This window comes from Python bivittatus, unplaced genomic scaffold (assembly GCF_059951505.1).
Source record: "Python bivittatus isolate LINGU-HERP-01145 unplaced genomic scaffold, Pbiv_v1 ctg000700_np1212, whole genome shotgun sequence".
NCBI classification, from domain to species: Eukaryota; Metazoa; Chordata; class Lepidosauria; order Squamata; family Pythonidae; genus Python; species Python bivittatus.
This window is the reverse complement of record NW_028277098.1, coordinates 16,287,535-16,410,652: the sequence shown is the minus strand read 5'-3', so window position 1 is coordinate 16,410,652 and position 123,118 is coordinate 16,287,535. Positions and strand designations below refer to the sequence as shown.

Genomic DNA, 123,118 nt, shown 5'->3' with positions numbered 1-123,118 from the left:
TAACTGAGAAAAAGACAAATTACAATTTGCCTTCTTCCCCCATTTGTTTATAGTGTGAATTCCTAGTAATTCAGAATTTTCTAACTTGATTTGCGTGGCCTTTGACTGACTGTTCTCCATTCCATTCTTTAATTGTCTATAGCCAGAAAATTGTTCTTATGTTTCACTATATGTGGCTAATATAATGAACATGTAGGGACAGGAATGTTCATAATTCCTTGCTATTCTCTCTGCTGGCTAGAATTATGGGAGTTGAAGTCCAAAATAACTGGAAGTTACCAGATGGCCTTTCCCAAGCCCCACAATACTTTTAGCAATTCTATTTCTGGAGAAAGTAGGAAGAAAATGTCAACGCAAAGGTGAACTGCTTAAGCCATTGCAGTATTTTGTATATCAGTCACAGTAGGCTAGCAAATGAGGCAGGAAAACTCACACTCTTTTGGGAAGCCATTTAGATCCATCAGGTACCCAGGATGAACATTTTTGGTCAGACAGACAGACAGACAGAACTTTATTTTGGTCACTGACCAATAAAAATACATTCAATAAAACAAGCAAAGCAAAATTATCCCCTAAGATCAATAACTGTTGGCAACCATTTGTGGGTGAAGCTTACACATAAGGTAGCAGAATTTTGCTACTTTTAGAGAAATAAATGTATCTTGGTAGTTTAATAGATACAAATTATTGAAGTGCCCCAGAAATTTAAATAAAAGGGGGGTAATCAATGGGTGGCGAATGTCCCTATAAAACTGACAATACAAAAGAACATGAGCTGTGGTTTCTATGGTGCCCGTGTCACAGGGGCCATATCAGGTTTCATATTTCCTTTCCAAAACATCTGTGGGGAGAGCATTAAATTGAGCTAAAGATTAGGCTCTCCTGAATTTGGGAACTGTGATTAATATAAATACGAGGCTCGTTTGGGTGCTAAAATTTGGCTATTTGCAATTATATTAGGAAAAAAAGCAGCAATTTCTGTTTGGCCTTCTATATCTAAGGTCCTTTGCCTTAATATTGAACTAGCTAGATCTGACTTTAAAGTTAAGATGGCATTACTGGAAAAACCATAAAGGCTCAGTTTCTTTTGGATAGCTATTTCCCAAGAAGATTTAAAGTTGTCTGCCAATATTAGATGGGTCAATCCACTAGGGCCAGTGGATTGACCCATCTAATATTGTTTTAGCCAGTAGGTATTTATCCAGATATTAGATTCAAGTTTACTGACTCCTGCTTCTTGTTGAAGTACTGCATGTGGAACACAGTGGGGAACTTGGAAGATGCTTCTTAGAAATTTTGTTTGAATTCTTTCTAAGGTTATCATGCTGTTATATGGTCCTAATTGAGCCCTGTATAGCTGTTGTGCTTGGGCTTTAGCTGCAAACAACTTAATTGCAGCAGGGATAAACTGTGCTCCTCTGGAAAAATAGTAAGTTGGGATAGCTGATGCAGATCTCTGTGCATTATGAGATGCATAGTCCAGGTGGGCATTTCTGTTTCCTGAAGCTTGAAATACTATCTCTAGTTATCTAAAAATCTTAACCTGCTCAATGGACTGCCCACCTAAGTTTTCAGCTACTCTGTTTTGGGTGTTTGGAAAAGGTAACAATCTTAGCCTTGGTGTAGTTTATTATTAGTTCTTCCTCAGTACAATAATGCAAAAGTGATTGTAAAGCTCTTTTAAGGCCAATGGAAGTTAATGACAGACTTACTGCATCATCGGCACACAGTAATAAATTGATATGCCTTTGGGCTAATTTAGGAGGATGAAAAGTAGAGTTACTTAAGTGAAGAACTAATGAGTTTATATAGTAGTTGAATAAAACTGGAGCCAGTACACATCTCTGTCTGATTCCCCTCCTTATGGGTATTTTCTTTGTGACATGTCCTCGATTAATGCACCATCTTTTCTGGTCCACCCTCTCTGCAGAAGTTTAAATTAGCAGCCAGTCTAAAGCTAATCAGGGAATGATTTGCTTATAATAACAGAGTTACATGTAACTTGTTTAGATCATAAGCTTCACCAGAACAGAGGCCATTCTGAGAGTTGATTGTATACATCTAGCCGAACAGTATCCATGTATACTGGTTAATCAATCTGGACACAGTCTGATCCAATGCCTGGAGCTGGAGAAATTCAGAAAATCACCCAGTATTGAAGAAACATGAATGTATATAATCTAATTGGTAAGCGACTCACTATTTATAACAGACTGAAGCCTACCAGAATTTAATAAAACTGTTCAGGGGAAATAAAGCTACACATAATTTGTAACTGTGGTTTTTGGGGTAGATGAAATGCAATTTACATAGTAGTTCCTTCCATGGGAAATGCTCCATCAAACTTTAGACAGATAGGTTAAGATTGTTTTTTTGCAAATGAAAGGAGTGATTATAAAGAACCATGATGTACTTTCCTGAATATGGTACAGCTGACTCTGGAAGATGAGGTTAAATATAAGGAACTATTTCACTGGTATTTCCCACCTGCTGTTCCTCAGTGTTGTGCTATGAAAACAATAAGCCATGTCCCCAGTATTTATTTATTTATTTGTCTAATTTCTATAGCCACTCATCTCACAAAGCCAATGACTCTGGGCAGTGTACAACAGAGCTAAAACAATTAATAAATACCTAAAACAATGTAGCCATTGTTAATTATTAAAAACATTAAAAACTATAAAAACAGAGCTAATACAAAAAAATAATAGACAGGGAGATGTTAATAATAATGGAGGCACCTCACTACTCCACCTGTCCCCTGAGGTCTCCAGGCCTGCTGACATAACCAGGTGCTGAGGGACCTTTGGAAGCTCAGAAGTGATGAGGCCAACTTCAGGGGGGAGAAGATTCCACAACGCGGGTGCCACAGCAGAAAAGGCCCACCATCTGGGGCCTGCCAAATGTAGCTTCCTAAACGACAGACCTCGTAACATACTCTCTTTGCTGGATCTGATGGAATGGGCAGATGAAACTGGGGAGAGGCGCTCTCTCCAATTTTGGTATTAGATCAGTGCCAAGAGATGGAGTAGTGTCTTGATTAAGTATTGGATGAGCATCAAGAGATGGTAGTAGGCTAATGCCAGATTAAATGGTTGAACAGAGGAAGGGTCAAGGAATTAAAGAACAATAAAGTAAATTAAATGCTAGGCCATCCCTTGGGACACTGAGATCAGTGGCAATGAGGCTAATCCTGCTGGAGTAAATGGGAGGAGGAGGAACAGGAAGAGGACTAGCAGCAGCAACCCCCACCGCTACTGCCTCAGGATGAAAAGCATTGCATTTGCAATGACAGGTTCGTAGACATATAAAAATAATGAGCAGATGCCAAAATCACTAAGTCATGAAAGCGCATATATGCGCAAGCTACAATTCACACTTGACCATCTGACAGGGGAAAAATTTACCATGTGAACTGGCACAAAAAGTTATTACCATAACTACCAACTTTTCAGTTACGATGACAAATGAATCCTTCCCTCATAGAAGCTTCTGCTGAAAAAGGTTTCACAAACATACAGTTGGCAGCAACATATACTGTTTAATTTGGCACATCCACTTCCTCCAAAGATGTCCAGTCGGTCAACAGCTGCACACCTGCATAGAGAAATTCTTTTTGGTTTCTTTTTTGGCCAAGCTCAATCTATATCCTGTACTTCTGCTTATATTTTATTAAACTCTGTTTTCTTGTGTGGTCTTACCCTCATTTGCTCTTTCCAGTTGCCTGAAACCATTAGTGTCTCTCTGTAACAAGTCTCCAAACGAAGAAGCCTCATCGTCCATTTCAAAAATTTGCCAATAAAGGTAGCTAGTTTTGTGTGTTTTGCTTTAAAAGTCCAGAATGTTGTTATAGCTTCCCTTTTGCAAAATCTATTCACTTCCCCCTTTAAAATGTTTGCACTTCATTTTTATTGCAGCATTAACGTTCTGATGAAATATGGCTTGCAATTTCTCTCTCTCTCTCTCTCTTTTTTTTTGTTTTGTCTTCCCTTGGAAACAGAGTTCTGTTTTTCAACCTTACACTCAGGAGGCTTGAACATTTTGAAGGTTTCTTGATGGTGCTTTTGAGCATGCTGTATTGTTGCTGTAGATTTTCCCACCCTCTTATCCCATCCAAAGCCATCTTGACTTATCCCATCTATAAAAGTCCAATGGCAGAATATGTTCTCTTGGGGTTTATTTGAAATGGGAGAAGCAGATGGCTCCAGGCTGCTGGAGAGAAAAAGACAGGACAGTCATACACATACCTGGCCACCTTGTAGCTAACTAAGGGCATGACTATCACACTCCAGCTATTAGAATTTTGCTGAAATTGCCTCCTGCTCCCAGAAAAAAAATCAGAAGCAAATGCTTTTCATCATATTGAATCAAATTTGTTAGGGGAAAAAATGCAGGATAACATTCTTGCGTAGCATTATTAACAAGTATAAATATTTTTAACAGGAGAATTCCTTTTGTGTGACCTGTACAGCACTCATAAGCAGCCTAGGAGAGTGGCAGAAGAGTTTTGGGAAGAAAAAGATCAATAATTCTACAAGTAGAGAAACTGGAGGGAACAATATGGGTAGAGTGATATGTTTTGGAATGGCAATACAAAAGTCTAACAAGACTATTGTTCCATTGAGACTGTGCACAATCCCCCTTGTTAAGATAACCTGCCTCTAAAGTGACCAACATTATACCATCTTTGGAATTGGCAAAGTATTTCCTTCCCTTTGTAGTCAAAGAAACAGTTTTTTTGACTCACTCTGGCAGGACTGAAGATGTAGCCAATGTTCCATCATATATCTACCCTCCCTTTTCATATCTAATAGAGTTCCAGTAGGACAACTTCAGATATTACAGAAGCAAGTCTGCTTGCAGAGGACTTGAAGGGGAGGTATGGCAAACTGAAAACAGCTCTGCAAAAGGATAAGGAGAGGATGGGAGATCATCCATATGAGGTTTGGATGGCTGCTCCTTACAAGGAGACTGCAGGACAGCAGTTTTCCATGGGTTTGAGCACTGAGAGATGATGGGGTCATCCATCTTGCTCACAATCACAGTGGTGCCTTTTACAGGACACTAAGTTCACAAGCCTCACTTTCTAATCACTTCAGGAAATTGGCTATTAACATCTTAAAGCTATTAGAGACCTTTGGAATGACAGTCTGAAAAGTCATTGGGTGAGTTTATCTTCAACTCTGAACAAAAGAAAAATTAATTATAAGCTTAAGAACTTAAAGCATTTGAAATAAACAGCAAAAAGCTAAATAAATTTTGATCTAAGAAAGTTATAAATGGATTAAGGGTCCAGATAAATTTGGAATATTGACTTCCATTGTAAGATTTTGGAATTAACTATAAAAAAATAAACAGCTTCTCGTGGGAAACAGACTTATTTTGGCTATCCTGGCTGTTGTTAATCAAAACAAAACAAAGATAAGTGATGATTTTAGAAATTGGACACCAGAGGGGACTAAAGATTCTAAAAAAAATACAAGCCTGATCTTGCTGTCAGTTAATCCTGGGACTTACAAAATGACACAAAACATTATAACAATGGAAATATTAAAGGAGATCTTTGAAGAATGGAGCCATAAATTAGTAAGTACAATATCAACACTGTCAGTAATGATGTCTGCTTCTATGAATAGACTATGTCTAAAAAATGTTAATGAAGGAATGACAGATATAGAACAAATTTTATCTGATAAGACAGAGAAAGTGCCAAAAGTAGAACTACAAATGAGAGGCCAAGCAAATGATTTGGAAAAGGATGTTTTATTGGATATATAAAGGAAAATGACTGAAATTTTAAAAATTAAAAGGGAAATACAAATGATAAACCAAAAGAATGACCTGGAAAATGCTTTCTTACTGGAATTACAAAAGAGGCTTGTTAAAGCCTTGAAGAAACCTGTGCAATGGTATAAAGAAGAATTGAACAGAAATCAAATCCTACAACTATATTTGACTGAATTAAAGATTAAGATGGTTAAAAGGAAGGAATATAAAGTTGATTTATTTGATCAACGTTAAAATAAGTTTTTGGGGTTTTTTTGCAAAGTTCTGGCAACCCTTTATGGACCTTTTGCTGACACCAGGATTGAAAAGTTGATTTGCTTATAGATAAGGGATGGGAAATGGGATGAAGAGATATGTGTTTGTAACCTTATAGAGCAGTGATCCCCAACCTGGGGTGCCTGCACCCCCAGGGGGTATGACAATTTTAGGCACTGAGTGAAAAGCTTATTTTTTTTAAGTTCAATTTGTTCACCCATATTAGAAATTAGACTTCTTCATTTTCAAATGTGATACTACTTTTGTAGGGAATGCGAACATTAAGGAAACATTTCCTAGGGGTGTGGGGCATAGAAAAGGTTGGGAACCACTATTATAGAGGGTGAAGACTTACTAAATTTGTTTATATTTATTGTGGTGAATGTAGGAAGTCATATATATATATATATATATATATATATATATATTCTTTACTGTATTCTTTCTTTTTTCTTTTCTTTTTTCTCACACTTTTTATTCTTTTTTTCCATTTTCTTCTCTTTCTCTAAGTTTAGTTTGTATTAGTTTTTACTGGAGGAGGAGGAAGTGTGTTTGCACACTTGACTCATTTCAGCAGGTACAATCAGGGTGGATTTCTGTGACAGGCTATTACCAAAAACACCTGAGCTAGAAACTGGTCCAAACACCTGGATAGCCATGATCTTGCATATTTTTAGAAGTACAATAGAAGATCCCTTGCAATCACGTTATCAGTTTCATCAATAGCTGGGTTATAGCCTTTTCATCCTTCTTCTGTATTTGCTTCAGTGAATGTTTAAAGATGAACATACATTGGAAATGCTTTAGCACAACCTGGTGGGCAATTAATGAAGTGCAATAGAAACCTATATTTATCTTCATGTACCTGAAATTTACCAGAATTGGACCGAGAACCTGGGCTGTACACACTTCCTTTTTTCTACTTAATAAAGGATGAAGCCCACTTGTTGTACATAGTTTACCCAGAAAGATGACTCTACATTTAAGATACCACGCACACACACACCACCAAAAACCACAAAATAGTAGTGAAAGGAACTGCAGTGAGATAGGAAGGACAAAGAAGAACAAAATGGGGGGTGAGGAGATAACTGGACAGTTAAAGTGTTAAAAGAGAGAGAGAAAATTCCTGGTTAGGCAATGCAAAAAGGATACAGTCACCTGGCAGGCACTTCTTCCAAGCAATAGCCAGCAATCTAATCTTCCAGCTAATTTTAAAGATGTTCTCAGGACTGCAGCTATTTGCCTCTACACCAGTGTAGAGTTCCACCTTGGCAACTTCAAGATTTGTGGACTTCAACTTGCTAGCTGGGGAGTTGAAGTCCACACATCTTAAAGTTGCCAAGGTTGAAAAACACTGATCTGCATCCTGCATGTTTTCAACAGTTTTTTTCATGCTTATCATCGCTGTAAGATGACGCCCACACCCAGTCACAAGTAATCTTTTCACAGCCCATGGGTTATGCACACCCATCTGCCACTCCTTAAAGCAGCTGTATTTTTTTTTCTGGGGTCATGCAGCTGTCCTCCACAGCTGCACTCTGATCTGGAGAAAAGTTGCATTTATTTTAATGAGTTGCCAACAGGTGCTGTGTCAGTCTCCCCTGCTCCCCTGCACTGGAAGCAAGGTTTCCCCTCCAGATGTGAAGCACCACGTAGCCCTGTGACGCTGCTAGCCCTCCCCTTTGCCCTTGCTCCGCTGCAAATTGCATGCTTTCTTGTTCCCTATTCCTGTGAGATGCCTCCTGGCTCTGAAACCATCATTCAGAAGCCTCCTTAATTTATAACCATTTAAAAGCTTTAAACATGAATGTTCAACCTTTCTCATTGTCTGACATTTGAATCATGATTTTACTTTTTTTTTTTTTACAAAAAAAAAAAAAAAAACCAATACATTACTTTTATTTTAAAATAGGAATGGTCCAAAAATATAATATCTGAAACTGTTTTTCATACAAAATTTATGAAAAGTGCAACCTTTCCAAAGAAGTAAACTATAAAGAATAAAAAGAGAGAAGCATCTTGTAAATAAAAATTCTATTCAAGCCAGAGAAAGAGTACAAAACAGAACAGCCGTATTAACATGTATAGTCAAAATTTTAGCTGAATAAAGTTTATCCAGCATTTGGCAAAACATTGAGCATTCATAATTTATCAGATTTGTTGTGGATTCAGATGAATTTCTGTACATACAGTGACCCCTTGAGGCCATGTTTAGATATGCAACTCATAAACTTTATCAGAAAGTTGTGCTTTGGCAAAACACTTCTAAATTGCTGTCCAGAAAAGGATATGGAATTGGCTGTCCCTTCACTAGCTAGCCTTACTCAAAGGAGTTTTAACTTTTTAAGGCCCTTTGCTCAGTGACCTAGTTTATACTAACCCAGTTCATACACTTCATAGACCTTTTGAATCTCTCTTTGCTTAGTTAACATTTGCTCAAGTTGTCACAGTTCATCATTACTATGTAAACCTGCAGGACTGCAAGCTGTTCGTTTCATTTTAGTATCCCATGACTGCAGTGAACATTATACTTTGTGTTTGCCACATTTACACTGGAGTTACTTTCTGATCATTAGAGCCAATGGGCCAAGACTAATTAGAGTTTGATCTAGTGGTTAAGCTAGAAAGCAGGAGACGGTGAGTTCTAGTCCCGCCTTAGGCATGAAAGCCGGCTGGGTGACTTTGGGCCAATTACTGTTTTTCAGCCCAACTCCCCTCACAGGGTTGTCATTGCAGGGAAAATAGGAGGAGGAAGGAGTATTAGGTATGTTCACCGCCTTGAGTTATTTCTAAAAAATAATAAAGGTGGGATAAAAAAATCTTTTTTAAAAAACCATGTAATCTCTATGGGTTTCAACCAAAGATGAAGAGTTGCTGTCCCCACTCTGAAATGTTTATCAGTAACTCTCATGCAATATCAGAAATTCATTTTAAAATTCAAATCAATTTAGAAATATGACACAGTAACTCTCATCTGCAAAGAATACTGGGGCATCTTCATGGAAGGTAAAAAAAGTCAAGATGGTGACTACAAGCTTACACTTGAAGCCCCACCCCTTTTTTACATACTCTGGACATTCAGAATCAGTTGCACTTTCTTTTTGGATACCAACCTGAATCTTTTTACAGGCAAACATATATCTAAGCTGTGTATGAACTACTTTCTTTCTTCTTTAAAAGAACAGTACCAGGGAACGGTAGAGCAGTTGTTCCTTTTGGAGCTATGTAAAAGCCCTTTATAAAAATAATGCTGTACTTACAAAAATATTGAACAGTACAAATTATACCTAGTGAGTAAAAATTGCAAATCTACCCACAAACACACATACAAAATTCACAGTGTGCTATAGTTATCCATAAGTTCCACATTCTTCCACATTGTTCCTTAGAGGAAAACAATCCTTTGAGATTTACAAGATGTGTTCTGTAAAGGAATGCCCATTTCTAATATTTTGGTTTCAATTTTCTTCTGCAGGAAGATTCTCTGTAGCATGTACAGAAACTTTGATTAGAATTCTAGGCTATGTCACTTAAAACTGAATTTGCAGGTCCATTGAAAGAACTCTCTGCTTCCCTGGATGCATCCTTGGTTTTAGAATCGTCACACATTTCAGCATCATTTCCATTTTCTTGAGGCATACATTGGACATCAGATTCCAAAGAGTTACCCTCTTCTTCTTTCTTGACTTCATTCTGGTTATTAATGATGCGTTCATGGCATTGGGCCATTTGTAGCTGTCCATTCTGGGCAGGATACAGGCTTGCAATAGTATCATATAGAAACTGATAATCTTCCTAAATGGCATTTAAAAAGAGAGAGTTAGCATACGTGCAAACCCATAGTGTGTACTTTTCTTTCCCCAAGTAGTTTCACTTTGTGATATGATAATGCACCAAAGAATGTGAGAAAGACATGATGTGATGCCTAAACTTAATTAGTTCACACATTTCAGTGTTCATAAAGGTCTGCTAGTCTCACACTTGGTTTTCATGGATACAGGAAACCTTTATGAAGAGTTCTTAAGTAGAAGATCTGAGTAACTGTGGGCAAGGTTTCCTGAACCTTGGGCAAGGTTTCCTTGCCCGCCACTTACCACTCTTCCCTGCTATAGCACAGCAGGACAAGAAAGTGTCCCCTCCCTTAAATATATACAGAATAGAAACAAAATTTACCTAGTAGTTACTTCTTTGGTTCAACAAAGTAAGTGTTTTCTACTTTACTACTGGCAAATATGATCAATATTCAAGAATTAAATGATCCTCCAAAATAAATCAAATGTCAAATAAAATACCAACAAAGCAATCATTTTTTGGACTTTAAACATCTGCTTACTGAACTATAGTGATAATGGAAGTATTTCTACAGAACAGACAGACTTTAAAACAGAAAATAAAATAAATTAACTACTAATATAATTTACTTACAAAGAAGGAAATCATTCCTGGCCTGGCTCTACGAAGAGTTTTCACAACTTGGAAAACATCTATTACACCTTCAGTCTCAGCACATTCCATGAGGTTCAGCAAAGCACAAAATACTCCTGTTTGTTTGGAACCATCACTATAAAAATATATTACGTGAAAACAAAAAATATTAGTCTATAGCAGTAGTAAAATAGAAAGATCAGCAAAGCCCTGATGTATGGTATAATATATATACAACTGGTGTTGGAGGGATGAGAAAGAACTTCTAGATCCTAAATTAACAGGAGGGCTCACTAGAAGGTCTTAAAATGTAGGTGAAAAAACAAATGAACAACTTAATTTGAAACGAGTATTATTACTTTTTTGAAGATAAGCAAAGAAACAAAAAGAACATTCAGATGAATTAACAGTTCAAAGAATAACCAAAGGGGGGGGGGATTAAGTACAGTAATCCATGGTTCTTATATCTGGTTCTATTGGCCAGGTCTTGGAAGTAGCTGCAAGACTCAGTATTGATCCCTTGAATAGTTGTGGAAGTCCTGCTTTTGATGTAGGGCTCTTTCCAAATATAGATTGTTGCTGGCTTACTGGCTGCATCTATGACTTAACAAAAAGCACAGTTGAGCATATATGATGGGTTTGTGCTTTCCTGATTCATTTCAGTTTTCTGAGCCCTGTCCAAATTTCTAATTATTCATAGTTGTGTAAAGATAGGTGAGAAAACAAACTATAGTTTAATCTGTGTGTACGCTGTGTGTACAATGTAACCCTGTTGCTGTGTTGTCTTTATGAATCAGGAGGACTGTAGGCATTCCATAAGAGCCTACACTGTACAGGATTACAGATGTTTCATAGATTCAGATAAAAAAGTTTTGAATTCAAAGAGAATGAATACTTATTCCAGAGTTTGGCTCCTCACTAATATGTAGCCATCAAGATCAAGGATGCCATGGGGGAAAAAAGACTCTAGGCTAAAGCAGTATAGAAATCTTCCTTTGGGTGGGATTCAGACAGAATTATAAAATGGATATAAAATGGATAATGCTTATTTGGACAGATAATTTATAGCATTCAAGATTCATGATAATTCCTATCATACATTTTTCAACAGGGGCAGAGCTTTCTCATTTATGGTATAAATTTGTAGCTCTGCCTCTGGATAAAAAACTACAGAACATAACCTATTCCAATATAAAGATGAAAGTATTATACATACAACAGGCAAATTAGCCCACATCAGACCTCAAAACATGCCATACCTCTAAAAGTGATACCTACCCACAGTGAACAACAACTGGAACATTCTGGCTGGGCACATTTGCTTCAGCTGCATCTTCAGCTGAAAACCTCTGTTTGAGATTCTGGATCATGGTGGTTAAGTCCTGGGGGGTTTCTGGGAGAGCGGAGTTTTCCCACTTATGGTACTGATACTGAAACACTTTTCTGATGTCTTTCCTCTGCAACAAATGCAGATAGAACAAAACAATCCATGCAAGTTATAGAGCTGATGACCTTTAATTGTCCACGCGCAAAGAACAAAATGCTTACCTGGAAAGTCCAAGATACTGTAGGACTGACCCATGACTCCTTTTGCTGCTAAAAGCAAAAGACTTTGCCAATGCTTCATCAGAAGTTGATCTAAAAACTTAGGAGCTATCAACTTGTTTACAGAGATTATAAAAGTGTTTAATTGCTTAGCACCATTAATTTAAAATGCTAAATAAAAACATGAGTTAACATTTCTGTAGCTATCTGTGGAATCTGCTGCCTGAGGTAGAGACAGAATTCTCCTGTCCCAATGTATCCATGTAGAGAAAAACACCGACCTGCAACTAGATGTGAATGACACAGACTTTTAAGAGGGACTCAGCACCCACATATGGGACTCTCACCATTCTGTTCTTGAACATCTCACTGTCTAGGTTCTCTCCAAAATATTTGCTGTTTGAGGTGGCAGTTTCCTTCTCCCTAATAACAGGTCAGACCTCACAACTTCATTGTTATTGTTTCTATTTCTCTACCATATTCTTGTGTTAAAACATATTGAAAAGATAAACTTGAACGAGTTAAAATAAAAGAAAATCATTTAAATAGAAAAATAAAATTACTGTAAAAACAATCATTCTTGTAGGGGGTATCTGGATAAAGAGATGGGTCTTCAACAGATGCCCTAAAGACATAACAGTAGATGCTTCTCCAATACTATGGGGAGAGTATTCCAGAGTTCCAAAACTCTGTTGCAAAAAAAAGCTGTATATATCCAGGAATCTTTGCTAGAGACAGGTAGTATGACTGCTCAAAATTGGACATCCTATTTCTTCCATTATGCTGGCTGGAATTCTGACAGTTGAAGTCCAACACAGCTGGAGGACACCAGGTTGAGGAAGGTTGCTATGAATGTTGAATCCTATTTACACTACAGTAAATATGCTTTCTCATATATGCTACTTTAAATCATCTGAACAGCTATAGTTTGTCTCCAGGACATGTAGGATGAAAGGAATAAGTATGTTCTTTATGTATCCCAATGGATTCTGGGTATGGAAAAATCTATAGTACTGTAGCATCTAGCATCTAGTCCTAATAATATGGTTTTGCCAAAGTCTTACTTGCTCATTCACCAATTTAAAATAAACCCAGATTTGCTTAATGATATTAACAACATATAGCAACAAACATGGACACCAAAGGAAGTGGAAAATAAAACTTTGGAAGTGCAACCAAAAGCCAGATATGAATCCAATGAGGATGAATAATTAGACCTTTTACCTTTATATGAGTTAATTCAAAGGCACGAATGGTGTAACTGGGACTAAAATTGCTATCTTTTAGTTCAACTGTGATGTTATCATATGTCATTTTTTCTTCTTTCCAATACTGTGCACAGAGTTCCTAGAATTGAAGAAAGACTAAATCAGTGTTTCCTATCTGGAAGAAGCAGACATGAAAGTATGGACAAAATAAAATTGAGTTGCCTTGAACCAAATTATGCAAGAGTGTGTATTTGGTATTCCATTGAGAAAAAACAGACATTTGCTTTCTGAATAAGGTCACAGTGGATCATAGGGCATCAGCATTAAAGATCTTTTCAGACAGATGAAAATGCATAGCTTAGTCATGCACCCATATTTTACTACTTTTATGAGTAGTCAGATGTGTGCACAGAGGAGACCAGCCTGAGGATGACTAGAAATGAAATGGATGAATTCTTGTGCCACAAATTCTTGGAAATGCTAATGTAAATGTGAAAGGCCAGAGAGCTCCAGGATATTTCATGCTTAATTGTGGATGATATTTAGGGAGAAGTTCGTTTAGTAATCTCAATTAACCTAATTTTTCATTTTCAAACTAACATATGAACTCAATACTAAGATTTTAAAATGTTAACATATTTATGTTACATTTCTATACTGTTTTTCATTTAACAGCTGAAGGTTTCCCACTCCTTAAGCTTACAGTTTTGCAAGGCAGATTGGGTTGAGTGACTAGCCCAAAATCATTGTGTGAGCTCCAAGAACAGGCAGGGCTTTACAAATTTTGCAAAGCAGTTTGCAACTTCAAAAAATTACATATATCCAGAAAAAAAAATCTGTAAACCAAAATACATATCCTCATGAAAATAATTGATAAGAATAAAATCCATCTGTAGATTAAACAAACTTGCAAATACAAATGTGTATGCTTGGAGAAATGTGCACAAATACGGTGCACATCCTTAAGCTTCTATAGAATGGCCCAAGCAGAAAAATGGTAAGGAGAAATGAACAATTAAGAGAAATCAAAACTGACAGATTCAAAAATGTAAAAAATGAAAGGGAAACTACAATGGTTAAATTCACTCATTCCTAATTGTATTGTTACTCTATTGAGATACAAAGCAGATTTAATCCTCAGGTATAGCAGATTTAGGGATGATATCTGCCAGAAAGTCAAAGCAAAGCAAAGCAAAGCAAAGCAAAACAGCAGCGATTTATAGCATTTATCACAAATGACAGTTTCAATACATAAGTATGTTTATATTACATCTGAAAAAACAATATATGCCTTTTTCTAATTATATAACCTTTGATAAATCACTTAAAGGCTACAATCCTATGATTTCAACCTGGGAGTAGGTCCCACTGAGCCTTGATTCAAGCTGTATATTTGGTTTCCTGATGGATATGCTTTCAATCAGGGTATTTTTACAGTGTTAAACTTAGGCATTTTTCTATAACAGAAATGTCACAGAATAACTATACAGAGACAAACTCATTCACCTGAGTGTCTGTCAGCATAACAATAACTTTAACTTTCCTTTGATAGACCATGTTCCAGAAGTCACCTATTGTTTCTGGAAGTGGACCTTGTGTTGCTATAATTCCATTCTGAAGCCAGTAACTCTGTTAAATAAAAAAATAAAAAATGAAATAATTCAAAAGCAATAGTATGAAAATATGCAGGGAGAAACATATACCAGTGCACATAAATTAAATACATGGTAAATTGGAGGGAAGATAAATCACTGTCTGAAATCCCTTAAAAGACTGTAAGTTGGTTTAAACTCCATCCATGCAATTGGGAGAAGTCAAACAAAAACAAAAAAGGCAAATCTCTGTTGCTTTAGGTAATTCCTAATACAAAATTCAAGAAAGCAAAATATACATTTAGTTCTAATCCATATATATAACATTATGGATATATATATATCCATTAAAGGTACGAGGATGGGAAGAAATCAGATCTTTTACCTCCATCAAGGAAATCTAAGGACATTTTAGGTTTCTATGTCATATAAAATGCCTTTTCACTAAATAATTTTTTAAAGTAGGCAAATAATTGTGACTTCAAAGACCTATGGCAGGGAGAAAAATGATCCAAGTCCACATACAGGTATAAAGGAAGCATTGATATATTTATTGGGTTCTTCCTCACAATCACTATCCTCATCAGAAGACTCGTTGGCATCGTGTGCACTCTCTCTGCTCCCTTCTTCTTCGTGTTTGAACAGCACTCTGTTGTAATCATCTGCACAGCAAGAAAGGCAGAACACACAAATCAAATAGCTTCATAGAAGTTAATAGCACAACTCAGTTATTCATTACAACACTGCAAAAGCTATGGCAGTTTATCAGTCCTGATAGTTCTGAGGACACTACACAAAGAATTATTATAATCATGCAAGCAGGATCTGCATCGGTGTCCCAATTGGTCAGCCATGCCTACTTGAGCCCATGATATTCCATTCCATTCCATTCCATTCCATTCCATTCCATTCCATTCCATTCCATTCCATTCCATTCCTCCACTCTTCTGATTCTCTTTCTCTCTTTTGCCTTCTACAACAGTCAATCAGCATTACTTGACCACTAAAGTGGCTCAGTCTTATTGGGTTATTTTGGAGAATTCCCACCTTCATTGGATGCAAAAGGAGCAGCTCACCTGGTGTCAAAAAAGGGCCACCATAGCTATTTAGTGTCTGTGCTATGCGCTTTGAGTTGGTTCCTGCTGGGTTTCCAAGTGAAGTTTAGAGTGCTAGTGTCACCGTATAAAATCCTAACTGGCTTTGCCCCATGAGACCTTTAGGACTGCTTTGTCCATTGCGTGCCCATCAACAAAATCTGATTATAGTGTTTTGTTACTGGGAGAGTAATCATGTTTTTTTGTTGCAGCCCCTATGTTATGGAACAGCTTTAGGGGGATGATAGGTGCATGTCATCTATAATATTGTAATCTATTGTTACAGTATTGTACTGTTGCACTGGTTTTAGTATTGTTTTAGTCCTTGCAGTCTAAGGTGGGATATAAATGACTTAGGCACACCCACACACATACAGGATTCCCTCCTCCTCCAAACTTTGGAGTTTCTCCAACCTGTTGATCTCTCTCTTTTTTCAAGGAGTAGCAACTTTTTTGCTATATAAATAGCATTCACAGTCTGAATATTGGAAATACGGGGGCTGATGTAATTACATGTTAATTTGTTCCACTTAACTTTCTGCTACTTTAATCTTCCCTTCTCCAATGCCATTCCTCCTTAGACAAGACGCTTCCTCTGCCTGGGTCTCCTTCCACAATATCTACACCAGGAGTTGGCAAAGCCAATCTTCGTGATTACAGCTACCATAAGTCTGAGCTATCCTGGCCATTGCTCAATACAGGAGCTGTGATTTGAACATGTGAAGATTCTCGTCTACTCTGAATCTATTAACTGTCATTTTCTTTCCCTTTTTCCCTCAGCCCTTTGCTTCTCTTTTGTCTTTGCTCCACTGGTGACAAGGAGTAACAAATTAATCACATCACCTCTCCTTTTCAATTTATGAGCAAACTCTTTGTAATTGACACCTTTTAATTTTTTTCCCTACCTTCTAAAATGCTAGCTGTATGGCTGATGATACTGTATGAATACATACTATATATGTATACACACACACACACATGCAAAACAGGGGTACAGAAATAAAAGGCTCAGTCAAGCCACTGTTTCCTTTTAAGCTTGCCAAACTAGATATAGTTGTATGTGACTGTATCTCTGTAACAGTCACAGATCTTTCCTTACCTAATCTAGATAAGGACTGCAATACAAGGGAAGGAAATTTAATTGTTTCTAAAATACTGTGGCCATGAAGATCAGGCACTCTTTCTCAACCAAAGCCATTTCACAGGGTTGTTACTCTGGGGAAAAATAGGAGGAGGAAATGCTTTGTACAACATTGTGAGTCTTGTATGAAAGATAGAATATAAAATTAATAAATAAAGGTGATTGGGGAAACTTGGATTTGTAAAATTGCAAAGCAACTAAATATGCATTCATTCATCATATATTTCTTGGCCCCAAGAAAATTAATTGTATTGCTTAGGTGAGTAAGGCAAAAACAAATATTTTGCAAAGGCCTTTGCTTTTGGAAATTACTTGGACAAATGTAAGACTTCGAGACAGGAGCAGAAGATGCAGAAAGAATGTTTACGATACAATTTGTTATAAAAGTTCTACGTGAATTGCTTGAAAATATAATATATATTTTTTTACATTTTCCATGAATCATTTAAAACAGTGAGACACAGAATATACTGTTTGCAGATTTCCCCCTCCAATACTCACATGGAATTACTGTGGAACTCCGGTTTTTCGTTTTGTTTTCCTCTCTCCTGCCAGCTTTCTGATTCTGCCAGTTCTTGTATAAAGGCAGCCGCTAAAAAAACAGATGTACCAAATAAAAGTTATTCTTAAGCAGAAAAGCTAAACTGTATCTCACCATTTTGCTATGTTTACATAATTTTAAATGGAAATCAACTCCCTGTCTTGCCAATTTTACTCTGTAGGGGAACTTAAAGTGAGAGGAAAGCACCTGGCAATAACGAGGAGTATTAACACTCCCATAACTGTTTAAAATTAAATTGTGTAGTTTCGCAACCGTTTGCTGTATTGCCAGAGAGAGAAACGCTATTTACCTGGAATTCAGCTTCCAGAAGAGATGGATCACTGGGAGAATCTCTTTTCTTTAGCTGATTGAGATGGCTGTGCAGTTCTGAAACACAGACCTCTGTTTCGCCAAACTGGACATATTCAACCAAAGCATGATGGATCAAGATGTACTGTGCCTAATAGGATTATCCAAGGATTGCAGATTTTGTAGATGATAGAAATGCAAAGTTGCAGTAAAAAAGAAATTGATAATTGAATAAATCCAGTGTTACATGAAGTAAAATATTCTACCTGAAATAATATTCTTTAAAAGCCCCATGGCATATTTGTTAAGTGGAGCTTATATGAACTCTCTTTTTAAAGAGTTCAGTGGGGACAAATCCCTTTGAATTCTGTGGTTGTTATTGCAAAACTATACAGAGCTGTGGGCATGTCAAGTAAAATACCACAATATAACAAAGGTGAGGATCATTCCATACATTACAGAGAGGCAATGTTAATTAATCAAGCTCTGAAAACATACCTCCACTTGAACCATAAGGCATCGCTGACGTCGTAATTTTGCAACATAGCCATATACATCAACTCGTCCTTCAGCCTCTAATCCCTCCAGCATTGCATCAATCCCAATATAGGTTCCAGTGCGTCCTACACCAGCACTGTCATGATCATAGTCATAAGTAAAGAAAGAAGAAAATTCAACAAGCATCATTCAAGTTGCTGCTGTTAATATTGACATATTATGGGAAACAGGCTGATTTTTGCTTTTAAATCTATTTAACTGAACTCACAGAGAGTTTGATGTTTGATAAACATATTCCTCCAGTTACATATAATGTAATATTCCTTTTATTGATTAAAAATTGTGTGCTCTTATCACCATGGTATTGAGTTCTATCAGTCTCATCCAACTGCATGGGTAGACGAAGATCAATTAAGTATCGATTGTAAGCAAAACTTATTTCACCTGCAATGGACTACTATTGGGCCACTAAAGAAGTTGCTTAAATTATTGACTCGGCGGCGCAGCTTAAGCAGCAGATGGGGATCATCAGGTACTCCATGATCTGGCCAGCTTGTAAACTGAATGTGGGTCACATCTCTTCCTGCTGCCTTGTCTCTTCTCTGGGGAAAAAAACAAAAAGGGAACATATCAACATGAGTTGCTACCATTCTAATGTCAGATAAACATTAAAAAGTCCATGTAGGAACCATTGATTAGTCTGTCATTGCCCAGAGGGGAACAAAATTATGGAATGCCATCAACACTTGTTCATCCTAACAACTTTTGTGAAGGCTCCTTCAGGATAATCCAGTGTTAATCACTCAAACAAAATCTACTTAGTAGAGGAATAGGTATGGGATAATGGTTAAAAAATTGAGATGCAAATCAAGAAACCACTGGTTCACATCTCATCTTAATTATGAATCCCCTAAATGATTCTAGCCATTTGGGTATTATAACTATCATCTGGATATTACATGAAATGTCTCATAGAAGAATGTCCACTACTGTCAGACTCAGATAGATCAGATGAGAAAATCAACTCCACAAGAAAACTAAAACATTTTATTGACATAGACTATAATAGCAGAATCTTGTGCTCCTCTTTCTTATACTTCAGAAAATCAGGAAGGCATTTGTAGAGTCACGTGTATAATGAGATGGGCGGCATATATCAATTTGAAAAATAAATAATTAAATAAATAAACATTGCCTGAGTTGCTTCCAAATATTATCTTGTTTCCCAGTACTTAAAGAATGTTTCAGCTAATGGCCTTGCATATTTCTGTCAAGGTCATCTCCCTTACTTTCTATAATTATTGAGCAAACTGTTACAAGTCTTGGTATTCTTACTTACATGGTTGATATGCAGCTTCCGAATGATGTAATCTGGACAAACTTTGCATTCATTTATCTTTACTATAATGTCCCCATAAGATGCAATCTCCTCCTCCATTGATGGCCAGTACTTGGCACATTTGATCTACAGAAATACAAAGAAGCTCAACCATTTTAGCAGAATGGAACAGACACTTTATTGCTGCTCATTAAACTGATCAACTGAATAGATTTTCAGTTTGTTCAAAGCATAGAGCAGAATTGTCTTTGTTATTGGGTATACCACCCTAAAGACAGCTTGTTACATTATGAGCTAGGGCAAAATATGTTTTGATGTGCACATGCTACATCTCAAACCTGGCTAAAGCCAGGTGAAAACACGAAAGTAGCTGTGGGCTTTTATTCCTTCCAGGTAGCATGAGTAAAAATGCAGGTCTCTCCAGGAAAAAAAAAAAAAAAATGGCAGCAGTTCAAAACTAGTTTAACATTACTATAGGTAAGAACTAGTTCACCCTTGTTTCTCCCACTCCAGTTGTACAAATGTTTTGTAACAAACTTTCCACTGAAACAGATTAAAATGCTTAAAATAAAATCAGTAAAACAAAAGGCAGACTGCAAAACCTCAAGGCCTCAGAGGCCTTTGTGTATCATTTCAGGTAGCTTATAGCAAAGACGTTTTCTGTAGAAGAATGACTAAATGAATCAGCTAAGCAAATTAGATCAACTTTCACTTTCAAGTAGCCATAGCAATATGGTGGCACACTAGGATAATGGATGGTTTAAAAGTGATTTTTCCAAGTAAGGAAAGTAATAAATAACACAATGGATCTGTTCCTCTCACCTTGTTGCCTTCCTCACAGCGAGTCACCATGACAACAATGGTTGCCTTTTGTTCCCAGATCATTCTCCAGAAATCATCTGTTGTCTCCTCCTTGGGACCTGGCAGAAATATTACCTTGATCACTTGAAACATTTTGAGGTGATGATTAGGGAAGGGCTAATTTGTCAGTTGTAATATCAGAGTTTTCCTTTTTCCAGCCTTAAATTGATTGCATCTCATTCCTTCACCGGTTTGTAATTGTTTTTACCTCAGCATTTGCAAAAGCAAGAGTCTTTTTCTGTGCTTAGCAGAATAGTACCTTCCCCAGAGGAAACTAGCATGGTGAATACATACATAAGTATATATGAAAACCTGCACAAGTATTCATATTTTCCTATATTGTATGCATTTTGTAAGAAAGGGTCCTTAATTCATGCATTTTTGTACATTTTAATAATAATCATGCTGCCTGATTCTCAATTATATTTTTCCCTAATATATACTTGCTTTGGAAGGGATTTTCCTTAACATACGTGCACATTTATTTAATTTTATTTACAGGACTCATAGGCCACTCCAATCAGTTGGTATTTGTAATACACTGTATGTGTAGTGCATTAGCACTAGGAGATTGGAAAATAAATGATCCTAAAAAATAAACAATATATTCTATATTCTGTTGCTCTTGTTATAAAGTAAAATCCAGAAAAGTGCAGATAATCAGCCCACAGTTGTGTTGCATTTCACATATAGATCTGGCAACTCTTCTCCCATGGCACAGAATTCTCCTGGATAGCCCCCCCCCCTGCCCCCACCCTGCAATTCCAGCTTCTGCAGAATACTTTATAGAATTGGGAGAAAGGCTTCAAGTGAGAAATAGTCCACCATCTCTCATCAGGTAGAAATTCTGGCTGAAACTCTTGTTCAAATGGGAGAATATCCAAAGAGCTATATTAAGCCCTAAAATTCCCTCTGACATTATAGAATAGGATTTCAGTTATTATGAGATTCTCATGATATTACATGCAATAAACCACCACTTTTCAGAATATGCTGTTGAAGTTGATGAAATGGGGAAAATCAATAACGACTTTAAGAAAAGTTCAAAAGAACAAGGAGCTAAGAATGAAGCACATGAGAATTGATTGCAAGCTTTGGTTGTTGGCCTGCCATGAAGCTCTGGATCAGACCCAAGATGAAGCAAACAAGGGGGAAAAATCAGCTGCTTACTTTTTATCTGAAACACAAATGATATTTGGCAAATCTGCAACAAAAGTCTTTCAGGATCTGCTTTAAATAGATTGTACTGAAATGACTGAAACAGCTTTTCATGTGCCTTCTAGATACAGGTCCCCAAAATCTCCTGATCCTGCTACTAAATTTCCTTGTAGATTTGATAATGGTGAAATACTCTGCATGGACTGCTGCAAACAAGTGATTAAGCATTTCCTGAAGGATATTTGTGTACTAGACTCTGGAATTTGGCTTAATAAAGTTTGTTGACTCTCAGCCTTTGAACTAATTTTGTATCAATTGAGAGGCAAGATTGAAGAATACAATTTCATTTGGTCTAATTTCAATTCAATGTTTTCAATTCAATTCAATTCAATTCAACCTTTGAATTAATGTAAAATTAAAATGAAATTGCTGTCATTAACCATCATATAATATCAAATTAAGAGCTTTAAATTGTACTATAATTTTGAAATTCAAAAGGTTTGGTATTTTCATTATTTTTCCCCTTTCCTTTTTCCTTTATTTGTTATTTGTTATTCTTTTCTATTTGTTTTATATTATTGTCAATCAATTCCATTTATTTTGATCAAATATATTTATTTTGATTAAAGATCAGAAATGAAAAAGATAAAATGACATTTATTATCAACAATTACTTAGAGACCCATATCTCAATAAAACCCAAGGTAAACCTGATATTTGTTACAAATATTGACAGCTTCTATGTATAACTTTGTAACATTACATGTAACAAAAGAATTTGTTTTACTTTTAAAAAATGTTTCCGTTTTTTAAATTCTGTTTAGGTTTTCTCTTTTTAAACATATAGTTTATTATATTATTGTTACATAGTCTACATATATACATAGAGAGTCATTTGGAGCTGGGTAGTGCCTAAATTGAATAAATTAAATTAAAGTAAATTAAATTAAAATTAAATATTTGTTATTAATTGCTATTAAATTGAATATCTTTTAAGATTTTTTAAAAAATTAAACAGAAAGTGAATTTCAGGTTTCTTTCTTGTTTTTTATGTTTTTAACTGTTTTTATTGTTTTCTGGATTTTGTAAGCTGCCATGGGTCTGTTGGAGCGAGCGGCCATAATGAAATAAATAAATAAATCAGTCCTTAGTGATGGTTATCATGAACCAGCGAAAGGTAAATCTATGGAACTCAAAAGTTTATCATTTCACCTGGAAGCGGTTTTCATTTTATAAGTTGCAATTTGCCCAGGACAGAAAAGGAACAAAGTGAAGAAGATATAATTGCATGTTCTTATGCACATAAGGAATGCATTGCTGTCTAGGATAGAAGGAGTAATGGATGGCCCAGGAGTGATGTAGAATGGGAAGGAAAACTTCACAGCTACTGGGACATACCAAATTGTTTGGTGGTGTGAAGGGGGCCACCAATAGCCACCACAGAACATAGAGGTAGCTATGACTCTATTAATTTGTTTCTACATGCAAGTCAAAGTCAGAAAGATAATACAAACCTTGTGCAGCAATATATTTTCTCATTTCTTTGAAACCCTATGATAGAAAATCATATATTATTATCGTGCAATAAGGGCTCAGAAAAATTAACATTTGTACAGTCTAAGAGTTAGAAAACTATGAATAATGTTTGATTATGAGTTTGCATGTTGTAAATGAAAGCCACTCACATCGATATGGCTCGCATTTATGTAGTCATGTCCTGCCTCCCCAAGGCTTGAGGAAAGCTCCACACGATTATAATCATCTTTTCATATGAAAACAAAAATCAAGACAAAGAATGTTAATCAATATTGTCAGTTTGGTATAATTTTTGCAAGTGGGTGGGGGGTTAATAAGTTGAAAACCTCAGTTTGCATGATATACTTACAGGGGAGGATGTCAATGTAGCGGTTTTTGTTCTGGTTATAAGGCTTGCGTGCTTCTTTTATAGAGTATTTACTGAAGACTCTGGGAATGCTCTGCAAAAGACAATATTCATCTGAGCAAAAAGTTTTAGGTAAAAATCGTTATAAATACAGATAGAGATTATGAGCTGTTGAACTCTTGTTTGATTCTTTGTTTTTGGTTGCTATTCTGAATCCAGTTTTCTATTTCCATTTGTTTAGGAGTAAGACCCAAAGTATTCAGTAGCATGTATTTCTAATAAACATATATAGAAATACAAGAACTGAGGCCTAGACCCTATTAAATAAATAAGGTAATCTGAATGGAGACAGACAGACACTTATCTTCAGTTTCCATATACATACCTCAGGTTACTATGAGACTATTATAGCCCTATTCAGACATACCAAATCTCCCCCACATTGAATGGGGTAAATGAACTAAAATGTATGATAATGTCTAATGACCAAAAAGATTGCAAAGCTTTGTAAGTGTGCATCTTAAAATTTCCCAGCATTCTATCTTGATTCCTCTCCTTCAAGTCATTATTTCAAAGAAATGAGCTCTGAGACCCTTAGGGTGGGAACCATCTCCTAAAGAAACCCAACCACTAACACACATAGATCCTCCTTAGGTTTTCCAGTGGGACACTAACCTGAAATTCATCCAGGAACAGCCTTCCTTCATCTGCTATTTTTCTCCTATATGCTTCCCACAATAACTCCGCAGGAATTGGGTCTATGTTCTTCATCTGTCTTTCATCATCTTTAAAAGAGGTAGAAACACTTCCATATATACATATATGCATTGCTTCTGATATGTATAATGAAAAATTAATTCAATACAGGCTTGAGCACATGTCTCACAATTACTGAATGGGTTTGCTGCCTGAACACAATGAGTTAAGCTTTAAAACCTACCACCAAATTGTTCATTTGAATGAATAATACAACAGCATTTAAGTCACTTATGACACGTGCATTTAACCCTTCATGGTGACAGTAGAGCAAGTGAATAAAACAGCCCCTAAAATTAATATGATCATGCAACTGCAATTTATGACAACAGTTTTCCCATCTTCCCTTCTGGAACCTCTTTCAGCACAAACTCATCAGTAGAGGGACTGTTGTAGCTGCCATACAAATCTTGTGCAAATTAAGGGCACCTAGTCACTGTCTGCATCTATCAGGCACAATCATTGCTCTGCAACAAATAAAAACACCAACAGGATGAATCCAACAAGTTCCAGCAGGTTCACACTGCAAGAATATGATGCTGGCTGGGAAATTCTGGGAGTTGAAGTCCACATGTCTTAAAGTTGCCAAGTTTGCAAAATACTGCTTTAAAGGATGCTCAAGTAATCCAATTGGGAAAGAAGAAGCTCTTCTGTCTGTTGCTTTTCAGGCACAGTGACACCCTTATATTCATGCTTATGTGAGTGGGGTATTGAAATCAAAGGTAAGCCCTAATGGCTGAAAAGCATTTTGGGGAGCAAGTTGTGAGTAAAAGGTGGCAAAGTCAGTAACAGTTCAGGACTTCCTTTCTCCATGCCATACTGCTTCACCTTCAGCTTTTGCAGAACTGCATGCAGTTACCTCCCCAAGTACCAAAAAAACATGTAAGTTACAAAATGAGGCCTGTCCAAGAGGTCTGACCAAGCCTAGGCAAGATCAAGGATAGAACAGAAATATCAGAGGAAGCAGTGAGAGAACATCTTGCAGCCAAACCACAAGCTGGAGGACAGTTGTAATTGTTTGACAGCTTTTGCGTATGGTCTTTGTTCAACCTCTGGTATCTCCAAGTGGGGCTGGGGACAACTCTTGGCTGGAAACCTGAAGAATGACTAGCAGTTAATGGAGCACTAGAAGGTACATTGATTTGTCTTGGGATGAAAAGCATCCTAGATTCTTATGCAGAAATGCAGATTGCTGAACATGGTTTTCTAATAAAAAGAAAAAAAGTCAAAGACATGGGGGCATTGGGACCATAGCAAAGGAGAAAGGGTTGAACTCCTCCCCATATTCTGTGGTGGCTGCCCCTTGTCACTGTTATTTTCATGACAATAATGGGTGTGTGTTAATTCCATTGATATAAGCCATGTCTCCACTAATGTAAAAAGAAAAAGATGAAAACAGTGGGCTTAGAGGTTCCCTTTACTACACTTAGTTCAGAAGTAGGCCAGGAAAACTCATCAGGCTAGAGAATTCCATGAGGGAATGGGTTTTATGAACCCCTGGAGAAAACTTTCACAGTACCATTTCAAGGATGCCTGTACTTGCTAAATTAAATATTTACCTCTGGGAACAAGCCTTAGTCCTTCTTCTTCATCTCTGCAAAAACATCAAGAGATATGATTGAATGATATGAACAAAATATTATTATTGTTCAAGATCTTTTCAGTGGAAGTTGACCAGTATATTGGCTTGGTCAAAGCGTAGCCACATTAAGCGTCTTTTCTAGTTCTGCTACTCCACTTTGAAAAAGAGCAAGTCCCCAAACCTCTCCCATTAACCCAATTTTCCCATCACCCTGTCTTCTCCATGCTGATTTCACAGAAACATTGACACAGGAAATAGAGTCTACCCACAAAATGGAATAGAAGCCAAGATGCTGACAGACCAGCTGAAAAAAGATCAGAGCTGGGGGACTGTTCAGGGGAGAAAGGAAAAAGGAGGAATGTGAGTTCATGCCATTTATGGGAGGAATGGAGTAAAAGGACCAAGAAGAAAAGCCAAATGAGAGATAAGGAGTGAGATGTTTCCCTCACTTTTTTAAAGGAGAGATATTGCACAATGAGGAAGAAGATCCTTTTGCCCTAGATGGAGGACTCTGTTCTGAACTTTCTCTGTAATCACCCTTCTCCACCCCACCCAGATTTTGAGCAATTTATTAAACATTGAATTACTTGACAATGGATGGTGAGAAAAGTTACAGTTGGAGTTCATCAGGGGAACTTCCAGAGGGTCTACCCTCCTCTCAATCTTCCACTCTCTTTCCCCTCACCCTTTCCCCTTTTCTCCCTCTCGCTTAATTTAGGAAAATTGATTTGGTAACTGAGGCTGAAATGTATAGTAATTTGCAACAATTTTAAATGTTAAACCTTATAACTGATTATTAAGCTATAAATAGTAAATATGCAACTAATAGCAAATATGCAACTTAAAAAAATCATATCTGATCTAATTCTTAAAATTTACAGCCAACACTGGCAGGGCATGCCACGTATATAAACAGAGAGCAAACCCCACTCCCTTCTAGCACTGAAGATGTTACCTAGCCAGGTAACGAAACATGCAAGAAAACAACCAAGCTCAGAGAACCCCACGGACTCCACACTTCAACCCTGAGCTACACATATTCTCTTCTATTGAAGGTCTGCATATTGCACATACATAATTGATACACAGAAACCTGGATATTTATTGGGGAAAAAGTGGAAAAAACAAACCAAACCAAGGATAGGACAGGAAAATGAAAGGTCATTTCCTGAAAGAAGACTTGTTGGCTGGAACTGAGCCATCCAGTCAGCACCTTTCTAAATGTTCAATCTAAGTACTGGTTCAATATGGTCATTGACCAATGTTTTTTTATAAATCTAAAATTATCAAGTACCAAGGAAAATAAAACCAAACCAAAAGGCAAATAAATAAGTGAAGTGCACAAAAAGTACTTAAGATACTAAAAAGAAAGGAAAATAATATTAAAGAGAAATAAGTTGTTAAATAAAATATAATTACTTGAGTATTAAGAGCTAAATTAAGAACACCAAAATATTAGTATGTTTAAAAAAAAAAACCTTTATAAAGAATAATCCCCCAGAAAATCAGAGTGACAGTGAGCTTCCATAAAATCAAAAGAAATCAATCAATTTGGGGGGGGGGCGGGGAATTTAAGTGTGACTAGTTACAATTTGGAAGGAATTGGTCTCTACCTTGAATGCAACTATCAGTAATTGTAATAATAATGAAAAATTCTTTCTATGATTTTGTGCAACATTTTCTATGATTTTCTAGAATGCAATTACAGTAATAGTAATGGGGCAGACAGAGTGACAAGGTGCAGTCTTCCCATCTTTGTCATACACACTTAGGAGAAGAAAAAAAAGCATTTTACAAATTTACCTTGAGTTCTTTCTGTTAAGGATGTATATTTTATACAGAACAAAAAGTAAAGCCAAAAATGTTACAATAATCAAGAATGCCAAGAATCCAATCACGGCTTTAGCATCATCTGTGAAATGAAATGAAATGAAATGAAATGAAATGAAATGAAATGAAACAAAATGAAATGAAACGAAACGAAACAAAATGAAATGAAATGAAACTAAGGTTTTAGGAAATGTCAAAAATGTTTTATCAACTTGTGTTTTCAGTATACAAATTAAACTGATCAGCAAATTAAAAGAAATTTGTTAAACCTTAACGTACAGTTGGTGGTTATTTCTCTCCATTTTGGGTCTGAAGAATAATGTCCATTGAAAACAATAACCTAATAAGTAGAAGGAATAACAAATGTAGAGATTTGAAATGTGCCAAAGATGAACTATTAAATAAATCTTCCAAAATCTTTTATGAAAACCCTCCCTTATGAGACCTTCATTAAGGAACATAAATGTCTTATGGGATGATATAAGGAACAGCTCAAGAATAGAATATAGAAGAAGGAAAATAAATATTTCACCCAGCCCTCATTTATGGGGAAGGAGATGAAAACTTTAAAACTACAGAACTTTTGGAACAGAGGAGCTGCCAAACTGTTCAGTGGCAGGGATGATGGAAGTTGTTGACTTAATTTGGAGGAAATGGCCTGAGGATGCTTGGCTATTAATTAATTTATTTATTCAATTAGCAATTGGACTGCACTCCAATTCTTAGTTCTGTTTAAAACTGTTGCAGGGTCCCCCTGACCAGATAGGATGTAGTTACTACATCGGACTAAAGGGATAAAAGATGCAACTGGTCCCTGAAACCACTTGAGCTTCTTGTGAAAATGATAGATCTGAATATTGCTAAGTGTAACCCTAATCCTTTAGAGTGAGGGCAACCCACTCCATAGCAGGGTATCCTGAATTTAATCATTAGATTAACCAAGCAGAAACAGTATTTTCATCTTGTCTGCATGTCAGCCCTCATCCAATCCATTAGCCTGCTGAAGGACTGATTCAGAACATCAGCTTAACTGAATTCATTATTTTCTCAAAATCTTGAGCTTAATGATTAATAAGTAGATAGATATATTTAAGGAAAAAAGTTAAATATCTCAGTCTCAAGATTAGAACAATGCAACTTACTGTAAAATTATATGTTTTCAAAAAATGCAGGTTTTTCACATTGAATAGACAGCTGCTTCCATTCATTCCACCACCATCCCACTTCAGCATATATATTTTGCTAGGTCCATTTAATTCCTTTGGTTCCACACAAGTAACTTTTACAGCATTGTTTGCTTCATCAGATAAGTTTACTTGAAGATTATTCACAGCATCTGGTTCTGTTGAAAATTAAAATGGTTTCCATCAAAAGAAAAGAAGCAGTGTTAAGGGTATAGGAATCAGAATACTTCAACAGTTTCAGGTAGTCCTCATTTAGCGACTGCAATTGGTTCTGATGATTTGGTCATTATGCAAAATGACTGTTAAGTGAACATGTGACTGAGAGAGAGGCGCTGCAAAGATCACTGGTTGCTGCCAATAAAGTTCTCTCATACAGTGTCCTGTGCCTGGCCTTTTTTCCTCCCTTTATTTGCCCCCTTGCAGGAAGGAGAGATTGCTTAAACAAGCTATCTCTTCCTGAGCTGCTTTTCTCTGCAGCTTCAGCAGTTCCCTAAAAAGTGACAACTGCAATTAACAAGCTCAGCTCTGTGACCTTAATTAGTTGATTAGAACCCTGGGCTGGCTGGCAGCTGCCGCCTGAAACTGACTGGACCTTAATCAGTTTCACACTGAAGGCTTTTGTTGTCCTAAAGGTGTGGGTTGGTTGGGAAATGAATTTTTTATCACCTATATTACCATTGTATTTGCAAATGGTCAATATCCAAGGCAGTTGCTAAACCAGGACTACCTGTACATAAAATATACTGCCCTGGTACTACCTGTATGAATTACGGATGCTAGATTATTTTCATTAGGATTTAATTTCAAGAAAACGGGCCACTGCTCTCAATAATTTCTCCTCCTTTTCTCTTCTGTAAAAATGCATACTTTTTTATTGCTAGCCATGATATTTATATGCTTGGATATTGGAACTCTGTGGCACAGAATTCCTTCCTTCCTTTTAAAATCTATTTCCACAAGCTATGAGGAAATGATCACAAAGATAATTCATAAGAGGGATTACAATCCACCAAAACTGCATTATATTAATTGTAACCTTCCTAGACTATCTTGGCAGGATCATTTTTAAGAAATTGGAAAAATCACCAAAATAATTTTTCAAAATAAAATCCTGGCTTTGGTTGATTGTCAATTTCCTTCTCATTTTGCTTTCCTGGGTTAACACCAGGGGTGCCCATGGGATGTGGTCCAAAAAGTCAAGATGGCAGCTAGGATGGTACAACTGAAATTCCACCTGTTTTTTTATGTGTGTGTCATGTATCATGCGTGCAACACACATAACCACCAGGTAGAGCTTTGATCACACCATTATGGGCACCATCTTGACTTTTACCATACCCCACAGGCATTCCTGGTCAAAATTATGAGTAACAGAGAACCAAAGCTAGCCATCTTTTTAATTTCTCTACCATCTGGGAGACTGTAGGAAATTAACAGTGTGAAAAAAGGCCTGGTCAGTTCTTTGGCACTGCTTGCAATACTGCCTGTACCACCTAAGAAAAGGGAGATTATCCCAAACATGAGGACTTCTTGCAAACTTCAGCAAAACTGTGGCAGGTATTTAATAGTAACAATACTAACTTGGGGAAAATGGTCTTGGTCTTGTTTCTGTTGCCCTGAAATGTTTGGAGTTTTGCCTGAGAAGGAATGAAAAATTCACCTCAGAATTTCACTTTAGGCAATGTTTGGAGGCAACAGTACGCTTTGGTAGAAAGATGATCAGGATATCGTTGGTAGAAAGACGATCAGGATATCTTTAAGTGTCTTGACTGGTTTTAAACTTTGTTTGCTATCTTGAGTGGAAAGGTGAGGTGTAAAAGAAACAGATGAATGTGTGACACTAGGTTATAATAAAATTATAAAATGTAGCTAATATTATATTTTGCAACTGTATATCTACACTGTGATTAGCAATAAAGCTGAAATTTATGTTATTATTATGGTTGGTCGCACAGGCTGCCAGATGTTTAGACTGGATTTGGCATTTTTGTCCACCTATAGAGTTCTTCCCAACATCTGGGATAGGCAGATGCTGTTGTTTAACAATATTAAAAGTATCACCGCAGGATGTAAGCTGTTCTGAGTAAAGCTGCCCTTTGCAATTGACTGATGGTGATTTTGTCAATGCCAATGGTGTTCAAGTGGTACTCCAGATGTTTTGGAATTGCATTCAAGACTCCCATTACTATTGGTACTCTTTTTGCTTTCTTTTGCCACAGTTGTTCTACTTCTATTTGCAGGTCTTTGTATCTTGTGATTTTCTCCAGTTCTTTCTCCAGTTCTTTCTGATGTCTCCAGGTATTGCAATGTCCACTGTTCAGACTTTTTTTGTCTTTCTTATCAACAATTGTTAAGTCTGGGCTTTGTGTGGCAGGTGCTTATCTGTTTGAATTCTAAAATCCCAGAGCACTTTAGCTTCTTCATTTTCTATTACTTTGTCTGTTTTGTGGTCCCACCAGTTCTTGCTTGCAGGCAAATGATATTTCTTGCAAATATTCCAATGCACCACTGTTACTACTTTGTCATGCCATTGTTTGTAGTCAGTCTGTGTGATCTTCTTGCAGCAACTGACTAGGTGGTCCACCATTTCTTCAGCTTCTTTGCAGAGGCAGCATTTGCTGTCTGTTGCTGTCTTCTCGATTCTGGCTTTGTATGCATTTGTTCTTAAGGCTTGGTCTTGTGCAGCCAGAATTAGCCCTCTGCCTCTTTCTTCAACTTTCCTGCTCTTAGCCATTGCCAGGTCTTCTTGTTATCTGCTTTGCCTGTTCGTTTGTGTTTGTGTTTGTGTGTGTGTGTACAGACCATGCAATACTTTGCCTTGCCATGTCTCTTTTCTGTTCTTCATTTGGTCTTTCTTATTTGGTCTCTTTGGTATGCAGTAAGCCTTCATGGTGTACTAGCTTCGGTGCATCTTCTTCACTGTCCTTCAGATATTCTTCCAGTGCCCTTTTTTCTTCTTCAACTGTCTGCTGTATTTGCAACTTTCCATGCCCACCTATGCTCCTTGTAAGTAGAGTCTGTCAGCATTGCTGAGTCAATAAAGGACATGATTCATTGTCATTATTTTTCTGGTCTTCCTACCCTTTTAGTTCAGTTTGAATCCAGTCCACTATCCCAGCTGTGTGTCTAATGACTGGAATTGCCCAGGTGTTAATTGCCTTGATGGTATTTCCATCACTGAGTTTGGACTTTAAGATCTTCTTCACTCTTCTGATGTATTCACTATTAACCTTCTTCTTGACTTCAGTGTGCTTGATGTTGTCAGCCTGAAGGAGGCCCAGGTATTTGTAGTGATCTTCTTCATCCAGGTTCTTGATGTTATTTCCATTGGGCATCTTGATTCCTTCAGTTTTCACTATTTTTCCCCTGTTGATGGTCAGGGTGGCATATCTGTCCAGTCCAAACTCCACTGCAATATCTTAGTGGTATATTTGGACAGTGTTGAGGAGTGATTCTATTTCAGATAGTGTTTTTCCATACAGCTTCAGATCGTCTATGTAAAGCAGGTGGGATAACCTGGCAGATGTTTTTGATGTTTGATAGCCATGGCCTGACTTATTCACTATTGTTGACAGAGGAATCAACGCAATGACAAACAGTAGTGGTAATAGTGGGTCTTCTTGAAAGATTCTTCTCTTGATGTTTACCTCTCCCAGTCTATCACCATTGACCAGCAACTGTCTCTTCCATTGTGCCATTGATCTTTGCACAAAGCTTTTGATGTTTCTACTACCTTCGGTTATTTCTAGGCACTTGATTATTCAATCATGAGGCAGGGAATCGAATGCCTTCCTGTAATCAGTCAAAGCTACATTCAAGTTGGTCTTCCTTCCCTTCCAGTTTTCCAAAATAATTTTGTCAATTAGGAGATGATTTTTTGTCCCTCTGCTGTTTGGGTGGTTTCCTTTCTGCTCAGATGGAAAGAGCTTGTTTTCAGCTAGATGCTGTTGACTGCATCAGCTACCACACTAGTTAGCAATTAGAAAATTGTTGGCAAGCAGGTAATTGGCCTGTAGTTGCCTGGTGCTGCCTCTTTTGCTGGATCTTTCATTATTAGATAGGCTTTGCAGACTCCTTGGGGTTCTCTGAGCTTGGTTGTTTTCTTGCAAACATTTTGTTGCCCGGCTAGGTAACATCTTCAGTGTTAGATGGAATGGGGTTTGCTCTCTGTATATATATTGTGGCATGCCCTGCCAGTGTGGGTGTGGGTTTTGTTTTCTTCTATTTTTTCCCTCTGGTAGTTCCTTGATTAAGGTATTGTTTACTGGTTGTATGTCTGCTGGTAATCTTGGTGTTAATCTCTGCTTATCTGGGTGATGATTGCTGGTGAGGAGATGTTCTGGTCTTTTGTTTTCCTTTCTATTGCCTCTTTTGAATACTGTGTAGATGTTGTTTATCTCTATGTGCCTGTTGATGGCTGCCTTGTCTGAATACTAAGCTTCCAAGAATTCCCTTGCATTTTTGAATTTAGCTTGGTCTGAGATGCTGACAGTTTCCCAGTTGAAACTATGGTTACGTCTGTCCATGTGTTGTGAGATTAAGGAGTTTTCATCATGTCTTCTGACTGCTAGTTGGTGTTCATGGATGCTGTTTACTGTAAACGGACTATTACAACCACATGGCATCTCTGTAGCACACAAACCAACTAAAGCCCTCCAAAACATCTTAAGCAAACCAAAAATCCCAGTAGCCCAAGAAGAAAAAACAGAAGTCATCTACAACATACAGTGTAAGGACAGTAACAGCCATTATATAGGATACACAGGCAGAAGACTAGCAGAGTGCATCCATGATCACCAGCTAGCAGTCAGAAGACATGATGAAAACTCCTTAATCTCACAACACATGGACAGACTTAACCATGGTTTCAACTGGGAAACTGTCAGCATCTTAGACCAAGCTAAATCCAAAAATGCAAAGGAATTCCTGGAAGCTTGGTACTCAGACAAGGCAGCCATCAACAGGCACATAGAGATAAACAACATCTACACAGTATTCAAAAGAGACAATAAAAAGGAAAAGAAAAGACCAGAACATCTCCTTACCAGCAATCATCACCCAGATAAGCAGAGATTAACCCCAAGATTATCACCAGACATACGATCGAGCAGTAAACAATACCCTAATCAAGGAACTACCAGAGAGAAAAAATAAAATAAAACAAAACCCCCACCCCCACCCCCACCAACACTGGCAGGGCATGCCACTGTATATAAACATAGAGCAAACCCCATTCCATTCTAGCACTGAAGATGTTACCTAGCCAGGTAATAAAATGTTTGGAAGAAAACAACCAAATTCAGAGAACCCCAAGGACTCCACAGTTCAACCCTGAGCTACAGATATTCTCTTCTACAGGTAGACTTTGCCCGATGTTAATCAATTTTCAATTTCACCTCCTTGCAGTATGCTGTTAAACTGCTTGGCAATGAGTGGGTGCAGACCAGTCAGATGTTTCCACCACAAACCATGCAGTTCATCTTTACCTGGTGCTGACCAATTCTTGATCCTCCTTGTCCTTTTCTCCACCATTTCTGCTGTTATTACAAATTCTTTCATTTCAGCTTCTTTTTTATTCTTATCTACCTCCTTTATCCGAGCTGTATCCTTGTTGTATTTCTTTGGGTTGTCCCATAGCTGCTGCTTCCAGAACTGCACTGTTTCTTGTTTATCAGGTGTTGACTGGTTCATTGCAGTCTATTATTATTATTGCTACTGCTACTGCTACTGCTACTACTACTACTACTACTATTTGAAACTTACAGTTATGACCTTACCCCACTATTAAATATTCACAACTTACTTGTTGGTAGAGTCATAATAATGCGGGTGCAGGCATCCCCCATAAGTGTTCTGGCATTTTTTGTGTTTGTAAATGCCCATACACTCACTGAATAATTTGTGTAGGGTTTTAAACCGGTCATTGTATAGTTCATCTTATTAGAAACTTCTGCTAGAACAGGAACTAGAATGGAAAGAAATGTTAAAAACATAAATATACCCAAATATAAGTAATGTTGATGGAGACACACAAAATCAGAGATAATTATTGGCACTTCATTTTCACAAAAGGAAGCCAATCTCCCATTAAAATCACCAAAATTAAGATGGATGAACATATTAAATTTGGTTTCTTATGTTTTCTTAATCCAGCAAGTTTCATTTGTCAAAGTGAGATCTATTTTTTTTAAAAAAGTTTACACTAAGATTTGTATGCATTTTGATGTATATTTTTTCCAAACATATCCATTTCATTTGCAGTTTTGCATAAGATAAGTTTTGCAATTTTCTTTAACACAATGCATTTATGTACAGCACATTATTTTCACAAATATATGCATTTTTGTAAATACTTTTCTTTAATATACTTTTTAAAATTAGAAAACTGTGAAAGTGTGCATTTTGTTCTACATTAGTAAGAGTTAGGTTTAGGATGAAATATACTTTCAAATCCAAACTAAACAAATTTCTTGCCTTTTCCCCAACATTTTTTTTCAGTTAATTTATCCTCAGTTGATTTTTACCTCAGAACATTTATTTTATTTAACAAGTTTTTTTTTCATATAACAATAAATTAATTATTTAAATTATTTACTTAAACATTAGGGCAATTATTATTGGAGTTAGTGCTGGAATTTGGAAGAAGGAGGTTCCAGTTCCAATAAATTCTACGTCTGTCTATCTGTCTGCCTACCTACCTATCTAGGGAGATTAATTCCCTAACTGGAGATGATGGATGGACAGAGAGATAGATATAGATTTCCTGTTCTTTCCCTCCACTGCCGAACTCCACTGCTGAACTTCCAGCCAGAACACTGACTTTTCCTTTATTTCTATATTGGTCTATATGACAGAACTTTACCTGAAACTAAAAACAATCTCTCTCTATTATCTCAGTCCAGTCCTGTTCAAATTTTGTCCTTTTTTCCAAGAAAAAACAGGAAGTCAATAAGATCTAAGGGAAAACAGTGGTGTTTGTGAACAAACCTGGTTTCATGTGGCCTAAGGCAAAATTGGCCAGAGATGTTTTGCCATAAAGGACATGTTGACATCCCTATCTGTTCTATTGAACAATAGATATCAATATGAGCTGGAGTGGCAGTTGACTTTTATATTGGCACTGATGCAGTGCACAGGTGCCAAGATATCTGAGCTGTAGTACTGGTTGTGTGGCATCCACTGCCCTCTCCTCCAGGAGAAAGGGAATAATCTGAGGTCCAGAAGGAATGGCTGAGTAGTAGCCATTGTCCTCCCTCCCCCCCCCCTCCCAATTTCTGCCACTTCTATCTACTGAATGAAAGAGGTACGATGCCTTCAAGCTACGTTGGGATCATACGGGAAGGAGAACTCTTCAGTATGAAGGAGTCAATACAGAATCAAACTATTTTCAGTGTTAGTGGTAGAGATGAGAAAACTACTCTGCAAATACCTGTGAAATTAACTATGTTACTCACCTCCAGTAGAGAAAACTGATTGCTGAAAGAAGGAGCAAATGAGAGCAGCTACTTGCCAAGGTTATGAAAATGGTCCATCCAGAAAATTTTAAAAACAATTTTTAAAAATCCTGAAAAGTGCTTTCAAACAATTATAAATACATACCAGTAGTACATACCAATATATACATACACATATACATATACATATACATACATACACATACATACATACACATGCATACATACATACCATCAGGATTCTTATCTATTTTGACTTTATAACCATCAATAGGGCCTTGTGCTTGATGTTGTGGTGCCTCCCAAGTAACTGTTACATTTGTTGTAGTTGGTTTGACTAAACAGTTTTCAGGTTGGTCTGGTCCTGACACAAAAATTAACAGAAACCACTTTTATCAAGTAATCATAAAGTAATGATCTCTGGGACACGTCAACAATAAGTAAAATATGAGCAAAACAAACCATGACTATGTTTTACAGAAGAAAAATACAACCACTGTCCAGTAGTAGATAGCTTCACAAGCAACATGGTATATTTCCAGAAAATGCCAGGAATTTCAGGTATCAAAAAAGGTTATCTACTCCAAGCAGAGTCAGAATACAAGACTAGGAAGCCCTGTGTAGGGTTAGTGAATGACTATCCACCTAGACCAGTGTTGTCCAAACTTGGCCACTTTAAGATGAGTAGACTTCAACTCCCAGAATTCCCCAGCCAGCCATGCTGGCTGGGGAATTCTGGGAGTTGAAGTCCACTCATCTTAAAGTGGCCAAGTTTGGACAACACTGACCTAGACCATCCATTTCAACGCCAGTTTGCTTGTACTTCCACTTGCCCTAGTCTCCAGAGGTGATATTTATTCCTTAGGTTCAGGATAAGATGGGGGGTGATAATAGCTGTCATTGAGAGTTGGGCGGCATAAAAATATAATAAATTATTATTATTATTATTATTATTATTATTATTATTATTATTATTATTATTATTTCTTGGAAAGCATATGGGGCTTTTTCTTTTCCCCCCAAGATACTGTATCTCTTTAGAAATCACATATTGGTCTTCAGAGTCTCCTGCCAGTTGGGCCCATGAGCAATGAATCACAAACTTTCATTATTTCTAGTCAGTTACATTTTCTGTTGGTGATCATAGGAGCTGTATAACATTCCAAATGACTTCTGATGGAATGAGATAAAAGGTCAACATATCATGGGCTAAATCTGGCACAGGGAAATAAATATGAGCAACTAGCCCTGCCACCTTGCACTGTGGTCTGTGTGCAGAGGGAGAGTATTTATAGCAACAACAACAACAACAGAATCTCCATGTTACTGAAGAATTTGGAAAATCAAAATACAGAGGACCTACATTCTCTAAGTAACATCTAATCTTCTTGTTAATCAGGGTAACAACTCCATCAAATTCAGCTTGACTCTTTATGATGCTATGGACATAATCATGTAACTGTCTTGGCAGCAGTTAATGGCAGTGATTTCCCATTGCCTTTTTCCAGGATTTTCCCAGTCTAGTCTAGAGCCCTGAGATTCTTGGTGCTTTCAAGATCAGCCAATCATATTTATACTGTTGCTCCCAGACCAAAAGAATGTATTTATTTATTATAATGTTATTCCAAAAGGAATAAAAACCTAGTGAGGTCCTAAGTATTATAAATCATTTTTTAGATGACCACGGACAGAAATGCTTCAAAAGCTTTGGGCCAAACTAGAGGTAACATTAAACGTATCTTTGCACTTCATATGCATGCTTTCTTTGGTCCTGAAAAAAAGTAACTTCTCTGAAGCGGTTATTTAGACTGGGAGGAAATCACACACTGGTGCCATTCCTATCCTTACATGCAACCTCGTCTTCTGTTAATCCCCTTTAACCCATTATCCTGTGAGGACCTCTCTCAAACAATTTACCTTCAATCGAGCCATCCTACGCTTTAGTCAGAGGATTTTAATTATGGAGTCTTCCAACCTATTTATAAAGCTTCGTTGGTCTGCAATCAGCTGGGCAAAAGTAAAGCATTGCTTTCCCAGATATCTGTGAGTGTGTGGTTGTGTCTCATTCTTAAACCAGTCTACAACATCTGCCCAGCATTCCTTGTATGGAAACAAGGATTCTAAGCACATCCCACCTGAGAATTGTTTTGCAGTTTTCTGAACTCAAGATTTCATGTCCTCAAAATGTAATCCTTGAGCCTGATCCAACAGTTCTGAAAATCACATCTTTTCAGGGCCTGAATCTGTTCACTTATTCTCCCTTAAAATTATTCAGATGTTGGCTAGTAAGGCTAAAATGCAGGCTGGGGAGAATGGCTGCACATGAGAACTCTGCCTCCAGTGTTCCCATGGATCTGGCTGCTTATAGTGAAATTTGCCTGTCTACCATTATAATAACTGGTAGACCTTATCAGTTATTAAGATCTCAATACATCTTTCTTCCTGCTTGGACACATACACTTTCTCTGTAGAAATGTTTGGTTTCGGAGCAAATTCAGTAACTAACAAAGCATAAGAAAATCATGGTGTGATACTCACTTCCATAGTCTGTTGTTATCTTAACTGTATCAACTGGTTTTTCATTAAGAATACTTGAATTGCAACTGTACTTTGTATTGGGTAACACTGTAAATTCCCTGCGTGCCTCATTCGTAAATTTTGTACAGCCAGAAATAGGTTTAATACCTGTAAGGAATTAAAAGAATTTATTATCCTGAAATCTAGGCATCTGGGAGATTCTACATCTTAACAGCCTTGTCAAGTCTGGATATAATTGTCCTCCAGATATGTGAACTTTAAATCCTAGAATTCCCAAGCCAGTATAAGTATTACTGAGAATTCTGCAAATTCAAGTGCATGCATCTCAAGAACATCCAGGGTTGGAAATTTTAATTTGCATGCTGAGATTTAAAAAAAAAAAAGGGAGAAAAAAAAAAGAAAAGAAAATTATGGCACAGATATATTTCTAAGCACAACAACCCACCAAAAGGCTGTATTTCTCTTAATAAATAATACCACTAAAGGTAGTCCTCGTTTAGCAAGCACAATTGGGACCAGCAACTCAGTTGTTAGGTGAAGCAGTCACTAAGTGAAACCACAACTGTGCTCATGACCTTACTTCAGCTTTCCTTTGTTTTACAGACCTGCAAAGGTCATAATGCAATGATTGGTCACAAAGTTCCTTTTTCATCACTGTCATATATAAAGTGTTTTTTTAATTCTCTCTCAATTTTAGATCAAATGCCAACCGATTCTTTAAAAAAAAATTCCTACCATTCAAGTAACAGCAATATGAATAATTCAGATTACACTGAGCATCAGTCTTCCAGAATAAAGTCACGCTGGTATCATTGTGTGTTTCATTCAGTTTTTTATTAGCTAAAAGAGAGGGAGAGAGAGAAAAAAAATGAATCCATTTCAGTATTTTCATATTTTAAAGAACGCTGGAAAATTATTTCCTTATTTACATATCATGCATGGGTTACAAAATTGTACACTGGATGAATAATTAACCAAGTTTTCAATAGGCAAGAGAGGAAAAAGAAAGCTAGAAGTGAAACTCTTACAATGAGCAGCATTGTATCTTTCAAGGAAGATAAAAGCCGGTTAAGGTTTCCTTCCCACAGCCTCCAACCATTGGCCTGTGCTGCTTCTTTTCACACCCACTGAAGTCTCACTCCTCTGCTTGGTTCCCACAATCTCTCACAATTACAACCAGGGAGGCACCAAGGAAATTCCCAAGACCCAGGTTGGGTACCACAGCATTAAGGCATGTCTATTCATCAGTCCATCTCATTTAGTTAATTTTGACTGACCAATTTGTACTACGTATTGCTAAGAAGCATATTTGAAGGCTTCAACCCACTCCCAGCCCCAACATGATGTTCTTCTAATAGTTCAGTGCAAGATTTAAAAGAGTTCAGAGAACAAAAGCACTTAAGAACAATAATGCAGATTTTGTTTTAATGAATTATAATTACCATCAACGGGAACATAAATGGGAAAAGTTTTTTTGCAATGTGTAAACTCTGCTTCTATTTCATAGGTTTGACATTCTTTCAGACCAGATATGGTCCTGCTGTTTTTGTCCCAAACACAATCAGTGCAGTTAACACCTAGAACATCTGATGTTCCTGTAAAGTTAAGGACTGCAGTACGACCATCCTTTATAAACTTCTCTGAAAGTAGAATATTATCTACAAGACAAAAGAACAAATAAAAGTTGGATGCAATCATTCTGAAACTATAAGAAAAAAGAATTAAATGCACAGAAGGCCGCAAATGAGATAATTAAATCTATAAGTCATAAGTTAACTATTTTATTCCTGTGGCAATTAAACTACTCAGAGCCAGATGATTCCACTTCTGCTCTATGGCAATGACTCTGCTCTTATAAAGACACAAAACTTTTAGAATTGGTGCAGTCCAAATGTTACTGATTAGATTTATAAAGCCCCCCTCCCCCAAATCGTTCTTCATGGCCCTTGATGTATTCCCTGTTTTACTGGATCTGGACTAGGCTCTCCTATACTGCTTAAGATATTGGCTGAAAGTAAATTATGGAAGCTTGACCCAACTTGTTCTTACAGATAAATATAATTGTTTATAGGAAAAAATATATAGCCAATGATTTTCCCCCCTGCAACCTCTCAATTCAAGCATTAACAATTATGGGTCTGGAGAAAGCTATCTCTGAGACCATACAACATATCCTTGACTTCAACAGGTGCTAGCAGATCTGAAATCTCAAATTATAATTCCAAATGATCTTTTATGGATATTTTCCCTCTCAGATAGAAAAGCATTTACATTAGCTAGTTTTAATGCTCCATCCTCCAGCAAAGTAGAGGAGTAGCTCAACAATATTCTCTGTCTAGACCAGTGTTTCTCAACCTTGGGAACTTTAAGATGTGTGGACTTAAGAACAATAATGGCTGGGGAATTCTGGAAGTTGAAGTCCACACATCTTAAAGTTCCCAAGGTTGAGAAACACTGGTCTAGATCACCTCTGCATACATTCAGATGCAGCCATCAAAATAGCAGTGCCTGCTATATCAGGATTGGTGATCTCCATTACTGTAGCTATTCCTTGCTAGGTGCAGGGTCTGGACTGAGTCCAAGATTATACCATTCTTGTGGTGAATATTTCCGCAAAAACTTCTGAAAAAAAAATCTGGCTTCTACTCTGCTGCAATTGCATTCAGAGGTCAATGGGCTTAAACTCACCCCAGCCTAGATTGGTTGCCTGTCATTTAGGGAACTAAAATGGTAGTCTTTTAATGTCAATTATTTCCTTACTGCTTATCACCATGCTATTTTGCTGTTTGTACTTAGGCATATATCTTATTTGATTGTATGTGTTTTTAATTTATTCTATCTGTTGCGTGTGTATTTTTTTTAGAATCAAATACTATAGGAAATCTTATGCTGTGATTCAGGAATTACTTAAGGTTTGCTTAGATATTTTCTAAACCAGATGGACCTAGATTTAAGGTTTGTCCTCCATCAAAGGAATTACTTCACTCAAATTATAACAATTTCCCTGCCATGCTCATATTTCTGTGGTTAATGTGATAGGAACAAAGATCACAGTTATACAGGTAGTCCTCACTTAACAACCGTTCATTTAGCAACCATTCAAAGTTACAATGGTGCTAAAAAAAAAGTGACTTATGACTGGTGCCCAAAGTTACGACTGTCATCTGGGCGCTTGGCAACCAGTTCATACTTACGACGGTTGCAAAGTCCTGTGGCCACGTGATCGCCATTTGCAACCTTCCCAGCTGGCTTCCGGCAAGCAAAATCAATGGGGAAACCACATGATTCACTTAACAATTGCATGTTTCACTTAAAGACTATGGTGATTCACTTAATGACCGCCGCAAAAAAAGTTGTAAAATTGAGTCTGGTCACGTGATGATTTGCTTAACGACTGCATAGATTAGCGACCTAAATTCCAGTCCCAATTGTGGTAATTAAGTGAGGACTACCTATATATTCATGCATGCATTGACTTCCATGCCAGCCAGTATCTTATATTAACAGGGTTCTGGCTCAGGTGAAAGCCAATGTGAGCCCTCTACTGCAAATCTTCATGCAGAAGGGAAGCTCAGAGTGACTTTGCCAGGTAGGGATTATCCAGAGCTCACCTTTATTTTATAAAATCTGTACCTGTACTCTGCTGTTCTGTTTATATAAGCATTTTTTAAAATTGTTGACTGACAAGAATAAAATATAAAATACATAAGTAAATTATTACAGTCATAACTAAATTTAAATCAGTATCATTGAAATCAGTCAACAGTCAGATGCTTGGAAATAGAGATGGGTTGTTGTTGTTTTTTTTGGTCATTTTCCTAAATATTGAGACAGTGGGAACGAAACACGCCTCCCTGGGGAAAGCTTTCAATAACTTGGGAGCCTCATGCAGTAAGTGATACCTGTTACCAGAGCTTCTTCAAAAAGGATTTCTACTGCTGATCTGAGTAACCATCCACATTACAGCAAGCAATGTGGTCCTTCAGTTACTCAGTCCCTCGGCCATTTATGGCTCTAGGGTCAACACCAACACTTTAAATTGTGTTTGATGGATGATGGGCAAGCTGTGCAGATCTTTCCGTAGATATATCATATTATCCCCACATTTTGCACTCATCAGAAGGGTGGCTACCACTTTTTGCACCATTTTGCACCATTTGCAGTGCACTTCAATTTGTGAGTCCAGTTTTCTCCTTTATTGTCCAGCCCGTTACTGATAATGCCATACTGGACATTAGCAACTGCAGTTGCTTTCTTGGAGTTAGATGGTAGGGAGGAGCAGAGCTGGGGATCATCAGAAAGCTAATGGCATCCTATATAGCAGTGTTGTCCAAACTTGGCCACTTTAAGATGAGTGGACTTCAAGTCCCAGAATTCCCCAGCCAGCATGGCTGGCCGGGAAATTCTGGGAGTTGAAGCCCACTCATCTTAAAGTGGCCAAGTTTGGACAACACTGCTATATACAGTATATGGCTGTCGGATGGGAGTTGCACCTTTTAAGCTACCTATTTTGTTCCCAGGTACACAAATACAGCTGAATGGATCATGAGAATGTTTCTCTGCTAAAGACTCCAGCAAAAGCTCTTTTATTTTTTTTAAAGATATAACTAATTCATATGATATGTGTGTCTTGTATATTTTGAAGATACAAGAGCCTGTAAAAGAATAACTGTGGAGACCGCCTTTCAAACTGATAGGTCTTCTTTCCTATTCAAATGATTGTATTCCATCTTCCAGGAAGAAAAAACATAAAAAACTTACCACAGGTCTTATTATGATGTTCTGCAAAGAAGGAAACAAAAATATGAGAAAGTCATTTATAGCAAATGCCCCTAAGAGAAAAAATATGGGTTTATTTAATATTAATATTTTTGGATGTATGCATTCATGTACATGTTGCACTCTGTTCTTGTTGAAAGGAGGAAAATTTAATAATACGTTGTATTAATAGGATTGTTTTATAATTACATGAAAACAATAATTGGGTATTCAGCATCTCACTGTATTTAGGATGTGGCAAATAAACCTTGCTGTGCTGAAGTGATCTGCCACATGAATGACATCAGACCCTAGCAAACACCAAGCATAGCTTAATTCCAGAATATAGTCTATCTCTGTTTGTGGTTTTAGTAGCTAGTTCAATAATTCGTGGCCAGATCAGACATCCCAGGCCCCTTACATTGGACAAGGTCAGTTGGACCTGCTCCAATCAGTTGCAGAGTTTGTAACAGCTGCACAGCTATTAAACTAGATCGCTATGGTGGTGGTGGTGGGGGACTTACACATTGCTTGTAAAACATTAGTAGTAGTAATTAGTAGTAGTAGTAATTGGTCAGTAGATTGTTCAGATAACCACATAAAGAGCAACCATATTGTAAGCTTTGCCTTATGCAAACTTCAGGAAAATGTTTGTCAAACATGCATCACAGTTGACCAGATGTACATTGCACTTGTATGCAACATTGAATGGAAGTCAGATAATAAATAATATGTCCTCCATCCTCTTTTTTCAGGAAGTTTTCCAACATGGAAGAAATTAAATCTGCTCTGAAAACTGTGTGAAGGTTGTGGCACAGTAGGACATAGGTGTTGTTCTCTACTGTCCTTCCCACATGAGGCGATAAGATTCCACATACCCTACCTTCCTATAGCCTCCTTCTATTACAGTGGAAGGCAGACATCACAACATCACAGTGTAAATGCTCTGTGACCTTTAGTTATTGATAGGGAGTAATCTGCTGTTTTGGTGGAAAGTATATAGCAGCAAATTCTAGTATAATGAGAAACTCTATTCATCTCCAGCCAACCTTCCATATCACATATACAGTATGCTTCTTGAAAATATTTTTAGCAGAATTATAATCTACAGACAACAGCAACTTGCAGGATAGACCATGGTGAACCAGTTTATACTTAACAACCCTCTTCCACTGGATCTGCTGATTATTGAACAGCAGCAGTGGGATTAGATCATCCTATGAAAAAATCGCTCAAGCTAATTGAAGATTGAGAGGCTTAAGCAAGTCTTTACTCCAACCTCCAATCTTAAGACTATATTAGAAACACATTAGGACACTTATAAAGCTCACCCTCACAGGTTTTAATTGATCATTTCTGTTATATTTATATATGTACTCAGTTGAGACCCATATAGTAATCGTGCAGAAATACATTGCCACTGTTAGAGTAATAATAGGTTTGGATTGCCACAAGGCTCCTTCTTGTTCTTTGAGATACGTCCTCTAAATGGGCATTTCTTCATTCAGTACAATAAAGCAAACTGCAAGACAGTGAAAGGATCTGACCTGTTTGATTTGTAAAAACATAGCTCACAGCTAATTCTTCTTTTTATTCAAAAGCAAGCAAGGAGGGGGGGATTTATCAGGATGGGAACTTCAAAGGGGGGAAGCAGCTTTAATCTTTTGTTCTTTGTTTCATTTTGGATCTCTGCATGGAAGAGGGAGAGGATGTTTCTACAAGGGGCATGGCCACAGAATAATCCATTCATTTCTCTTTGGCCCTTGCAGTTTCTAGACGATCTTTAAAAGTCGCTCCCATCTTCAAAAAGCAGAATGCCTTTTAGTAAGCCACTTGTGAAGCTAATAGGATACGGACCACAACAACTTAAGCTATCTTGGTCCACGTAGAATTGCAGTTGCTGCATCAGAAGAAGCTGGTCACAGGCCCTCCTTGCCACTCGACCTTGCCCCAGTTTTCTGAGCAGTTTTCAGTTTATACACTTCTCATTTTGTCTATAATATCAATCCTTCTGATTTTTTTTTCAGCCATTGTATGGTCGTTAGGCTATATATAGTTTCCTAATTGTCAGGATTTTCCTGAATAAAAATTCAAGGATCTGTAAAATCTTGCTTTTGGAGATTCATTCTACTGCAAATGACTGTCACAATGCATGTGGATAAAAATAGTGATCAAGATTAATCCTTCTGATGAAATTCTATGACCAATACATATTTTCATAGGATTAAACTACATTTTAGGATCACTACAATGCATTTTACATGGGGCTGCCCTTGAAGACCACCTGGAAGTGGCAACTGGTCTAGAATGCAGTCATGTGGGCAGTTATGGGGCACCTTGCTACGCCCATGCTAATCCTCTGCTCTGTGAGCTGCACTGGCTCCCAGTGTGTTTCTGGTGAAATTCAAGGTGCTAGTTGTCACCCAGTCCTTCATGGTATGAGGCTGGGTATTTGCGAGACCACCTTTCTCCAATTGTTTCTACCAGTCCCACCAAGTCTGATAGGAAGGTCACACTCGAGGTCCCCTCAATTAAAGAATGCCATCTAATGGGATTCAGGAAGCAGGCCTTTCGGTCACAGAGTCTGCCCTCTGGAACACCATGTCCCCTGAGATTAGAGATGAGAGTGGCCCTGACCCCACTGGCCTTTTGCAAAGCATTGAAGATCTGGATGCCTTCCGGGGCATAGGCATAGGAGGTTAGATGGCCCATGAAATGATATTGATATTGTTCTGTTTATTGGGTTTGTTCTCAGGGACCATCATAGCTTTTTTATGCTTGGTTGATATTGTTTTCTGTATTGTTTTTCATGTGCTGTTAGCTGCATGGTTGCATCTGTGAGATAGGCAGCCATATAAATTGATTTTATAAATAAATAAAGGACCAAGTGCCACTATAAGGGGGAAAAACCCAAAATTGTTTTAAGGTAAGCATGTTTTAATGCCTATCTCTTCTTATAAAATTAGAACAGTGTGATGGGATAATTATAATTCTTTAAAATGAAATACAAACTGGATACATCTAAATCATTAGCAAGCCATTTTGGTGTAGTGATTAAGGTATCAGATTAGAAACTAGGAGACCATGAGTTCTAGTCCTGCCTTAGGCACAAAGCCAGCTGGGTGACTTTGGGCCAGTCACTTTCTCTTAGCCTTAGGAAGGAGGAAGGAGCCTTAGGAAGGAGGCAATGGCAAACCACTTCTGAAACCCTTGCCAAGAAAACTTCAGGGACATGTCCAGGCAGTCACCAGGAGTCAACACGGACTCGAAGGCACCAAAACGAAACACCTAAACCAAGTACTTGATATGAGTCTTAGCTCTTCAATCAAATTATAGGGATGAATGCAGAATTCAGAAACTATTTCTACATGATTTCCATTCAGTTCAATTGTCTTGCACAGGAAAATGTTCTCATCCAAACAAACTTCGATTGCATTCAAAACTATGCGCACACACAGTGTTACGGCGGCGTGTAAATGAGTGCAGGTTTGTCACCTATTGAGGTGGTGTTTGGAGGAGCTGAAGAGATGTTTGCTGCAGTGCCAGTGGTTGCAGAAAAGGGAGTGTTCCCACCATCTGCCAAGAAATAAACAGAACGTTAGCATCACATTCATGAATAACTACTATTTCCCATCTAGGGAAGCAAACATAAAACAAAACGGAAAGGAAAGAAAGTGTGCCACATCGCTTTTTCAGATCAAAAGTAGAAAACTTAAGTTGCAATCTTTTGCATGCTTTTCTGACAATAACAGCTACTAAATTCAGCAGAGCTTGCTTCTGAATAAACATGAGTAGAGCTAATGTTAATTTAAAGTGCAATCCTCCACCTATTTAATTGGAGATAATCACACCTCACAGTGGTTGCATCAGAGGTCATGATAAGCAATGGTTTGTCATGATGGCAATGAGCCTAGGCCCAAATTGGGCTTTTTTATCAGCAGGAATAAGCAGTCAAGAAATATGCCACAGACTCAGACTTGTAGAGCAGCCATGAAGGCCTTGGAAAATATATTTAGATGCCATGATGTCTCTATACCTACAAAGATCAGAATTCCACAAGCCATGGGATTCCCTGTTACTTCTATGGAAGTAAAAGTTGAACTCTGAAGAAGCAGGATAGGAAGAGCATTGACACTTTTGAAATTTGGTGTTGGAGAAGATTCCTGAGAATACCATGGACAACCAAGAAAACAAACAAATGGATTATCGGACAAATCAATCTGGAGTTCTCACTTGAGGCACAAATAACCAGGCTCAAATGGTGCTACTTTGGACACATTATGTGAAGACCTAGCTCTCTGGAAAAGGCTCTAATGCTGGCAAAGGTGGTAGGAAAGAGAAGAAGAGGATGACCAGCAGATGGATTACATTGGTGATGAGTGCACCGTTGGAAGACCTGAAAGACCAGATTAGATTGTCATGGAGAAAATCTATCAATGTGGTTGCTAAGAGTTGAAAACAACTTGATGGCACATAATCAATCAATCAATCAACCAACCAATCAATCAAATGTCTTGGTTATAATTATAAAGTAGCATTCAGAATCTTCTGTTTTAATTTACCACAGCTGGAAGCTATGCATAGAGTTTGCAAAGATAAATCATACTTCAGTCTTCTAGAGTTCTTTTAGAGTGTCAATAGGCATGTGGATGGAGATAACACTGCTGACATGGCAAGTTCTTCAAAGACATTTGAGTAAATTTAATGGGCTTGACAAAACATGATCTGTCCTTTTATGGATTGCTAAAACCAAAAAGTAAAGAGTAAAAATGAATAGGCATTTTTTCCAATGGAAGGAGGTTAAAAGTGGAATCCTTCAAGAATTTGAGTTGGGACTGGTGCTTTTAAATTTGTTCATAAGTGTTCTTGATTTAGAGGTTTGTTGGCAGGTTTGTGGATAACCCCATATTTTTCAGGATAGTAAAGACCAAAAGTGATTGTGAAGAGCTGCTGAAGGATCTCTTTAGATAAGATTAATAATCAACCAGGTAGCAAATGTAGTTCATTTTAGTAAGTATAAAATGATTAACATTGAGGCAAAAACACCTTAACTTTACATATATAGTGATGGAGTCTAAGCTATCTGTAATTAACCAAGCAAAATATCTTGGTGTTATAGTGGGTGGTTCAATGAAGACATCAACTCTGCTGTGAAAATTGCAAGTCTTTGCTATGGGTCATTAGGAACAAAATTTCAAATGAAACTGTCAACATTACAATACCACTATACAAATCTATGATAGGTCCATAGTATGGCATATCTGGAATAACATATAGAGTTTTGGAACCACATTTGAAAAAGGATATAATAGAGCTGGGGAAAAAACGAGAAAAGAGCCAATTATCAAAGGCCTCAAATACCTTCCTTATGAGTAAAGGCTAGAACATATGGGGGGAAAGTGGGCGGAATCTTTATCAATTTGGCAGGATACAAATAGATAGAATAAAATTAACCAATCAGTGACTCCGTTGAACAAAATCATGCTGTGAGAAAGTAAATAGAAAGTTAACCACAGCTAAATTCAGTTAAGCAGAGTTCAGGGTTCAGAAAATCTCTTAAATTATAATGAATTGAAAACAGAAGCAAAGATGCATAGCCCTGCCATAGGAAGATGGCGAGGAAGGGCAGATGGGATGCAAACTCCATGGGAAGGTAGGCTAATTTTCACCATGATAAACCATATTTATTTTGTTATTTGGTTTTCACCATTGGATCTTACTCCTGAGAAAATCTGTACAGGAATACTGTAGATACTGAGAATTAGAAGTGGTGGAACAAATGTAGCATCTCAAGTATGGAACAAAAGAAAACAATTCCTTCCTTTCTTTTTCACAAATTGTGAACTCTGAAGGTGTGAACTGTAGAATCTGTAAATATTATTTGCTTAAGACAACTTCCATTATTATTTACAGGATAACTTTTGGGAAGTTAAAGTTAAATTATGTTTTAAAATAGACTGCAGTCAGGTTACCTGTGTGCTAAAAGATTGTAAAGCATCTGAAGCCAGAGAAATAATGCCTCTGTTTCATACAAAGATATTTGTATAAAATATTATTTGGTTCCAATGTAGCAAATATGTATTAGCCCATCACAGAATTTTAATAGCTGAATTCAGTATCCTTGGAATTTAATAATACATTGATTTCATTGCCACAAAATCAGTGGTTTTCTAACTTCATGGTACTGCAATATTCTAAACTAAATTCTAAGGCTAAATTCTAAAATTAAAGGTCACATTGGTGTTAGAATTGAACAAGAAATAACACCCCACTTATTTTTAATAATCAGATGTTAATCTCTTTCTCTCTTTCAGCTATTTTGAAGGGTTTAGAATTTTTAGTATTCTTTTAGTATTTATAGTGTTGTTTATTTATTTCTATTAAACATCTAGACATTGTCTATGAATTTGAATCTAGTAACATTTTTATAATATATTATAATATTTATATATTATATATATATATATATATATATATATATATATATATATATATATATATAATGCTGGTCAGTGACCATAATAAAGATATTACTACTAATCTATATAGCACAAGGTTTGTGGTACTGTAAGTGCTCACTCTAGGCTTGGCAGACAAAAGAAGGAACGAAGCCCAAGAGCATGTATTCGTAGCACTTTCACTTTTCCTGCTTCAGCCCAATCAAGTAAATTTTAACACACACACCCAAGTTGCTTGAAACCCTGGGGGGATCCTAATCCATAGTTTGAGGACTCCTACTTTCCATGGTCATAGCACAAAAAATAATTTGTCTGGCAGGATACCTCCATTTAATGGGACAGCAGTCTTATACATCATCCCTACCCAATGTGATGTTCTCCAGATATGCTGGACCAGCTCCTATAATTCCCCCAGCCAGCATTGTTAAAGGATAAAATAACTAGGCATCATGGGAGTTGAAGTCCACACATCAGAAGAATGCTCAGGTTGGGGAAGGTTGCTATATGCATTTATCTGAGAGTAAGTTTCAGTGAAGTCAAAGGGACTTGCTAAGAATTGCCATGTCTACAATTGGTTGAAATATTGCTCTCTTGCAATTTTGTGAAAAAAAGGAGATGCAGCAAAGCATTTTTCCAAATAGAGATCTCCTGCAACTTATGCCCTACCTTATTAAAAAAACAAACAGAGGTTGACATTTTCAAAATGTTTTCATTTAAAATGCACTGCTTGGACACAGAAGAACTTTTGCACATCATACAAAGGCATACAGGTAGTCCTCACTTAACAACCATTTGTTTAGTGACTGTTCAAAGTTACAATGGTGCTGAACAAAGGGACTTACAACTGGTCCCTGCACTCACAACCATCGCAGCACCCCCGCAGTCACATGATCGTGGTCCTTGCACTTACGATGGTTGCAACATCTCGGGGTCACATGATCACTATTTGCAACCTTCCCAGCCAGCTTCCAGCAAGCAAAATCAATGAGGAACCCCATGATTTGTTTAACCGCGGTGTGATTCACTTAACACCTGCAGTGATTCACTTAATGACCGCTGCAAAAAAGGTCATAAAACAGGTGCAACTCACTTAATAACCACCTCACTAAACAACAAATTTCCTGGCCCCTATTGTGGTTGTTAACTGAGGACTACCTGTATATGTAGGCTTCTCAGTGTTTTAATCTGGGTTGTGTACAGCATATGGAGCTTTTTCTGGCTTGGTACGGAATTACATAAAAGTCACAGGGTCAGTGAAAAAAACTGCTAATCCACATGCTTTTCTGCATTCTGGGTTCAAATTTTCAGTAAAAGACTTGGTATGGAAAGCAAATGGAAAGCCTGTTCATAAAGGCATCATGGAACAGGCAGAACAATACGAATCAGAGTCTGATCCTTTTTAAGATTCTGAAGTGCCCCTCCCCTTGCTTTTTTCTCATTGCAAGCTGTGCCAGTGCTAATGTTTTCCCACCGAAGTCAATGGCTCTACAAACAGGAGTGTAGGGAGAGGATAAAGTACTAAAATAACTCTTGGGACTATATTTTAAGTAATCAGGTGTACTGGCCTTTAATGAAATGTATAAGTTTATCTGATTACTTAAAAACCTGAATCATACTATCCATGGAATCACCTTCATGTGAGAGTCCAGGACAATTATCCCCAGTGCCCCTCCCCTCCCTAAAAAGGCCCTGATGAAAATTCCCTGAGTCTGGAAAATGAAACCATCAAAGCTATCTATCTTCAACAAAGGCCAAGGTTTAGGAAAAAAAGAGTTGGCCATTGACCTGATATGATGAAACCAAAGGCAGACATGCATCTTTCAATAACTATGCAGTCATTAATAGACCACAACTGCAATGTGTACATTTGCATTCTCCTAATACTCTACCCTTGTAAAACATAAATAGCATGTCAAACAGTTACACACTGTTGATGGTCTGGGCACTGAAAAGAAGTGAGCAAACCTGTTGGTGCATGCGTGCGGGCAAAGAGAAACGGTGAAGGGGTGGCAGCAGCGCTGCTGTTTGTGAAAAGGTTGGAAGCTCTTGAGACTGTCTGAGTGTTGAGGAATGAGTCGTTGGGTAGATCTTTTGCTGTAGTAAAAAAAGTTACAATCAGTGTATTGCAACTACTATGATGGAAAGGCAAACATTAAAGATCAAAGAAGAATAGTAAGAAGAAGAAAGAAAGAGCAGTGTTCTTGGTGATCTCTGAAGAAAAACTAAGAGCTGAATACATGGAAAATGAATGTCATGACTGGATTCACACAGCTTTGCTTTTCAGATGATACATATGATTATGATATATGATATACACACACAGATATACATATATATGTTTTCTTCAACCTTTTACATCTTTGGCATAACAGGCAGAGTGAGAATTCATTCTTTGGCTCTATTCCCCTTCCATGTCACCCTCCACACGAAGAGGGTAAGTATAATTTTCTAGAGCCTTAAATCATGTGAGATAAATAGATAAAGGGAACAGAGGGTGTTTAGAGTTTATTACCAGTTTCTCCAATCCAGATGCCTTCTAAACTTGCCTAGGTGTCAGCTCCCAAAATTCTTGAAATTCTCATCCCTATATATCTGGTGAAGTAACTTATATTTTATACCAACCTGAAGAAAGCTATCCTTTTCATTATCCTTGTTTCACAGCTTCCTGTCTCAGGCTTCAGAAGATTGATAGGGCTGACTAACCTTCTTTAATAATCTGGTTTAATTATATTTGGAGTTTTGAACTGGAACCTTAACATGAAAGGAGCATGTGTGTAACAGCCAATTCTTTTTTCTTTCTTTCTTTCTTTCTTTCTTTCTTTCTTTCTTTCTTTCTTTCTTTCTTTCTTTCTTTTTTTTTTTGTCACAACTGCTACAGCACAACTACCACAGCATCTAGGATTTTCCACCGATGGAAAAGACCATCCAGTCTTGACTGTGGCTTCCATAAAATCATTTTTTACACAGAGAGTCTGGCATTATTTCTGCTAAATAATGGACACTTGAGCAGTTGAATGATCAGAAGCATCTCAAATACATTATAGAACTAATTCATGTGCTATACTTAAAGTCTGGAAATGTTAATTCTATGGACTACTCATGAGAGCGAAAAAGTCTATCTTACCCAAACAGAGAAAGAGAAATATATACACGCGCATATTTTATAATGTTGCATATTAGCCCAGTCATCTGAGTATCCAACCATGGTTATTTGTGTGCACAGCCACAGCACAGCAGAGAAACAGGTGTCCCACCAAGTGTTTGACTTCCACCCCCACTTTCCAGGAGAAGGAGAAGGAGAAGGAGAAGGAGAAGGAGAAGGAGAAGGAGAAGGAGAAGGAGAAGGAGAAGGAGAAGGAGAAGGAGAAGGAGAAGGAGAAGGAGAAGGAGAAGGAGAAGAATGGTTCTGAATATAACTTGACAGACAGAACTAGCTAAAGACAAAAGGATCCTTAGGGATTCAGGCTTTCCTGGTGCATAATACAAAAAAAAAAAAAAAAGTAGACTTAAGGACCAGCTTTTGTCCTGATATAACAAGATACATCATCTTCAGCATTTTTCCATGCATTTACCTCTCAGGCACTACAGAAAGAGCTGCTGCCTCATTTCCTGCTTCATCATATAGTTACATACATAAACAACCCTTGCCAGCCTGATGCCATCCAGATGGCTTGGGATAATAGTTCCTAGCACTCTCAGCTGGGATGTGTACCAGCCACAGTCTGTGGGAATTTGGGGAATCATGGGTCTAACACATCTGAAAGGTGCCAAGTTGGGGGACAGTGACATAAAGACTGGTCACTCCAAATAAAGATTAGAGTTGTCACCATTATTTCCTGCTTTCTTGCACTACAACCCTATATAATTAAGAGTTCCAACAAGATGCTTCCAGCCCCAAGGAATTCAACTTTGCAATATAGACAGATACACAATATTTCCAAGGCATTATGACCTGAATCTCTAAGTTTAGCTTAGTTTCTTATGCCTGAATCTCTAAAGCAAACCTGAGATAGTGAGGGAAGCAGGAGTAGCAATAAAAGCAACACTCTCTTTGCTAAGGGAGGTAGAATTAACGGCCTGAGAAACAGGAGGAGACACTGTTTCGTTGGTTGTAGAACCAGGCTTTGCTTCAAAGGTGCTTGCAGGTGAGAATGGAGTGGTGCGTGAAGGTATCAGTGAAAAGTCAGGAGTTGCTCTTCCTATGGAGGGCAGATAAGGAATAGAAAACAACAGATCAGCTTTATTGTACACAGACCAAAATTTTCCCCACAAACTGATCTGGTTCACCCAGTAATGTATAGAACATAGTAGTGACCTGAGACCACTTCTCGGGGGCTTTATAACCAAACATCGCAAAATACAGCTCTGCTCACACACTCCTCATTTGTTACTCTAATATCATTTCCATTCTTAAATTTAACAATCCTGCTTATATTAAATACAGTTTAACATTTAAACATAATTACACTTTAGATGAATACAACACTCTTCTTCCTGATAAAGTTTATTGTATCCACAATGTGCATTTTAGCACTTTTAACCATTCTAATTCTTCAATAATATTGTCATTATTTTTGCAAAACTTCCTGAAAGTTCCACTATATTTTTAAATAAAATAAGACTAGCTTCACTGATCAGAATGTCAGGGAAATCACCCCAAAAGGTAGCAAAAGCAACTAGAACATAATTAACCCAAGAAAAATTTTCAGTGTTTACCCCAGGGAAAGAAGCTGGTTAAACATAAATGAGAGAGAAAGAACAGTGTTCATTTATACTATTAGCATATCATCCAGCAACCACATTTCTGAGTGCAGTTTACAGTAAAACCATAAAAAGTATAAGATAGAAAGATAGGGCATATCCGCACTTACCATTTACGTTGTTCCTATCCTGTGTTCACGCTAGCTTGACTGTAAACCATCTTAAGAAAATCCTATCCAGATTGAGATACTCTTACAACAGCTTGCAAGGTATTCATTCCAAACAATAAGCTATCACATCCTTCCATTGGACAATCTCTCTGCTGTTGTGTCCTACCATTATTCTCTCCCAGAAAAGCAATTGTGAACTGCATTCCCTCACGTGAGTGAGTCTTCCTGGGCACACACACATATCTACACTCTTGTGTATAAGTATATGGGACTGTGTATTTGTGTACACACTTACACACCATGGCGTCTGCAAGAAACTGAATTATGCTATTCTAAATGAATAGGAATGCTTGAGGTGACATGAGGTAGAAAAGTGTATTTCAAGGTAGGGTAGAAAATCACACCTTTTATGATGAGTCTGGGATCCATAGAGGGTGACATTGTCCATTTTTGTCTTCCAAAAAGAGTTGCCTTCCTATTTTGGCAACAGGACAACTGGGCAGTGCAGATAAGCCCATAGGTGCTAAAACAGAATTAAACTAAAACCAGGGAATCCAAGGGAAACTAAGCTAAACCAATACTTCTAAAAAATGTAGACAGATGCATATAATGAATCATTAAAGGTTAATGTCACTGAATAGTGTAATGAAGTCAATTATATAGGGATAGATTGCAAAGCCTCTGCTTTGGGCCACTTTATAGCAATTTGATTCCAATTTCAAAGCTGTATTAATTCATCACCATCTTCATTGCCCCTCATTTCTGTACAGGGTTCTGCTTATGTGAATGTTGCTAATGAATGCTATTATGGCATATGATCATATAGTAAAGATGTCACAAATACAAATTAAATACAAATATTGCTTACCATCTGCTGAACTCATAGAAGATGATGCTGTTGATTGGCCTAAAAAGGAGACATGAAAACATTGTAGTATGAGAAAAAGGATCCAGCTGTTTTACTAGTAAAGGATCGAGAGACATTTTTTAGACAGAAAAATACTTTGCAAGACCAAAATGTATTTATTTTTTATTTGAAAAGTATACTGTGCCACATGGCTACATGTAACTGAAGGGTAGTGTTTTCTAGTACCCAATACTGGTCAAACTTACTTTACCAAATATAATTCAAATGATGTAATCTGCAGAAATCCACATTTTTACATGATGATGACATGGCATTCATGATGACATTGTAGCTTCTGTACAACGGGTGCATACCTTCCTTATTTTAAGCTCTTGGAGAGAGACATAGTTCTTAATACGTCATGAGAGCCAGAGACTCCATGATTCAGTGAGTTAACTCAACCATAAGCAGACCTCAACCCAACATAATACCTTCGTGATTTTGCTGGGAACCAGGACTAGCTCTGTCAATATATTTTAAAAATATTAACATAGGTTTATAAATATGAAATGTAGGGGACTGCCCCCCACCCCTTATCCAAGTAAAACTATTTTGAAAGCTTTACTACTTTCAAATGACAGTTTTTATTTTACTATCATTTGAACTAGTTGACGGTTCCCTCCCTACCTCTTAGTTAGTGATACATTTGATTTATATCCTGTTTTTTTATGCATGGAGGCTAATAAAAGTTAAAGTATACAATAAAATTTTAAAATGTGAATTAAACTGAATGCTAGAATTAATTAACAGCCTAGCAAAATAGACTCCAGGCTGGTTCAGGTTCAAGGCTATGAGATTGTTCAGAATTGGATTCATTTGTGGGTTGCTGGGAAAAATAAGCCCCTTACTTAGGACTTCTTATCTCAAGTTTAGGAAGACCACTGTTAATCCTGTGATTGGCCTCCACAGTTTCTTTGGCATGATCATATTGCTTGAATTGAATGAGATGACAGCTTCTTCTCATAAGGACAGGTTTAAATAAAGTCAGTGCTCTGCCTAAAAACAGCATTCTAGAATCCATAGAAAATATGCGGCATTTATAAATGACTTGTCCCAGAACTCACAGTAAGATGATCTCCTTGGTGACACTTTCGAAATTTGCACATCAGATTTCAGGTTAGAAAATGATAATCAAATCGACCCTTTTTAGTTTCTCAAATGTAGGGCAGGAAAAATATGTGAGTGTATAGGTACACACACAAGCACACATTGTATGAGCAGTGGATGTACACACATTACATACAGAAACCGGTATACGGATTGTACTATGTCCTGATTTGCTTCATTAGGTCACAGTAAGACATAACTCACAGGCTACAAACCACAGTGGTTGGGTCCACACAATACGTTAAACCCAAACCAAGCAAACCAAATTATGATTTAGTATGGCGGATGAGCCCAGCTTACCCAGATGCAGCTGGATACAAGATAAAGTATACAGACATGTATACACACATAAGAGTATATGTAATTCATATTTGTGAAGGGATAGAAAGTTTATTAGTACCTATAAACTATTTTGGAGTTTTCAGCTGTGAAAGGTAAGCAGTAACTAGAGGACACTCACCAGGTTATTCTTTTCGCTGCCTTTGCTCATCCTTGAGGTTTTTAAAGACATTTAACAAGAAATCAGTAGATGGCACCATAACATAAAAAAACTGCAGCAAACTCCACATGGTAGGAATCAGTTTCACTATAACAAGGCAGCAATGAGCCACCCCGCCAACTGATGAGGAGAGCCGGTCTTTAAAAGAGCAAGATGTAAACATCCTATGGCCGTGATCACATCTAGCTGTTTGTTTATATTTCACGTATTCCACAGTTGCTCAGAGAAGCTTATGTGATTAGAACTTCAACATGAACATGATATTGGTGAGAAAACATTGCTAACTTTGTCATCCTGTTTTACTGATATTAGATCACCTTAGGGCTTTATAATTTTTGGCCATTGGGGTTTTTAAAGTCATCACCCTTGAACCTTGAATTTGCCCCTATAGGTAGATGCAACAGATTTGGGCTGCAAAAATCCAGGTGACCAACAGCAAAAAGTCTAAGTTGCTGCCATCTAATTCTTCCAGCCTACATGTGGTTTGCCTTCAACGGAGTGCTAAGCCTTTCTTAAACAGAAGAAGATGGCTGCCACTGACATGTCCTGACATGACACATCTTTCACACAGGGTGAGCTAATGGATATAAACCCTGGAGGCCCAGAACTAACCTTTCTGCAGCTCATAGAAGCAGTTCCTCTGAAACTGGAAGGAGTTTCAAACTTTTGAAATGTATATAAGATAAATTTCAAGGAGGGGAAAATGGATTGGTTCCTGATGCATCCCAGACTGAATGTACCTGTGTGTCAGAGGGCAAGCCCACATGCAAAATGCCAATGCACTGAAAATAGCCTATCCAGGCAGCCCAACATCATGGAAGATGATTGAACTGAGTTGCCAACAATCAAACCTATTGTAAAACAAGCATCTTATGCAAACTTACTGAGAAGTAAATCCTTCTCTGATTACATCCCAATGAGTCTGTACAACACAGCAGCTATTCCAGGCTTGATGCCCTAGATGTCCAAACTGAAGTCAGACATATTTGTCAGCCTTACTAGGTAGACCAGACAGGAAACACGACCAGATGAGCTAATTCTACTTTATTGTAAAGGTACATTGACAAAATCTTGCAGGTTTGAAAGTAGGGATCTCCCGTCTCCCTTACAGCCCAAGAAACTAGGGAGGGTCTCTTCTGAGCCTCTTGCCCTCTCCACTATTTAGCTGTGGGCTATGCTGTTTCATATCTGATCATTCTCTAGGCAGCATTTCTTGGCCCATTCTCCCAAAGTCTTTCCCACGTACCATTACAATATCTCAAGGGCAATAGATGAGGGCTGGAGAGAGCTGGTATAAAGAACTCAGCTGAACATTAACTAGTTTGTTGTTTGCTTGTTTATTGATTGATTGATTGATGCAATTTCTATAGCTGCCCGTCTCAATCCAAGTGTTACATTTTGCTTTAAAAGAAGACTGTAATCAAACTGCTAGATTCAAAGGCTAGTATTGCACAAGCTGTTGCCGATTAAATGAATGTAGCAACTGGAGAGAAAACATTGGGTGACACTTTACAGAATGGCCAGGGAACTCAAGCAGTGTTCTTGTACCACAAGGAGACAAGAATATGTTTGCCTCAGTGAGGAGAAGCTATGAATATTGCAACTGCTTTGCAAATATTAGCTTATGACTTACATTGCTAGCAAGCTCTTACAACCTGCACAATTCCCCAGTTAACCTCCTAAGTGCAGCTGATATTTAGAAGGGGCCTGAATATTCTTAAAGTCTCTTCTGATGAGCACCCACCATCAGCAGAAGCTGTAAAAGAAGGACCACTGTGACCTTTGGGATAGGTTGAAACCAGCAAGAGCTTTGCTAAATATTGAGCGTGAGTTCAAGTTCTGCTGGGCGGAAGCTAGATACAGTCTGAATCCGAACTCAGACAAAGGATCAGACCTGGCCCCATCTATTTTGAATTAAGTGACATGAGTTCATAGTCATCTAGGGGGCAAAACCTCTTTTTACACTTTCTCCATTTGCAAAACAATCCATTTTCCTCTTTCTTCCTTCCATTATTTTAACATGGACCAGGGTATCTGCAGCGTATGGTCAAAAAAGTCAAGAGGGTGGACGTGATTGAAGCTCCGCCTGTTTTTTATGTGTTACACTCCATCACAGCAGCAATGGATCACACCATCTTGCCTTTTTTGACCATACCCTGTAGAAACTTCTGAACATAGAAAAGAATATCTTAGCAGTGCTATAGTTGCTAGGACATCTGACTTGGAGCAACATGCCTAACCAGCATCACCCTTCAACTTACTGTATATAGTTGTATGGATACGTTTGGATTTAATTAAGATAAACACAACCATTTAAGGTTATTAACAGAATGACCCTAAACATAAATACTACATGTAGCAAAGTCTTCCCTAATTTATTAATATACATTTGATGGGCTTTTAAAAATCAGCTTAGATATTTCTGCAAAGTTTACATGTTGGTAATGAAACTCATCAGACATAATAAAGAAAGAAGACATCGATGGATAGAAGCCATCCTTCTTCAATTACCTGAGAGGAATATCAAAGTTCTGGCCCAACCTATGATTATGTGCCAAGATAAAAGTAATTCTGACCTAGAGAACTGAAAGTTGAAGTCACTTGTAACTAGGGATGGACAACCCACTCCATTTCAATTTCACGACGTCTGATTTTTTCAACCTTAAGTTTGGTTCAACTTGTTTTCAAGCTGCTTTTCTTTCTTCCAACATAAAATGCAAGCCTGATTTTGTATGCTTCTGATGCACTTTCATTAACGTACACACTTTCTAAGCCAGTTAAGCTATAATTAAACCCTTTCCTGTAATATAAGCATTTTGTAGACATTCTTCTGTAAAGCAGGCGTTTTAGGTGCATTATTGTAGCTTAAGACCTACATCACAAAATCCAGAAAAGCGCAGTTTTGAGCATATAACTCTGGTCCAGTTCAGGGGTGCATTTGGAAAGTACAAATGAGTCCAATTTGCACTGAAATAGGAATATAGTTAATTTCTAATCCTTAGTTGCCATTCACTGTGTACTGCAAGTTCCCCTTTATCTGATCTTTAACAAACTAATTTAGAACAAGTACAGCAAACAGTGTAGTTGCAGTAAATGAGTCCATAGTTACACATGTGTGGTTTCGCTATGCATATTTCTGTTTTTCCTTTTCAGAAGCCCGTATAAAAAGGAAGAGGATGTGCAGCACATTGTGGTTTTAGAACATAAGCTCGTCTAAGTGGCGAAACAGTTTCCATAGCAGCAACAGTCTCAGAGTCTCAGCCCACTCTGAGTGCTAAACCACAACTTCTCCAGTGCAATTGTGGAGTTTCCTGATTCTCACTCTTTGCTACAAATGTACCTTTGCAATGATGCTCACAGATTCTGTGTGGTTGTACTAAAAAGCCTGCAGGTTGATCCCAGAAAACGAGAGTCAACCTATACATTTTGCACCAGCCCCAACTTGCTCATGAGAAAGTCTACTGACCTGACCTCTGATGTTCAGGATAGGAGAAAGGGACAGTTCTGAAAGGCTAAAGGCTTCTAGCGTACATCTTGTAATGCACAAGAATAAGCATTGTTGACTCCAGAGGAGCTCAGTCTACTATTCCTGGGCTTTTATCAAGGTATGTTCCCTGATTCAAAGAGGCTCTTTGCAGAGGAACAGCTCATAAAGAGAGCCAATAAACAGCCTGTGATCAGGTTAGAAATTCTGCTGTGTATCTTCATTACAATCCAATCTTATATACTGTATCTAATGCAGAAAGAGTGTGGAAGGACCTGCTGCAAGAGAAGCTGGTTTCAGGGAAGGAAATCCAGAGCAGTAAATCACACAGAGGCACATAGGAAGGCTCCTCAGTAAATTACATATTTTAGGCTTAGAAATATTTCACTGCTGAAATATATGACATATCAGCAGTATTTTCTCAGCATGTGTCTGAATACACAAATACCAAATTACTTGGTTAAGGCCTGAAACCAACCTAGCTACCTAGTTTGGAAAGTAAAGAATAGAAGGAAGAATGGAGGAAGATAGACAGAGGGAGAATGGAGAAAATAAAAGTAAAAAGGAAATGAGGGGAGGTGGATTATTTGATTCACATATTAATGAATCATATTAAATCATATTAAATTTAATTTAATTAATATTTCATGAGAATTTACATACTGTAGGCTCCCTAAGCCAATATGCAAATACAGGCATGATTCCTTAGAAGTGTTTCTTCCCTGAATATTGTGATGAAGTTCACCAATCAAGACATCAAAACTAAAGGGAGAAATGTGCACAGAAAGAGGTATAATTGAAAACAATGGACAAACATGCAGTGTCTTAGGTGAAATGTTTACAAGATGGATATAAGGGAGAAATGCACATGGAAAAATATGAATTATTGCTTGGCTTTAAAAAAAAACCTTACCCATGTAAAAGCACAATAAATCAGATAAAAAATGGAAAATTGAGAAGCTGAAAGAAAATTGAAGAAGTCCTTCCCTATGAGAAAGAAAGGCCATGGGATTCTCAGCTACAATTTATTTGACCCAATATGTGCTGATTAAAGTATGATCATGGGCCGGAAGAGAAAATAGTCTGGATTCACCATGGTGTTTTTGTTGGTATCTCCTCGGCACACTGAAATACAAACACATTAATCTAAAACAATTAAACTTTCATTCTATTCCACTTTCAAATGTTATCAATGCACTAAGACACAAAATGGCCAATCCCATAACATAAGGAAACAAGGAAAGTCTTTATTCTTTTTGCTGTCTTTGGGCTGTTCCAGAAATATTGTAACAATGACAAAAGGCTTAAGTACGCATGACCACTTTGAAAACTTTTCAGAAAAAAACTGCAGAATATATGCCCAGCATTTAGAGTCTGGTTGTGAGTGCCACAGCACTGCCAGTGTCGTCAAGTAGTACCCAGGCCACCCAAGATAAATACATGCAATAAAATTATGTTTCCCAAGGTTTCGTAAGACTTGTACAAAATAGCAAAATTCCATAGAATTTTAGTATGCTGGTGTGGCATTTCAAAGTTCAGTCACAGGATCTCATAGGATCTTGGCAATCCTACACAAGATAACAATTTAGATCATAAATTGCATATGATTTTGTGACCTTGTGAAATTTCTGTCATTAAAAATAAATTATTTGAGGGTTACCTGGGACCAGTATTTCTCAACCTTGGAACTTTAAGATGTGTGGACTTCAACTCCCAGAATTTCCCAGCCACACAAAATTGTGTGACTGTCCCTGAAGCCAGAAAAGTTTACTAGTTCCTGACTTAGTGCATGTCCAACACAGAGCTACAACCACAACTCGTGGAGGTGTATTTGATTGAAGACCAAAACATGTGCATGAATTGGAGGCCAGCACAGAGCAGTAATGGAACCTTTTGGTTATTATGGTATGCTAAAACTTGATATATGAATTTCATTTTTGTTGTAGTTTATTGAATCTTTTATTTTTTGTTTCCTAAAATCTTGAAACTGAATGGACTTTTTCATGCAAAGTACTGTGCTGAATCATAAATAAGTCTTAATGAAAAATAAGATTTCCCAGTGCACTTTGTTTAAGACTTCAACCAAAGGTATCTGAAGCTATTTTAAAGAATTCTGATTCATTCTTCAGGATAAATTCTCTTCACTGACTGGGAGTCAAAATGTAGGATATGGACCATTGAAAAAAATTTAAAGTGGAAATCTAGTCAGTATCCAAATGAGTTTTAACATAATTTCAGTAATTACATTTATCTATGGACATTGTTCTCTTTATGAGTTAGTAAATCTCCTGCCATTTTGGGATGGGTGTGGAGGGTTTGTTGTGTAAAAAATCTTTGTACCCCAAAATTTGAGAATTAGATTCCCATATATCTCTGCCCCAGATTTCACCACTGTTTCCCATGAGCACCTCTCATGCCACTTCCTACCCCAGAAGGGAAGAAAACAAATTATTAAAGGAATGAGAAGTCAGCCAGATTGTGAGTCTGTCAATTAAATCTATGGCAAAGCAGGTAAGCTGTGGGATATTAAGGTGAGCTGTTAAAAGAACAAAAATGGTCAACTAGGGAAAAGTGTTAATTGGCCAGGGACTCCTCATGCTGATATAATAAGTCTCCTTCTCAGGGAGGGGATCAGAAGTGGGGGGAGAAGAATTAAGATTAAAGGATGTAGGTTGTGCTTTTGAATATCTGCATACTCTGGCCATGGCAGTAATGATTTCCCATATTCCCCAGAATTATTATGAAGGCCCCAAATGGATGTCTAATATAGTCAATAATGGATGACAATCTTTTCCAGTTATTCTTTAAAAAGTAGGTCCTGGCTTTGAGCATAGATGGACTAAGCAGCTGCAGTGATTACCACATTCATTCCCCTCAATGCCTCTGGGCACTGCCTTTCTATGAATATAATGCTATATTATAGCCCAGAATTTTTGTAGGAAGGTGGTAGGGCCTGTGCCCTATTTCCCTCTGGGCCAGAGAATGGGCACTATTGTTAGACATTGTGGGCAACTAGATTGGTCTTTTTTTCAGTTTGTAGGAGAGCAGAACTTCCAAGGGTGGCTTTTGCACTGCTCCACCGCTCTCTCTCTCTCCATGGCAAGACATTGCTCAAGCTCAGCCCACAAGTAGTCTGAAGCTGTGTCCTCTGACACCATCAGACATCACAGAGGAAGATGTAAGCATTCCCTCCCTCTACTCTGGAGAACCTGGTGAAGTCGAAACAGAAATTACAAGGTTCTTGTTTCAGAATGACTGGGGCCTTGAAGAGCAGTCCTATGGCATATTCCCGCCCGCCCGCGTGCATGTGTTTGTGTGTGTGCACACACCTTCCCCAGGGCCTGTTTTGAGCTGAAGAACAGAATGGCATTCCCTCTTGTTCCATGACCACAACCTGACTGGCAGTTAAATCTTTCCTGAACACTGATGATTAGACACTATTGAATTGGAAGACAACAGTCTAGCCTAGTGGCAGCAGAACAAACCATTTCTGTTCCTGCTGTTTCCTCCTAGCATCTGTGGCTTAAGCCCACTGGTTGTCTGGTTTTGCTTTGATATAATCCAACATATTATCCAACACATGGGTAGGCTGCTGTTAGAGCCAACATAGATAAGCTACTTCAGCTATCTTGATTTGTAAAAAATGCAGTCTGTTAATTTCTTTAGAATATAGCATGGAGGAAATAGCCCAAAATAACAGTAACAATATGATTGACATCATTTCAATCATTGTAAGTTCTAAAAATATAGATGTTTAGTATGATAAAAAAAAAAAAAAAGGAGGAGCAAATGGCTTCCCATATTCTTTGTTGTGTAATTGTGGAAAGAAAGCAACTTCTACCCTAATTTCAACTGCATTTTATACATTTTAAAAATCTTTTTAAAAAACTATTTTCTTTTGAAATAAACATTGACCATAGTCTATCATTTAAGCCCTTGATTTCAAAGACAGTTTGGATCCCTAATTTTGCATTCCGATGGGTGCTTTTCTTTTCTTTTCTTTTCTTTTCTTTTCTTTTCTTTTCTTTTCTTTTCTTTTCTTTCTTTGTAAATGGAGATAATAGAAATATGGTGGACTTCATTCTGGGTGAAAAAATTCCAAACATGACTGTTCTCCGGCAGCAACACACAACACTGTACACTTCTCTGCCTATTATAATGCTGGGAGGGATCTGGGCTAACCATAGCAACCATGAAGCTCTCCAAATCACAATAAATATTATATTACAGTAAGTCTTGTACAGGAACTTTGTTTCCCAACAAATTGTTCCTCAGGATCCTGTTCCTTCTCTCCCTGGCTTCAATGGAACCAGAACTGGTGGTCTCTTACCACGTGGCTCATATTTTTCACCTGCCATGACCCAGATTCCTTATGATAGTACCTACAATCCCACTGCCTGATATAAATCTAGCACCTGCTCCTTCAAATACACACATACACACACACACGGTCACAGAAATGGAGTGATCATTTCTGTATATAGTTAGCTCAAAGCAGTAGACTACTGGCCCTTGAAATCAGTTATTTAGAATATGTGTACATCCCCACAACACTGCATATTGGGCTTCAAGCACTTGCCTGATAAAATGGGATAAATCCAAAAGCAGTATTTTCTTTTGATTGATACTCAAATATTTGTCTTTTCCTGCTTTATAGAGATGTATCCAGGAACTGAAGGAGAGAAGTAACACTGTCCATATCTCTGACATACACATAGACACGTAAATTGGGCTTCAACAGTGTTAAAGATCAGAGGCAAATTTTTCACACAACAGTGTTTAGTACAGTGGTAGGCAACTTGCCTTGATAGTGACCAGGTTCTTAAGATTCTTTTAATTAAAATACCTATATAGGAGGCTAAACACTACATATCAAAGTACCAGCATCTAAAATCATGTTTATCTCCCTCCAATGCCTTTGGGTTCCATAAATACCCTACTGCAATAATAGCATTCTAGAGCATTAGTTCAACCTCTAAGAAGCAGTATTTCTTGGCTGCTATGCACAGCATGGTGAGCATTTTGGGAATAGGCAAGTTTTTCATGCCACTTATTTTGTGAGTGCACTCACTATATACACTCAATATTTGGTCCAAATGTAGCACATGAATGAGATCTCATGACTCTCCAGATGTTGCTTGGTTACACACACTTCCCAGCAATTCTAGACAGCATGCCCAATAGTGAGGGATGCTAATCAAGAACATCTGTCCTCCATAAGAATGAATGTATTCACCGACAATGAGAAGAATATAGATCTAGGTCTTGATCTAGATCTTGATCTAGATATTCGTCCTATGTGAGCAGCATATACCAAGCTGAACAGAGCCCACATTACACCCTTGTATTTTTTTTTTCTTTTTCAACTGAAATCAATTATTTTCCAGAGTACAAGAATGAAAGGAAAAGTCTGTATAAGAAATGTATTAATAAGCACAAACTCAGGTGACCCCAAATGTAAATGTAAAGAAAGGCAATATTTACAGGAGCAAATATAATAAACATGCATATACTTTTTCATGACAGTTAAATTTTTGAATATTTAATATCCATTAAATTTGTCTGAAATTGCTCCTTTTTTCAGATTTGTATTACAGGTAAATATGGTTATAAGAGAAATTAAACAAATGTTAAGAAATTAGTTCAAAGGAATCCAGGAGAGGTTTACTTTTCCGCAAGGCAGATTCAAGCCAATATTAATAAACGTGTACCTGTTTTCAAGCCATTGCCATGGTCGCCTAAGTATACTTAGAAGTGCCTAATACATTATGAACTCTTTTCCAAACATTTGCAATATTTGGATGGCACCCAAAAATGGTACCATATGAACACAATCTCACTAACATCAATTTCCTTATAGACTTTTTTTACATTTTAACTGTGAAACATCCATTAGTTTAGCACCTAAGCTATAGTTAGTACTGTAATAATTTCAAGGATCAACAGACATTTTACATGACTCTTCTGTCTCTGTCACCATTCTTCTGGCAATGTAGGCAATTCAGTGTTGAATTGTATTCAAAATCCCATCCCAAGTAATATAGATGTTTGGGGATGTTATCGACGGCCTTAAGCACCAGTTGCACCTTGTTTTACAACAGATGCCCATGAAAACTGAGCCAGCTATTATTAGCTTTGCATTTAATCCTCATAGCTCCATCTTTCACTAAAACCAAATCAATTAAACCACATCTTCTCAAACAATATCAGTAAAACAATATCATAGTAACAGTTGTGTAACCAATCCATCAACACATTTCCATATTTAGACTAATGGTGCCATCACTCATCAATGGTCTGACTGCTCTATTTTACTATCCCAAATGTTGTCCAGAATAATCTGAGACAACCAAGTTTTCAGCAGCTTTTAAAATGTGATGTCACAAAATGTGATGTGAGACAAATAACAGGTGAAAATATTGATGAGTTGTGTCACCAATGAGCATGTCTTGTGGTACCCTAGCAATCATGGATACCACATTGCTGACCCCTTATTGAACTCTGCTTCACTGCAACCATTAAGCTTTAGGACAATGCCATTCAGAGAGTCTTGGTTGTCCTTATGGGAGCAACCATTGTTGCTTGATTTCTTTAGTGAAGACTTCTGTACTAATGTGTGCAAGACCAGAAGCAATGGCAAAAGAGCACAGTCCCTAAATTAATGTTTGTATGGGGTTTTGTACACTAGATATGATGGAGAATTGAGTCAGTGCCATGAGTACTGAGAATTGATTTTGTCTGTGTAGATCAGTGGTGGCGAATCTTTTGAGCTTGGCGTGTCAAAAATTCAGAAAATGCCTGACTTGACTCTGCTGACCTGTTACCCCCCACCCAAACAAAAGAGAAACAATTCTTTACATTTATATTCATTTATTTAAAAAAAATATAGTCCAGTCAAGTGTGGTGCTATGTATTATATAAAGAAATGTCAAATAATTACAAAAATGAAATACGAGTAAAACAAGCTCAGTTTCTTCATACCTCAAACAGGAAGAATAGTTGTTGTTGGGTGTTGGTGAATGCTGGAGTGTCACCCAAAACATTATGGCATGTCACCTTTGACATGTGTGTCATAGGTTCGCCATCACTGGTGTAGATCATTCTCCCTGATATGACACATTCTATATCTGTCTAACTTCAACCCTCCATCAGCTTTTGCCTTGTCAAGCTTGAGTCTGCCCATCTTGTGCAAAAATCTCAAGAGGGCCTACTGAAACTCTCTGGAAATGCATGGAAGCACAGGCCTTCTCTGTAGAGCCCTCAAGCTATAGAATATGTTTCTGCCCAAGGTACATATAATATCCTCCCTCCTTGCTTTTTGCAAGGCAGTGGCATTTTATTCCACTGTGCCTTTGGCCCTGATTAAACAGATTGATTTGGGTTTTCCTTCTTGTGTGTATTTTTTTTGTTTTTTGTTTTTTGTATTCCTGTTTGCCTATTGATTTTTATTGTTTTATCTGTTTACCTTATTGTACACTGGCCAGTCTTACTACTGAGTGCTGCCTACAAATATTGTAAATAAAGAAATGCCCCGCTACGCAAAATTCCTAGCCAGTACAGCTTGCGGTATCATAGACTTTGTCAAAGATGGCTACATTTAGTTTCTGCTTCCTCCATCCTTCTCTTATATCTTAGACTCACCTAACTTATAAATTAATCTTTGCATTTTGTTTCAGTTGTGCAAATAATGGAGATTGAATATTTTTCTAAATTTAAGGAAATGCATTTAAATAATATTTTGAAATGTTAGAGTTATGCTTACAATAAGCAGTCATCATGACCGAGGCTATATTATCATTCTAATCATCATTAAGATCTTACAGCACAAACTTAAACAGGCTGACTCAGATATAAGCTGGTCTGAACTCAATTCTGTATGAGTATATATAGGACTTGAGTCTTACTTTTACAAAACTGGGCATGATCCAACAAAATGAAAGCATTTCTGATTTCAGTGAGAGCTATAAGCCTGGCTATAACTTTCTCATTCAAATTAAAACAATTAGCAGGATGGATTAATTTGTTCCTAAATGCAATGTTTATAGCCACAAAAATCTTTTTTAAAAAACGTATTAAATCTTATTGTAGTTACATATGCCATTGCACCTGTTTTATACAACGCTGCTAAAACAATGAATAAGAAAGAAACGCTCGTGCTTGTTATCCCTTTCCCCCAAACGGTTATTTTATTCATTTTTATTCCACACACTTAATTTCTACCATACTGAAAAAAGGTGGCAGGCAAGGAAAAATGAAAGAGTTAGTGTGTGGTTTTACTTTTATATGTTGAGGTGCAAAATCCTGAGTGAAGCTGAGGCTTTGAAAGTCTGCCATGGACTTCTAAAAGTCTCTGCTTCAGGCCTCAGATAAAGCCTTCGGGCAATTGCTGAGAGAACATATGATTACATGCTCCAGTTGCTTTCCAACTCTACTTCCAGTCTCTGAGAAACAAGAGCCAGAGAATTCAGCAGACATGTAAACATCTTTCCTGGGCTTGACAACAAGGTATCTCTAAGGTGGCATTTCAGTTATTACCAGCGAGACACACAGAGAAAGTGAGAGAGAGCAAACTATCACAAGGAAAGGACATCAGTGTTATTAGGTTTATCAACAGAACAAACCTTGGTGTGCATCCACAAAGATAAACATTTGGCAGTAGATTTGTGTGCAATACCGCCAGCAGGCTGTCCAAAAATAAAACTTCCGAACATGCTGCTGTAAAAACGAGAGGCCCTTCTGTACAGATTTCAACTACAGGAATGGTACAGTGGTTCTTGTCTGCCTCACCTTCCTCAAGGTTTTTTAAGGGTGCCAGCTGAATTAATCTAAATTAATTCCTGACTTGCAGAGCAGTTCTTCGTGAAGCATAGTGGAGTCTTGGCTGTACAGTGCATCTTGTTTAAATTCCTATAACGTTGAACTGCATAGGGGCATCCAATGAGGAAGTCAGTTCCTTGTAGCTAAAGTCAGGCCTGTGCTCACATGGCTATCCACAGCACACAATGGCTAATGCAGGAAATGATAAGTCGCTCGCTTTTCCTGTTGGCCAGGGATCTAAAAAAAATTGGGGCTGAGGTCCTTGTTTGGGGGTTTGGGAGCAGAGATGCAAACTTCAAGAGAAAAAAATGTAGGCAAAATTGAGATGGTGATGTAACATTTCATTGAATGGATTTGCCACTGACAAAGCATGATATTGAAAAGTAGGTCAGGAGCGACCTTCACAATCTGCATTCCCCTGAAAGCAGCACAGTGCTGATGACAGACAAACGTATTGAGAAACCAAGAGGAAACAGAGAGAGTTTTGAACTGGGCCTCGTGGGGAAAACTATAAGTCAACATAAGGCAGCAAGCCTTAAGTCCAAACAACCTGATATATTTAAGGTTGCCTTTTAAACACTTTTAATAGAATTAACAACTTAATTTCAGTATGAATTTGGAGAAGTGCTCCATCTTAAGCAGCAGCTGGAAAGAATACTTTCTGCATGTTATTAATTTCATCTTCTTGATTAAAATGAATAATGCCACAGGGTGTAATCCTGTTTCATTTTCAATCCCATTCCTTTTGATAAGAGAGTTAAGCAAGTTTTGCTTTCCTGCTTGACATCAGTGGGCCTTCCACGTATAGTAACATCTGTACCGATAATGACCTCTCATAATTATGTCACAACATAAATGATGTCAGTTAGATCAATATCCCCCATTTCAGAAATAGCAGACTTTGTCCATTGTTTGTAAGTAAAGTCCAAAGGAAAATTTTGTCCATAGTATCTTAAGTTAGCCAAATGGAGGCCTATAAAACTCATGCTTTACTGTGTGTTTCCTTCCTTCCTTCCTTCCTTCCTTCCTTCCTTCCTTCCTTCCTTCCTTCCTTCCTTCCTTCCTTCCTTCCTTCCTTCCTTCCCTCCCTCCCTGACAAGAGACTGAAAGTATTCCCAAGGTGTTCAGTTGATCACAGATCATTTTTCAATGGAAGGCTTACCAGAAAAGATAAGCAACCATCGTTCACATTCTCCATGGGCAGAAAGAAACTTTAAACCTCAAATTGTTTGCTCTGACAAGCTCCAGTCTTGCTTTTCATAAGGATCAATATTTGGGTATGATTTCTAAGCCCTTCAATGAATTCTCTAGGCATTGACTCACACGCAGTTTGGTCACAACAGCATTTGCAGATGTGCCTATGCCAAGTCTTGTAAAGGATGTCCTGTTCCCCTGCCTATATACTGTAAGTAAGGGGAGAGAGAAAGAGAATAGGGGTAAAATATATTTCCTTTATGAGAAAAAAAAAATGTAGAAGGGCTCTTTAACTATTTCAGCAGCAGGAATTCACAGAGCTTGTTCAACCTTGTTCAGTAAGGGCATGGTAAGTGTTGAAATAGTTTGCTGGAAATTTGAGGGAAGACATTCTAGCCAAGTGTAGTGTGGAACACAATGGGAGGAATAATTCCCCTCTTCCTATACAACATTGAAGAAATTAATCTTTCTGTGCATTTGGCCACCCCATTAGCAGTATATATGTAAATACGGCTTTTTGCATTTCATTAGTTTATTTCCTGGCACAGGCTTGATGTGTTGAACAACAGACTGGTGCCGGATGTGGCTATGTTAATTTTATCTTCAGCATACAGAGTCTCTCCACTTTGCAGTGGAGCTAGCACCTGTGTTTCAGCTCCTACGCCTTCAGAAGCAACCTTCTCATTTCCAAGATGAGATTCTTGTACATGAACAAGTGAATGAGCACCAGTGAGCAAAAGCGATGTTGCAGAAGCTCATGGGGAAAGTAGATAATGATTCTGACCCACTTTAAGGAATTGCAGTAAGATAACTGTGTGTGAAGTCTTTGAACATTACATACAGTAGCATAATCAACTTCTTTTATCATTGCCCCATCAGCAGTTTATGAGAACTAAACCCTTTGTGTTGTTGACACAAAGTTGGTTTCTTGTTGGCTCTTTCACATGATTCCTTCCAATATTTTTCCAATCTAGTGCCCTTTATTTGTTGATAGCTAGAGTTGCATTGTAATACTTCCATGTGGCAGTGACTTGGAAAGGCTGGTGTATGGCAGCCTTCCCCAGACAGGCTGGAAATCCTGCAAAATGAAGCTTAGCATACTTAGCGGACATCAGGTATCAGGTATGCTAAGTCTGTAAGGTCACAGCACTGAACACAATTTTGTCCTGAATCATCTTGCTTTCTTACAAATTAATTTATTTGCTTTTCACTTAAAATTAATTCTCCTCTTTGGAATGGTGTAAGACATTATTCCTTAAAATCTTTCTTTTGCACCAAAATATGTGTTGCTGCCACTGGTCAGATAATGAAACAGCCAACCACTTGCTATATTAAAGGACTGTTGTTTTTTTTAAACCTGAATATTCATTTAAGCTAGAATTACATTTTACTCTGTGCTGATCTTTATGTTTTAAACATAAAACATTTCCTACCATACGGATTCCAGAATGTTTCCGGGTATACCAACAGCCTTTCTGTATAACTGTCAGAAATACTGGAATGTTCTACCTGCATTTTCTTGAAACAAAAAAGGACTATTTGTCTGATGTCTCCACATCCTTCAAATGTCCAACCCAGAAAAAAGCCCTCCTAACCATTCAAACTGTTAAAAGAAAACAAAACAGACCCCATAATAGAATTTCTGATCTGCAAGTAATTAATCAGATATGACAAGATGTAAGATAAAAATAGGCATGTGAGCTGATTAAATAAGTTGAGAGTTTGGAGGAAGGGAAATTAGATATAAATGTAGGGAGGCCTGCAATTATTGCCACAAGACAACTCTGAAATACAGATTTCAAAGTCTGCAGTCTTTGGGGTTTGCAGATGTATGGAAGGCATTTTGAAGATTTAAAAATCCTACTTAAAAATGAGATACAAAATGTGGGAAGTATATGTGTGAGGGCCCTGAAATCATACAGAAACATTGCGTGGAAACCATTGATGGACTATTTGCAAAATACAGGTGGGGTGAAGCTTACATGGGGATTTGAAAATTAGATTATAAATGCAATGGGATATGTTTTGACAAAGAATTACTCCTACTTAATGTATTAAAAACTAGCACTTATGATAGTCTTGCTATTCCTAAGACCAGAGATAGATTGGAAATTATCTATTTTTCATATCTTTTTTCTTTTTCTTTTACTTTATCTCACTTTTTCTTTTCCTTTTCTTTATAATTTGTATTTTCAATTTTCTTTTTCATTTCTAACTTTTAACTTTGTAACTTTAAAATTTCAATAAAATATTATTAAAAAAGAAAGAAAGAAAGAAACATTGGGTGGAGAGAGCTATTTTTAGCAGCATGTAGTGTGGTGCACAAATGAGGAAAAGCAGCAAGTAAAAACAAAACTTAGAACAGCAATAGGCTTTGCTATTCACGTTCCTGGAAATTACTTTCTTACGCCAGAACTGTATGGGGGAGATGTTCCTAGCAAAACCTTTGGAACTATCATGGTAGATGCCTGCCTGAATCCACCCTCAGGTTAAGTGACACATTATATTAAACTGCTTTCTATATAATGTATGTATTATACTTAGATAAGACGCCCTAAACAAAGTCGTTCAGATAGTATAATTTGTCAGGGGTTGTCTGACCTGAAGACTCGGGAAAGTATCTCCATGAGACTCCTAATCTCTTAGAGCAGTGTCGGCTGGGGAATGCTGGGGGACAAAGTCCGCAAATCTTGAAGTTGCCAAGGTTGAGAAACACCATCCTAGAGAGTTTTTAGGCTCAAATAGCAGGCCAGCAAAATACTAGAGAAAAAGTTACATGCACATATGCACACAGAGAGCCTGTAAAAGGCAGATCATGGATCCCCAAACCATGCAGCTCAATGCTCAGTGAGTCCAGGATGAGGGAGACAGAGACTTTATTGTTCTCAAAGAGATTTATCCTTCAAACTACATTTATAAGAACCTGGTACAGCCTTTCAGGACTGCAGGGTCAGAAAGACGTGCACATGGGCTGAGCGGCAATTTTCCACCCCTCACCGTCTGCTGCCCAAAGTGACCACTTCATTGCGCCTAATAGCAGGGCCAGCGAACACACAGTCAAGATCTGTAGCCTAGCCTTTTCCCTCGCATGTGAGGATTTGAGTTTTGCTTGCATCTTTGCTCAGTATAAGAATCTCTCACCACTCAGAGTCGCTTTGTGTGAGATGGGCGGCAATAGAACTGTGAAAAATAAATAAATAAATCTCTCCCAAGCGTCTGAATGAGTTCATGTAATCAGCGTAGATTAGTTTCAAGTCTCTATGTTTCAAAATATTTCCAGGTTGAACTCTGCACCTTGGATCAAGTAATCTACAGCATGTTGCCATTTCATATTTAAAAAGAAGCATGCTATTGTTGAATCATGTGGCAATGAGTCCATCTCAAAGGCCTGCTAACTAACTATACACATGCATTCGGTTTTCTTCTCACTACATCCATTCGACAGAAATACATGCCTGTAAAGCACAGTTGCTTGCTGCTGGCTCTTGTCTTACTATATCTTCTGATTTTAGTACCACATGTGGTTACTAGCCACCCCAGAGTCAAGTATTTGAAAGGCTTTTTTCTCCTTCCTTACTTCTCCTTTCATTGCTGTTAGATTCAGCCCGAAGGCAAGATCAATCATTTCAACAGATGCCCTTCGACTTTGTTGACTTAGGTTCAGAAAGGTTCATTGCAAAACCATCTTGAGCTAAAACAGCAACAGATGCACAAAGTGTAGAGTAAGCAACAAATCTTTCAGTCCATGAAATGTTCCTATTGACTCCTCATAGTCTACAAAAACACTTGAAAATAAAACTGGCAAATATTATACCCAAATTGGCGGAGCTATTAGGGCTGCTGGGGTCTCTTTAAATTTTATTTTACCTATTTCCAAATCCATTGAGTCAGACTTACTACTTTGAAGACCAAGAACATGCTTGGTCTTATGTTCCCAAATCTTTTCCTTTATGGTATCGCTATGGAGCAGATAAGGCTTTAGTCTTTAACTGGAAGTTTAATTGGCTAAAGTTGTAATCCTCTTACCTAGGAATAAACCTTGTTGCAGACTGCAATTTCTTTAACATTGGGGAACATTTTAATGCAAAGGGTCTGCCTAACAAAAAGAGAGGGGAAATGAGCTTGGAAACATATAGTATAGATGGGAATGGTCATACACTTTCCTAATCCCTGACCCAGTTCTAATTTCCTTCAAAAAACTGAAATAACACCATCAGCCAAGAATACGTAGGACAGAGTTTTGTATTTTTTACATTTTAAATTCTTAAAACATGGGCCTTCCTATGACAGGGAATTCATATCAGCCACACTAATAGGAATGCCATAGAAATGTCACAACAATGCAGCTATTGTTTATTATAGCTATTTACTTTTCCTGTAGATCAATGTGGCATATGTGGATCCCCCCTCATTTTAATCCTCTCAAGAGCCATGTGAGGTAGCGTGGGCTGAGAAATAGCCCAAACTCACCTACTGAACGTGATAGCTGAGTGAGGATTAACCCTTCTGAGTCCAACCACTAGACTAGATTAGTCTGATCCTGAGTGACTCTCAACAAACTAACCTGTAGGATTTTGCAAAGACAAGAGTGTTATGGTTATGGAGGCTCACAGAAAACACACACCCTTCCCATTTTCACCCACATTTCTGTTGGAACAACAGAAATATGAAATTTAGTATCAACTAGATTCCACAGACAGATGAGCTCCCTTTGGGAACTGTACCACATTTTACTGTAGATTGCGACTCAGAAGACCAAGTGCTCTTTCCATACAACAAAAGCAAAAGCGAGTTTGTTTTAAACTCACATTTAGAAAAAGGAAAAGTCAAAGAGAGGGACCCTCTTAAGCTTTCTAGTGGGACTGAGTAAAGGGATAGAAAATGGGAGTGGAATTTGTGATGCAGATCAAATTACAATTCTATGAGCATTATGTTAAAGACAAAGGATTGGATACAGATTTCATCATATTTAGTACAATACTGCACATTAATACTGAAAGGACCTTTCTAACGGATAACTTGAGTCTCAGTAAGTTCAATGTACTTAGGGTAAACATGATTAAATCTGAATTCAACTCATTGAATAGTTTGGCTTCTGAGTTATCAAACTCTGTGGGGAGACCTATAAGGAAAAAAAATGAGATAGAATCATCTCATAAATGTTGCTGCTTAGATGAATAATAAAAGCTGGTTTCTTATGATCAGCAGTTTGGATCTCGCTCCAGGATTGTGTCCACAAAGCTGTGTTGTATTGAATCAGATCACTATCCTTCTATCTTAATATGGGGATTGGTAGTGATCCAGTTGGTATGGGTAGGGCCACGAACAGAGATATCCCCAAGTATCTGTACTTCTGATCTTCCTTACCTGGAGATTAAAACTGGAGCCTTATCTCTAGAAAGCTTGCTCTGTATTGATAAGTTATCCTCTCTCCCCTTAAATTCCAGAATGCTAGAAGGATTTTCAGTGGAAATCTGGGTCCAGAATAGGGAGGAATGAAAAATTGAGTCTATTAAAATATTTATGCTGATCTACTTCATTTACATCTTCTAAACCTTAAGATGAAACATATGCCCTCCAAAGTTAGCACTTATCAAACTTTTATGACACAGTTTACAGTATAATTCACAAATTATCCCCAAAAATTCCTGCAGATGAATGCAGGAATATGGATAGATATCGAGCAAAGTTAGTATATTTACATGTTATTATAACAGTTATATATTATATGTTTTTAATATATCATAAGCACTGAAAAATGCTTATGAAAAGTATGCCCACTAGGAAAACTACACACACAAGTATGTATGTATATTAGCACATAAAATGCCAATGAATTTTTCTGTGGATATTTTTCGGATACATATATAAACTCAGATGGAAACTAACTTGAAGCAAGTTTAGGGAAAACCCCCCACAAAATTAAAGCAAAACTGACACTTGCCTACCCCAAAATTGATATATGGCTTTCACGTGATCCCATGCTCAGGCTAATTCTGATTGAAGAGTTGGTAAATTGTGGCTGCTAATTACTATACAACAAAGACAAAGAAAGCCGACATGATATCTTTAATTTTATAAGAGGCAAAATTCTTATTCACTGACATTTTGATAGGAATGTACTTACAGAATGTACTTACACTTGGTTCACACAGCTTACTTCCAAATGACACCTATAATGCTCAGAAAGAATCTCTTAAAGTCTCTTTGTGAGGCTAAACAGGCCCTTAGATTGTCTTTAATTCAATTTTATTTGCTGGAGTGCTTAATATCTGCTGACAGTGAAGCATATGCCATCAATTTATCTGCATTGATTAGATCTACAGGGAGGTAGATAACAAAGCCATAGCCACGTATATTGTACCAACATAAGGGGTCAGATACTGAATCACTACCAAAACATCTTGAAATCAACCATTAATCATGGAGAAAAACAAATGAAGTTTCAGCATTTGCAATTCTTTCTCTTTTTTTCTTGTTAAACAGTAAAGATCTCCTGGCTCTTATAGCACTGACCAGATACATGTAAATGAATTTCCTGAAGTGTAATATGAAGGTCCAATGGATTTGATATCTCCTGTGCTGCATTCAAAATGGCTATCTGAGCAATTTTTCATTACTCAGTAGTAAAACTGCCTTCTTTTCTACTTTAAAAGCCATATGATACTCACTTCATGAAAATTCATGAAGCTCAAACCACTCCTCATTAGACTGAGTGGCTGAATGTCCTAAGCAGTGAGAGACTGCAGTACCACAAGCCTTTTTGAATGCTCTGTTATCAGCATGACATGCATTCCTTAACAGCCATAATATTTGTGCTTCCACATGACCCACTCCGCTTCCTTATCATTAAAAGGTCATGATGAAGACATTTGATCAATTCAAAGGGTTTTTATCATATGTTATGTGCATATCTTACGCAGGTCATTCTATCTATAGCCTATTTTACTTTTACATAAAGCAAATGCATAATATCTGATTGCTGACATTTTATTCAATCATTATATTGTGAAAACTGATGGGTTTTTTTATTTATTTAGTTTTACTATTTGAATAGAGTTTAATGATGAGGAAGAACAACCTTAATTCTAACTTGCTGGTCATAAATCAATAAAGAATTCAATTCACTTAAGTTCATTGATCATTTTAATTTAATTTGTTCTTTTATTCTGACTGATTTAATGCTATTCTTCAACTGCTACCACAGTACGGTACATAAGGTGAGTTCTGATATTAGAATTGCAGATAAAAGGTTGAAGGACCTTCAGAGCATAATTGCAGAGTGCGGCAAGAGAGGAAGAGAGACTTCTGATGCGCTATAGGAAGCTCACATAACATTATGTGCTACTGAACATTTATATTATATTAAACAAAAGTGGCAATGCTTTAATTAGCTATGTTCACCTAACCATGTCAAATACACACCTAATGGTTGCATTTACACAACATGCTAAACTAACTTTGGTTAGGATTTCTGTGATTTAGTATAGCATGTGTATCAATCAGCACTAAAAATCTGTCAAGACAAAAATTACTTCAAAAAACCATAACAGATAAAGAGGGCCAATGCACTTTTCAATGCAGAGAATGCCACACTCTGGATGTGGTGGCAGATAAGGACGTCTCATCGGTTCCAAGCAGCAACCCTTCCATTATTAGTGATGCTCAGAGAGAAATCATTCCTGCAGATCTTACTGAAGGATGATTGACCTCTGCTTGATTGATGATGATGCAAGATGATTGACATACTTTGTATGGCCAAGTATAACTTTGCTTTCTCTTCCTGCCATTTTTCCTGTCCTCCTGGATAGTCAATCCTATTATTATTTCTGTATTATTTATTCATTCCATTTGTATAGCCGTCCATCTCAACAAACAACTCTGGGCGGTGAACAAAATGAAAAGCTATTTCTATGATCCAAAACGCCTGTTGTGAAAAACCTTAAGTAAAGGCTTCAGATTCCATTCTGAATAATTCCAAGGAGAGTATAGAAATAAAAAATTGTGGAAATGGAACTAAGCAGTCCATTCAGTTTGGCCTTCTGTCAGAAGCAAGATTGATGCAGCTTACAGCTTGGATATACAGTAAAAGTACTAGAAGTCTGCACAGTTTTTGACCCATGCTGAAGGTAGACCAGTAGCCTTTAATGTGGTCTCCTAGGACAACAACACTTTTGTGAAGCAAGCTGGTTTTTAGGGGATGGTCTGTGCAGAGAATGGTTGTACAGCAGAATAGCAGACAATTCTATTATGGCTTACTATAATGGTATGTGGGAGACTGGGCAAAGAGAAGCTGCCAAGCGAACAGTCAGATAAGAGACAGCATAGCCTGCAACTGAACAGTGGGTGGGGCAAGAGGCTAAGAAGATACCCTTCCTAGTTTCTCCGGCTGTAAAGAAAATGGGGGGCTGTATTATAGACTTGCAAGATTCTGTCAATGTAGTTTTACAATAAAGTAGAATTAGCTCATCTGGTTGTGATTCCTGTCTGGTTTACCTTGCAAGGCCAATATCAATCTTGCAAGTCTGATAGTATAATCCTCCCCTTGCCCCCCGTTCCCTTGGCAGTGTCTCTTTGTCCAGTCTCCCAAGGTCTTTCCCATGCACCATTACATCTACATACTTTAAAATGTGTACCTTAAAATGACTTGCTGCTCTTACGCATCTACTCAAAAGCAAACCCCATTTATTTCAGTGACACTCTTCCATCAGTGAATATGCAAAAACCAACAAAACGAGAGAGCCAACATTTCACTGTTCCATCGTTACTTTTTTTTAGGAGAAAAACACTGCTTTTCACCACTCTCCCCCCCAAAAACGGTAGCAGAATGCAGCAGCCTGTGACTGGAGCAGAGACAGCTTTTGCACCAAAGGCCACAATAGCCAAATGACATGGAGGAGTCTGCTTACAAGGAATTGAAACTCAGCACACACACTGGACAGCATGGCTTGAGATGGACCAAGATGGAGACCATTCCTTTGGATCCCATACCAGGAAATCCTGCTGAAATTTATGTTTGCTGCTGTCCAGGGGTGGGCTGAGGATGCCATCATGCTCTCCTGTTCTCCAAAAATGGCAGGATTAGCTGGAAGCACGGATCTACCCACAAACTTTCACTTTCCTCACCCACACACAGAATTAGGTTTGAAAAAAAAAAAAACTATTTGAGAAACCGGGAGGCTTTTTTTCAAGCCTAATTGCAACACAGGATAAGGCCTGAAGGAGACGGCAGGTCAGGTTGCATTCTCCTGGGAGAGGAGAACACATCTTTCAAGTGGAGAAATAACAGACAGTTCCTAAAGATGACCCTCACATTTTAAGCATACTTTTCTGGAGAAAAAGAGAGAAGAATAACAGCATCTTCCACAGCAAATTGTTAAAATACAGACATATTCACACATCCACCTATAATAAGCCTGACCTAGCTCTATGGTCTCTTCTCCCCTGTCTTAAATTGTACCTCTATAAAACTTTTATTATTTGAGCTACAGGAAACTTTATTCACTAGAGTAGGGTTACTTAGATGAGATTTTTTTTTTAATTGTCCAATCATCTTCCCTTATTTGTGGAATTTTGTGGTGCTGGAGAAGGCGGGGATTGAGACTATGTGATCTTCCATTTATAATTTTCCTGCGTCTTCTATTTCTTCCGACTTTTGTTCTTTCAATTACAAAAAAAGACAAGGAAAAACACAGAATAGTGGCATACAATGCTTTTTGTTTGATTAATTGCACTAGGAATTGTTAATGTGGAAACATCCATTGACCCTTCAGCGTAACTGAGGCAAGGAATGGGGCAAATTTATTTAGTTCCTAATTCCCATTGGTTTGTGGGGTTAAATTAAAAAATGAGAAGGTAAATCTAATATCTGAGATACTAAGGCTCACCTCCCCCACCCCACCCCCAACCCCCAATCCATTTGGTTTAGGATAAATCTTCATTTTCCAGTTCACTTAGAGTGGGAAAAGGAAGCAGCAATCATCTTCCCAATCCCCAAATTTTGAAATGGTGCATGTATGCCTGACAGAGGAGTCCACTTTCAAACACTGCTTATATTGATGTAAATAATGAAGCTTTACATATCATAGGAGGCTATTTCTTCCTGAGAGATTTGGACAATAAAATAGCAGGAAGGTGCCTTTCTTTCCAATTTGCTTTTCTGGTATCTGGTTAGGAGGTTTAAAAAAACTATATTTTTTGAAAGTGCAATTACTGATACCTAGTTTACAGTTCTGAAAATTCCCATTCAAGAAAGGGACCTATGTTTCATTATCTTAATGTGTAACAATTCAGGTTTGTGGTCTAATGGTGGAGGGTGGGGAATTATTGGTTTTTGTTTTTTTGGTTTTTTTGCATAAGATAAAAGTATATGTAGAAGAATTCTGCATAGAATCATATATACTCCTGTGCTTAAATAACTCTAGTTATTAAGTTACCTTCCCGTAAATTCATTGATACGTGTTTCATAAGTGATGCTTATCTAAAACCCTTTTCATTCATAAATGTAATCTGAAACAGTTTGCACGGGCTTACGTTCTCACACCCTTTGTGGATAACAAACTGTGTTTCCAGCAGAAATCTTCCTAACAACATTGGCTTTGTGATTCATTTCGTGCATTTCATGAACCCTATTTGCTATCGCTAACGTTGCGATAGCAGATCTCTTAGCAAGAGCCGCTTTGATCTGTCTCCATTTTCCAACTCATCTACCAGTGAGTATGATTATTTTCACATTTTTAAAATAAAGAATGTTTCAAAGGTAATTTTAAAAACTGCTCCACAGAATCTACTTTTTGTGAAACAGACAAGCATTCCAGCTCCATATGTTTAAAACAAGATATCGTTGACTAATAACTTTATTGAGTTACAAGATCATGAATTAGGAGTAAAAGGACGCAAACTCTTTGAACTGGCAAAATAAGAAAAAAGCAAGCACATCAACTAAGGACATGTTGACACAGAGGGAATAATGGCTACCCTAGAAGAGTGAAAGGGGAAATAGAAAAAGAAGAACTCAAAAATAGCCCGCTTTTCTTTTTAACATTATGTACATTTGTGGAGTGTACTGAAAGAGTCACAGCTAGTTTTTAAACATCTAGATAACCACAGCCACAAAAGGATTTCTTTTTTATTTCAAAGAATGGAGAAAATGCCTGAAAACAGATAAATGGCTTAGTAGTTCTTAAAAGGCCAGCAAGCGTGACCTGCTTGCAAGGGTCCTATTTTATTGATATATGCGGTTGAAACTCAGCAGATGGCATCTCCTGCTAGAAATTCATTCTCCAGCTGTGCCTTCCCATTTCTCTCTTATCACAGCCTTTTCCTCCCCAATTCTAAAAAGCCCTTTAAAGTTAATAAACAAAATGATTTTTTTTTAAATCAAAAAGAAAGATATGGAAATATACAAAGGATACAGGGCATATCTTTGAATTGCCTCTTTTTCCCATTGTTATCCCAAATTATTTCAACGGGTCAGGAAGTGTAGTTGAGCCTGTACATTGCTAATGCTGGTTTGTTACTGATGAGTTTGTTTTGTACCCCGGCTGCTGTTTATATAGGTGTTATCATTGCCTGTTTTTTTAAAAAAAATTATTATTTTTAATGCTATTTTTAAAAATATTGTTAGCTGCCTAGAGTCATGAATTTGAGATTGGTGGCCATATCAATTGAAATAATAAACAATATAAATAATCCATAAATAATGCAGCAATCATAATTATGTCAAGGCATTTTTAGATGGTTCACCACTGTGGCATAGAGTCATGTAACATTTTTGCTACTACAGACAGACAGAGAAAAGCTATAATTATGATTTATCCCTCTGATTTAAAATAAAATATTTTTTTAAAAGCTAACATCTGCCTGCATGATACAAACAAATGCAGTAAGCAGTGAATCAAAATATAATGGTTCAACCACAGACCATAATGAATTTAAAGAACTACAAGGAAAATAAAATACAGAATATGTCAAAGCTTTTTAACCTAATGCTGAAATTACTTATCCAAAGTGTACAAGGAAAATCATCTATAAGGAAAAGTACACTTTAAAAAAAAAATTCCTCAAAATAAATCCTTTCAGAAAGCCAGCCAACCTTCAAGATGGTTACAGTGCATCACAACAATGGAAATAAATAATATTAATTCTTAGAATCATTCTTTGCAATGTTACGTATATATTGTTTGGGTTCCTTATTATCAGAAAAGTAACCACTGAAAATATAAGGAAGATCTGTAGCTATTATAATAAATTTTGAGAGTTTTTTTTAAAGAACATTAGACATAAGATGGCAAGGCAGAAGCTTAAATTTTAGCCAAGGAACTGGCTTTAAAGCAATGTTGTCTGCTTCAATACAGCCCTCACATAACATCCATCTATGTACTTAATTTTAATTGAAAAAAAAAAAAATTAAAGCTGATCCCCCAAAATTAAGTAGACTCAGACCTGGTTAAATCTTGGGCAGAATCCACTAGAAATGCCAGGGCTGTAAGCTAAAATCAAGCTTGGCAACATCTTCACTGGTCTCAAAAAGTTAATAGCTTGGTTGGACTGGAGACCCCCAGGACTAAGCTAGACTAGGTAGTAAAAAACCCAAATCCTGTAAGAAGGCAATGGTAAACTACTTCCATACTGTTGTCAAGAAATTACATGGACTTGTTCATGAAGTCACCAGGCGTTTAGCTCAACTCAAGGGACCTTCTATTTTAGCCAAGCTTTCTTTTTTTAAATTCTTTTCATCCTTTTTTTTTTTTTGTCTCTGCATCAAGACATAGATTGAGAGCTTCGCTTCCTTTTTACATTTTGCTTGAAATGTGCTTTATAAAAATACATTACACAAATAAAAAATGCCATGGACCCTGATGTAGGAATAAAAAATATTGGTTCATTTTAATACAATTTTTATAACGGTTACAAACCCTTAAAAAATTACATCCGGAGTTAGGTGGGGCTCAGTTTGTTCAAAACTCAAAGTTACAATCAACACTATTACCATTCCGTTATTAAAAAAAAATCTCCATACAATAAGAGGAAAGGCTTCTTAGTTATTTAGAAAGTTGTTTCTAGAAAATGGGTCTTCAAACCAAGCAAATTTTCAGTCCAGACCAGAAGCTTCCACTTGTACACGTTAACCCAGCTGGATATAAAGCAGTGTTTCTCAACCTTGGCAACTTTAAGACGTGTGGACTTTGACTCCCAGAACTCTGGGAGTCAAAGTCCACACGTCTTAAAGTTGCCAAGGTTGAGAAACACTGGTGTATCATTGGGGCCTCTCAACAGCTTTGAAAGCAGCCATTGCTTCCTCCTCATTAAAGCACCCCAATACACTGAGGAGGAAGAGGAGCTAAAGGGGAATATTAGCTACAAACAAATACAGGATGTGTGTATTTGTTTGTAGCTAACATTCCCCTTTAGCTCCTGACCTCATCAGAAGACCTCCCAGCCTGGTTTCATTCTGAAAGAGTACCCTTCTTCTCAGGTCTGACTTCTGCTTAAAAAATATCATCCTTGAGGTACAATCTACATATAGGCCAGAGTTACCCTATTGGTCCCATTGGTGATAGTATTTGTGGACCTCTAATCAAGTGGTATCATCTGATTATCAACTTCAGCATCAATCCTTTTCTCCAACAAAAGCCTGAAATAAATGGTTTCACAGAGATCTCTCAGTCCCAGCTGCCTGCTCTGGCAAGGAGACACCCACATTTCAAAGGATCTGGGCATCTACTGCTCTGGGAAGGAGGAGCTGCAGCCTTTCAGCTGTTGCTAAATTGTAAGCCCCCAGCATCCCTCATGACGGGCCATGCTAGCAGAGGTTGCTGACGTTGACCAAGTTAGCAACATCTGGAACATCACAGCTCTCTTACCCCTGCTATAAATGCTTCAATAATTCTCAAGTACATCATCCATATGCGAGACTTTCATATCCCCACCACCACCCATAAGAAATTTGTAGCACCCTAAAACTCTGGCCAATTTGGTTGGAGCAACCAAGGAAAACCACTGCTTCAATGGAGCTGCACCTGCTCACTGTAAAAACTAGAGGAAAATATTCACAGGACTGTGGCATCCCTGCTTTATTTTTAGAAAACAGCCTAATGCACTTTGGCACTTCTTTTAAAGGTGCTGGTTTTTGCAAGTCGAGAAAAGAGACAAAGGTTCTCCCTTTTCTCCTTGATTGATTTCATACATGGCAATCTTTCTGAAGCTTATTTCCTCCTGATCGTGCACATGAGAAAGAAATATAGCCTTACTAAACATACTTATTAGGGGGTTTTAATTAATAGAGGCCCATGCAGGGAGATGGAATTGTCATTTTCTTACATTATTCTTGTTTATTATTACTATTAAAGTGTGAAACACTTTTTAGTGACATACATGGCAGGCAGTTGGAAACAGCTTTTTCTACATTTTAACATCTCATTCCTTTATGACAAAAATCTTTCTGGTCATTATCTATAGCTGTGGTGAAGCTCCACCAGTAATGTTGCAAGTTGGAGTGTGTCTTGGATCAGCTAAACTCTGATGGAAAACCTTTCTCTGCTGGCAGGAACCTTCGGGGTCATCTGAGGGCAGCAGAGATCTGAACAGTGCTATGAACAGCACCACCATTAAACCTCTCACCATGCCTTGGTGTACCACTACCTCATGGGCATTGCAGGAATTTAATGCAACAGCTAGACCCAACTACCTGTGTTACACAGAACACAGGAAGAGGTTGGTTTTATTGGCAGATCCAGGCAGGTATCTGCAGTAAGACTGATGAACATGCTGATCTCACTTCTCACTCCAATCTACCTCACAAACTTGTTGGGGAGTTAAGCATGGAAGAGAGAAGGTAACCTTGAGCTCCTGGATATTAATAAATGAATAAATCTAACAAATAGTTAGGAAGACATTAAAAGGAATGTAGTAAGGCAAACAAACGGGTAATTGAGAAGGATTGTGAGGTGCCAGGCTATCAATTATAACTTTATGATAGGGGGAGCTATGAATGATTGATTGGGTTTCTCCACCTTTCTACTGTGGTGAGTACTCAAGGTGGCTAACAAAATTAAAAGAAAAACAAAAATAGAATATATGATTAGAAACCATAAATTAACATTTAAACAGGCAGTAACAATGCCACAAAAGCCTGGGAAAGAGGTGCATTTTACTCACTTTCTAATGGAGTAATACTGGATAAAGCCTTCTTCCATGTGTCAGAAAAAGAAGCTTCTGATCCTAGGGTCATCTTCAAACAGACCTTTCCTGTCCTAATATCTGGACAGTTTTCTAAGGGAGGAGCTAGTCCCTAGATCAGTGTTTCTCAACCTGAACAACTTTAAGCTGTATGGACTTCAACTCCCAGAATTCCCCAGCCAGGAGGCTTAAAGTTGTTCAGGTTGAGAAATGCTGCCCTAGATAGGCTATAAGCCCTCTAGTCCTTTAAAGGTCAATTCCAACAACCTGGTAAGCAATCGGCAACTAGCAGAGTCATTATCTGATCCCCAATGTTGGTCAACCACATTGCATCCACAGCAGCTTCAAGACCCTTTTTGAGGATAGCTCCACAGAAAGCCTGTTGCAGTAGTCAAGGCAGGATGTAATCCAGGTGGGAATAACTCTTGCCAGATCTGACTGCACCAGCTATAATTGTGCAAAGGTGCTGCTCACCAGAGTTGCTACCTGCAAATTGAATAGCAGCTGAGGATCCAGAGCCATTCCCAGACCGCAGAACTATCCCTCCAGAGAGAATACAACCCCATTAAAAGCAGACTGAGCTTGAATCCGAAGCTCCTTATTTACCAGCAGTGTCTCAGCCTTGCCAGGATTGAATCTCCCTTGTCCTGCCCTAGTGACAAACTAGGCAAGGGAGGAAGTATCTCCCTGGCTAACTTAGGTGGCAGGATTAGAAGTGAAAGTTAGAATATGAGAACTTGCAAAAGGCAGCACATATTCTGTTGGGAAGATCTCAGTGTGATTAATCAACTACTTGAAAATGCTGTCTTTTGGGCTTATTTTCAGAAGTGTATATCCCATTTATTCATGTATACAAGAGACAGAGCAACACACACTTGCCTTTTTCACAAAAAGAGGCTGCCTATCAGGCTGAAAGGTACAGATAGTATCATTGTAAACGACAATGCGGCACAGGCACAATCACAGAAGAGAAGACCAACACGCAACTATTCCCTTCAAAAATGATAATGGAGGGAGGAAAAAGAGGCTTTCTTACTTATTTCACCGTTATGAAGCAAAATATACTTTGAAACAGTTCCTAATTCTTGGTAACAGTCAGCATTTCTATAACAGCAATTTGTTAGAATGTCCTGGATATCTATCTCAGGCAGACAAAGGAGATGACAATCTGGTTTTTGGAGAAAATTATTGCTGTACACCTTTCCCTCTCTTCCTGCCCTATTAGACATTGCATGAAGTCACAATTTAGCGAAGCTGCAGAAATAAACACTGGGCTACATAAGCAAGAGGAGTGGAGGAGAGCAGAAGCAGCAGGAGCAGGAGCAGCAACATGTTATGCTATATTGTACATATTTGTTTTCATACCACAATCATTCAAGAGTTACATCGTCTCTCTCGATAACCAATTTAACAAGGATATTATTGTTTAACAAGACCATTGGAAAGAAACATGTTCAGAAAACAGTGTAACGCTCATTTTTCTAACTTCATATTTGTGAAGCAACATATAAACTGAGACTTCTTTGAAATGTGTACTTTTTGGAATTTAGCAATCCAGTTCCCCAATTTTTTTAAAAGAATAGGTACAAAAAGTATTCTTACCCGCCATGTGCTTGTAATGTCTGTTTTAACAAGGATAATATTGTAAGAATACTATTTTGACAGAAATATCAGGAAGAAAATTATTCTGTGTGCATTTTATTTTATCTAATTTTACATTGTCAAGTTAGTATGTAAGTACAATTCCTTTGAAATTCTCAGTTTTCTGAATTTTATGATGTAGCTCTTGTCAAAAATGCAAAATGCAAAAAATTACATATATAAAGCATATATTAGGAGAAATGCACATTAATGTATTGACAAATTTGCATGCAAAGCTTTATAAAATGACTACAGGGGGATGATGAATTACTTTTAAGATTAAAATTTTTTTAAAAAGAAGCTGAAAATCTAACACTGATACACTTATTCAAGAAAATCTGTCGGTGTTGGATTTTCAGATTATTTCTTTTTCTTTCTTTTTTTTCAATCTTAAAATCTTAAACAGATTCACTCATATAATACTCAGGCATAAATACTGAGAAACATAGGTGACAAACTAATAGATTTCCAGAATATTATCTCCACATATTTAAAAAGTAAAATGAGGATAATTTTAATGGATGATGAATTATGATTATGTTTTGACATATTAATATTTTAAAATTTTAATATTAACATTTCAAACAATTTTTTTCATTCATGAAAAAGTGAATTAAACTGAGTAATTAATGCTCACAGAAGAATAAGATTTCCCCAAAAATACAGATGCATACAGACAGAAACTTTTTAAAACTTTTGTAGCAATTTTGTGGACTTAAATTAAGCGAAAGCAGAATCACCTGGCTGGATAGAACTAGGCATCAGAAAGAAACACAGAGTTTCCAATCTCACACTCTCCTTGCAGCACTAATCTGGCAAGGAGAAAATGGTTTGTTGCAGGAAGGAATCATTAGTGGGGAATGCACTGTTAGTCTTTGCAGGTAGAAATCAGCAGGTGCAAGATGGGTCATTCAGGTTTCGCCTACTGTGAAACTTCTATAACCTTCAGATTTCCATCTCTATGCAGATACAACCCATAACAACGTATTTATTCCAGAATTAAATCTGCCCTCATTTGTTGTAATATTAGGATTTGAAAAAAAAAATCCATACGTTTTATGAGAAGCTGTGATTGTTATTAGCTAATGCTCTGCACATTTTCTGATGTAAATTTCAAAGTCCCCCTTTGCTTTGTTTCTTAAATGGTTAGTGAACTCTTGTGATCAGGTTAGATTTCACCAGTGGAAAGGAAAGCAAAACAAAACCACCGTTGCCGCCACCACCACCAGCAGAAGATGTAAACTGTGGGACCTCAAAATGTTCTAAACATTGGAGGAATTGTTGAAACGTAGTAATGGGAGTGGGAATTCTTGAAAGTTGGAGGGCCAATTACGTTGTTACTACACCATACATTCAGAGCAAACATAGATTTAAAAACTGGCTATTTCTAGGCTGCAAAAACATGGAGAAATATAGTGTCAAAGAAGATACAGATGAAGGCTCAACCCTTCCCCTGTTCATGCTCTTTATCACTATAAACCCAGGCCACGAGCATCTTTTCACCAGCCAGACATCACAGATGAACAGATTCTTTTATCAAGCAAAACAGCTTTTGGGCATACTATATATTTGCCTGAATCCAAAATGGTTATCTTTGGGGTTCTGGAATAACAGAGTTGTACTCTACAGCAAGTTCAGGTTTCTAGACACTCAAAATGGTTCACAAGCCTGATTAAGGAGCCATGTTCAATTGAAATAAAATGGCAGTACATGCTGACTTGTTAACCAAATAAGCCACAATAACCCAATCTGTGGAAGAACACATATAAAATGAGATTTCTAGTTTGTGACATTTAAAAAATGGTTAGTCATGACCCCATAGAACGAAAAATATTGATGTGTCAGTAATTAAGACTTGTATAAGACTCTATCTATATGTAAAATATCGGCATTATTTATAATCTGATCATAGAACATTAGATAAAGAAGAACAAAAAATATGTGATGCAGTAGAGCTTGAAATCTGAGGAACTAAATACAGGATCTGAGATTAGGGAGTGGCTCAACATGTAATGCAGAAGTCCATTTTAAAGGAAGGGAAATTCACTGTAACATTATTGCTTAAACAACCTTTGAAACAGCTGTGTACTTATATAACATTCAAATGTGAATCTATTGGATTATATATACTACTAAGGAATAACAGCACCAGAACTGCAGTCTTAAATGTTCTTAACAAAGAAGCCCAAATTCTAAGCACATTGGCACTGAAAAAGAGAAAACTTTAAACCTTTTTTTTTTTTTTCAAAATCTGTTTCAAAGGAGATCTAGGAAAAGTAGCTTTACCTTCACTGTGGTGCATATACTTTCATAGTTACCCAACCCAAAGACCACACAGGTAATGAATGAAGACCTCAACCCCTGGTCGACAGCCTCAGATTCAGTGTGAAAAAATAACCAAACCACGTGGTTAAGAACCCAAATGATGAAGTTATCTGGGCTAAAAAGGTACCCTATGCTACGGGAACTGTTTCCATGCTGACTTCTCTGCTTCCTTGAATGTTGCAGGAGTTTTTACAGCTCATTTCAGCATGTGCCTGTTTCTATAACTCACAGGCTGGACTTGAAGGTCCTAATGTTACCCACCCAAATGGTGTTGCTTAGTTTGCCATTCTCCATGATCATAGAATCATGGAACTCCAAAGGAGGGATATGGAGGCCTTTGAGTTCAAGGCCCAAGACTTGTTAAATTTATGGTAAAGCCTAGTCTTTCTCCAAAAACCGAAGCATGAGAAATTGGCTTTCAACTGTAGAGCTAATTATTTGATCAAACTGATTCAAGACAACAGAGTGCTGTTGCTACATTTACAAGGAGAACCTGTGGTATCAAAACAAATGAAGGCACCTACCGTTTATGAAAACATCCACGTCCACAAGAGCCAAGCCAAACACCAAGAGTTTTAGCCACAAAAACATGGTTATATCCAGAGATTATATGTATCCTTACAAAACAGCATGTGGATGTCTGTCTCTGGAAAGTAAAATAAAAGTTATTGCTCTCTATGAAAGTCATGCAAAGTCCCCATCAAATGTAGAATAGGCTGTACCCATACATTGAAATGCGTCTTTATAATCCAAGAGCAGCTTCCTCTGTCATGCAAAATGTAACCACTGGCAGTCACACTCTATAGCAAAGTGATGTCAGTTTTACTCACTTCTCTAAAACCATTTTTTCTTCTGTCTTCAGTTTCCAGGAAGTAACAGAGAGGGGGTTTTTTTTCCTGAAGTTTTTGCAGTGCTGTTCTGATATCCTGCTTAAAAAGCAATTGACATGAGAAGGTCTGTAGACTTGAGGTTTCTCTTTCATATGTTGAAATAATTTTAAGCGCTCTTGTCTTTGGACAAAGCAAAACTAAAATACTGCTGTTCAAAAAGAGAATAAGGCAGACTTTTCCATGATATAATGTAGTGACAAGTTTAAAAACAAGGCTAGCTAAATGATCTAATTCTTCTTTGAAATGTTCACTAGGTTAAACAGATGTGGACCAAAAGAATGATATTTTCATGAACCTAAAATAAATGAAGTAACTGTACTGCAGCTCTCATTCGTGGTCAAGTATGCTAGCTAGGGTTCAGGGGCATTGTAGTACAACAATGTGAAAAGATCCGAGGCTGAGAACTACTAATTTAAGAATTACCCATCTGAATTAGAGGTATGCAACCTTTTTTTCAGACTGAGGGTCATATTTGGCCTTTGAGTAGCAGACCAGAGGCTGCCCTCTAAAAATGAATGAGGTTAGAAGAAAAAGCTAAAAACTAAATTACACGGTAATTACAATTATATTTATATTAGTATGCATTTAATGTTTAATTTCCAACAGTTTTACTATTCAGCAGCAACTTCTAGAGGGGATCTCTGGCGTGTATCCACTGCTCTTTGCAGGTTGATCTGAGTATAGTGCAGCACCAATACGTGAAGGGTCCATCAAAAGTCTCAGCTCGCCCTGTTTCCTCTGCTTCCCTTACATGCAATCATTCACTCACACAGAGTATATGTCACTATGGAGACAAAAGGGTACATGTGACTTTTCTCCAATCCTATCTCCCATGTCAATTACTCAGTGAGTATTCTTATGCAGAAGTAGTTTTCGTTATCTTCTGTAGAACTAACTTGTGTAACTGTGCCATGAATTGTCTGTTCAACAGTAGATCTGGAGCAATTTTCACAAAGCTGACAAGAGGGCTGGTTTGGGAAAAGGTTGGCAAAACTTTCCTTTCCATAATGCCCTGAGTATTGTCAGCATCCGTGCTGAAAGAGAGAGGAGAGTAGCTGATCTTTCTGGTGCTATGGCACTGGATTTTTGGGGAGACAAAATTGAGTCCCCCACCTATCTATTGCTGGTATCAATGGGCACTTTCGTTGTGCCAGGTGCTAACTTCTCCTGCCACAATAAAAAAAGTTGCAGCAAGAAGATACTGAAATGTGGGACAATGATAAACTTCCGATGATTCCTTTGACTGATCGTGTGCTTCATTCATTTCCCAAGAGGATGTAAAGCTATGTCTCACAAGGCTCTCTATATGTGAATAATATGTTGTGTAGATACGCTAATTTCCACTGCAAGAGCCTATATACACAACCTCTCTTCAGATCTGTCTTAATGATAACCTGACGACATGGTAATGTGTTTGATGACATAGCTCAAATGCCTGAATACCAGCCAGTTATGGAAGGAACTAATGCACTTTCCATGATTCTCTCTCAGGACAACAAACTTTCCATTTCTGTGGAGGAGCCACTTGTTCTGATTTAGTAAAAACAAGCTTCCCTGCTATTAGTCACATCATGGAAGAGTTGAAACGACTTTAAATTATGATATGTGGATAATGTACCAAACAAGACATATAGCAACTGCAGCTTTTATGATTCACAAGTGTAGATAGAATTCTGAAAGGACAAAAGCAAGTATGTTGTTGCCAAATGATCATTTAAGGGGAGCTGTTCTACTTTGTGCAATTAAATGGCAGACCAAGTATTTAGCCACACTCCTCTCTCCATCTTCATGCTGTGAATGTTGTCACCTACTGCATAACTGTCTGCTGTTTAGCTTCAAAGAATACAGAAGCCCATTGACAATCCCATCAAACAGAGCTGCATAACTGATATCTGATATCAGTGATAGGAGTGGGGAGTTTTTTGTTTGTCATTGAGCTTTTGTGTCCAAATCATGGTATCTTAAGAGATTTAGATATGTATTCTTTCTACTTTCTCTGGAAGAGAAATAAGATGGATCTTCCAGAACCTGCCACCACAAGGTACATGCCTCAAATGGTTCCTCTCAGAAGAAGCTTTTGGCCAGAAACTTCATGAAAGAAACATTCCCAATGCCTCTAGTTGTCTAGGTCTATCAAAGGTGGGCTGTAGAAATCCAGATGACCAAAAGTGGGCAAAAAAGAGATACTGAAACCTCTAACTCTTTGCTGTCATCTTGTAGTCATCCAGATGTTGATAGCTTTGATATGGTCATCTTACTCTCATCCATAACTTTCCCAACCACAAAAAGTGAGAGTTGGGTGAAGCTGCCTCTATCAGGAAGATAGAAGAAGATACTAAATGAGAAGGGGAGTCAGGGAGAAATAAAGAGGAGACAGATGGGCCAAGAAAAAAGTTCACCAGCAGGTATATGTAACATGTCTTGGCTGTTGGTACCCTCTGCCTCTTTTTCAGCAACTTTCCACATTTTTTTTTCTTTTAACCAACTTCTAGTGCATCAGACATTGTTCAAAAGAAGGATGAGAAGGATATAGAGTACCATTAGTCCATGTTATTTCTACAGATCTTTCTCTAATAGTACTTCTGCACTTATATTTAATTTCCCCTTGCAGTTCATCTTGGAGGAAAATTAAGATATTGGTATAGGTAGATGTGTGTGTGTGTGTGTGTGTGTGTGTCTCTCTATATGTCTGCATTCGGTATATGAATTATGTGTATGTGTGAGAGAGCGGGCTTTATGAATCATACATTCAGCTGAAGAAATAAAATGATTGTCTGGAACAGCAAAGAAGCTGAAGATGCCCAAGTTCATGCACTCCTTGCTGTCAATTACATAGATTTTTGTTCGCAGTAGTTGCCAAGGTAACCTATTATACAATGGAATACATTTAAATTTGTATATAACATCCCTAATAATGCCTCCCCTGCAAAGTTTTACAGGATTTCAGCTAAAAAAAAAAAGGACATCATGAGTGATATTTTAAAAGACAAAGAAAATTTGTGTCTTGGAGGAGTGGAGAGGTCAGGCTTTACATTGGTTAAAGTTATCTAAGAGAAATAGTCAAGAACATAACTGAGAAATGTTTTTTTTTCTCCAGGAACCCACAGTGGTACACATCCCATAGTTCTTCCCCCAAAACAACAACCCTGAGCTCAGAGAGATTGGGACTGGCCTGAAGTTTCTGTAGACCCAGTCCAACCTTTAAGTATTACACCATACTGGGTCTCACTGACCGTTGTGTAGAATGTTAACATTCTTTTTAGGCCAAACAAGTTTCCTGCTCTTCTTTTATGCATCCTGATCATCATGTACGTATCTGTGGGTCTATACATGCATGCATACATATACATATGTGTGTTGACTTATTTTCAGATCAAAGAAATGAGGATCACTGCCATCTGTTAAGCAGTGAGGGCTGCTTGTTACACTTATTAGAACCATTTCACTCTTCCCTTGAACTGAATCTGTTAAAGGCATGTTTAAATAATCCTTCACATTTGCACTGTTTTTCATTTATTGCATGTTGGATAGCAATAAATACTATATCTGGCCGTAGTAAGATTTTTTAAAAAATCAGAACCCAAAATTTATGCTAAAGAGTTCTTAAGGTGTTTGGAAATAAAAACTGAAAAGTGAAAATAACACCCAAGAGTTTAGTAATAACAAAAATTAAACTAGCCTTTATTAGATAGTTAAAATCATTATATGATAAGTGGATTGGAGCTATATGGTAGGCCTTAAGATGATAGCTCTGGGCCATAAGTCTTAGCCAGCTTTCTGATTACAGACACTGAACAATAAAGAATATTAAAACAACTTAATAGCGAAAAACATATATATACCATAATAATTCAAAGAGAGTCGAATTGATTGGAGCAAGATAGAAATATAATATTCTTATTTAACTATAACAAATTAATTCAATAATCCAAAATTACCCCAAAGCACATAGGGTATAAAAATGATTGAAATCTAAATTAAAACACAGGAATCCAAAGTGCACAATTAATCTTAATAAATAAACTTAATATGAAATATATATTAAACACTACAGTACTGAATAGAATTAGTCCAACATATCTGGAGGATATACACAAACATATAGTCATGCATTTAAGAAAGTACTCTTCATCTTTTTCGCCTCTGAAAATTCTTTGGTTATAAATGGTTATGAAATTAAAAGTATGCAGTTCACATTTATAAAATTGGTTCATATGAAACCTAAATTTTGTAACTATCAGGGATGATTTGTGACTAAAGACAGCAGCTTAAAAAAATAGATTCTGAGACCTAGTCAGTGACATTTAGAAGAAGAATTAGGCAGTAGTGATCAGACTTGGCCATTTGAAGTTGCACTGAAGATGCAAGGCTGATCTTTGCCAAAACTAGAAGTCTGAGAGCTGTAAATCCCCTAGAGGGCAAAAAGTTTTAGAATGTAGGTGGGGAGAGCTATTGTAGGAAGTGGGAATTTGATGGTTGCTCAGTATGACTGGGTTATTTGTGGATGTTGAGGAGTGTGCGCCAGACTAGGTGTGTGGAAGGGTGGATGATAATAGGCTAGGGTTAGTGACTTCAAGAGCTGGAGTGAGTTTTGAAGGGTGTCTGGGGAGAAAGAAGGGTGGAGGTACAAATTGGGACTGTGATGGGCAGAAGGAGGTATGGCAAGGGACACTGGAAAGACCATTGTAGGAGAAGAGGGACCCAAGCAGAACTGCAAGTCCCTTCTACTTAGCCAGTTGATCCTGGCCTGGGCCCATGTGGCCAAATTGTCTGGGGTCTTGATCTCCAGCTTCTGCTGGTAAATGCCAGGTCTCTCCACAACAACACCGTGTCTGTTCATAACATAGTGGTGGATAAGCATGCCGATATGGCATATATTACTGAGAGTAGGCTGGACAGAGACAGGAATATAGCCCTGTTGAAAATCTGCCTGACTGGGTTTTAGGTCCTAAGGCAGCCTAAACACTAAGTTTAGAGAGGAAGGGTTGTTATGATCGTACAAGATACTCTTACAATAACAAGGACCACTGCTCCAAAGCGATTTGTTTTGAGTACCAATGCATGGAGTTGGATTGCCCTGACAAACTAGGGTTGCTGCTCACATAGTAACCCACCCATCAGCAGCCCGTTAGGAGCTTCTGGGTCTGGACTCAGGGTGGAGTTTGGAGTTCCCAAGGCTTCAGATTTGGGTAACTCCATGACCTAGAAGGGGGGTCCAGTATAGCCTGTGAATTCATGACCTCTGTGGCAACTGTGGGATTGTTGCAGGCAGTTGTGGCTCCAACCCACATGAGAGGGTACATGCTAGATCTCGTCTTCACTTTGCAGAAGATGAGACGTAATCCAAATATGATTACAGTCACATTTGCTGTGGTCAGATCATATCCTTGTTAAGCTGTGATTCAGAGAAACTCTGGACCTACATAAGGGCAGGGGACCTATTAAAAATGTCTGCTCCAGATACCTAATGGATCCTGAAGGTTTCCAGAAGGTATCTGAGATGTTGTCCAACAATTTGATGGACGGTTCTGTCTTATGCCTGGTTAATCTGTGGGGTGTGAAAAAGGCTAGAGTGTTGGATGAGATTACTTCTGAGAAGCTGCTGCCCAGGTAACAATCTCAGGTAGCTCCATGTTTACCAAAATGCTGAGGGCAACAAAGACAGTGATGGTTCTGGAAAATCAGGGATGGATGCAACCAAGCAGTTGTACAAGAACATTTTGAGCCTGCTCAGTAGAGATAGAAGCAGTGAAGTGGTGATTCTTCTCTTAGCTTATTGAATCTCCAGGCCCCATTCAGTGGCTCTGTTCAGAGTTACCCTAAGGAGTGTGGCACCATGATGTATCAGGAAAAGACCTGCCAAAAATCTGGTCTGGTCACCAAGAGAGGGCCTGTTGAAAGTTCCTTCTGCTTGTGAGTCCACATGTATGAGTAAGGCAGCAGCCCTTCTCTTGAAGAACCCCCACCTTAGAGAGTACTCTCCCCTTGAAGGACATGCAGCTCTCATCTTGTTGCGATTCCAAAAACAAGCTAAAGCTGTTTTATTTCAGTGTGCTTTGGGTGCTGGGGGTTTTTTTTGGGGGGGGTGGGTCAAGCTTTGTTTTAGTTATTGATTAGACTTAATTATTTATTAAGTTTTTCTTTGAAGTTGCACACTCTTCAGGGTCCTTTGGGATGGGCAGCTTTGTAAGTACTTCAGAACAACAAACAAACAATAAGACTTTGCCATCAAATATGGACAAATAGAGAGGTTCTGCTGAGGGTCTCCCTGGCTTGTAGCGTATGGGGTGTGGAGCAGATGACAGGCTTTTTTGATCAAGTTCCCCATTCTATGGAAACCCTGTCTCCTAGAAGTATGGTGGCCCCAGTCCTCTTTGCTTTCTAGAAGCAAATTAAATCTGTACACTTTCAATGAGCTTTTGGCTGTTAGTGGTTTTGAGTAACGATTGTAGGTAGTTTACTATTATTATTTTTGTTTGTTTTGATTTAATTTTATATTGAAGTGTCATTTATCACCCAGAATCTGTATATATTGAAGTGGATTGTAAATATGGGTTGATAAAGAAATAAACAAGTAAGTATTTAAATGTGGAAAAAAATGGAGGGATCTTCTCATTAAATCCTGCATGCAGCACTTTTTACTTTTTTGCAGTGATTGAGATAATGACTCCGAAATATGTGCAAGAGGCTACCTACTGCATTGAGTGAAAAATGGAACTCTGACTTGTAGTCAAGAGAGTATTAAAGAAGTAGGTGGCATTCAACAGGGCATTTTGTCAGTATGTCCTGTTCTTCACTTATATTGTCCCAGATCCTTTCTATTGTATCCATCTTCTATGCCACTATCTATAACTTCTTTTTCCACTGCATCTTTGCCCATCTGTGCCACCACACCATGCTCTTCTCTTGTCTTGCCTTCTTCCCATTTCCCTACCCATCAGCCCAACATCTATGTTCTCTCCTCAGCAAGCTCTCCACTCTTTTGTTTCCCACCCCATTTTTCTCTGTAATGTTCCATTCAATCTCATCAGTCCATTGTTTTCCCTCTGTATCACTTCTAGTTCCCTTTCTATCCTCTTATTTTCCATCACCTCTTTTGCTGCCAAAGTTTTTTTTTCTTCTTGGGACCTTCTCCCATCATGTTCTCCAGTGATGGCTGTAGAATGTTTATTTCTCTGTGTGTGTTTTACCCTATATTTATTAATTTATTATTTGTGTTTGTGTGAATGGATGTATCTGTATATCTATGTCTCCGTTACCGTGATTTTTAATCCTAATGTATATGTACGTTAGGGATCTCTCTGTGTCTGTTTGTGATTCAGTATTTGTATGCATCTATGTGCATGTGTATGTTTCTTTGTATTTTACTGTTTCCATATATCTGTATAGGTGTGTATGTGTGTGTGTGTGTGTGTATGTTTGTATGAGGGAGTTGTTTGCCTGTTTGTTTTTGTTTAGTGCAAATGTACAAACCTTACTTTGTATTTCTATCACGTTATTTCATATATATCTTCCCCTTTGTCCAAAACATTTATTGTTTCCCCACAATCTCTTTTTTCTCACAATATTCTCATGAGATAGAGTGTAGTTTGGTGTTGGTAGTTAACATCTTCTAAACTGCATTTTGCACGTTTAAGTCTCACGTGTAGTATGCAACTGGAGAGCAGTTAGAGCTGATCCAGTAGATTGAACCATCTGCATTCATTTTGCCTTATGATTAGGGTTATACCCTAACCCTTATGATCTCATCAGTCCCCATAGCAGATAGCATTATGTCTTGGGAAGTGTGTGCAGACAGTGTACTGTATATGTGAATGTGTGGGCATTCACCTATTATTACAATTACACAAAAAGCTGAGTTTGGTTAATTTTAATCTTGGTTTAAAATTAAACCAATTAGCAGTATCTGCATGTAGGACAGGATGGTAAAAGCTAACCAGGACAGACAAGATCTCAGTTTACCTAGACCTGTAAAAAATCTTCTTGTCCTATGCTTGCATTGCTAAAACTGGTCATTACGAAAAAGCACACGCATTTAATAATCTAAACTCTTTTGATTTTGTGAAACATAGGAACCTTACAAATTTCAGTCATGCTTCAGAACATCAGGAAATGTCTCAAAAGCCGTGAAGATTTTGTTCAGCTGCACTTGCTACAGCTGAGTTGAACAAATCACACAGCTTTTCCAGTCAAACTTAGCATCAGGTAGATACTGAAGAAGGGTACCTTTGATAAAGATGACCCTGACTAAATCATGCTATATACATCTGTACAACACATTGTGCTTCTCTAAAATTAAACTTCCCAGAATAATTATGTGAGCAGAAATTCACTCAGTCCACCATCTATTTAATAATTTCCAACGGATGCCCTTGATGCATTTTAATTATTTCATTATGTTATTATGTTAAACGATTTGACATAACAAAAAGGATAGATATATACAATATTAACAATATAATTTACTCTTAAAATTATTTATCATAATAATTTAAAAAGGAGGAATGGAAAGGAAAAATACTTGAGAAATTACACTGTAAACAGAATAATTCCCACAGAAATTGACTATACTGCTTGAATGTCTTCCTCCTTGTTTCTTTCTCGAAAACCACACACACACACACAAAAAACTAATTCCAGTGTTGGCAAATGGCACACATCAATAATTTGTTGCTGCTAATCAGACAGATGTCTCCTTTCACTATTGTATGATAATTCTTTCAGCCTATCCCATACTGGAAAAACCCACAATTCTTGCTGACTTCATTGATTCCAAATACTGGGGATATAAACAGGAGGTAGATAGGCATTGTTAAACATTTTCTGAAGTGTTCAATATATATAAAACATTTTTGTGTGCTTGTTTTGATTTTTAAAGTGACCCTCTATTGGTTTACCAGGAAAGGCCATTGAAGCTCATTATTCCAGAGACTATATAAATAACTATCAATTTAATCAACTTTCCTGAACTTCCTGCAAAAAAAGAGTTAGAGCACAAGAACATAAGCAATGCCCTGCTGGATCAGACCCCTGGCCTACTTACTTCAGCAGTCTGTTCTCACAGTGGCCAATCAACTGCACAAGGAAGCCCACTAGTGTCCTAGCAGATGGCCTTCAGAGACAGCGACACTGCCATCAAGGCTAACAGCCACGGTTCCCCATGACTTCTATGAATTGGTCCAACCCTTTTTTGAAGCCAGCCAAGCTGGTACCCATCACCACATCTCATGGTAGCAAATTCCAAAGTTTAGTTATGTGTTGTGTAAAATATTTCCTTTTGTCTGTCCTGATTCTTACTAGCTTAGAGGTCACAATTAATTTCTCCAATTCCTCCAATAGCAATGGAATTTTAGAAGCAGCAATAGCATCTTCTGGGTCAAACAGACCATATTTTGAATATAAATTGAGTAAACTAACAGTGTTCAGATGTAAATCGATTAAATGTTAAAAACAGTTTCCTCAGAACTGAGTTGCTCCAAAGTAATAATATTGTGAGGGGCCTAACTTACCCAAATATGGATTTACCTACTATTTTTATGTTGCAATTATCTCATGAGAAACCAGGCCAGAATTATATCTGCATCCTAATAGTTTTCATTTCTATCTTGCAGCATTAAGTGCAGCTATTAGAATTGTTATCCAGACAAATAGCACTATCTATAACTGCCAGGATTCAAAGGAGTTAAATAATAATTCTAGAGATGAACAAAAGAGAATCTGAATCCTGAAGTTCCTTATTACAACCGCTGTCCAAAGTTAGAATAAATGGCCAATGATAAACTAGAAAGTGTGAAAAATTAAATCTACCTTTCTCTGCATATAGATATAATTTGGAAAATGCAAGTTTTGAAGGATGCCTTTGTCAACAAAATGTATTTGATATTCTGTACATTTGTTTAAATAATATAATAAACTCTGGATTCCTTGGTGTTTTCTGAGCGTGGTTGTTTGTTTGCAGACATTTCATTGCCCAACTACTGTAGGTAGCATCATCAGTGTGAATGAGTGTTGGGTTTGCTCCCTGTTTAGAGACAAAGAGACATTGAGTCACATAGAGACAAATCACATTGATACACCATTCAAAAGAGACAATAAAAAAACTAAGAAGGAAACAAAAAGACCAGAACACATACTCTCCAGCAGCCAACACCCAGATATGCAGAGATTAACACCAGACAAACAATCAAGCAGAAAACAATACAGATAGTCCTTGCTTAATGACCATTTGTTTAGCAACTGTTTGAAGTTATGATGGCACTAAAAAACTGACTTATGACCAGTGTCCAAAGTTACCACTGTTGCCGTATCCCCACGGTCATGTGATCACGACCTGGGCACATGGTAACCAGGTCACACTTATGACGGTTGCAGCGTCCCAGGTTCATGTGATTTTGCATCAGGTCATGACAATTTATTTAACAATTCAGAAAGCTTCCTAAGAAGTCTAATACCAAGATAAAGCAATCAGAGGATAACCTACAGTCCAAATCTTTATACTTGCCTATATATTACTATGACACAGAGCCATCAAATCTGATTTACTCCATTTTATAAAGTAACCAGCCTAAATTCACCAATTAATTATGTTAGATTATGAATATAAAATTTTGCTCTGTCTATAAAAGAGAAGATTTTGACTATATTTCACCAATATACCATTTTCTACCATGGTTCTAATATTTTGCCATAAGCCAAATTATTTGGATATTTGCTAGATGTTTCTCTGATTCATGTAGAAGTAATCTACTAACACTACTTGTAGAGTATAGGATTACTTTTGATTTTACTTGTCAAGCTATATTAAAAAGTTAGATATGCAAAGGAAACCAAAGGATGGAAAATGCTTGCTTAGCTATCTAGTTTCAAAAGGGTTTTACTTCTAAACTGCACCAAACATCTGCTGAGATGTTTGACAATTTGAATAATATGTAGAATAAAGGTCAACAAACCAAGTCCAGAATATATGCCCAGCATAAAACTGGATAGGTTATTATTAAATTTTATTGGAAATTAACCATAAAGGGAGCTTTATACGCCTCAAAGCAAAGCTCTCAGCCCCACCATTCTGGCAACTGAGAGCTAGCAGGAGAAAGAAAGAAGGGTCCCTTGTAGGACAAAATATAGGTGGCCACTAGATGGCCATGAAGCTACCTTTGCTGCCATCTAGAAGTTGTTCAGATTTTTGCAGCTGAGGTATAGTAGTTGTGGTGTAGCAGCAGTAGCGGTGGCTCTTTCCTCATTCACTCCCTCCTTTATCCCACACTGCTCCTCCAGTATGGATCCTACTGGGCTTTGATTTTGTTGATGGAAGGCACAGGGAGTAGGGCAAGGGGAAGACCACCGTGCTTCTGTGTCTGCAGGCCTTCTCACTAGAAGTATGCCACTGGACATTGGCACTTATGTGGGCAAGATAGAAAGTAATAGATGATGATGATGATGATGATGATGATGATGATGATGATAACTAATTGAGTATTAATAGGAATACAAGGAAAGGTCAAATTCCACAGAGCTAATAAGAACCAAATAAAGTAGCATTGAGACCCAGCTTGGTGTAGTGGTTAAGGCACCAGGCTAGAAACCAGGAGACCATGAGTTCTAGTCCCACCTTAGGCATGAAGTCAGCTGGGTGACCTTGAGCCAGTCATTCCCTCTCAGCCCTGGGAAGTAGGCAATGGCAAACCACTTCCAAAATCTTGCCAAAAAAACTGCAGGGTCTTGTCCAGGCAGTCACCAGGAGTCAATACTGATTCGAAGGGAAATTAAAAAATAAGGTATACGTAGTTTTGGAGAGAGGCCAGTTTAGGACTTCTTTCTAGAAACTTTGTTGGCATGTAGGATAAGAATAAGAAGGGGAGTTCCAGAAATGGCTTTGTGTTTGTCTTCTCTTCCACCAAACCCAGTCTTTATTTCACATAGTTAACAAGTGTATATAATGAGCTTATATGTAAGTTTCAATTTTACTTACTAAACAAATCCTGCTTTTTATTGTCATTTTTGCGTTTGCCATTTTGTGCAGAGCCGAGATGGGTCACCGTGGATCTGAATTTAATACACTGTAATCTGCATGTTAGTAATGAAAGGAAGCTGCCATAAACAGGTGAAAATAAGCTGCTTTTTTTTTTTTGAAAGAAAACTGAAACTATATAGCTGAGCTAAAACTGAAAGAGCCGAAGCTGATTCTCTCTGACTGCATGTGTGTGTGTGTGTGTGTGTGTGTGTGCGCTCCAGAAGAGAGAGGGGGAGAAGAAGCTAATTTTCAATTTGTTGATGAAGGAGGCACCAAATAGTCACAAAATTAGTGTGCGTGCTGATCTTGTTTGCTGATACTACACTCTGAGCAAAGCAGAACAGGAAGCTCAGAGTATAATATAATCTGTTTTTCATTTCACCTACATGTATGATGAATTAGTTTTGATTTCCTATGTTTGTCAGAGAGTTTGCTACCTTCATTAAAGCTGGCAAAGGATGTTTCTAGTGATGTTTCCCCTATAGGCAATCTAATTCCCAATTTCCTAGTAAATTCTACTCAGTGATAGATCTCTATGGGAGAACACTGAACCTGTATCAAGAGTTGCAAGAACAAATCCTTTTACCCAAAGAGTGTCAATCCCTTTGAAATATTCATTGTAGGTAACCAGACAATTTCTTACGAGCATAAGAAAACCACCGAGGCTCAAGCCACCTAGCTAGTCCATCATTATGTATTACTTGGTAGCTATTAGATTCACACAGAAACATGGCCATGTTATTTTTTACAGTTAGGTCTATCACATGGAAATCTTAGGAGTTCTGCTGATGTATCCAAGAGCTTCACAACTACAGTTTTGGACCACTGTCCTTGTTGTTAGCCTCTCCAAATTTCATCTTGCTCTGAGTCAAGTTCAAGTCCCAGGTAGTGTGAGACTAGGCTGAAGCTGCCATAACCTAAAGATGAAGCAGGCACGTAAGCAGAGAGGGCAAAAGCCAGGAAACTTATCTATGGAATCCCTTCGGGGAGGTAGATAAGAAGGAAGCAAGTCGTTAAGGAAAAAAACAAAGGACCTAAACCAGAAAAAAAAAGTTGGGCCTGAGCACATGGAAACCCCAATCCCATCAACAACTGCCAGACTTGTGAATCAACAAAGCAAGGACTTTTGGGGATAAGAGGGGTCCCAAAGCCCGCCCACTCTTAGTCGTCTGAGTTGTCTGAGCTGAGTCATCTGAGTCACCTTTGGATCCAGATTTGGCAGCTTCCTCTAGCTAGTGCCTGGCAGCCTAGTTGGGAAAGATGAGGGTAAGTGTGGATGAGTGCGTGTGTGTGTGTAGGAGAAAGAGCAAATGTACCTTGCAACCAGTAAAGTTTTGCTGTTACTTTAAATTCACTGGGTCTCCGTGTATTACAAAGAACCTCTCGTGCCTCAGTGTTCGGTTGGAAGTGATTTGTGTGTCTCCCCAATTATTTCCTGGCTGTTGACCAGGGCTGTGTGTCTGTCTGCTCCAGCCACCCCTATCTGGAAAACCCAGGTAGAAAGCCAGGGGGGCTGACAAGATCCGTGTGCCTCAACAGGCTGTGAGTGTGTGAGTGAGTGACCATAAGCCGAACCTGGGAGCAGCGTCTGTAACAGTAGGTTCAGTTAAAGGAAAGAGTTTTGACCAAGTATTTCCAGAGCACTAGCCTATATGGGCAACTTTATAAAAAATGAAACTAAGGCAGCAAAATAAATTTGCATTGGAGTTAGAACAAGAAAAGAGGAACACTAGGGCTTTGCAACCTGATTATGATGCAATAGAAAACTGATGGTTTCATATGTATATTTGTGTATATTTGGGGACTGTATGGCATGCTGCATAACTATAATATTACATAAACCTAATATACCCAATAAGAAAGAATATGCTAAATATCAACTTTTCTAAAGCTCTTCTAGCAGGAAGTTGGAGAAGAAGCTATGAGCAGACTAGTACTACCAAAACAAAAAAGACCAAAATAGTTTTGTGTGAAATGAATTCTGAAATAATAATTGACTGGTCTGGCCTGTTGATAGGGCTAAACTTAGATAGCTCCTAAGCAGATCTTTAAACCTATTTCAATTCAATTCAATTCCCTGTTCAGTTTAAACAGTGTTCAAATTATCAGTATGAGTATACTGTATACCCCCCCAAGATATAAACATTTTGATCTTGCAATTAATCCACCAAGAGTCATTCATATATATAAGGCATCAACAAATGTAGAATACTAAGTTGGTGATTCAATAACTTTGTGAAATAATTCTGAGGAATGAAATAAAATAGATACTTGCTTGATTTCCTAGGGGAAAACAAGTTTAGAGTCATTGTTTCATTTCATTGATTCATTTACTGCTCCATTTACTTAGGAGTATGACTCTGAACTCATGCAAAGGATGACTGTGCTAATCTGTTGTCTCTCCCCTAACTAGCTAATAAATAAATAAATAAATAAATACACAATCTCAAGCTCATGGAATATGTTTTTAATCTTTGGGTCTGCTTTTAAATAAAGTACCTCTAGATTTTGCAAGACACTTTCCTAAATTTGCACCAAATGAAACAACAGAATTAATTTCAATACAACTAAAAACAGCTTCAAAATTGCTATACCATTTCAAGCCAGCCTTTGAATGCACATATCTCAATTAAACCTATTTCTCTGATTTAGACTTGAGATTATGTGCAGAATACATGTTACAGAAAACAACAAAATTACTAATACAGAGGTGCTAATAGCAGAGAGCCATGACAGTAAAAGGCTATTTAAAATATGTTAGAAGAAAGACAGACCAGAAGTTTAGAAATGAAAGAACTGGAAGAAAAATGCAGCATATCCTTCTTAAAAGCTATTGATTTGATGTCTGATTTTATTTGTTGGAGCATATTCCCCAAATACTCTGGCAAAAATATGTCCATTTTGTTGTAACTGACAGATCATTCAAACAGTTGGAGACAGAGGAGGGAGGTTAGAAAGGACCACATAAAAGAAGAGAAAAAGGGGACGTAAGAGGCTAAATGTGCATTTTATACCAAGATCAAGGCAGGCTTCACTTCCTGAAGTACTGGACTGTAAGTCTCATAATTCCTAGCTAGTAAGGCCATTGGGCAAGGTAGGCCATCCTGGTCTGAGGAATAGAATGGCTACATGTACTATCAATAGAATATTATCCTGTGAGGCAAAGCACGAGTGGTGGTAGAATTAGTTTCTTCCAGCACTCCTTGTATTGTCTAAATGTATATTACAAGTTTGCTGGGATGCGATACAACATTGGTTTCCATGATGTACATCAACAGAAATGTATACAGAATAGATCATGGAAGAATCATGCATATCTTTTTTTTCCCTTGGCTATTGAGAGCTGCTTCATGATAGTTATCAAAGTATCTGAAAACCACAGTAGAATAAGTTTCCTTTCATACAAAGGTTTACCGTAAAGTCAATTTTCCCCCTTATAATAATTTTTCCCCATTCTTCTAAAAATAAACTGCTTATATACCTGATTCCAAACCATGGAACCATATTATCCTCCTTTTCTGTTTTTTCAATAACTTTACTTTAGAATAATCAAGGTAGACCCAATTGTTAGGATAGTCTGTAGGGTTATATGAAGGTTGATTTTTCTCTCACAGGTAAGTTTGAAAACAGACCATTCTGGCAAAAGATATACAATTTGCATGGTGGAAAATTAAGAATCAAGAGCCAGTTTGGTGTAGTGGTTGAGGCATCAGGCTAGAAACCGGGAGACTGTGAATTCTAGTCCCGCTTAGGCACAAAGCCAGCTGGGTGACCTTGGGCCAGTCACTGTCTCTCAGCCCTAGGAAGGAGGCAATGGCAAACCGCTTCTGAAAAACCTGGCCAAGAAAACTGCAGGGACTTGTCCAGGCAGTCTCCAAGAATCGGGCACAATTGAACAGATAAAAAAATAAATGAAAGAAGAATTAGATCTTTCTCTTTTTCTTTTACTTGTTACTGAAACAGACATAGACAAAATGGTGCTAAAATAATGAGAGGAAAAGAAAATAGAAATATTTGTGTAAATGTGCACATGTATGTGTATAGGCACACATGTGCATACCTCCAGGTAATGATTCCACCACACACCTGGAGCCCCAGGGTTGAGCACAGAACCATGTCTGCAGGGGCCTGCAGAAGGCCAGCAGGGTTGGGGCCAATGTAATCTCTGAAAGGATGATGTTCCAAAGGGTGGACACCACGGCAGAAAGGCCTCTCCTACGGGGCCCTGCCAGCCACCACTCCTTGGCCGACAGTACCCACAGCATACTCCTCTTGCCAGATCAACAGGGTAGGTAGAGATAACCAGGAAGAAATGGTCCCACAGGTAACCCAGCCCCGAGCCATGTAGAGCTTGAAAGGTAACTACCAGCACCTTGAATAAAGTATAAGTGTAATTAATAAAACATGTAATTAAAATCACAACTCATGGCATCACAACTCATGGTCTTGGAAAGATGTACACCTGTACTGATGTGAATTGTTACAAATATTTCTAGAGTTATTTTCTGAATAATCAAAGGGCAGGGGGAAGAATGCCAAGTATGCCGATTCAAATAAGTAACAAAGACTGTCCCTTTTTCTTTTCAGCATAGCCACACTATATCCTGTGGCATGCTCATTAGATGCTAACTCTTTAGGGTACCTAGCTACAGCGTGTTTTGTTATCCGTTTTTTAAATGCATTTAAAATAGAATTCCAGGAGGAGCAAATGAAAAAGAGAGAGAGAGAGAGATAAAGGGAAAAGGTGAGCAGTTAAAGCCATTTAGGCAATTCACGAAGATCACCGTGTGGATGAAATGCTGCTCCTGTTGCAATCAATGGATGTTTGACTCCTGCTTTCAATAGATCCAAAAGTCTGTCTAAATTCTTTTTGTTTGTTGCCTTCCTTTTTTCTTACTGCTTTGTTTTAAAGTGACTGAAATTTTATTTGTACCACAATACATGTGGACTGTGGTGTTTATTATTTCATCTCTCCCGTTTTATGCAGGACTAGCCCAAGGCCGTTTTCAAAACAGAAGCAGGAGAGACAGGCAAGAGACTTTGAAATCATTGTTCCAGCTCTCCGTAACCCCAACTGTCAGCAACGTGCATTCACAGACAGTATAACAGACAAATATGCTTTCTGCTGAGGTCTCTTCCCTGATGTGAAACTGCCACTGAGGACTGAATACAGAACATTTCACCAGGGGGAAAAAGTCAGAACAAATGCTTCCAAGTTTTATATTAAAGGCAAGGTTTCTGAAAATGTTCTCCAGTGAGTAGCTTTCAAATGCTGGAAATGAAGCTGTAGGGGTTACTACCGACCAGCAGCCAGAAAATTGATTGCTTAGTATAGATCCATAGGTTTTCGTCACTAAACAATAACCCTAAAATGGAGGTACAGAGCAAGATAAAAACAATACAAAATTACAATTTAAAATCATAAAAACCAAACAATACCAAGCATATACAGCAAGAGCAAACACAGAGGCAACGAGCACAGTAATGTGGTAACAAAAACCTGGCAAAAACAGATGAGTCTTCATTTGGTGCTGGAAACTCCCAAGGGTTGGCATTAACTACAAGTTGAGAATGACATCATCAGGGCACCTACAACATTTCATAAGAATAGAGCCAGGCTATTCGAGGGACTGTCTATGTTCTATGCTTTCTGATTGGCCGGTATGAGTCAACAGAGTTGGCATGGTCCAGGTCCCTTCAATTAAACAGTGCCGTCTATCAGGACCCGGGAAGCATGCCTTCTCTGTCACAGCACCAGACCTCTGGAATGAGATCCTTCCTGAGATCCATGTGGCTCCCATCCTGAAGGTATTTTGGAAGACCTTGAAGACCTGGCTGTTCTCCCAGGTCTTGGGTCAGAGCGGATGGGGCTCCTTGTTGGATGTGTTTCTTTGAATGATTTCTATTGAGTGTCCAGATCCCATCTTGTTTGTCTATTTTGTGTTTATGTTGTTTTTTGCTGTATTGTGAGCCACCCAGAGTCAATTTGGAGTTAGGCAGCACCTAAACCTAATTAAATAAATAAGTACATAAATTTCCAGGAAGGCCCTTTCTCAAGCTGCTGCACCAGGGACCATCCTTACAGGTCCACAGCTACAGCTACCCAGAGTCTTTTGGAGTGAGCACCCATAATCAATTTAATAAAAATAAATAAAGTAAAATGAATAAACTAGGTCACAACTCATAGATATATTTGCTCAGAATGAGGTGCTCCTTTAAGTCTTGGACTCTAAGTCCATTTTTATTAGGCTGTCCCCCACCCCACTTGAAGTTCTTGCTGGAAATAGAAGTATGATTTCAACTGATTTAAGGATACAAGAGAAAACATAACTTCATTGAATTGTAGGATTCTCTGAGCTTGGTTTTTCACTTGCAGACATTTCATTATTCACCTGGGTAACATGCATTGAAAATGTTGTCTAGGTGGGTAGTGAGATCTATGCAAATGAAAAACCAAGCTCAAAGAATCCTATGATCCTCAGAGAATTCCTATAACCTGACACTGCAATTGGAAATTTTTAAACTGTTTTTTTTTTAAATAATGCACCCTCCTGGCCTTGTAGTATACAAGTGTGTGACTAGGGATTTCAGATGTTCCTTGCCCTTTTTGTGAGATTGACCAATCTCACAAGAAATCATTAAAAGCAAATTTTATTTTAAAAAAGAAGTGAATATATAAGAGGCATAAAACCTTATCTACTTCAAATGATAATTACAAAAGAACATGCAAAGTTCCAGGCAGACCACAAGATGGCGCTTGTTTGCTTCAGTTAGTGAGCTTGGGCAAGATCCTGGAAGGGAGATTGCTTCTAGATTCCAACCTTTAATCAGAAACTCAGCAGAATAATGTTATTTCTCTCCTTTTCCTAGCTCCAGTACCCAGCACCTGTCTTTATTCTCAAAGGATCAAAACTTTTCTATCTCCAGCCATGAGGGAAGGGCTAGAGAAAACCCACCTCTGAACATGATTTCAGAACATACTTTTCTTCCTTGTGAAGAAATAGGTTCTTCTCTGTCTGAAGTGGGTGAATGTGCTTCCTATATGTAGCAGAAAGGCCTGACAGTCTGGACGATTATGAATGCAGGTTGACTTCACGACAGATTATCTAAAATGTTTGCATTTCTCCTTAAAATCATGTATGCATTTTACTGTCTATCCACACTTGCATATTTAATTCTTTTTCTTTGTTTTTGTCTTGTTTTAGTCCTTGGCTTGATGTATTATTTCTTCAGTTAAAAAAACAAAGCAAAGCAACATGCTTTGTGTATCTGCTGGGAGATACCACTGGGATACCAATGTCCTGACATGAAATAGCTAGTTTTAAGTTGGTTAAACATTCAACAACTTCAAACAGATATGGATAGATATCCCCCTGACAACAATTCCATTGAAAGAGGGTGAGAGTAACCACAGCACACCAAATATATTGAGGTTGAAGATAATACAGTATTAGTTGTTTCATTTTGAATATATTACCACTGAGAAACTAAACTCACTTGCTGGACAGTCTATAGTATGTGCCAATTGACAACACTGTCTTAAAGAAGAGGCAGAGTGGAATAAGATGAAATAATGAAATAGCATTTGGATTCTCTTTCCCAAAAGATGGATATAATTTAGGGAAACCATATCCACCATTCCTAGCTCCTCATAATACAAACTCTTGAAGTATTGGGTGGCAATAAAAATTTAATAAATAAATAAATCACAGGTTTATTCTTCCAGAACACAGCTGTTGAGCAACCTTTGGTTCTTATGGAACTAAGGAAAATGGCTTAGCACTTCCATGGTTCTTCTACACCTGGGGAGACTGAACTGGTTCACATATAAGGCTAAGCCATATTGTGGAAGGTTTGCTTTTAGTTTAGTATGCGGTGCAAAATAGGTCACTACCAATGTGATTTGTCACTGCCTTTTTCCAGCAGGCTATTTTCAATTTTTCAGTTTAGATTATGGACCTAGAATTCACTGGTGGTCTTCCATCCAAGAACTAACCAAGCCAAACCCTGCTTACCCGCCAAGCCCAGACAAAGTTGGTTAAGTGTTACCATAGATGTATCCCATTGTAGCAGAAACTATTTAAAATAAATTAATGCATTTAAAATAGTACCCCCCCCCCAAAAAAAGAATGCAGCAAGGCTGCCTTGATTTGCACATGCCAGAAGAATAGTCTAAGCATGCTTACATAGCATTGTTTTAACTTAGTTTCATGTGTAAATAATATATACTAAAACATATTGAAAGCTATTTTCTGATATTCATAGGAGATAACCAATATATTAACAGCACTTGATTTATCATATTATCCGATGACAGGAGATGTCTGAGGCTGAGGACTGAGTCACAGCAATATCATGGCAAAAGTGAAGAGCTCATATATAGCAGGAAAGAGTGGTACAAAAGGATACTATTTGCTCAAAGATCTAGAGAGGCCCATCCTGGAGTGTAATCCCATCACCATGAGGATAGGAACTGAAGCTAAATTCACAGTTAAGCATCTTTATTTTTTTTCCCCCTGCATTTTTATTATCCAGTTCTTGTGAGATTTTCAGGAGCCAGTTTGAAAGATCTTTCAGACAGAGCAAACAACAGTCTGAACAATGAGTTGCTGGCTTAGGCCTTTTCAAATCAAATCAAATCAAGTCAAGTCAAGTCAAGTCAAGTCAAGTCAAGTCAAGTCAAGTCAAGTCAAGTCAAGTCAAGTCTTTATTATGCTCATAAACCAGCATAAGACTTAGGTCCTTTTCTGGAATGGAGAGGAACAGTGTGCTTGTGCAGTTAAACTAGGACTTGTGAAATCTCTTACTTCCCTCTCTGCCATGTTTTCTCAAGAACTCTGTAACCCACAGTTCACTGTGCTTGTAAAGGATAGGTGGATACTTCTCAGAACAAATACCATAATTAGGGACACTAATCCAAAGGAGTGTAGAAGCATCTGAACAAAACAAATGTAATTCTATGAAAACTATGAACTGCCTTAATTTACTATCTGAGATTTACAATTTTTGTTGTTGTTCAGTCGTTAAGTCATGTCCGACTCTTCGTGACCCCATGAACCATATCACGCCAGGCCTTCCTGTCCTTCATTGCCTCCCTGAGTTTGCTCAGTTTCATGCTCATTGCTTCAGTGATGCTATCTAACCATCTCATCCTCTGCTGTCCTCTTCTCCTTTTGCCTTCAATCTTTCCCAGCATCAGGGTCTTTTCCAAAGACTCCTCTCTTCGCATTAGGTGACCAAAGTATCTGAGCTTGAGCTTCATTGTCAATCCTGAGATTTACAATAAACAATTGCAATTCATTTTTATCAAGTCTGTTTCCATTTAGAATTTTACACACTGCCAATGACTGTGCAAGCCAGACTAAGTTTCAGAAAATGAGTGTTCATCAAAATAGTAGGACTTCTATTACAGTGTAATAACAATAACACATCAAAACTATTTTTTTTAGTAGTTGTTTTGTAAACTTGTGAAATAATTTATCTGGGGGGATTATTCATGAATTTGCTATGAAACAAACCTTTAAAATGAATTGTGCTATTTAGAAAATGTTTATACTCATCTTGGTATATTTATATCTTTAAAAAAATCAATAGTTTCAACGGACAATACATTTGTGAAGACCTACAAGAAAAGATACAACAATCAGCAAGATTTCTAGAACTTTTCTTCATTGGATATCAAGCAAAAATAGCAGAAAAAATATGGGGGCGGAACACGTTACAGAGTCTCAAGACTTACTGTGTTGTAATTTCAGAAATCTAGAAAAACAATTTTAGAATTAAAATAGAAACTTTTCTCTCATGACTCACAGAACCATATGTGTGGGATGGCGTCATTATATTGGGACATGTTTCACAATGATTAGTCTGAATTTGGTAGAAACAACATTTGTACTGCAGACTTCTGAAATTCTAGTTTGGTCCCTTATGCAACAGTAGTTTCCTGAAATATATGAGTTCCATTCCATATATAAGACGCCCTGTGGACATTAAATACATGTCATTATTTAATTACCAACACTTCTGACAATTCACAGCTGAAATTCATTGTGAATTGAGGTACAAATGCCACTTCTCTGTGTCACTGTATCTCCCTATGTGATCCTTCTTTAGCTGCCTATTAAGTAACTCACTTAGAGGATTTCCAACAAACCACACCCTGGATGCATCCAAATCCTAGCCAAGGTTTGCCAATATGTCTGGCCCAAACTGGCATCCCATCTAAGCAGTGCCATCCCTTCTAGCATCCTGCAATGCCCAGTGACCAGAAGCAGCAAAAGTTCCAAAAAGTTAAGATGCCGGCCATGATGGTGTGATCAAAGTGCTGCTTGTTTTTTTATGTGTGTTGCACATGCAGAACTTTGATCACACCCTTGCAGCTACCTCCCTGAATTTTGGACCATACCCTACAACTCCCCCTGAGGAAAGCTATATCACAAGGGCAAGTCAACTAGTATTCTTTAGTGTCATGCCAAGCCTGGCTCCCCGCCCCCACCAAAAAATAACTTATGTTTCTAGTTTTTGAAAGTTTTTATTTTTAGGTTGGAGCAGGATACTTTCTGCATTGGTTCAATCAGCACAACGTGGGCTTTTTGTGAGAAAACAAAATGCTGTTGTGCTCTCCTTTCCTTATCTCTACTATTTCTGCCTTAAAAGAAGTCCAAGAGGAATATATCCAACCATTTATTGTGGTGAAACCATTGAAGGTATTTGGCTGAAACCTGACAAAGTTAATGTCCTCTAAAGTAGTGTTTCCCAACTTCAGCAACTTTACGAACGGTGGACTTCAACTCCCAGAATTCCCTAGAAGGCATGTTGGCTGCTTCTGGGACTTCTGGGAGTCGAAGTTCACGCATCCTAAAATTGCTGAGATTAAAAAACAGTGCTCTAAAAATTAATGTTCTAAACATAAATGTCCCATTTTCATCTCATTCTGCCCAAAATATGAAGTATTGCCAGGATTGTTATGCTTTTCTTTTATAGTTTATGAAAGAATTTTTTTTTTTTAAATATGAATCTTAAACTCAAATCAAGTCAGCTTGCTCTCAAATCTTGATGCAGATGTTTGAATCAAACCATGCCCTCCTCAAGTCTCCAATCTCCAAAGAGAATTGAATCAGGACTGATTTGTATGGGCCTAGAGATGATCCTTTGGGATTTTTCAAGTTAGCTTTTATTGCAGTAAGCTGAGACTGGTGAATTCTCCAGCAGGAATGAGTTCTCCTGCTAAAATATTCTTCAAGGCAGATTTGCAACTACCTGTATTAGTTCCTGAGACTGAGAACAGGGAAGAATAATGAAAATTGAAAAGTAATGAACAAAATGTTCCATTTGAAGACTAGCAATGGAGGAACATCAAGTGGTTTAATTAATTTTGCAAAGATCTCAAATGCAAGCATTGTTCAGGCATTTTTAAAAATCTGATATTACTTTACTGTTCGCCCAAAGCTTCTTTTTGATAGAAAGGGAATCTTTGGAGCACTTGAAAGCAGCCCATTTCCTTTTGTGAGTCTTCCATTATCACCTGCCATGCCCTATCAGAAAAGGTTTAATCTCCACAGCGGCTGCTATCTTTGACTGCTAAGGCAGAGGGTTGCCAATCTAATGATGCTTCAACATGTCTCTTGCCCTGCAGAGAAAAAGCATCCCCAGGTGAATGTTAATCCTGGGAAAACTGATAGAACGAGTCCTGGGCTATGTCAGATCCATCAACCACACCTCTGAATTGTGTCAATTAATAAAGAATGGGAAAGAAATAGGAGAACGGCAATGTTTGGGGCCTTTTATTCAAGGAGCACTGGTAATAGAAATTTGCATTTCTCTATTTTAAAAAAGGAGGAGACAGGGATATGCGCACACATAAACACACACCATATATGTAAGATGTATGTGTATATGGGATATACACATTGCTGTCTACAGAAAAATGGCTTGCTCAGGAAGCAGACAATCTACCTAAGATTAAATAAATAAAAAACCTTCTTTTTACTCTCCCGTCTTCCATCTGGAGTTCTCCATATAACCTTGAGTCCTGAAGATTCAAATTTAAATGACACTTTGCCTTACACTACTCCACCCCACAACTTCATATGTCTTCCCCACTGACTTCCTCATAGTCTGACTTCCAAATAAAATTACCAAACCCTCATATTGTTTTCTTTTTTTAGCAGCTGTGGATTATAGGCACAATAGTCCCTTTTTAGAGGATTAAGGATATAGATAGTCCTTCCAATCAGCCAACTAACAATTTTAGGGTTTAAAATTCAGTACTTTGAACTGGCCCAAGACATCCTGAATTTGCAAGAGAATAATCTGGGGGGGGAGGGAGGGGGATCCTGGGCTCCAGTCCCACCCACAAAACCAGAAAATGTCCTGGTTTTTGGGACAGCTGGATAGCAGCAGCACAAGGCTTGGGCAAACCACAACATGGGAAACAGCTTCCGCTTGTCGCTTTTTGCTCTGGGGGAAACCTGAGTAGAACTAACATATGTTGGTTGTAAAATCTGCCCAGGCACTAGGTGGCAGCAAAGAGAAAGACTTATTCTAATTCTTTGGTGCTATCTAGTGGCTATATAAATGTTTGCAGCCTGATATGGTAGTCCTGACTTAAGTAATTGAGGCAGAAATCATTATAGAAATGGCAGCAGGTAATCATATTCTTGATTTTTTGCTCAGGGATCTTTGGAAATAAGTTATGGATTAACATTACCAAGAATGTAAATTATATAGATTAATGTGTTGCTGTCTTACTCTTTGAAATCTGGTCACCCTAGCTCAAGGAAACCAGAAACAAATACAGCTGGTACTCATTTAGTATAAGTAGGGATGGGGGAAAAATTGTTCACTTTATATCTGAACATGAATTAGGTTAACAGTTCACCTATTCACATAACACATACTTGGGAAAAAACTACATAACAAATGCATATATTTAGGAGAATAATGTACTAACATATATGATCTGAGAGCTATAATTATAGATAAAGCAACATTACAGTGACAAATGTGTTGGAGAAATGCGTACAAAAAGGCATGCACTGTTTTATTTATACTTTAAAAAATATCTCATATTGGTATAGAAATGGGATGAACCAATGAAAAATACGAATCTGAGAGAAAACAAAATGAACAGATTCACTCATCCCTAATGAAAGAAATAAAATATGTTCTGCATGGCAGGTACCGAATTTAACATCTCCCAAATGCTCTCTTCCTCTGCAGATGCTCATCAGGAAAGTTATATTCTGTACATACAGGGGCAAGTTATTCTACAGGAAGGGTGCCGCCACTGAGAAGACTGTGCTATGGGGTCCCTGCAAATGGAAGTCCACAGGAGATGGGACCTCTCTGCAGGGCCATCCTCCCACATCTTACAGTACAGGTAGATTGGAGCGCGTGATCTTGAAGATAATCAGGCCCTGATTATGAACCTGATCCTTTTAAGGGAAGTGAGATTTTATCCTATACCATGTGAATCCTTTATCCAAATCAGCAGTTTTCCCCACCCAAAAGACTTCTGTCTTGTTGATTAAGGTTTGGTCTGTTTGCTGTCATCACCCATCTCTAAACTAATTCTACAATCTCCTTGCAATTGGTAAATGATTTTTTTTCTTTTTTTAATGTGTGTATTGGTGGATAGGGGTTGGGGGGGCAGTTGTGTGCATACGCCTTTGAGTCAATCTTGTTTTCTTTTCTTGGCAACATTTTTAGAAATTGTTTGCCATTGTTTTCTTCCTAGGGCTGAGAAAGAATGAGTGACCCAAAGTTACCCAGCTGGCTTTGTGCCTCAGGCAAGACTAGAACTCACAGACTCCCGGTTTCTAGCCTGATGCCTTTAACCACTACACCAAACTGGCTCTTTAGTTTGCTATTGTTCAGTTGTATTGCCAGGAGTAGGGAGAGGTGGAAAATTCTGCCTCATGTGAGAAACTAGATTGGCCAGCATTGAATAATAGGCATCATTATGTGGGTGAGTTGTGTGGATACCAGTCACCATTCCTTCTCAAGCAATAAAATGTTCTGAATCAGGTCTGGTCAAGGATATATAATTGTGTCAGATATGACCTAATCCTAAGATGGGGTATGGCTTGTATCTTCCTACCTGTTTTCCAAAATCTTTCCTAGATGCCAAAGCACCCTGGTTCCATCAGGACCTGCTGTGTGCCCAGAAGTCCACTTCCTCTTCCAAGGAGGTCCATGGAAATCAAGCCCCATGAGCTTCAGATCTCAAAAACAGCTGTAAGTAGAGGTCGAGTCATATTTGTCTCAGAGGCATAAAAATCAATGCCATACACACAAATACCCACTCTTTCAAATGCTATATTGCTGAATGACCTGTTTCCCAGCCCCACACTCTTGGATCCTATTTCCATGCTACAGTAGGAATCAGTCAGAAAAAGGTGCCATAATAGTTCACTCCACATTATTTGGCTCAAGTTGTTTCGTAAAAAAAAAAAAAAAATGCATACAGCAGCAACAACAACATATTTTATTACAGCCTTTGGCCAATCAAGAAAAAACACATAATATCCAACAGGATTTAGCCAGAATTATCAATGATGCTGTAGTTCTGCTATTGTTCTTGTTAGAGCTGTCTATTCAATACATTGCTTGTAACCCTTTAAATCTACTGGGTTCCATCTGTGTGTGTGTGTGTGTGTGTGTGTGTGTGTGAGAGAGAGAGAGAGAGAGAGAGAGAGAGAGAAAGAGAGAGAGAGAGAGAGATTCCATACACTGCCATGATTCAGTCATTGTTACAATGGGAGAAAACAGGCAGAAGGATTATCTCATATTCTCCATCAGCAGAAATTCTTTTTCTTTTCTTTTCTAACCTTCCTAGGTATGCACTGTAGTCTTATTACACCAACAGCAACAGATCATAAGCTATATGATTCTGAAATGGTCTGTTTTGTTTACAAAGGGCTTCTCAAAATCTTCTTCAATTTTGTGGCCAGACTAATAGGGGAAGAACTATTTCAAAACCTTTTTCCAGGAGGTGGAGAAATTTGCCTACCATTTCTCAGGAATAAGGTTTACATTTAGCAACGCAATAGCTTAACGTGTTTTTTTTTCTAAGGTTTTTTTTTCCTGTGTGTGTGATTTTAAGTGGCAGCAGTAGTCCTGGTGGACTTTGAAGATGAAGAATAGAAAGAGTATGGACATTTTGAACTTTGGTGTTGGAGAAGACTCCTGAGAATACCATGGATAACCAAGAAAACAAACAAATGGATGATCAAATAAATCAATCCAAAGTTCTTACTTGAGAGACAAATGGCAAGACTCAAATTATCATAGTTTGGACACACTATGCAAAGACCTAGCTTGCTTGAAAAATCCGTAATGCTGGGAAAGATGGAAGGAAAGAAAAGAGATGATCAGCAGCAAGATGGATGGGCTCAATTACAGTGCAATAGGTGCAACATTGGAGGATCTGAAGGACCAGGTTGGGGACAGATTGTCATGGAGAAAATCTATGCGGTCTCTAAGAGTTGGCACTGACTTGATGGCTCATCATCATTGGTGTCATCAGTCAGTAGTGTTGGAGATCTGGCCATCAATTTGCACCCTCCATTATGACCTGAATCCAAGTATTATTCTGGGAAGTTTGAGGAGTAAATCATGGTCACCACATGCGCACACACACAAGTTGTGAATACCTAGAAAATAATAAAGTAGTTTTTTCTGAATGGGTATTTTAACAAAGAAACATCTTAGAAAAGTGTTAAGAAAAATGTTTCAGCTTAGTAGCTGTGTTCAGTGGTACACCCATTTCTGTAAATATTCAGTGTGTGTGTGTGTGTGTGAGAGAGAGAGAGAGAGAGAGAAAGAGAGAGAGAGAGAAAGAGAAAGAGAGAGAGAGAGAGAGAGAGAGAATTGGGGAATCCATTTTAGATTTAGAAAAAAAGCCAAGCAATTTCTGTAGGCAATCTCTCCTGTGCCTGACCCATTTTTCCTCCTTCCCCTCTCTAGCAGTCTCATGGGGGAAAGGAAAGCACAGTCACAGTCTCATTATTTCCCATTTAGTGACCTCTTTGCTTAGTGATGGAATTTCCAGTCCCAATTGTGGTTGCTAAATGAGGACAACCAGTATTTGTATCCAAAGGGTTAGATTTAGCCTTGAACATATCCAGTGATTCATAGGGCTGAACTAATTGTACCCACTAAGCAATATCATGGGAGCTGTAGGATTAACTAGCCAATTAATTAATTAATGAGTGAGATTTATTAACTCTTACTTTTCTTGATATAAGACCAAGTGCAAGAGAATCCATGTAGAAATGGGGCTTCTCTAGGCACTGTGTATCAATGGTTGCTTTGGTTTTCACATTCCATGGTCACAATCTGTATCCTGGTCCCAAATTTGACTGCAATGAAACAAACCTGACTATGCCACTATGTCACAAGTAGCAGTTTTTGTTGTTGTTATTTTGTTCTTTTCACTCCTTATTGGAAAAAAGGGAAAGAAAGTGGAATCGACAGGCCTCCAGCTGTCTTAGCTGGAAATACAGACCCAGCCATCCCTAAATTAGTTGCCAATGCATAATTATGAGTCTGTGCCTGAGAAAGAGATAACTAGAACTGGATTATTTGTCTTGTGGGGACAGAAGGATCAATGGCTGAAGACATCCCTGGTCATTGTTCAGGATGACTTTTAGAAAAAAAGGAGACAGGAAACATTTCTGTTGTTCAACTGCCTCAATCTGATATTTTCTTGTCATCAACCAGTTCCCAAATATTTGTGATATAGCTAACCTTTCTATATACTTTCACACTTAGGTGGAAGTTCTGTTCTATTCTTATTGATGACACAGTTAGGAAGATACCCTATTCTGCCCTTTCTGGTTGTTCAGATTGTCAAAAATCTTATAATGCTGAACATTTGTTAGGCACAGTGTATAATTTATTAGTGAAATACAACTCAGAACCTGAATAAGTCAAAAACTGTACGATTAAATGGATGCGGAATTTGAACATAGTCATAGAGATGCTACAGTGGGAATTTCAATGGAATAAGAACATCAAATTTACCTTGAATATTATACTCAGAACTGATAGAAGATGTTTCACTCCAGCCTTGATTGCTAAAATGAGTAATTTATTTTCTGAAAAATGCTAGAAATGTAACAACCAGGTTGGATCTTTTTCCATACGTGGTAAAAATGTAAAGCTCAACAATACTGGAAAATGGTTCACTGCAGAATGGAACAAATTCTGAAAGTTGTAATCCCATTTCATTTTAAGGTATTTTTATTAAATATCCCTAAACAATATATTCCTTCAAAATATACTGAACTGCCATTGTTTACGTTAATGGTGGTAAGGATTCCATATGCCTTTTTTGGGAAAAGATCTTTGATCCCCTCTTCAGAAGAATGGTCAACCAAAGGAGTATACTTTGACATCAAGAATAACTTCATATTTAAAAAGTAAATCTGATTAGAATTCAATTCTATTTGGAAATCACTTTTAGATTACAATTTTATATGTGGCATTGTGTCACATCCAAAATTCAGGTTTTAGAATTTATATGTCACCTTGACATATAAACTACAGCACTTATCACTTACAATTTCTCTTCTTTAATTATTTGAATTGTGTTAACAAAGTGCCTTGGGTTTAAAGCTTAATAGGAACATATTTTGATTATAAAGTGGATGTTTTATTTATATTTATTTATACAGCACATTTATATAGCCATCCATCTCACAAAGCAACTCTGGATGGATATGAAATGCCTTATAGTATTATAAACTTTTAATTGTGTATTAGAATACATTGTTGATATGATATTTCCGATTTGTTGGCTATCCACCTATATTTCACTGCTTATATCTGATTATCTGTATTATATATTCTTTATAATCTTTTAAATTTGTACTTGTATTTGTATTATCTATTTCCTATATTCTTTTAAAATATATAATAAAAAAAGAAAAACAGATTGTCTAGGACAGGTTATTGCTGTTATTAATAATATATTGCTGGCCTTTACTGTTTTCGTTTCCCACTTCCTCACTCAGGCTGTTTTTTGTATCTTGCCCATTTTTTAGATTGATCTTTGCCACAGGGAAACTATGCTATGTCTATATAGGTTTTCTGGCTTCTGATTTATTCCCTTTGGGTCTCCAAAAGTTGCACTGAACTTCTCCAAGAATCTGACATTTGTCTCTGCAGGCCTTACGTGGCTGTTTATTTATTTATTTTTTACTTATATATCACATTTATATAGCTATTTCCAGACTTTCCTTCCTCATGTCTAAGCTCTTGTCTAATTGTTTTTGCAAGCCTCTCTGGCTTCAGCCTATTTTCAACTTTTCATTTTTCCTTCCATTCTGAAATGGTTACCCAGAACCTGGTACACATCACAATTAGGATAAGTTGCCATATTATTTTATTTATTTATTTATTTATTTATTAAATTTGCATGCCAGCCATCTCCCCCAGTGGGTGACTTTTATGCATAAGTTAACCTACACTCACTATGTTTTAAAAACTAAGGCCAGCATCTTATTCAGAAAATAGCATAAAAACGTTTTTCTTCAGGGACACGTCCTTGTTCACATCAGTCAGGCCACTCACTGGAGAGCAGGACAACCCCACTTGGGAGGCCCACCCTCTTTCTAGTTATTTTACCCACTGATCCCAGGAAACAGGTGGCATCAAGTTCCTATCTTGGGAGGGAGACCTTTCCTCTTTCCTTCCTGTGATGATTGGCAACATCGCAAATTCCAGTTAAGACGCTCTCAGTTCTTTTTTGAGAATGACCTCTAGTGTTGGAAGAAAAGAAGTGTATTATTCTCTTAAGGTCCCAACAGTTTTCAGCCTCTGTATTTTGCATTCCATTCTATCAGGGCTGCAAATATCCTAGCCCCTCCCTCCCTCCCTCCTCCTCTCCTCTCCTCTCCTCTCCTCTCCTCTCCTCTCCTTCCAAAAGGAACTCTGGGTGGTGAACAAAATAAAAACACAATACAATAAAATGACCATTTAAAACAATAAACAGCGTTGAGGGCCTGATAAAAGTTGTTGCATCCAGCCACCCTGTGTCAGCTTTACCAACTTCATGGCCCCAGTGCCTGGGGGAAAAACCAGGTCTTCACTGCTGTCTTGAAGGCCAACAGGGTCAGGGCCTCTGTGTCTCCAAGGGAGGCTGTTCCATAAGGCAGTCACCATGCCAGGGAAGTCATGCTTCTAAGGCCCCAACAGGCGACACTGCTTTCCCAAGGGGACCCAGAGAATGCCCATCCTGCCAGATCTAGTAGGATGGGCAGAAACCATCAATGGTTGCTGCCATCTATTGGTCACCTGAATTTTACCTCCTAGATCTGGTAGCCCAATCTTGTAACGATTGAACGACAAAATAAAGAAGCTCTTAGTGGAGCGCAGCCCCATGTTAAGAAATACCCCCCCCCAAAAAAAATCCAAGAATCAAGCAGGATGTGGTAAGAGTTAGTGACAGAAGCCGTGAGAGACAATGTTAAGTAGAAACGCTGTTCTGCAAGATAAAATAAAGTGTAAATGCAAAATCCCAGCATTTCTTTAGTTGACACAGAAGGTGAAAAGAGTGATATTTCTTTCTCAACACACAACACACCTAAATTTGTTTTAGAAAGTTTCTGAGTTAAAGCAATAGCAACACAAAACCACAAACACTCATACCCACAATGTCACAGACATGCTGGTGTTTGTACCTCCTTTCTTTGTTTTTACAACTTCCTCAACAAAGAAAGAAGACTCGCCTTCTACGTGTGCTCTTCTTCATCAGGCTCACTTAAACATTTGCTAACATGGAGAAGGACTGAATTACTTACTGCAGAATTGGGTCATTATGCTACAATGCGTGGGCAAGATAGCTTGTTCATCAGCTTCAATAAAGGCATAGCATCTGGTTTTAGGGGAAACTGCTACTTAGACTTGGAGTTTTTGTTCCCACAATACACTCTTTAAATCAGGTAAAGAATGGGCAGATACATGCACACGATACACTTGCGAAGCCAA

The 123,118-nt window shown here is 37.8% G+C and overlaps 1 protein-coding gene across 3 annotated transcripts; it reads right to left on the bottom strand.

Moving 5' to 3' along the window:
* Window positions 1–6,461: 6,461 nt before the first annotated feature.
* On the bottom strand, window positions 6,462–91,011 carry PTPRC (protein tyrosine phosphatase receptor type C). 3 transcript variants are annotated; one of them, XM_025171343.2, is made up of 32 exons: window positions 90,952–91,011; window positions 90,748–90,869; window positions 55,938–55,976; window positions 54,203–54,397; window positions 52,164–52,292; window positions 47,236–47,316; window positions 43,744–43,764; window positions 40,425–40,640; window positions 39,718–39,822; window positions 38,983–39,129; window positions 36,677–36,808; window positions 34,794–34,955; window positions 28,949–29,148; window positions 28,086–28,146; window positions 27,780–27,888; window positions 25,954–25,988; window positions 24,314–24,423; window positions 23,642–23,732; window positions 23,442–23,518; window positions 23,271–23,307; window positions 20,560–20,657; window positions 19,738–19,863; window positions 18,843–19,000; window positions 18,399–18,534; window positions 17,902–18,051; window positions 17,552–17,642; window positions 15,341–15,477; window positions 14,730–14,852; window positions 13,240–13,362; window positions 11,749–11,927; window positions 10,471–10,606; window positions 6,462–9,840 (listed from the first exon to the last, which is right to left on the bottom strand). In XM_025171343.2, exons 2-32 carry the CDS (start codon window positions 90,812–90,814, stop codon window positions 9,562–9,564), a joined length of 3,750 nt encoding a protein of 1,249 aa, XP_025027111.1. In that variant the 5' UTR covers window positions 90,815–90,869; window positions 90,952–91,011; the 3' UTR covers window positions 6,462–9,561. The 3 variants fall into 3 exon arrangements, with proteins under 3 accessions (XP_025027111.1, XP_025027112.1, XP_088009569.1); XM_025171344.2 differs by lacking the exons at window positions 52,164–52,292; window positions 54,203–54,397 and having other exon boundaries at window positions 6,463–9,840; XM_088153443.1 differs by lacking the exons at window positions 47,236–47,316; window positions 52,164–52,292; window positions 54,203–54,397 and having other exon boundaries at window positions 6,463–9,840.
* Window positions 91,012–123,118: the final 32,107 nt, after the last annotated feature.

Coding starts and splice junctions, on each gene's coding strand:
- PTPRC (XM_025171343.2), bottom strand. CDS start 90,814: ATGTTTTTGTGGCTAAAACTCTTGGTGTTTGGCTTGGCTCTTGTGGAC. Junction 10,607..11,748: donor CCAGTTGTTGTTCACTGTGG/GTAGGTATCACT, acceptor ATATTTTTATAG/TGATGGTTCCAAACAAACAG. Junction 9,841..10,470: donor CAGGAATGATTTCCTTCTTT/GTAAGTAAATTA, acceptor AATGCCATTTAG/GAAGATTATCAGTTTCTATA.